Source organism: Lagopus muta, chromosome 2, assembly GCF_023343835.1.
Source record: "Lagopus muta isolate bLagMut1 chromosome 2, bLagMut1 primary, whole genome shotgun sequence".
In the NCBI taxonomy this organism is placed as follows: Eukaryota; Metazoa; Chordata; class Aves; order Galliformes; family Phasianidae; genus Lagopus; species Lagopus muta.
The window spans coordinates 70617428-70753238 of NC_064434.1; the positions used below are offsets into that span (position 1 = coordinate 70617428).

General features: G+C 44.2%; 5 protein-coding genes across 7 annotated transcripts in view; 2 read left to right on the forward strand and 3 right to left on the reverse strand.

Annotated features, from left to right (window-relative positions):
* Positions 1 to 28505: 28505 nt before the first annotated feature.
* On the reverse strand, positions 28506 to 33278 carry RHOU (ras homolog family member U). The gene is made up of 3 exons (XM_048937141.1): positions 32951 to 33278; positions 32379 to 32437; positions 28506 to 29821 (listed from the first exon to the last, which is right to left on the reverse strand). Exons 1-3 carry the CDS (start codon positions 33276 to 33278, stop codon positions 29366 to 29368), a joined length of 843 nt encoding a protein of 280 aa, XP_048793098.1. The 3' UTR covers positions 28506 to 29365.
* Positions 33279 to 52748: 19470 nt separating this feature from the next.
* On the reverse strand, positions 52749 to 55951 carry EXOC8 (exocyst complex component 8). Its single transcript, XM_048936389.1, has 2 exons — positions 54276 to 55951; positions 52749 to 53716 (listed from the first exon to the last, which is right to left on the reverse strand). The coding sequence occupies exons 1-2, from the start codon at positions 55809 to 55811 to the stop codon at positions 53108 to 53110; spliced, it is 2145 nt and encodes a 714-aa protein (XP_048792346.1). The 5' UTR covers positions 55812 to 55951; the 3' UTR covers positions 52749 to 53107.
* On the forward strand, positions 55907 to 60741 carry SPRTN (SprT-like N-terminal domain). Its single transcript, XM_048936390.1, has 5 exons — positions 55907 to 56393; positions 56606 to 56705; positions 57204 to 57332; positions 58343 to 58610; positions 58869 to 60741. Exons 1-5 carry the CDS (start codon positions 56029 to 56031, stop codon positions 59660 to 59662), a joined length of 1656 nt encoding a protein of 551 aa, XP_048792347.1. The 5' UTR covers positions 55907 to 56028; the 3' UTR covers positions 59663 to 60741.
* Positions 60742 to 69039: 8298 nt separating this feature from the next.
* Positions 69040 to 98238, reverse strand: EGLN1 (egl-9 family hypoxia inducible factor 1). The gene is made up of 5 exons (XM_048935839.1): positions 96904 to 98238; positions 74539 to 74658; positions 73878 to 74014; positions 72422 to 72489; positions 69040 to 70467 (listed from the first exon to the last, which is right to left on the reverse strand). Exons 1-5 carry the CDS (start codon positions 97828 to 97830, stop codon positions 70403 to 70405), a joined length of 1317 nt encoding a protein of 438 aa, XP_048791796.1. The 5' UTR covers positions 97831 to 98238; the 3' UTR covers positions 69040 to 70402.
* Positions 98239 to 126746: 28508 nt separating this feature from the next.
* TSNAX (translin associated factor X) overlaps positions 126747 to 135811 on the forward strand; it is a 21185-nt gene continuing 12120 nt past the window's right edge. The window contains exons 1-4 of one of the 3 annotated variants that reach the window (XM_048936041.1): positions 126747 to 126813; positions 128862 to 128969; positions 131370 to 131484; positions 133017 to 133147. In XM_048936041.1, coding sequence (XP_048791998.1) covers positions 126798 to 126813; positions 128862 to 128969; positions 131370 to 131484; positions 133017 to 133147 — 370 coding nt within the window. In that variant the 5' untranslated portion in view covers positions 126747 to 126797. Of the gene's footprint in view, positions 126820 to 126853; positions 127943 to 128861; positions 128970 to 131369; positions 131485 to 133016; positions 133148 to 135811 lie in introns of those variants that run through there. The other 2 variants (XM_048936040.1, XM_048936042.1) reach the window with 2 other exon arrangements.

Consider the following 135811-nt stretch of genomic DNA (forward strand, 5'->3'; position numbering starts at 1 on the left):
ACTCACAGGATGCACAGAGGATCAGCGGAGGGACCTTTTGCAGAGTTCGCAGTGGGAACACTGTTGGAAAAGAGTCCGAAATAAGGCTGAAATGTAGGGCAGTTTGTGCTAGGATGGAAAGGAGGGGCTTCAGGTTTTTAATGACCTCACTGTGATGCTGCACTTAGTTGTGTTTTACTTAAAGAGCAGCGTATGACCCATGTGTATCTTGTCACATTCAATAGATCTCATCTGAAAAGCTGAAAGCTCTCAATAGTAGCCAGTCCCTGGGGACTGTCACAATGCTGAGCTGCATGAATTAAATAACCAAGAGCAAAGCCCACAGCTCCTCTGACACAGCCTCAACCCTGCCAAGAATGTGAGGCTGCTCCAGCCCTGTCCTCTCCATATGCCCCGGTGGGACCATACCTTTCCAATAGGACTCATGGCTCCAGTGACTCCATAGAAACTACAGTCGTTTAAATCAACACCATATCTGGACCTTTGTCTTAAATCTCCCACCCAGACTTGATTTTACAGCTGCTCAGGGTCTCAGCAGAGTCCTCATCTATCACAGTCAGGTTGCTCCCCTCTTCTAAATCAGACAGGCCCAGCCGACAGCAGCTTTTCTGTGGAAGGCTCTCTAGGCTGGTGCTCCTTCTCTTCCCTTCTAATTGTTCACTAGAATACATAAGTGATTTAAACAAATACAGGCTGGAGTTCCCCTCTCCAGAGGAAAGGGGTGTTGGCAGAGGAGGGGACAATAGCGCAGGTAGATTCCTGGATTTATCTGCATCTGATCATGGGCAAATGTTTATCTCCTTTTCTTTTTCTGCACCCCTGTCGCACATAGCAGCCAGAGGCAGATCCTCTACTGTCCTCTGGGTTGCAGGGAGGCATAATTATCCCCACTTTAGAGGCACACAACTGGGGCAAAGGTGACTTAATCTCAAGTTTGGGAAAGAAACGGTGCCTTTATCACCGCGTCCAAGGGACTTTGGTCAGGAGCTGGCAGAGCAAACAGCTGCTGCGGGCTGCCTGCATCACCCCATGTCCTCCCATGGAGACTGACCCGAGTGCCTGACCCGTACTGGGGAGGTACTGACAAGATGTATGAAGGAGTGTTTGCAAGAGGGGAAAATTGATGCTAGTCTTTTATTACAAAACAACGGACTACAGCCACTCTTTTTTTCTCGGAATAATAATAATAATGCATTACATCAGGTTACTCAGTAGTTTTCACTAATCCGTAAGACATGCACTGCTGACCTCTGAGGTAATTTTGGATCAAGCTCAAGCCAAATAAAGGCAGATTTGTGGCTGCAGGTGAGAGATCCTCTGAAAAACCATAAATGCAACCACAATGTCCTCTGGTTTTATTTGAACTCAGCCTGGCCTTCGTCAGCTTTCCTGGCTCTGGTCCAGAAATAAGCCAGCTTAATGATTTAAAGGCATTACACTATGACATGATGTTACCCAGCACACGGTGGTGGTTTTGTGAAGGCAGCAAGTAGCATGTACTACAGGCATCCAACCATGAGACACCTCTCATGGATGACGCCTCACTCCTTGGAGAATGTCCCTGGTTTGTCCGAAGCTGCTCATGGCATGGATGTGTCAATGGGATCACTGGGGCATAGGAATAGGCTTTTCTACAGGGTAGAAAATGCTGCTGTGATATGGTACATCTTATTTTTTTCTTCCTGAAGAGAGAGCAAAATGTTTTTCGGCTTTAGTGGATGATGAAAGAAGGCAAGGGAGAAAGGAGACGGTCCTGTGAGGGCAGTGGCAGTGCCCATCTTTTGATATGATAGGACATGACAAAACAGGTTCCCATAGAGCAGCATGCTGCTTCAGCAGCAGTGGCCCTAATGGCTAGGCTCTGTGTGGAATTTCCCATCACTTCCTCAGTCACCACTACCTGGGCTCATTAGGTAAATCTGCCAGGGTGAACTTATTCCCACTATAATCCCTTTTCTGAGTAAGGTCTGAGCCCCTGCCTTAATCTTGAGCCTATACAGAAAATATTTCCCAGCTTGTTATGACTACAGATCTGTCTGAGCTCTAATAAATAAGTGCAGCTCCAGTGGAGTAATGCAAAGCTTGAGGGACTGCCAGTGGAATGGATAGAAAAGGCTGGCCCAATCTTCCTTTAGCAGACATTAATTGCTGCCAGAAATGGGAACAAGCAATATCAGTCATGCTGGGATGGTGCTGCTTGCAGCACAGGCCGAGGCTAATGCCTTAGGGAAACAACTTTTTTACATGGTCTACTACTAGGGCAAGGGGGAATGATTTTAAAATAAAAGAGAGGAGATTTAGGTCAGATGTTAGGAAAAAATTATTTACTCATATGGTGCTGAGGCCCTGGCACAGGCTGTGTAGAGAAGCTGTGGATGCCCCATCCCTGGAGGCATTCAAGGCCAAGATGGACGAGGCCATGGGTAGTCTGATCTGATGGGTGGCAGCCCTTTCCATGGCAGTGGGATTGGATCTAGATGATTTTTAAGGTCCCTTCCAACAAAAGCCACTCTGTGATTCTATGATTCAATGCAGACGAAGCAGAGAGGCACTGTGGGGAGATACATGAAGCTTAAAGCAACCTCATCTTGTGCTTAAGGGCTGCTTAAACTTTTGGTCTGTGAGGTGACATCAGTAGGCACAACACTCATTGTTGCTTCTATGATAGAGGCACGGGAGGAGGATGGTTCACACAGAACACATCCATCAGTGAATGGTGCCAGACTTGATGGACGCTGGCTAAGTGATGCCCCATCTCCTCCAGCTCCATGCAGTGTCAGCCTTCCTGGCTGTCTCACAGCCAGGTAACCTCACTCTCACCAGCAACAAAACAGAGATGAACGAGGGCAGAGCACACAGCCAGCCACAAACCTGGCACCGTCCTGTGATTGCTTTCCCTGACGCGCTCACTGCTTTTGTTCAGGCTGGTCACGCAGCATTCTGGCTGCTTCTCTTCCAGTAAATGCTTCATGGGTTCAAAGCAATTTAGTACTTCCTATGGCATGAAAGATTTGGCTCGCCCTCCCTACTCAATGAGTGTCCACATCAGCTTCACCCACTAAGATCCGTTGTCCCTGGACCTCCTTCCTGATGGCCACAGCCTTTCAGTGTGAGGTGTCATGCTGCGGGGAGCTAGAGCTGCCTGAGGAACGCTTAAAGCCTCGAGCAGATTTCTGCTGGAAATATCTCCGGGTTAAGAAAGTGTTAGACTCTCAGAAGTGCTCTCTCCATCTGCTTTTTCATGTAAAAACTGGAGGTGCCAAAATCTGCAGAGAGGCCTGCGGAGAAGCGGCCAGGAAAGATCACTGCTGTTGTCCCCCCAGGCTCTGGCCCAGGCAGCATTTTGCAGATGTGGAGTCACGAGCACCGCCATAAACATTTCAGGACCCACCTGCCAAATAGTTCTGGAGTTATCTATTGAGAACAAACCTGCGTAAATATCAAGGGAAAAAAATCCAGGAAGATAAATCCTCATTTTGTGGGTGGGTGCAGCGGATTTGTTCACTCTATCTCAGTCTGTGATGAGTACAGACTCTCATCTTCACAGTCTCCTACAAACTCAGTCATTTTCTTAGCTATATAAAGCACAAATTAGAGGAATATGAAACACACACAGATACTGTTATTTTTTGCAGTGTCTCTTCCTCTCGCACAAATGGGAGTTAAAGCAGATGCACACACAGATTTCCTTTCTCTAATTTCTGTGGTTTTAGGCGCAGTTGTGTCACCCACAACCCTCACTGAAAATTAGCTTTGCTCTGAGAGCTATGCTGTGTTATTTTACCTTCTGGGACACGACAGTCAGGGCCAATGCCTTATTTACATCTTATTTACACACACATATCCTGGCATGGCCCACAACAAAGAAGGAGCAATAGCTGAGAGGAGCAGCTGGCTACAGGAGTGTTTCTGTATGGTCACCAAGCTGATGACCCCAGTTCTCTCACAATGATCTCACTCTTGTGCCTCCTTTCCTTCAAGTAGTGTACTGAATTATGGGAATATTTCAAATACGAGGTCTAGGACCATAAGCAAACAGATATCCACCTCCGAGAACCCAGCCCCTAAAAGAGCTCCTCCTGTCTAACGTAGAGAACTCTTTTTCTCTGCAAAATCCTCATTAGCTCATTTCACCTGTGTTATTAATCACAACCAAGTAATCATCACGCTGGTAACGGCTGGAGGGAACTCAACCCTTTAATCTTTTGAATCTTGGGTTTGCTCATCCATGAAGCATTGACTGTCCCTCCTGAGAGCATCCTTCTGCAGCCCTTCCTCTGGGAGATCTCATGCTGTGCTGAGGGTCAGTGCAAGGCTCAGGCTGGAGGGAAGGAGCCCATATGTGGGGATTTAAATGGGCAATGAATAAATGCCTTTCATTATTTCATTCATCTCACTGAAAAACCCTGAGATTCTTTAACCACAACTTCAATGGCTCATAGCCTGCTGGGCATAGAAATGGGAAAATATAAACCACACTGCATCAGGGACAGTGCTAGCGCTGTAATTAAAAGATAGGTAAGTACAGCTACATCAGTTATGGGAATATGAGTAAAATACATCAACACTGTTCCTGCTGTTAGTGTATTTAAACAGACACTACATCTCGCTGTTTATATAACTTATCCCAATCAAGGAATGGGTTTGCACCACACCACCATGACATTTGGATTTTATTTGCTAGAATGGGGCAGCATTTTTGCTGGGGTAGCCCTGAAAACTCACTACAGACAAGCCCTCTAGCTGCTGGCTTTATCTTCTGGAGAGTGGTCTCAATGTACACACTCATCCTTACCCATATGAGCAGCCATACTGTGAGGAGGAGGATGGTAAAGAAGGTGGCTGTGAACCATATCCACCACTAAGTGTTCAGTCTGATGTTAAAGACTTGACACTCTACAGATGGCTGGCTCTTGCTTTTGCTCTCTCCAAGGAATGCTCTTCAGGGATGCTTGAAAACTGTCCAGCCTGGGCAGGAAGCCTGCCCTATCACAGCCTCCATTTCTCACCTATAGGAGCAACTAAAGGAGAAAGAAAAAGGAAAAAAGGGAAAAAGGAAAAGAAAAAAAAAAGTTTAAAAAAAAAAAAAAAGTAAAAAATGAAAAAGAAACAGGAGAACTCTGTTTTAGCCCCAGCTCTGTCTGCCACTGATTCCTATGAGATTTTGGTCAAGGAAAGGAACTTCTTTACGTCTTTGTCTTCCTCATTTGTGTAGCATGGGCTAATATTTCCCATTCTCACAAGGCTATGATCAGAATTAATTAGCATTTGAAAAGTGCTTTGAAATGGAAGATGCTTTTGGAAAACTGAAGTATTATTACTGGACTGAGTGAATGGCTCACAAGGTAGGGAAGCATTTCACCATTTCACTTCTTTTTCCCTGAGGGTGGAATTGCCATGAGACTACTCTGATTTCTTCAGATTTATTCGTTATTCAAGCATCTTGTACATATTAGGTAACTAAAACAGACCCAAATTTCAATTTTTACCCCATGAATTATTGGATGTACAGAATCCAAGGCAAATAAATCATCTGATACTGGGTCTCTTCCCCTGCTGGCACTAACTTCTCTGGCATCACTACCAGAGGATGGGCATTTAAAAGCTGTTTTCCATTACTCTTCACATAGGATTTTGAAAAGCACTCCAGCTTTGCCAGTAAAATAAACTCTCACAAGAGTCTCCAGCAAGCTATGGAAGGGCCCTGGACAAGGCTGAAACAAGTACATGTGAAAAAAAATCAGATGAATGTGCTTTGTTTGCTTAGGCCTTGAGTCTGCAGGATGTTTTAAAGTATTCACTTGCAGTTTTGTGATTAATCCTGCTAATGTGAGTGGAACTGCTCCTTGGCAGAATCAGACAAGCACTTAAATACACTACTGAATATAGTTCCCAATTATTATTTCACCAACCCAAGTGCACTTGTGCTCTATTTCAGAAAATTCTTGCATGTTGTTGCACCATCTTCCCCTGTATGCTCTTAATGCTGGCTGCTGCTGAGCTCTGCTTGGAAGAACACCACCTCTGTTATCCATGAAACACACATTAGTCCATAAAAAATGTATTTCTCATTCCAAGAAACTTCCAGTAAATTTGAAAAAAAAAAATTGTTATGGAGAATATTTTGAAAGCTGTGCCAGTCTGTGGGGGTGGCAGTGCTTAGCTCCATGTCTTCCATTAACTTCAGCTATAATTGCCCATCTACCCTGGGCATCATGCTCTGAATATATCCTCTGAAAGGAGTACGTGTGGACATGTGCATCCCCAAACGTGTTCAAGGCCAGACTGGATGGGACCTTGGGCAACCTGAACTAGTGGCGAATTTAGTGGTTGGCAACCTTGCCCGTGGCAGGTGGGTTGAAACTTTGAGGTCCCTTTCAACCCAAACCATCCTATGATTCTGTGAGATAATCAAGAATCATCTAGATGACCTGCAGATCCCTTCCTGCTTGGATATACACCTCTGTCCTCCTTTGAGGCCCACCGTAACCAGTCCTGAGTGAAGTCCCCCAGCTGCAACCTGCATCTTGCATTTGTGCAGTGCCAGGTGGGGAAGAGAAAGGAGGATGACAGAGGTCAGGACTCTGGACCATTTAGTGTGATATTATACAAAGTAACTACTCCAGATTTCAAACCCAGAAGCTTTGATTTCAAAAACAGATGACCTTTAAAGGGAGCCTAGAGAAATGGCTGCACACTCAAGTGTAGATGAAAGCCATGGAGCACCGTGCCACAGCTACCTGTAGGGATTGCCCTACACTTACAGGCTGTTTTATAGCACAGTTAAATTCTTAGCTATCCTGTTAGCAATTGGCTGTCCATGTGTAGAATGATGCACGACGTGGCAAATCCAGGTCCCAGCTTAGGTCCCAACTGTTGATGAATGTTCTCACCACCCATCCCTTTGGTCTTTGTCTCCTTTCCCCAGCAATGTGATTCTGAAGGATTTCCATGGAGTTAGCATTTCTGTCTGCTGAACTGTATCTAGGATTGTTGGCAGGAGAGCTGCTTCTGTTCCTGAGTGAGGATGGGCAAAAGGCAAGACCCCTCTGTGCCATAGCAATGGGGTCTACAGAGCAAAGGGATAACAATACTCACTTCAGATGTTTCTGGGACATGTTATCATCTTCATGTTTTGAGACTGTTTCTGCAGTCAAGAGAGACTCAAGAGAGTGGTGCTGCTAAGTGCAGCACTAAAACTACATAAGTTTTGGTCCAAGGAAGTGCTGGAGTTTCTTTAAAGAGGAAAGGCAATGTTAGTTGCTGTGAATGATGGTGTGCCTCTGTGAGTGGCAGCCCTGGGAGGTGCTTGCCACCATAAGTCATCTGCACCAGCTTCACACCTGCTTGGAGCAGCTGGCATAGCACAGGGACACCATGTGGCTCCCATCACAAGTGTAATCAGTGAAACCTCTCTTTTATTGTGCTTCATGCTGCCTGACATCAGAACTGAGCCCCTGCAGAATGTCCTTTCTGCTAAAGTCACCTAACAACACTGCAGTGCTGAGCTGGATGGGCAGCAGAGTGAAGGCCAAAGTTGTGTGACTAGCTGTGTCTGAGGCAGTTCCACGCTTATTTATGCCAGCATCTCATCTTCATGACTGCTTCCTCATACTTTAGCCTCGGAGACAGAGACAGACAGTCTCAGTTTAAACCTTTTGCTCCTCTTCTCCTCTAACTCATGGTTTGGGTTGTACGTGCCAGAGTGTATTTTCTCCCTTTCCTTACAAAGATCACTCCCATGAGCAGTGATAGGAGTGCAAGCCTGTGTTATCCATGGGAGACCCAGCTGCTCACTGTTAATGTTTAATGACAGCTCTGCAAGCTGGAGATATTCTCAGACTCCGTTTCAGCTGGTCATGTTTCATACAAACTGTTTTCAGCAAACACTCTAAATCTGCAGAGTATTAAGCTGTTCAGTAATGCTGGGCCAGACTCAGAGGAGACTAGAGAAAGCTTGCTGTGACTTACCTCGTCCAAAGCTTTTCTACATCCAGACTTAATATTTTTCACATATGCCAAACTCTCTGCCTGATGCTCTGGTAAAAAATCAAGTTGAGGATCCAATGACCTGCATTGAAGGGTCAGTGCTGAGCAGGACTCCCACACAGGAAACTTTTCTGTCAGTATTGTCTTGTATGAGAAGTGGTGTCAGATGGTTTCCAAGAATAAATTAATGTGCTTCACAATGTTAGGCCAATTGATATCAACAGAGAATTCAGACAGCTAATTTTCTCTAATTTCCCTCTGGCTCCTGAAAACATTTCCTGCCCTGGTCCTTCTGACAGTCCCATAGTTCCTCTCCAAGCATCTATCCAGGAGAGAGACAAAGCTAGACATGATGTTCAACAAGCTCAAGAACTTACAGATACGATCTAAGGGACTCAAATGATCTGGTATGACTTAAATGCTCGTAGAAGAAATGGTAGGTCAGCTTGGCTAGGAATCTGAACCTTAAGACCAAACAGCCTTCATTTAAATCTCACTATGGTTATAGAGATGTCACAGCTTCAGGAAATTTTGATGTCCCCACCTTCCACTCCCACCTTGACCAAGGACTGTTGATTTTCTGTTGATGTTACTGCTACTCACATTCAATAATTCAGTAACTGAGAGCAATGATGGGTATTCTGAAGCACACACAGGATTTGGTCCTGGATGCCTTGATGTTCTGCGAAGACCTTGAAGGACCTTGAGAAGGTCATTGCTTTGGCTGTGGGAGTGAGGTGAACTTGTACAAAGATTTAGAAAACTGTGCATAGCAGTAGGCACAGCAGTGGGCTCACTGCAGGGGAAATGCATCGCAAGGGGACAAGTCAGTGCCTTTCCAGCGCAAAGACAACATGGAGCAAAAGGCTGTCCAAGCTGTGGGGACAAGTTTAAACACTTTCCCTCAAAAACACCTTTTGAGACTACAAAATATCTGCCGAGTCATATTCCATCCATAACTAGAGGGGAGCTGAGAGCTGTCAATCTGAATATCGCAGGTGGAAGGTCAATGACAAATCCCACTCTGACAGGCTCTGTGCAATCACCGATGATCACCGGTGCAGAAGCCATTTGGAGGCTGGTGCTGTGGGGCTGTTTCTGTGGATGATGGTGTACTTATATATAAACATACTATTGCCCTCCAAATGAAGGTGCCAGCTCTGATGAGAATGCTTCCAGAACTGGTGTGGAGGTTTTTGACTACTCGCCACAGATTTCCAACTCACTACGCAGTGCTCGGCGTGGTGCCACTCCAAACCTTCTTCTCCCTTCTCTACATTCTTTTTGAAAGCACCCCTGTCACAGGAAGGAGATGCTCTCCACTGAGCTAAGGAGGGTTGTCAGCAGCCACTGTAAGAAACCATAATAATCTGTAAGGTTGTGCGCAGCTCTGATGTGCAAATGGGATGTTGAGAAGCTTCACTAACAGGATAACGCAGACAGCATTTAAGGGGAGTTTCAAACTGATCGTAATGCTTCACTTGACAAATGTCTGGTTTTGAACTTTTCTGAGCCTTCAGGGCTTTAAATAGGGAATGTCAGTCTTCTGCAGAATAAATCCTCAATATTTTGGGCTTTTGCTTAGGGAGAGGAAAAAAATACAGAAATCTAAGCAGAGAAGCCAAAAAGAATCTCTTATTTTATTGCTTTCATAATACACCACCACATACCATTTATTTTCCCTCAGAAGCCGGGGGCATATCTTCTTTAAATATTTACCTACTTTCTTTCTAAGGGCATGTCTGCACTGCACTCACCACACTGACTTGTATGGTAGATGTATCCGCCTTCCTTTTGATCTAATACGCCTAATATAGCCAGTATCTAATATCAGGCTAATAAAACCAAGGCCTAATAGCTACAGCAGGAGGTCAGTGCAGTGTGTAACTACCCTGGAGAATATCCCGCAGCTCTGTGTTGCACTGTAAGACCTGTGGTGGTTCCAGGGACCAACAGGCTGCACTGGGTATGCATCTTTGTCCAGAGAAATCTTTTGGCCTCGTAGATCATTAATTCCATTTGGAAATGGAGTTGAGTCTCCTAGCTCTCCCTCTGCCTTCACATTCACCAGAGAGTTGGCCTAGACAAGAAGAGGCTGTACCATCTCCATCCCCAGAGGCTTTCAATCCCCAATGGGAACAAGCCCAGGGATGCCCCTTCTGACTTCCTAAAGGACTATCCCATCTCTTATGTACTCTGAGCATTCCCTACCTCAACAACACAAGCTAAAGGCATAAATACACCAAGGACAAGTTGTTTTCTTCTGTCACTTCACCTTCTCATAGGCAGGCAGTATTAATTTCTCTCTTACAAACAGAATTATGGCATGCTCAGGTGACACAAGATGGCTCTGATTGAGATAGCAGACGGGGACAACAGTGACCACAGGCTCAGAATTGAGTTTGTTTGATAGAATAGGCCTAGTCTAATCAAGACTGTGGGATGCCTTTGCCATGAATTCACTGTGTCAAACAGATTTCTGATCAAAAGAACACTTTCACAGTGGGACTGCAAAGTCTGACGCACACCCATCTTGTCCTCGAAATTGCCTGTCGCCTTGGGAATCTCCTTGCTGCCTTGCACAGATAATGTTTTAAGATGTTTTTTTAAATTTTTTTTACCTGTGTCTATATTCAGTTACATTTAACTGGTTGTGCATGATGTTACAGAGCGAGCCTGCAAGTCTCAATCTTCCCGTATACGTGACAGAATCTGCAAAAAAAGCAGAGTTGAAGGCTTGGAAGCTATAGGCTCTGTTCCCAGTACTGACACTGCCTTGTTTTGCGTGGGCAGTCTTACAACAGCCCATCTCTCAGCTTCCCTCTGTAGAAAGTGGAAAGAAGAAGAAGCCTTCAGGGGTGTGAGGGTCTGAGCATTTGCATTGGCATAACTGGAAGCTGCAAGAGAAGTTTAAATTATTCTGCATTATAATGGCCCCATCCCTTCACCTCCTCTTTCCCCGAGGACAGGTCTAGTATGACCAAACTTCCTGCCTATTGATGTTTCCCCCATTCCCTGTAGCACTTTGTCTGTGCTCTGCTGTGTTTTTCCACTTTTTTTCCCTAGCAGCCAGCTCTGCTCACGTACTCCAAGCACACCCTCTGCCAGCCCTCATGCAGAGCAGCATGCATCTCTGCCCTCCTGCTGCCCTCCTGCTGGCTAGTCTTGCTGCTAGACACTCCTTCCGCATCTCTGGGGAATACTTAGCACTTCGCTGTCTACACGCCTCACATTGCTGCCTGGCAGATGCCCAGCAGACAGACTCAGGCTGCCCACATCCACAGCTCTCAGCAGCACTGCTGCTGTGTTCAGCGTTACCCTTACAGCTCAATTACCAGCACGTCACTCCCCCGAAGCAGGAGGAAGGTGAGGATTTCCATGAGCTTCTAATTGACTTAGGGGAAGTATTTCCCACTTTCGGTGGTTTCCCTGAAATTTAAGAGCTTATTCATTTAGCTCTTTGTGAAAAAGGACTTGGGTGCTCTTGGGAAATTTGCCTGCAGTCTCTTCCCAGAATTTACAGTGGATTCCTCTGAGATGTCTTTCAATGTGAGTGACATCTACATGTGAGCCAGACACCCTGGGCTCAGTTTACAGAGATAAACAGGCATTTGCAGGAAACAATTCATCTTATCCTATGGTTCAGAAAACAACCCAATAGCCCAGAGCAATCACAAAATGACTGCTTTCCTCCATAAACTATAAATTCAATCTAGAAAAACAGCTCAGTCCTTGACATAGATTGAAGGATTCAGTTGCCTTCTGCTTTTTGAACTGCCCTACCTTATTTTAGATATACACTAGGCAGGTTTTTATATATTTATATCTGTAGGAAACAAATGTCCTTCTGGTATGCCACCTGGACACCAAGCAAAAAATCTCTAAGTGCTCAAAATTCACCATTTTTATACAACCTTCCCTCTCATACATACGCTGTCTGTCTATATTTGCTCAGGGAATTCCAGCCCTACAAAAGGAAAAGTTCTGCTTTGGAATCCCTACACCCCTGAATAATTTTCCTTTCATTCTTCATCATGACTTTCCTGAGCAGGTTTGAAAACAAAACTACAGTTTTTGTTTTGTAATCTTCCCTGGTCTCTGGCAGTCGTTTCCTTAGTGCTGGACACCCCCTCCCACTCACATACCTCTCCTTGCTCTTCCTCATTCAGACATACAACTGATTCCTAATATTTTCTACAGACTTTCAGTAGGTCCTGTTCCATCTGTGCACTGCTTGCTCAGTACAACATTGTTTGTTGTACAAACATTTGACCCTCAGCTGCAGAAGACCTATTCCTGTTTTTGTCTCATCTCTGGGCTGTGAGATGTCATCCCATGACCCATTAATGCCAGTGGCTTTCAGAGCAGGTGCTTCAACCCATTGCAGAGTGTTCAGAGTCTAACATGCTTAACAGGAAGCCTGCATTCCTGGTGCTGTTATCAACAGGATGATAGTTGCTGTTATTGGGGTAGCTGCAGTAATTCCCTTCCATCACATCAGAATGTATATCTCCTGTTTCTTAACATAAATGGTCTGCACTGCTATAGCTAAAAAGAGATAACTGGGGCCACAGTGCTACACAACAAATAGTTGATTTTGTTAAAAAGAAAATAAATCAAGTGAGTTCCATGGAAACTGCCAGAGTAATGTGCAGGGATATCATTCAGGTTCTGCAGATAACCACCCCTACCAGGAAATGTATGCAAGATGTCACGTTACAAGTGTTACATCATCAGGAAAAAATCTCAATGGTTGATCATAGCCCCAGGGGGATGTCAGTGATCCCAGCTTCTGTGCAGAGAGTAGTTTTAGAGGAATTAACTCTTTCCTAGGTGAGACGCACCACAAGATCTTACCAGGGTTCCATCCACTTCGCCTAAAAATAGTCATCTCTTTCTTACTTTCCATCTTTGTCTTTCATTCATAAGTGACATGATTTTGCAGACAGTTGTCTATTACATCTCTGTGTCACATAGGATTTTTTTTCTCCTCCATTTCACTAGTGGGTTTTTGCTAGATGCTCAATGTTCATCACAAACCGCTCCTACAGAAAGCAGTAAATGTTATTCACTGAATACAAGGCAGACAGTTTTTCTGTTGTCCAGAGAGCAGCCCTTTGTCTTACATGAAGAAATATTCCCTGTGCAAAACCAAGAAGACCCATCTGTGATAATGCCCAAGGCAGTATGAACATGCCCCTGTTCTGAGGGAAGCGATTGTAAAATAGGTTGTAAAACAGCAAGCTATACTGGTTACTGCTGATGCTAAGGGAGTGTTGCCACAGGGATCGGCACCCTCTTCAATCCCACGCCTGGGAAAAGCATCCTGGAGAGGAAATCCCCCCTTGTCCTAAGTGGGGATTGTAGAAGTGGAGCAGTGCTTTTCCTCATACTTCCACGGACTCCAGGCAATCTACAACCTCATTAAAATGTCTTTTATTAAGTCAGGAAGACAGTGGATAGAATATACTTCCTCTTATTCAGTAATATTTTTTACATATAAACACTGTTCTTAGGCCTCAGCAAGTGCCAAAGCTTTTGAGCTGTTCTCTGTACTGGAATCCTGTGGGATGTGCCTGGAAGCTGAAGTCCAAATGCTTCCTGTCCTTAATGGACCCACTATCCCATTGAAAGTTCACCTGTACCCTAGGCCAGCCACACACAGGCAGAAGGAGAAGGAGAGTCCCTGTAACATCTTCGCTTCCATCTGCTGTTTTTCTCATTTGTTTTGCATCCCTCTTGCTCTCTTGGCCACAAATTACTGAGCATCTTATTTCATTTTATTCTTTTTTTTTTTTTGTAATGCAAAAATATACTGCTATATCTCTCTGTCTCTCCAGGCTCTCCACGCTGTCTATTCCACAGGCAGCATGGTCCACCTCCCTGCTTACATACACTGTGTCTATTTTTAAAAAATCTTCAATTTGTAATCTATATACAGAAAAACACCTCTTTCTGTTACTCAACCACGCACTGGCCCCATTTTTGCCTTGTATTTACAGTGGGATGCCCAGTGATTTTGTGCATAGATCTTGTGCATACTTGTTCAAGAGATCTTCCTCACTTTTGACTTGTCCCTCCCTCCCTCCCTCAATTCCTCCCCTCTTCTTCCCTCCCCTCCCCACCCCTCCACTCCCTTTTTCTTTCTGTTTCTCTCTCTCTTTCTCTCCTTCCTTCTCTCCTTCTCTCTTCTTTTCACATTCAAGTATTTTATTCTCTTTGTGCTGTACGACCCCTCAGTCTCCAAACAAGTGACTCTCCTCCAGAGGAACTGAAATCCCCCTAGCACAAAGTATATACTATGCTGCCCCTGAATGTCTCAATTCAGAAATCTTTGAGCTCTCTTTGTTTGCAGTTCACAGAGTTCACCTGCATTTTAGTCTCCTCATCTATTAAAGAAAACAAAGTGGAGAGGAGAGAGGAGGAGAAATACGGCTGTAAAAGCAGCAGTTGCTCAGAGGGCCCTCATGTTCCTGGTACCAGTTGTGGTCCAATCAATCAGTCTCAAATAGCCCACTGGAGAATAACTGCTCAACATACCCAAATTTATTTTCTTTAATAACAGAATCTGCTTGTGACCCCATGGTTATTGCTGACACAAAGTAAGGCCTGCTCAAGCCTTGCTTCCTGCTGTGTGCCAAGCAATAGAGCATCATCCTCTTGTTCTCTGCATACAGCAGCTTTAAATCACTGCTGGTCACTTCTGTCTGAGAGATCTGAGGGGGGCTTTCCTATACAGGTCACTCACAGTGTGTGTTTGCCCATACTTGCCCATGGAGACCTCAGCTTTTTCTGCTTTCTCCTTTCTCAGTAAAATAGAAGTGGAATGGCTCTGGTCATCTTATTGTATGAGTACTTGGCTCCACCAGGGCTCTGAACATGAAGACTGAACCACCAGTGCTGCACAGTCTCCATGCTTATGCTCTGGCCAAGTGAAGAGTACCATTGCTCACCAGGAAACTGGCGTGCACCAAAGCAGCAAGACCGAGATTGAAAGCAAAGGTAAATAGAAATCACAGCTAAAGGGCAGGCCTACTTTGTGGATACAGTCTCAGGATGCATTATGTCCTATGTAACATGTTTACAGTAAAATGTGATCCTTCCTGCAGGGATGTTAAGAAGTTCTTCTAAGAAATGTGGAGGGGTGGGTTTGGGGAATTTCTGGAAAAGGAATGCCGCCCAACCCTCAAGGTTCAACTATAAGGCAGGTATTTGAAAGGTAAATGAAAGATCTTTAAAGATTAAACTAAAGTTTGTTAAAGCTGATAAAAACAACAGCAAACCTGTTATTTATGTTATATATATACACATATATGAAAGCATCTTTGTCTGTGTCTGTAGGATTAGAATGATAAAAAACTTACAGAATGAAACCTACCTATTTCAAAGTAGCTTTAGAAACATGGAGGAAATGGTCCCACAGACTTTATCTTAGGTTCAAACCCTGCAGTGCAACCTCAGCACAGGAGTAGCAGCACTATATTAACTTCTTGCAAAGAACTGGTTGCTCTGGAGGCATCTTCGTCTGCTATCTAGAAAGCTTAAGGCACTTTAACATGGCAGCATCTCTCAGCATTTAATCCGGGAATCCCAAATTCTGGGTCTAAGGCATGCATAGCTTCAGTTGACAGGGCACAGTTCCTGCAAAAATTAACTTACTGGGAGCCTTGCACTGCATAGAAATGCGAAGCAGTTGCTTTCCTACCAAGCTATGGAAGTGAAGTTCAAATAGTACACAGCAAGAGCTATCCCTGGCATACAGCATTCCTTCACCAGCAAGCTCCTGGGTATACTTGGGAGCTTCATCTCTCTTCAGCTACGTCTTGAAGCTGGACCAAGTGAGGGAGCTCAGGAGTTCACCAGTCCCCCAGTGTTACCCTCTGCACAAAGCCAGTGTTGTTCCTACTAGGTCTCCCAAAGTGCAGGAATGGCCTCACAGGACAAAGTGCTCACCTACACACAAACCTTGGCGTGGTTCAAGAGATGAGTGCTGTCTCTGGGACAGAAGGATGGGGCTGGGCAAGAGCAAGAGTGAAGAGGTGGAAAGGGACAAGCTGGAGCATGGGGAAGGAAAGCCCATGTAGAGGCAGTACATGTGGCTTGCAGGTATGTCAGGTATTTCCAGGTGAGGCCATGAAGTTGTCAGCTGGACTGCATTCATGCCCTGTTTGGCCATGTGAGAACTCTGCCTCCACTAAGTCCCTACCTGCCTCTGGCCCTGGGGTTTGCTGTTGATGAGCAGTAGGGCGTGAGGGAAGAAGAAAGGAGAGAGAGATGGTGAAAAAGGTTAATGTGCATCTGGACCTTATCTTGCTACAGGGCTGGGATGAGCTAAGTCATCCATACTGCACCTTTTAGGCTGGACACACCCCTCTGATGGCTGATCCTCAGCAACTCCTACACTGAGCAGGTAGACATGTCCCCCAGGACTTCTTGTTCTGAAAGAGGCTCAGAGCACAACAACAACCTTCTTGTGATGTCCAGGGCAGGGCCCACAGTCACTGAATTGCAGCAAGAAGAAAAGACATGGGAGATGCAATGGTATTAATGAAGTACCATCAGCACACGGAGCACTAGGAGCATCATTTTGGCACGAGCATTGAGAAACATGAGAGGACAGGAGGGTTGCAGGCATCTCACTCACCTGGCAGGGCTACTGCTGAAACCCATGATTCTGTCTGTGGAGATGGTCTATCCACAGGGACAGCCTATCTTTCAATGACATATGGAACAATTAATGGACTTCCAGCTAAAAAATTGGCACTGGCTGCAGACAAATGTGTTTTTCCAGTCATTATAGTGTTTGCACTTGGATGTAATCCAAAGCGTGTAAACCTTCCTGGGGACATTAATTGGCTTTTTATTGCCTGTCCCTCAGTAAGGCAGGAGACTCGAGGCTGATGCTGTTTGGCTTTTCATAGGCTTGCTTGGTCTCATAATCTCATGTGAAAATTATCTGGCACAAGTTCTGCAAGTCAGAATAGCAAAAGTATAATTAATTCCCTGTGTGAAATGAAAACAGCCAGTTTTCCACAGCGTCAGCTTGAACATCAACAAGTCATGGAAGTAATATGCAAAAAGCAGAAGAAACTTGCACACAGATAGCAAATCTACTGAATTTTTATGAGGCAGCAGTGTTTCACAAGCAGCTGGATAAAAATGTCAATGGAGTTCTGAAGCACTTTTCATTCCCTTTATGTATTCAGCTGAAAATCTGAAACAGCCTATAAAGACAGTCTCTGATCAGTATATTAATACAATAAATTCATTGAGAGTATATGCTCATGTGATGTTTTTCTTTTCTAGATACTACCATTTTGCAGCAGGTCCTGTACAGATAGCATAGAATGGAAATTATTTTTCTCTAACTGAGGATAGAGAGATAAAACATTTTGAAACACAAGGCCATCCTTTCCACTACCTAAGGTTTTCTGTCCCCATGGCAGATTAGGTGAATTTGTGTCTTCATTCCTACCTTGTGTTAACTCTCATGTTACTCTTCAAGGGCTGAGGCCCTGAGTACGATCTGCACCTGACTTAATGAACTCCAATAGCTCTAACAGAGGTCTTCATTCCTCTTTGGCCCATCAGAACACACAGCAGTCAGAACAGTTGTGCTGGCCTAGAGACCTGCTTGTACATCTGCAAACCAGCTAAAATATCCCTGTGGGCTAATGCTGACTTCCAACCACTGGTTGCTTTGCAGGTCCAATAACATGATTTGGAGAAGATGTGTTTCCAAAGGAAAACCTGAGTTGTGCGCACACTGGGGAAATCAGGCCGCATTGCTGCTCGTAATGAGTGGTGTTGAAAAGCACCTTTCATGTCTCCATCTGGTTGTTTTGCTACAGGTGAGTTGTAACACAAAGAAGAGTTATGCTCTGATAGCGCCAAACACAACTTGTCCCTATTAACTGGGCTCTGGTGAGTATCCAGAACAGATGTTACAGATATATGTCTCACCTCTCTGAAACTCTTTCGACACTTCCTGCTACATTCTGGGATGGTGGTGAAATTAAATATTAGCGCTGCTATTAAAAAAACAAGTGTGTGTGAACAGTGAACTGAATGCATATTTTTTCTACCTCTATACATTGGATAATAAATAGGTAGCACAGGTGTACAATCTACACGTATAAACGTAAATTCTTGGGAGCAATCACCCCACTGTATATTACAAAACCAGTGTTGGTATTTGCAGTGTCATTCTACGTGACAAAGTAAGCCAACAATTTCAAAAGAAGCAGTCTACTCAGGAGAGCATATGGTGAATAATAATTTTGCTTTCCTCTATCTGCATGTTGGCTTGCAGTTGGGAATAACAGAAATAGAAATCTATCCTTGTTCTTTACCCATTTCTGTTTTCCCCTTCATACATCTTAGAAGCTTCCTTGGATCATGGGCTGCTTCTTCTGCCTCTTGTTGCTGAACAATTCTTAGTGAAAAGCCGTGATATGGCTCCTTGTGTGTGTAAAATGTAGCAGAAATATGAAAGCAAAGATCAAAGGCAGTTCTGTACCTCAGATATCTTCCCTGACCCTTTAAACTGGAGAGGTGCAGAATGAATAATAAGGAGCAGACTCTGCCATCAATTATGCAGAGTTAAATCCAGAGCGGGTTGTTGTAAATCAAGTTACTTCAGAGTTACACAGCATAACTGGGAGCAGATTTGAGATCTGTGTCTGCAGGCCAAAGAACCAAACTGCAAGAGGGAAACCCCATCTCCCTCCCTCTCCACTTCACCCAAACTCTCAGGCTCTTCAAATAAGCAGACCCATCTGATCTGCCTGCTTTGAAAAGTACACAACACTAAGGCCTTCCTAATCTGCCCAGCTAGTGCAATCCCACTTTCAAGCACATCTAAATGGATCACAGATAAATAAGGGTTTTTATTTAATTAATGAGGCAACACATGGCCTAATAGAACAAAACAACATCAGCAGCTATAAAAGGTGGAGGGAAAAGGCTTGAATTGTCTGAGTGCAAAGCTTACTGGAGGAGAAATAAAAACAATAGCCCAAGTGCTGAATCAAAGGCGTCTGGGACCAAATTTAGATAATTTATTATCTATTTATTATGTCTCTTCTTCTTTTCCCATTACATGATGCTTTTCCACCTCACACAAGCCTTAATCTTGCTAAATATTTGCAAATTGGCACCACATCTGATCAAAACAATAGAGGGGGAATGAGCAAAATGATCCAAGTCATGATATACTTCTTATTACAGCGATAGCGTTTCACAAGATTAAAGGGGATTTTCTAGGCAATGGAGACAAATCCAGCACCAGCTTTATTGAGAACATGTCACAGATGCTCCACTTGTTAACATGCGGCAGTGAAAACAAAGGAGATTATCTCTAGCTGTAGGTGTCCCTGTTCATTGCAGGGGAATAAGGTTAGATGGCCTTTAAATGTCCCTTCCAACTCAAATGATTCTATGATTCTATTTCAGTTATTACACATTTTCCCACTCACCCCTTCAAGCGCTCAATTTCAAAAGGCATCATGTGCTGGCTGCTGAGACCCGGGGAAGTCAATGGAACAATCTTTGAAGCAGAAATCCCAGCCTGATGGCAGCACCTGGGGAAATTATCAACTGCAGAGACCACGCATGGGAGTAACACCAGGAACCAGAATGAGAAAAGGGAGAAAAAAAATGTCCCTCTGTCATGGGGATTTTATGGGCCATGAGTCCTGAGAAACTCCATTCTGGTCCCCCAGTGAGATAAAGCTATTTGTAAACACCAGATTGTGCTATCTTTCTTGCCACCCTGATTGCTAATTAATCAGAAGCAGAAGTGCCTGAGTGAAAAATACAAAGTGTGTGTGGGGGGAAATGAATGGAAGCTTGCCCAATAATTGCTGTTCCCAGTTAGGAAAGAGTCCTCTGAAACCAATAGAATGCATAGCAAAGCAAAAGGTGGCTTGCAAGACTCCAGGATATATCACACCTGAGTTCCAAGCAGCTCTTATACTATTTATTACAAAAACGACAACTGTTGAGACTGAGAAGAGCTTCAGGGCTGCAGCCCTGACCCTGCCCACCAGCAATTTCATTTCTCTTGCTGTGCTTCCCTCTCCCCCGTGGTCTTCCGGATTTGAAGTATAGGTCAAATTTCAAGCCTCATAAATGTTAAGGCTCTCAACTGTACGCTAAAGGGATGCAAGGTAACCATAAGAAAGCTTCCATGATGTGTGGCGGCTTTCTTACGGGTTCGCTTTGAACTGTCGCTGATCAATGAGGATCCATGGCTGCTTCCTGTCCTGCCAGGCCTGGTTTGCACCAGAAAGCTTTACCAGCAAAGGCGGCCTCCAGTCAGAGCAACCTGGTCCTAATTAGAACTGATCTGTTGCACTTTAAAGGGGTTTAGCAACTGCTTTAACTAAGCCTTCAAACGAAGAGCTCCAAAAATCTGGACTGGATTCCAAACAATAACAGTGCTTATCAAGGCATCCTTCTGTCATCAAGCCTGTCAAATGCCTCCTGTCCATCTCTCAGCATTATTTTGACGCTGCTGCTCCCAAAAGCACTGACCGCAAAAGTTGCTGCTTTGGATTCAGGAGCGTAAAATGCCCGATAATATCTATAGGCTGCACCTCATATCCTTACAGTAAGCCCCAGCATGACAAGGGGGAGTTTGGCCTATGTGAAAATGATATTGGAGTCCAGCCGCTTTCTTTCTTTGCACTTTTCCTGCTCAAGTTGGAGGCTATAAAATATCATACTTTATTTCTTTCTAGCGTGGAGTAACAATATATTGTGTCCCTGTGCACCAAAGTCAAGCAATAACAGATGTATATTGTTGAAAGCCTAGGATCACAACCCTCCAAAATACAAAGAGTATTTCATATTTACAAGGCCATTACAGATGTTAGATTTGCACATGTGCCTTTCACATCCACATGCAGTGTGGGAACACATTCAGTGTCATTTGGATAAAATTTATTTCCATTCTGAGTTTCCATTCTGATTGGGCAAATCTCCTATTCTGGACAAAACAAGTTTGAAGCTATGCTTTAAAGGATGTGGAGACCCCTTCTCAAAGTACTTAGGCAATAGAACAGTATTTTGTACTACTGCTCAGGTAGCTCAAGAATATTTTTCCTTCAGAGGTTGAATCTTTCAAAGGTAATTGAGATTTGCGTAGTCAGACCTGGAATAATTATGAATAGATCTTCTTTCTACTGGAAAAGTGACCAGCAAACCTGTCAAAGAATCCTTGGTTAGCAAGCCACCAAAGTGGCAGAAACTTGTGTCACATCTAGAATTTGTGACCCAGCATACTGGTGCCTTTTAGCATCCTGGTGTGATAAGAAATTTTCATGATCTGTATCCTCCAAATGGAGGGGGTGATGCAGGAAGCTATTGCTTGACTTCATCCTTGGTAAGAGCACAGATTCATCATAGACAAGTTTTGATCAGAGAAATTCCTGGGCAGATTCTCTTTCACAATGCTGTACCACTTATAGACAGACAATTCCCCATATTTTCATTTGGAAGTTAAATGCTACAATAGAGTGAGATAATGAACTGCATGGATAATACAGTCTGTTGGGAGCCTGGCTTCTTTAAAGGAGAATCCTGGAAATCTGTTGTGGTTGCAGGGGATGAAAACAAATATAGGTAATGGGTGTCCCAGGGAGATAATACAGCTGGATTCCCAGAAAGCTTCTGACAAGGTTCAATCCCAATGTCTGTTGAAACAGCACACACAAATTGCTGGATACTACCAAGCATGCAAAATGCAGGGCTGAATCTTTGCCCACAGAGGGGGTAAAAGAAAGGCTCTGCACCCCTCAGGAAGGGGATGGTAGAGTCAGGGAGGACCCAGAAGAACAGCAGCTGAAATGGTGGAATGGGTGGAGCAACTCCCTCATGGGAAGAGACTGGACAAGCCTGGGACACATCAGCTGAGGAGGAAAAAAGCAAACAACAGGTTTACACAGTAGAGAAGACAGTGGATCAGGTCTCACTGTCACTTACCTCACCACCTGGCCTCCTATTTATCCACAGATAGAATCATGTGACCATCTTGTCATGAGGAATATGGAGAAAACTGAGATGCTCAATGACTTCTTTGCCTCAGTCTTCACCAGCAAGGGCTCTAGCCATACAACACAAGCTGCAGAAAGCAAAGGTAAGAACTTGGAGAAGGAAGACCTGCCTGCTGTATGTGAAGATCCGGTTTGAGACCATATAAATATCCTGAAGGTTCACAAGTCCATGGGACCTTATGAGATCCATCCATGGGTTCTCTGAGAGAACTGGCAGATGAAGTTGCCAAGACATTATCCATCATATTTGAAAGGTCGTGGCAATCTGGTGAAATTCCTACTGATTGGAAAAGGGGAAACATAAACCCCTATTTGAGAAGGGAACAAAAGAAGATGGAGTCTTATGATGGAGTTACGGTACCAGTGGATAAAGCAAGAGCAAATGACACCATCTACCTGGACTTGTGCAAGTGTTTGACACTGTCCCATGTGACATTCTGGTTGCCAAAGTGGAGAAAAATGGATGTGATGGATGGACTACTCACTGGATAAAGAATTGGCTGGATGGTCACACTCAGAGAGTTGCGGCTCTAGGTCCAAGTGGAGACCAGTGACAAGTGGAGTTCCTTGGGGATCAGTGCTGGGACTGGTGTTATTTAATATCTTTGTAGGCAACATGGACAGTGCGATCAAGCAACCCTCAGCAGATCTGCAGACAACACCAAGCTGAGTGGTACAGTTAACACATTAGAGGAAAAGGATGCTATCCAGAAGGACCTGGGCAGGCTTGAGATGTGGGCCCATGCCAACCTCATGAAGTTCAATGAGGTCAAGTGCAAGACTCTGCACCTGGATCAGGGCAATCCCAAGCACAGATACAGGTTGGGTGGAGAATGGATTGAGAACAGCCCTGAGGAGAAGGATTTGGGAGTGTCAGTTGATGAAAGATTCAACATGAGCCAGCAATGTGTGCTTGAAAGCCCAGAAGACCAACCAGGTCCTGAACTGCATCAAGAGAATTGTGACCAGCAGGTCGAAGCAGAAGGACATGGAGCTGTTGGAGTAGGTATAGAGGAGTGCCACGAAGATGCTGGAGCATCTACCCTGTGAGGACAGGCTGAGAAAGCTCGGGCTCTTCAGTCTGCAGAAGAGAAAGTTCCAAGCACTTCTAGCGGCCTTCCAGCACCTGAGGGGTGCCTATGGGAAATCTGGGGAGAGGCTTTCAATACGGGCACATAATGAGAGGATGAGGGGAAATGGCTTTAAACTGGAAGACGGGTAGATTTAGACTAGATATTAGGAAGAAATTGTTTACTGTGAGAGTGGTGAGAGAACTGGAACAGGTTGCCCAGAGAGGCTGTGAATGCCCCCTCCCTGGAAGCAGTCAAGGCCAGGCTGGATGGGGTTTTGAGCCACCTGGTCTAGTGGGAGGTATTCCTGTCTATAGCAGGGGAGTTGGAACCAGATGATTTTAAAGGTCCCTTCCAATCCAAACCATTCTGTGATACTATGATTCTATGATCAACTGCTATCCACCATAACTTACAGTTTCACAACCAGGGGTCACATTGAAATGAATGGGAGCTTGGTTTATAACAAAGAAAAGTATTTATTTAAGCAGTGGGTTTGGGATCTCTGTTCTGGTAGGCTGTGGTAACCTCAAGGTTTTAGGCAAAAATATAGTAACAGTGTTAAGCAGATCCACAAGGAAGGACTAGGCAGAGGTGTGCTTTTCTCACACAGCTGCAGTCCTGAGGCAGTGGATTTAAACAGACGAAAATAAACAAACAAAAGAGGTAAAAAAAACCCCAAATAATGTTTTCCCATTACTTAGCATTTTCTGCTTGAATCCCTGCACGTCTTCTTGGATGTCATCAGCTCTGGCTTTGGCCTCCTTCTGCGTTACCCAGACTAGATAAACATACGTGCTGCTGGAGCTGTTTTCAGGAACTCCTTCCTCTCTCTCTGTAATCTCTTATCTTCCAGAGGAGATTGCCAGGGGGCACTTCAAAGCCCTTTGAAGATGGCCAGGGCCCTGCCTGTAGCCAAGCAGATGCAGAGCCCGCATCCCAAGATGTCAACAGCGACTGTGTGCAGGCACGCAGTGCTGCCTTATCACCACTCCAGGCAGGGACTTTACCCCTTTGCTATCATGATCCAATCTTCAGTCTCTGTTATATGCTACCCGTTTTTCCCCAAATTCATCCACTTTGATTGTTGAAGATTACGAAAATGAGAGGAAAGAAAAAGGAGCAGTTTTTCTCAGCTCAGAGGAATAGCAAAGTCTGAAGCCTGCTGAGCTTATAATTAAAATGCGGAAAAACCATGACAAAGCTCAAAAGATGCGAGAATGTGATACAGAGAGCATAAAAATGCTGAACACCAGGCTTCAGGCAAAGCACTGTTTTGAATTAAAAATAAATGAGAAAATTGCCTATAGAGAGGGGAATGCAGGGGGAGAGGCAGCCGTGGAAGAGGAAGAGTGGAGAGTGATTGTTCCTATGCTGCCTTCAGAGAAATCTTCCTCCGCCAAAGGACTGCAGGCTGCCCAGGGAGGTGTTGAAGTCACCGTCCCTGGAGGTGTTGAAAAAATATGTGGCACTGAGGGACATGGGTAGTGGGCATGGTGTGGATAGGCTGATGGTTGGACTAGATGATCTTAATGGTCTTTTCCAACATTAATGATTCTATGATTCTATGACTCTAAGCTACAGCAAGTCAGGGATTGCATTAACCATCTGATGACGCTAGCCCTCTGATATGACTCTGTTTTTGCCCCCAGTTAGTAAGCCTGGAACCAGACCTAAACATGCTGAGGAGCGACAAATGCCTGGTTATGCTCTTGCCCCCACTGCTGGCATCTGATGGATGCCTGCTCTGATCCCCCTGCTCCAAGCTGAGGAGCCAGCAAGAATCTGGGGGCAGGAGTCATCCCTGCAGATCAGCAGATCTGCCCCTCACACTTCCTCCCAATGAACAGTCCCCTTGTTGATTTAAAAAGCATACTTGCCAAGCTTTACACCTATTATTTTCATATACAACACTGATTTATTCTTCCTGCTAAAACAGTCAGGAAATAAATCAGTAACATCGAAGAATACTGCCTCAGATGGTAAAATTCATTGCATTGCACAACTGTTTGCTCTTTGGTTTATACCACAGAGAACTGCGCTAAATGGTAATGAACATCCCTAATCGTATTACATCTTCTCACTCTCTGCCAGCAGTGTCAGAAGCTTAATCTTCAGGAGGTCCTGTTGGGTCTTGGGGCCCTGCTGTTGGCTTGAAAAACATCCTGCAAGAACAAATGCAAAAACTTTAACTACATTAGGACAGCAGGGCTGGAGAATGCCAAAAGTCCACCTCATCCCATATCCTGGCTCAAACCTGCACGGACGCTTGAGGAAAAAATCTAAGAACAGAGTAAATACAGAGTGATTTTTCCCCACAGTGTGCAGCAGCATTTCCTGCCATCTTCCAGTTATCTGTAGTGCTGGGACTTCCTAAAGAAAAGGCTCTATTTTTGTACCTAACAGCCATCATTGGGGCTGTTTATTTCCTCACGCATTCATCTAATTGGGCTTTTAATCTGCTTGCGCCTAATGTAGGTAAAAGTAGTTTCTATCACTCCACGTTGCCTGGGAGCCTCTTCATCAGTTCTTCCACTTTTATGATGTCTTACTCATTCCTAAACAGCTGTGTTCCCCCTCTCCCCATCCTGCTGCATGACAGGGCAGCAACTGAAGGCAGGAGGAGCTGACAGAGGTCTCTTCTGCACAAACATGTGAGCACGTGGTGCTTCATTGCGTGGGCACTCACATGCTGAAGTGATGTACAGTGCTTAAGTGTAATGCATATGACAATATTGGGTCAGACTCACGTGGCCACACCAGGCCACCTCCTGCAGCAGTCTCTGCCTTTCTGCAGTCAGTGACTGATGTCTAGGAAGGAAATAAAAAAGCAAAGAGCACAGTCAGGTTTCCTTAGAGATCCTCTCTCCCAGCTGGGTCTGAAGGACCATTCATCACATCCCAGATTTACTTGACCCTCAGTCATACACTAGAGGTGTTCAATCCACAAAATACATGGAAAAAAAAAAAGAGGTAAAAGTATATTTCCATGCAAGGATAATTTTTTTGAGAGCATTTGATATGAAAAAGAAAAAAAAAACAAAAATCCTCTGTTGAGAACCTCCATCCATTATGAAGCAGCAGTGATTTCAGTGTTTCTGGAAAACCTCTCATACAGCAGGCATACTACAACACACTCTTATCAGCCACAGCTGCCACCTCATCCTGTAGCTCACATCGGGCAACAGAGACTTTTGATCACAGCAGTACATGCACAACATCACTCAGGCATCAAGGATGACCTGAGCTGGCTTAGCCTTTTCTGGACCCAGGAATAGGTAAGCCACCAGGCTGCACAGCAGGGAGAAACACACCACAGATCTTTCGCACGGGGACTTAGCTATGGGCACACAGTGGGATACAAGATGAGATGGAAAAGGCTCCAAGAGGAGGGAAACAGCTTCGCCCTTCCAAAATATCCTCTGGCACCACCAGTGCAACAGCAGCAGGAAAGGTCATGCTGGTCTGGGTGTTCCCAGTGGGGGCACGCCGTCCCTGCTGCACACCTCACTTTCATGGCGCAGGTGCAAGAAGCCCACATACATCCCCTCTCCTCCCCCCAGGGAGCAGAGACAGACACATACATGGATCAGCATTTATTTCCAAATACCTCATTTATATCATTCTCACATGAAATATTTCTTTCAGAATATAGCCTACATTTAGAAGAGGTTTTTTTCATAAGGCACATCAGATTAGACTACATAGAAACATCTTCCCCCCCCCCCCCCGCCACTTGCGCTTGTAAAATACTGGTGATTTTAAAAGTAATAATCCTAAAACCTAGACCCTGTGCAGCCCCTTGTAGAGCAGTATTCATAAACTTATTAGACCTCAGTTTACGTACACCTAGTAAAAGGCTATAACAAGTTGTATATACATCACATTTTCAGAAACAGTCACAGCTGGCTACATTTAAAAGTAATGCTACTCCAGACTATGAAACAGGCTGCTTATAAAATATAACCTACAGCTTCCAGTACGGTGTGATACAAAGCAGTATGACCTTGTAGAAGAAACTATGTTATTTTTGCAAGTGAGAGTTGCTCAGACTCTAGCCTGTCTCCTTCCAAACTCTGCATTTTTGATCAGCTGAGACCATTATACAGCGAAGCAAAGCACCCAGGAGAAACCTGGCTTTAAAATTTGCTCCAAGATGACATTATGACTGCATATCTGAAATCCTGTCACTGCATTAGAATAAGAAATATAAAGGCTCAAATGTTAACTTCATGACCAGTAAACATAAAAGCATTATGAACCAGATGCATCCAAGGTCAATGCATCCAGCTTCCGTGCTATGGAAACTGCTTTTCCAGGCTGTTCCAGTGCAGAAGCCAACACATTCTTCTTTACATAGGAACTGATTCAATATTTCCATTCCATTTTCAAGTTTTCAGCCATGGAACGTTACCCACTTCATACTCATTTTGCTGTAGTGGAGGAAAAAATATTGCCTGTGGAGTTTGTGCCAATAAAACCTAGAATCCATTTATGCAGTGTCATTTCTTTAGTGGGCTAGGAGGTAAACTGTGGTCAGCTTTATCAGTTCAAATGGCTTCCACAATTCTTCTCTATATCGGGCACCAATTCATTTATGATGAAAAAGGGTTCTGGCTTCCTGCAACTGCAGTTTAGTTTAAGACTATGAAAAAGGTCACTTTAAGGCTATGGCCAAAGGGACAACGGGAAAAAAAAATAAAATTATTTTTATATATATATATATATATATATATATATATATATATATATATATATATATATATATATATATATATATATATATATATAATCTGATCTTGAAATACCTAGGAAAGGAAAAGAAAAAAAAAAAAAGTAGTTGGGGGCCATAAAAAGACAGACAGACAAAAAGACAGACTAAATGCCCTCTGCAGAAAAAGTTAAAATACCATTCTTGCAGAGAGTCACATTACTCTTCCAGTCTCTCAAACCTACAGGGATTGAAATTAGGCTTAGCCCAGTAGGAATTGGATTTAGTCAGAGGGTGGGTCACACACAGCTCTGCATTACCTTGATCATTCAGCTATATTTTAGGGACATTTAACCTGTTGGACTGATCTGGGAAAACACTGTCAGTTGCATTTTCAGAGTGGCCTCAGCCCATTTTCCCAGCATGAGTTTGGACAAGATTCAACCATAAGCAACTGTTGCTTTTAGGAAGAAAACATTAACTTGGTTGAAAACAGCATGATAAAGAGGACACAGCAGCCTCAGTTGCTGGAGTCCAGTCTGTTATCACCTTTATCTGCCTGCTTTGTTGTTTGTTCAGCAGCCTGAGAGGTAAGGAGGGGCATTCTGAAACTCTTGGCTGTAAAAACAGACGCAATTTGCATGGTGCTGCACAGATATTTGTCACAACTCTTTAAAAAAAAAAAAAAATTAAAAAAAAATTAAAAAAAAAAAAACAAAAAAAAACAACCAACCAACCCAACAGCATTTACATTCCTTTCTGTTGAAATAGACTAACTGTCATCACGTCCACACAGAGATAGAGAAACCCACTGCCACCCAAAGTGGTGAGCTAAGGCTCAGTAACACTCCTTGGGCTTCCTTATGATGCCCTCAGCATGAAGGGAAAAGGACAAAGATGACCCTCAAATCAGGAGGTGACAAATGAGATGTCAGTGCTGTAACGTATCAGGTTCCCTCACAGCATGCTGAAGGTATATACGTGACCTTTCCAACCACAGCATTTGCGTATAGATTACACCTCTTGCATACCCTCTTTAAAGCGATCCCTAAGACTGTTGGTTTGGGAAGACATGGAGAAAAGAGCAGGAGTGGGTTTTTTAAAGCTAGAAAGGTCCGTTAGGAGGCACAGTGTTATTTTCCCTTGAATCGTCCGTGTACACAGCTCTACATTTCCACAGTCCTCCTGCGCAGCCCTTGCAGCAAAAGGCTCCTGTCTGTTCCTCCCGATCCGGTACACATGGTAAGACAAGAAGTCAAATCCTTTGGACAAATCGTTATAACTTCACAGATACATGGTGCACTTCTTCCGCAATGAAAGATATTAGTCACGAAACTCAATGCCAGACTTGATTTATAGCCATGATTTTAACTACAAATCCTTCTGCCACCCTCTTGAGGGCAACGGAGATACCAAGTAGCAACATATACACATACATACAGACCTAAGCTATACACTCCAGACAACACAGAATGAGATTTCAGCTAATATAGCTTCTATTTGATTTCCTCAGAGCAGCACTCGGGTCCTCACATCTCCTATACAAAACAGCAGTATTTTTTCCACCAGGATTTAGAGAGGTTTTTCATCTTGTCTGGAGTCCTACACTTGGATTTCTTTGGTTGCTGCTGGGTATCTGAGTACTGAATTCCAGCCACAATGGCTGCATCAAAGACCTCCTTGAGGTTTTTCTGAGTCAAAGCCGAGCACTCGATGTAGGATGCAGCTTTAATTTCCTCAGCACAGAGCTTTGCGGCCTCCTCCGGGACCGGCTTCTCCTTGCACTTGTCCAGCTCGATGAGCACCTTGACATCCTCCCGGAGGTCCGACTGCGTCCCCACCAGGATGATGGGCGCCTTGGGGCAGTGGCATCGGATTTCGGGGACCCACTTCTCGCTGACGTTCTGGAAGGACGAGGGGCTGACAACACTGAAGCACAGCAGGAAGATGTCTGTGTTGGTGTAGCACAGAGGCCTCAGCTTGTCGAACTCATCCTGGACAGAACGACACTGTGTTAGCACATGACAAACAGCGCTGCGTAGGCCGCAAAACACCCCCAGCTTCAACCCCTGTCCTCCTGGGATACCACAGCACCAGAAACTGGGATGAGGTGGGGCAGCAGGCCCATGTGCAGACCCAAGGCCTGACCATGCCCAGCCACGAGCCCCCACCCGGCTGAGCTTTTCTAACGCTGCAGCTTCAAATGCTTACGTATTGCCTTTGCTACTTGCACATCAGCCCTCTGCCCTATATCTGCCCAAAAAAGGACCAGCAAAGCCACAGAGAGCAATGAAGCTAAAAAGAAAGATATGGGAGGGAAAAGGTACGCGGGCCTCAAAGGTATCGTCCTGCCTGCAGACACAGGCGAGAGCACAGCAGACAAGTGGCAGCAAGCACACTCTGGCCGGAAACATTTTGAAACCAGTGCTACTTAACAACATCCTACAGGAGAGGCAATAATTTCCCTGCCTTTGTAACCAGGGATTTAAATCCAATGGCAGCAACAGCGAATCACAATGCACGGGCTTAACATGCCAATGGCATGGAATAAGAGCTTTACCTTTCCCTCCCACCCATGCCACATCAAACAAACTGCAGAGAGGCCTCCCTGGTGCTATCTTTTTTTTTTTTCCCTCCTCCTTTCCTCTTTTTGTTAGAGGAAACTCCAACAAAGCAAGGCCCTTCTGCAGCTTCAGGAGGTAGCGGAAAGAAAGCCGAGCACCTGAAGGTAATAAAGGAGCAAAGAATGAAGCAAGAAGCAAGGGTTAACTAACTGCACACAGCCCTTTATGCTGACAGCAGGATGAAAGCAGGGTAACACCAGCAGCCTGAGCAGGTAGGATTTGCCTCTATGAAGTGACATTTTAATTAAAATGGACACGTTCTCAAAAGCTCTGAATTTAAAGTGCAGAGAATAAACGCAGCTGAAGACATCTCTCCAACACCAGCATTTTGCTGCTGAATTGCAAGTCGTGTGTTAATTTTCAAGATGGGAAATTTTGATTTAAAGCCTGTGAGGGCAAAGGATATGCAGCTTAAAGCCCACTGGAAGCCTCAGAAGTCTCGTTCCACTTGAATGAATTTCTTCCAGCAGCAACTCCAAGAGAGACAGCAATTTATAAAACACGAGTCAAGAAAGCAAGCTTCATTAGCTCTGCTGATTCTCAGATTAAGGCTCACAGGAGAGCAGGCTCTCACCATTTGACTGGGGGAGCCCCGTGCTCACTGAGCTGCAGCACTGAAGGACAGGGCCATTTGCAGCAAGGAATCTCGCTGCCTAACTGCCTCTTCTTAAAACGTGAGAAACCTCAGCAGCACTCGATTCAATGGGCTTGAAAGTCAAACCTAGATCTTAAGGGTCTCTGCTCAGATGGGACGGCGCCCTTCATGTTCCAAGTGCACTCCTGTGGATTCAATGGCAGGTACACAAACTGCAGGGCTCTGCACCTCTTCAGGCTGCTGACACTGAAATAGCTGGAATTTCACCCTGACTGGAGTGCTCTTTCAGCTGCAGATTCCAGCAGCAATCTCACCCAGCCAAGCGTATTTTATTCAGGATGACTAATGCTGTAGACAACCTCTCCATTTGTAATGAAGCAACTCCCCCTGTTCCAGGGCACTTGGACAGCCAAACACCTGAACCACTCACTCTGCAGCAGTGCAGGTGAGCAGACTGACTGGCACCACCTGGCCTGGGCACTACATCCACAGGCTGTCACCACACAGGTGCGGTCATCTGCATGCTCTGCCTATGAGCACACACAGAGTTCCACCCTGGCACAAGACCAGGGGACACCTGATGCTATTACCTGCAGAAGGCAGGTAATAACCTGCTTGCAGGCTTTCAGGCTGGGTTTGTAGGGCAAATGGAAGACCTATACTGCTGCCAAGGCTGAGTAGCCCTCCGAAGTCCTCTCTTAAGTGGGGCACCTGCTTGCAGAGCACCTAACTAGGTTTGTGTGCTAAGGCCGCTGAGATTTATCCGTGTGGCTATGGGGAAGCCACAGACCTGGATCCACAAAGCAGTTAATGAATCCAGCTCCAATCCCTTTCAAAAACAAGTTAAGCAGCAAAAAACCTCAAGCGACCTGGGCTCAAACAGTACTGCATGTGTTTATGACACACACAAGCCAAGAACATGCAGAAAACACAAGAGATGGGTGCTCTGGTCAGGCAAACGAGGAGCTGGAAGTAGCAGGAGTTTGTCAGCTTGGCAGAGGCAGCACTTCTTAGTGGCTGGGAATTGAAAGTGTGAAGTCTCCACAGATGCCACCAAATGGTATTTTTTTCTCCCTCAAGTCCCTTTAACAGCACAGTTTCCACCTCTCTATACCTACAGCTATGAATGTTTTACATGCTTGTGTCTCAAACACAGTAATTCTCATTTCCGTGGTTATTTAACTAAAAATTGAAGCCAGTGACAACTGCTCTCAGCAGATACCAGGTGGCCCTCCAGATTCTGGGGTCACCACAGGGACTGCTTTGCGTGACCTCTCCTCCTGGGACCTCCCCCCCCCCCAGCTTGTCACTGGGGTTGGCGGCTTCACTGACCTGCCCAGCCGTGTCACAGAGCTGCAGTCGCACCGGCTTGCCATCCACAGACACCACGGCTAGTGGGGAGAGGAGGAGAAAAAAAGCGTGGTGAGTTCAACTTTGCACGTTTTCCATTAGGAAAAAATTAAAAAAAAAAAAAAAGAGTTAAGAAGGAAAGAAGATATACAGTCTCCCTGTCCTTACAGCCCTTCTCTTTGCTTAGGCTGGATGCAGCTTAGCAGGGCTGGAGCCGGATCTAGCACTAGCAATCGGGCACGCAGCCTGGGAGCTCTCCGCTTCATTTCCCCGTGAGCGGCACGGCACAGACCCCCGCGCTGTGCCCTCCCCTGCTGTAGGGGCGTCACTCGACCATCCTCTTACCCGTTCCCAAGCACAGAGAGCCCCCGCCGGGCCGAAGGCACGCGGAGCGGAGCCTCACCCTCCGCAGCCACCACTGGAGATGAAATTTTAGCCCTGCCAGCTCCCGACGCAAGCCGCTCCGCTCGAGCGCGCCGGCCGCGGGCACCCCGGGACCGACCCCCTTCACCCCCCCGCCCCCTGCTCGCTGCCGTCCCCCGGTCCCCGCTTACCGGAGAAGTTGTCGAAGGCAGTGGGGATGTACTCGGTGGGGTACCCGTTGGTGGTGTAGCTCACCACCAGACTGGTTTTCCCCACGGCGCCGTCCCCCACCAGCACACACTTGATGCTGCGCCGGGGCTCGGCTCCGGCACCCGCCCCGTTCCCCGCTGCGGCCCCGGCCCCGCTCCCTGCCGCCCGGCAGCGGCCGCCCAGCGCCGCCCCCAGTGCCGCCGCCGCCCGCCCGCTGCGCACTCTGCGCGGGGGCACCGGCGGCACCTCGCAGCCGCCCGGCACCGGCTTGCTGATGTAGCCCGCCTCGCCCTCCTGCTGCGGCGGCATCCGAGCGGCGCCGCGCGGCACCGCCGGCCGGGGGGCGGCGCGCGGCCCGGGGCCGCCGGCCGGGGAACGGCGGGGCGCGGAGACGGTGGCGACGGGCGAGCGATGCGGAGCAACCGCGGGCCGGCAGGCGCGGCGCGGCCGCCGCGAAGCCAGCACCGGCGGAGCGGGTGCTTCCCGGGGGCGGGAGGGCGAGCGGCTTCCGGAACGGTGCGGGCAACGAGAGCCCGGCTGGGTGTGCTGCGCTTTGCTGAGCTGCACTGTGCTACGCTGCGCTCGCCTCGCCCCGCGCTACGGAGTCCTAAACGCCAGCCCCGCGCCGCCGCGTGACATAGCGCGGAGTGGGGAGGAGCCGCCCGGCGCGGCCCGGCCCGGCCCGGCCCGGCAGGCGGCGCCATAGCACCCGCTCCGCCCGCCCGACGGCTGCGGCCGCTGGGCAGGGGCGTGGCACCGCCCGGCGACCGTGCTCCCGATTGGGCCGCCCTCCCCGTCGGGCGCCGCCATTGGCTGGAGCGGATGGGGCGCGCCGCCTGCACCGTCGGGGCCGCCCGCGCTCCGCTGGTGGCGCTGCCGTCAGGGCGCAGCCGGAGCCCGTGTGCTGCAATAGCAGGCATGGCTCAGTGCGTACCTTGCGTTATACTGCCGCTGCTAGTCCTCATGGGGGTGCCCGGGTTAGATCAAAAGCGTTCTGTTTTAATTTAGTTTAATTATAGCATGAGTACCTCCCAGGGCTGTACTGCTTTAGCAGTATCTTCGCGGCACGGAGGCAGTCGTGTCGGATAGAGCCAGTGCGGCTCAGCCTTGCTGGAAAGGAAAGCACCCTGTATGCATGGTAAGGGATGGTATCTGCTGTTACTTCTCCCTCCATAGCTGTATGCAGCAGAGGGCGGCTGTCGTGTGCCTGGTGCACCTGCTGTGTGCTGCACTGTGCAGGGCAGAGCCACGACTGCAGCCTGGGCTCCCAACTCACTCACTTCCATTCAAAACAGTTTTGAGAAAAGGAGAACTCTAATTACGTCCTAGCTGTATTTTGTCTCAGCATCCCACAAACGATGCACGTTGTTGGTGCTGTGAAGTGGTACATGATGCTGGAAGGCATGGTAAGCTCCGCAGCTTGGGTCACTTCAGGTAGTGTGTCATCAAATGAATTGTAGCAGAATCTGGAAAAATCACTAGGACCACCTGGTCCAACTGCCCATCCCCACCACGGCCACTGACCATGTCGCTGAGTGCCCACATGTTTCTGTAACACCTCCAGGGATGGTAACTCCAGAACTTCCCTGGGCAGCCTGTGCCCATGTGTCAAGGCCATGCAGTGTCTGTGCCCATGTTGGATGATGCACAACCTGAGGGTGAGCAGCAAGCCACAACCGCTGGTACAAGGATGCAATCTGACCTGGTTGTGGGCACGAGGATGTCTGAGCGATGCTATATCCTATCTGTGATGACAAATAGTAAATCCATGTCCTATATCAGTGCAGTGATGAGAACTCATTAAGAGCACAGTTGCACAAGCTCCTGTAGGTGGGAGGTGAGGGGTGAATGCTCCGTACCAGCTAAACATCCGTTTGAACAGCGTTGAAAGATGATGCTGGAAAGCTCTTCATTGCAAACACTGCAAGTGAAAAATGCCATGTGTGCATTTTTGAACACCTTCGGTGGCCAAATGAATTGAACCGAGTGGGGTCTGGTGAGATAACTACAACTGCCCACATTGTTCTTGTACTGGGAGGGCAGGAGCAGCCTGGGAGCTGCATGGCTGTGCTGTACTGTAATGTGCCCTGCCAGATACAGTAGCCCTTTGTATGAGAGGATGATCTAAGCCATTGTTGTGCCCACCCGCACCATAGCAGCAAGCCGGGGCAGCACCAACAGCGGTGCCACCCTGCATGAAGGATGCTCTAAGCAACATCTGCTGTCCCCAAGCTATCAGCCCAGCCCTACTGCATGCACCCATCTTGCAGGTTGGAATACAGCTGTTTTCAGAGCTGAGCTGTGGGATAACAAATCTTAGTTCCATGCAGGTCACTAGGGTGCTGCTGTTTGTCCATTATCAGCTTTCTCTCTATCTTGTGTGCTCGTGTTAGTCAAATATCATTCTTTGAGGAAAATGACAGAATGAGGAAATTATTTTATCAAAATGTGAAGCAGGTCATTGTTATATCCTGGCTTATCATTTTCCCTGTGATACAAAGAATCTGAACGGGGTGCTGGCCTTGTAGAATGAAAGCTTTCCCTTTTTTTTCCTGCAGAAACTTGACAAGCCTGACACGGAGCAAGGCACTGGGCATGACGTGATGCAGTGCTGCTGGTGCAGGGCAAGGTACAGACTGCCCCAGGGGGCTGTCACCGGGGTCCCACTTGTTGTGAAAGCAGCAAACCCACAGCTGGAAAGTGGCCATCTTTGATGCTCCCCATTTTCTTCCAAAACAGTGAGATCGTGGCAATGCTGCTGAGCTGGTCACTGGCTGGAGAGGTGAAAAGGAGGGAAAGGGGAAGTGTGAGGGAGCAAAAGAGGGCAATAAGCCAGGGAAGCAAAGGGAGATTGTGTGAGGGACAGCTCTGACCTACCCTGACTCCAGAAGAGTGCTTTTGAGGCTGCTTCTTGACTGCCAGGAGAGAAAAGGGCTGGGGAAGCACAAGATTCTGTTCTTTTTATTATAAACTTCATTTGATGTGTATATATATATATGTGCCAGGGCTTTTTTAGAGAACATGTTTGTCACTCAAAATATCAACCTCAGGCAAGTTTTCACTACGTGGGGAAAAGGTTCAGGAACCGGCACACATTATTAACACAGTAATATCCCCCCACCCCTCCAGCTAAGTTCTGATTGAGAAGGCACTAACATGAGCTCAAAATCAAAATGGATTGCTGAAATCAACCTGAAAGCAAAATAAAACAAAACTAAACAAAGCAGAATTGCTTCATGCCACTCAAATTCCTAATTAATTCAGAAAACAAATTAACCTTAGCCTCCTATCTGCAGTGCCTCTGCAGGGGAGTCGCTGTGGGAGGTGATCCCTTTATCTCACTTTTAACATCCTTTTCACCCCACCTCAGACCACAGCCACTGGCAGACACTGAGTGTCCTGAGTGCTGTGTGGCAGTCACCAATTTGCCCATCCTAGAGCTTCTCATGGCCCAGGGCTGTCCCACAGCCTGGGGCACAGGGATGGAGCTGTGCTGCAAGGATGGAGCAGTGTCACTGTGCTTCTGCTTACACGGGCTTTTAACATGCTATTTCAGCCTCGGAGTTGCAGAGGCAATCTTGAATGAGGCAGTTAACTCCAAGCCCTAGACTGAACATCTGAGGGGAGAGAAAAGTATAAGAGAGGAAGCTTTGGCAGCGTGCTGTACGTTGGGGCATCCCAAGATGGGCCATGCATATCCTGTGTGGACCAACATCTTGGAAGAGGGACAGCACCTTCCTCCTGGGAGGCCTCTGCCAGCAGGGCTGGGAGGTAAGGGGCATAGAGACCCTCCTGCCCTAACTGGTTCCTTCTGCACTCACAAGCTGGTTGCTTGCAAAGTCTAAGAAGCGATGGTTGCTCCATGTGTTATCTCTTCTGGAGCCAGCCACTTTCTCTTGGTGTCAAACTTGGACAATTCCCATGGGCAGTGCTGAAAAGACTTTTTCCAGTTTTAAAGATCTTCTCTGAAAGCAGTTGCTAGGATCTTGTTAGTGAGGATTAAATACTTGGAACAATCCAGCACAAGCGTCAGTTTTACTGGAAGTGAATAAGGCAAACTTTCCTATAAGCTGCCCTACTTACAACCCAGAGGTGCACCACGGGATGGCTTTCACAGCCTCACAATGGAAAGAGCCACAGTTCTCCATGCTACATGGCAAAGCAAAGGCAGGAAAGTAAACACCAGGATTCACCAGGTGCAAAGCAAACAGCTCAATAACCACCACAGTCACAGCCTGCCCTGCTCCAGTGCTCATAGGTGGAGCTCATAGGTGGAGTTCCCAGGTGCCTCCCAGTGCCCAGCCCAAATCCAGCTGCCTTCAGCCTCTCAGCTGCCACAGGTATGTGCAATCAGATATGGAAGCCAGCTGCAATGTGAGCTATGTTTTCCTTTCAAGCTTCCTCTCTTTACCTGAAATGCTACATCTTCCACAGCTTTAAGGTTCTCCATGCCTTTGAAAAAGAATGCCAGAGCAAGAAGAACAAACAAAAGGCTGCAGCTCCCCAGCTCCAAGAGTAGAGGAGTCCTCACCCAGAGGTGACCTATGGGCTTTGAAGACCAGGCACTGTTAGCTGTAAATGCAGACCACTACAACGTACTCAAGATTTCCAATTGCAGTAAAGGCACTGGGAGCAAGAGATGGATAGGTTGCCAGCTGTGTCAGTATGATAAGACAAGCAAGGACACCAAAGCTTTCATTTGAAAGCAAATTGAAACCTCAGCAGTGACACAGGGCAAATCAGCACATAAGCTGCACATGGAACTCTGAGCAAGGCACTGTGGACAAACGTTTCTTATCTTCAGCTGACGTCAATAGGAATAGCAGCAAAGTGTTTCCTAGAGAGGACGAGGAGAAAGTCCAAAAGATTTTTCAGCAGTAAAAAAGTGCTTTTTATAAAGCAGTGCTTTATAAAATGTTACTGCTTTTCATTGACAATGAGCGGACAGAATTACCCACAAGTTCTCCCAGAAGTCTGCTTGCTTGTATGGATTTAACAGTGCCATTCCTGCAGGAATGCTGCCTGCTGTCTCCGCTGCATCCCAAAGACAACCTGGGAAGCAAAGTCTCTCAAGCAGCACAAGGTACAGCTGTGATAATTACCCACTTGCTCTGATGGTGTGTGAAACAGGACTCTGGGAGAGGCAGGATGTGGTGATTGAGGCTTTCTGCAAGATGATGCTCCCACAGCCACCTCCCCATTTCTCAGAGTTCCTGCTCCTCCAGCAGCCCATCTTACTGACTTTTGCTTTGCTTTCCAGTTTTATTATTTTCATTAAATCTAATTATCAGAAGAGTGGATGAGGCCCATCTTGGATGGATTTTTTCTTTGTCAGTAGTTTTCATTTTGCCAAGTTTGTTTTGTTTTGTTTTTTGCTTTTAAACTCTTTTGATAATAAGAGGCAGGTGACCCAGCAGCAAAAACACTGCTCATCAGCCTGGAGAGCTCAGGGGAGGCTTTCTCCCCCCCCTGAAAACCCAGAGGAACGAGCCTATGCTGCTGCAGAGCTGGAATTGCACCCAAACCACAGGGAACTGTCCTGAGCGTCCCAAAATATTGCCCAGCCTACCCTTAGTATCTGCCTGCTGTTTTTGGGTTGCATTTGCAGAGCGGGGCCTGGGCTGCATGCAGACCCAATGGATCTTGCTGTTGTGAGCAATGGTGTAAGAGCAGCAGATCCCAGAGCCTAGTCTGCCAGGGGGAACAAAGAGATGGTTATAGGTTTGGGGAGAAAAAATAAGGAAACGAAAAAGAAAAGAGAACAAAGAGCCATTGACAAGAGGCATAAATAAGCTAGGTCTTAAGTGTCATTCCCCATCTGATAAAACAAAAATGTCCAGAGCAACCATTAAGAAAAAAAAAATACCACGCAGGATTAAATATCTGTTTGGCTCTATGCACTGACTGTACACAGAGCTCTTTTTCCTTTTGTGCTCTCAGTTATCTTTCTTCTCGATTAATGTGGAGCTGGCCACATATTCATATGTGGATGATGCAGACCCATATTTTGGGAGCTGCCTTTGTGTAGTCTGCACTTTCAGGAGCTTGGAGCAAAGCAAAACAGCAACATGTGTGTGAAGGAAAGGGGAAGGTGCTTGGGCTGATCCTATGACATGCATCAAAGGGGTAGGGATGAGAATTTGAGAGGGATTCAAAGCCAGAGACAACTCCAGCAAGGGGTTAAAGATGGCAAGACAGTACTGAATAAAAAGTACACAGCAGAAAAGGACAAGTGTGGGGAGTGCCGCTGTGGGCTGCTTGGGGCAAACAGGACATTGGTGACCATCAGGCAGCAAGGAGATGGACGGGTGGCTGCCCCTCACTGTGGGCTGTGAGCAGTGAGGGGCTGCACGCAATTTGGCTTTGCCATGCCAAAGAGAAGGGGGATAATCCATTCTCCACAGCACGTGGAGGTAAATAAGGCAAGAAATAATGAGATTAAAGTGCAGCAAGGGAAGCTCAATACAGCTGTCAGAAAAAACTTCCTAATGGTAAGGATAGCTGCATATTGCAATTGCCTCTTGGGGCCATGGCATCTCCACTGGAGTGAGACGCATGGGGCTGTCAGGAACAGCTGGGTAAAGCTGCATGCGTTTCTAGGGAGCAGGGATGTGCTGGTGCTTTTGATAGTTTCTCTTCCAGCCACACTTTTGGAAAACAATTGAAGGACTGCCAAGGTCAATGGCCCTGCGGTGATTTCCACTGGTGACAGACAGAAAGCTAGGTAAGCCCAGTACTCCTTCTCTCTAACCATAGTATTTGTTTGCATGGAAGTAGGTGTACCTGCTCAACATTCCTTCTCTGTGCACTTCCCTGGCCTCCTCTTCTCATCATGCAGATCACCAGTGTGTCCCTGAAGCACAGGATATGATGTCCTCTTGGGAACCCAGCTGGGGAAACTGGAATTCAAAGGTGAATAAGTAAAAATGTGGGGTGTTTTATTTTCTTCTTCTTCTTTTTTAATATATATAAAATAGAGACTGAATTCTGCAAACCTATGTGTGGTTACTTCACTGTTAACCCAAGGGTAAACATCCTCACACTCAAGGCCCATCTCCGCTGACTGGAGCTCCCCATTAAAAGGTCTGTGCTTCTGTATAGCGTGTTCTTCAAAAGCCAGATGACAATAAGAAGTCGTCTTACTTCAGCAAGGCACCTATTTCACTTCTCTCACTACATCCATAGGAAAATAGCTGTGCTAAATACACTTTGGGATCAAGGCCCCGTCAAGCAGAATAGATTCCATGCACCAAACCGACAGGCTTCTTGCAGATTTGTTGCTATGGTGCTATTGCCTTGAGATATTAAAATATCACTCATCAGCCTCCATGGGAGCCTACCCAGAAAAGTAACCACCACAAATTAATAGAACATTGTTTTGGCCGCAGTCACCGAGCAGTTAATTTGTTTTAAGCTTTAATCATCCTTAACTTCACGTTTGGCTGTTAACCCACAAACTGATCATTAACTGCATGTAATGAATGACTGATTTCTAAAGGATTGTTCCAAAGCAAGTTGCTTTTTCATTTGTTGCCAAATGACTTTAATATCTCCCACCAGCACATGGGTGACCTATTGATTCCCCCATAAGAATCTGAGGTGAAACAGGGAGGTACTTGCAGGTTATCTGCCTATAAACAGGCTGCTCAGAGCTGATAAACTTGATGGGGCTGCATCCCACTTTCCAATTTCACTCAAGCTTCCCAAAGAGGCAGGAGTAACCTGGCTGGGTTGTTGTGGGTCACAGCTGGAGGTCTTTAATCAACATTCCCAGTGAAACAGCAGGAGTTTGGTTGGCCTGAAACCCAAATCAAGATTTCGCTGGTATTTACTTTGGTGCTTGTCCCTTTCATAGCAGCTGGTTATGGATGAATGTGATGTTGCTGCAGAAATGATCAAATGCCAATTGGACTTCTTGTTTTTTTTCTTCTCCCTTCAGTTTTAAAATGCCTACAACTGAAATGTTCTAGTGGCAACTCGTTTAGGCTGTTTAGATGTATCTGCTAGTAAATGAAAGGAGCAATTTTTTTGTTTTAGGTAAACAAAATCTTCTGACTCACAGTCCCTATGGTCAGCCACGAGACAATCCTCCTCTCCCATCTTAAGGTCTGTAAGGCCCAAGAAGCTGACTCTGACTCACTGAGGAGGGGTGAGGACTGGGCCATTTCCACAGTGTGCACCTTTCTTGCTGACAGTGCAGACAGAAGTCAGACGGGAGAAAGCCTCCACCGCACTGCCCCAGTTTCTCTTCAGGTATCACTGGGCTTTGATTGTTCTCTTTGGTACAAGAATAAGTTAAACTCATATTTGTAAGTATCTGCTTGAACTCCCCTGCACTGATAGGCACAGGCATTGGGAAATTTGTGTTTAGTACCACCACTGCTGCATCTTTGAACTTAATTTTGGAAGCACCCCTGTCACCCCAGTGAAAGTAAAACACGATATGGAACTAAAAGCTTCCTGCCAGACTTACAATGCTAAGTGCTGCCAGCTTTTTCTGGAGAAGAGTCTTCAGTAAAATATTTTCTAATTGAGGAATGCTGATTCCTTCAAACTGTTGACTTTCTGGTGAGAACCACAAAGGAAAACATGCCCAATATATTTCTCAAATAAAACTAATGAAGAAAAAATTAGGAATGTCTAATGTGTTTTCATGTTACTGGCATTTATAATGGTGTTTTCTTTATTCAAATGATGCCTGCTATTGAAATAATTTTACTTTCAAGTGAACAAAAAAAAAAAAAAACAACCAGCGTGAAAGTATTGAAATGCAATGTTTCAGTTGACTCCCACTGCTTTTTTTGTTGTTTGCCTGCAAACATTTTCCACAGTTTGAGTTTTCAGTTCCTTTTTGTGACCTTAGAGGTATTTCTTCCATTTCAAGTACCTTCTATTTGCAGAAAACAGCAAGCAGATAATTGTGCCCAAGCAAAAAACAGGGTGAAGCTCCAGCTAAGGCAGGCCATGGAAACACCAGGAAAACATTCCCAGTGCCTCAGCACCTGGTGCCATGGCTTCAGGGCACAGCAGGGCTCTGCTGTGGGTTGTTCAGACCAAGCATGCCATGGGCCTCCTGTGAGAAGCTGCCAGCGTGAGGCCCAGCAGGACGAGGAAATGGATAGGAGCAGGCTGAGAACTGGAGGGACAGTCATTTTTTTTTTTTTTTTTCTATGTACATTTATTGAATTTTCCAGTTGCAGAAATGCAATCAAGTCAATTCATAGTCCACAGGAAGAATGTCCTAGTGTAACAAAAACACAAGGTTTCCAGTATTCATTTCTACTGCTAAAATCTTGCAGAAAAGTATCTGTTACCACGCATAGGGAGGGAATGTTCTTAACGGGGACAAAGCTCCCAGTGAAATCCTGGACTGTAGCACTGGGACCAAGGCGATGCAGAGGCTGCCACTGCTGCTATTACTGTTTTTAACCCTGCTGTGTCCTGCATCACGGTGGGACCAGCAATACACCAGTAACTTCTGCTGCATTGTGCACTTTTGTAAAGCTGTCTCCTCAGACCACACCAAACTCACATTGGAAAGAGTTTTCCAGAACTCAGTGAGCTCCCAGTTCTGCCAGCAGAGCTGATAAGAGGGCCTGAGGCAACAAGCCTGACTATAGGGACAGCCACCTCTGTGATCGCAGTTATCATTGCTCCTGAAGGCAATAACCACAATAAAGCGGTTAGTACTAATAAACCAGATCTCCAAGCAGCAGCACTGCTAGCAGCACTCACTTCATGCCTTGGGCCAAGATGTGGAGAAGCTTGGACTGTGAGGTTCTGAGTGCTGGCCTGCAGGGCTGCTAAGCAGTGTGGGGCTGGACACAGGATGCCAGAGTGAGAGTATCTCAGGACGCCAGGATGCAGGATGTGGGGTGCAAAGCAGAGATGGGAGATGCGTGCTGCAGGATGAGGGGGTGTGCGGATTTCGGGATGTGAGGATGAAGGATACGGGGAAGCAGGGATGCGAGGCTGGAGAGATGGCGAGGCGGCTGAAGGGTTACGGTGGCGGCGGCCGCCCCCTGCTGTCGGTACGGCCGCAGTGCCGGTGGCTGTGGGGCCGGGGCTCCTCTGGGAGCTGCCTCGATGCCGCCCGCTGCGCCTCGGGTCGGCACCCGCTGCTGCAGAGCCGCGCCCCTTCTGCCCCGCGATAGCCGCTTCCCGCCAGCCGGCCCCCTGCTTTGGCCCGATTTTGCAAGATGCTGACGGATCCTTGTGTTTTTCGGTTTTTTTCCCCCCCTTTGTTTGTGCCAACACTTGGCGACAAAGGAGCGCGCGTTTTCCATGCAAGCTGTCCCGCGGTGCCGTCGGGTTACTGATTTATCCCATTAGCTTAGAGGTCAGAGTAGCACAATCAGGGGCTATTTGTCCACTAGCTGGAGTCACTCACGGCTGACAAAACCGTCCTCATTTCCAGCCCCCTGCAGCTGTGTGAGAATCAGTGCAGCGAGTAGGAATGGCGCCTGAGCCCTCTGCACCCCTTTTCCCAACTGCAGATCATCCTGAATAAGGCAGCACAGCGAACCGGTGCCTACAGGCAGCTCGGTGGCTCCAGCTCTCCTTTCCCAGGGACTGCTGGGACAGCCGCACAGCTCTGCGCTGTCACCAGCCACCTGTGGTGGGGCTACTTTCTTATTCCTTTATTGCCTGTTTTTGTTTTCTATTAAGAAAAAAGAAAGAAAAATGAGAAAAAAGAAAAAAGGAAAAAAAAGAAATAGTACACTTTCTCTATTATCAGAAATGTCCCAATATAGTTACAAACAGGCTGTGCTGTACTAATTTCTTAATCTCCTCTAGGATGAACTAAAAACTTACTCATGTGATTACCCAGTTCTCATCAAATATACACAGGACCAACCCCTGGGACTGGTACATGCGGTACAGCATGTTTTCCATGGCTGTTCTGTGCCACTTGTGTAGTGGTAGCAGCACAGCTGGTGAGAACCAGGCCAGCACGTCTCTCAAGCTTCACATCTCTGTCAACCACTTCAGGGGGCTTTTTAGGCAGCTGAAAACTGGTGCTTGGAAAAAAAAAAAAAACAACAAACCTGCTCACAAAGAGCAGGAGGAAATTATGCCAAGGCAGAGGTGAAATCATCCCAGGGCAGAGGTGTGGAAGTCGCCCCTGCACTCTGCAGGCAGATTGTTCAGGCACCACACTGCAGAAAAAGAAATGTGTTATTCCATGGATCTTTAATTTTTATCCATTTTTTTATTGGCGGAGCCTGATATTTTCCAGCAGAGTTGTAAACCATCTGTCATGAATTCAAGGCAACTGACAACAGGGTTGATTTTCTTAACTGCCTTTCCCCTATAGATAACCCAGAGGTCCCCCCAGGGCCTGAAGACAATAGGTTGCATACTGTTGGCATTGATAGATAGGCTTCCTCCCCCTCCGTTCAGCCTGGAAAAGTGTTTGCCTGTCTTGTTGCTTAAACAAATCAAATGTTCCAACCCCAAACAATGCTAGAGCTAATAATGGAAACTGGGACTGCTTTAGGGTTTGAGTCTCCTGCTTCCTGGTCCTTTCCATTCCCACCCCTCTGCTCCATCCAGCACTGAGATTGCATTTCATTTAATTATGAAGTGTGTGCACATGTGTGGCAAGGAATTACAGAAATCATTCCAAAGATACCAGTGTCTTGAACTGTGGCATTGGTGCAGGATTTAAACTGGCAAGGTGGAGAATTAGTCTTCTAAAGAAGCAAAACCAACAAATCACCGTGTGCCTTTCCCTCACCTGGCTGACTCCATCTGATCAATGATCTCTGTATTTGCTCCCAGAGATGGGAACCAGTCATAGGAAAAACCATGGCTGCAGCACCAGTGTGAATACAGAAATACAGAAGCAGGGACATGTTTACTGCTGCGTGCTCCTGGTGGCAAGCTTGGCTTACAGCTCCCGCACCCGTGTGCCAAAGTACCTGTGGTACAGACATGTTAAAACCCTTGCACCACAAAATACTGGATCTATTTTGAGGGTGAGAAAGCATCTGACTAGCAAACTAGCTATGTATGTTTTGTCCTGGCTCTGTTAAAAACCTCCTTTCTAAGAGAATATGGGAAGTAATGAAACTGCCTGCAGTAAAATACCTGATAAGCCTTTCCTCTTCTACAGAGAGGGTAAATACATGTAATTTTCCAATTAGCTCTTGCTCTGAGCAATTATGTTGATCAAATAATTGAATAAGTGACAGGAATGTGAATTCTGGAGACAGTTAATTTCCTTCATCTGCCAGTTTATAGCTTGACTTGCATGAACACATAAACCAGGCCAACGTGTTATTTATAACTTTGGAAGAACAACTAACAGACATGAAGAGCTATGTTTTTGGTGTACAGAGATGAAGGTTTCTGCTAGTAAATTACAATAATAGCATAAAAAGTGAGTTTGCTGTTTATAGCCAGCATGTGGGACAGGAAGGATGTGGGGCTTGCAGATGAAACAGTGAGTAAGGTCAGAGGCAGTGCTAGCAGGGCTGGAAGTGGTGCTGATAACTGTAGGGGGCAGAGGGGCAGCTAAAGCCTTACTGTTATGTTTGGTGACGCATGGCATTTGTGCTGCCCTAGGGACTGTCAGCACAGCTCCAACTCTCCTAAGCATCCCTGCCCTTCCGCACACCTACCCACCCCTCCTCACATTGAAGCTGAGCATCATTTTTGAGGAAGAGCAAGGACCAAAATCACTTTGCATGGATGATCCTTTGCAAAAGAAACAAACAAGCTGTTTCCTACTTGGGATAGGTCCTGGACAAGAACCAAGATGCTCTGAAAAAGAAGAAAAAAAAACAAAACAGTCCAGCATGCTCAACATTGATGCACAGGAACAACCTTCACAGACCTGGTCCTGATTTCTAGCAAAAGCACAAGACGCAATGGGAGCTTTCTTCAGAATTAACTTGTTAAAAAGAGCTAGGAAAACGCATTTGTTTTTCTTCTTAAAGCTATCTTTAGATTGTCTTAACCAGTTGTACCTTTTATCTGAAGCCCCTGTAGCAATCCAGCCTCCCATCCAACAGGAACTAATTAGCAGAGACATACAGTAATAAAAGTAGCACACAGGCATGAGCCACTGCCTCCCAGGGAGCGTTACCTGGATGAGACCTACGCTGGCTGCAAAGAGGAAAATTGTGCAATTAATTGCTTCCTGATTAAAGATGTTTGCAGTCTGGACCTTACATCTTTAAGGCCTAAGAACAGACACCAAGGTAAATCTGGAGCTTGCCCACAGTTGTTAGAAGACCTCACCACAGACTGCAGCTATTGGTGCTGTAATTTTGGTTTATGAATAAATGCTTTCCTGTCTGGGCATATTATGCCCTAAGCCGAGTCTTCAGAAGGTCAAAACTGAGGGGCAACAGAAGGTCTTGTGTGGGTTTAACTAAATTTCTAAGCCAGTTTGGTTAAAGCAGCACCATTCTTCTGTGGGGACAAGATCCGAGGGGAATTAATTTCCCAGGCTGTGAACCAGAAGACACAAAATTCCCCTGGACGATGCTTCAGGCTAGGAGGCTGTTTAAATGATGATAAATATCAGGGCGAATCAAGAAATGACCAGTGATTACAGATGCAGCGGGAGAGGGGCTGTCCTAGGTGAAGGGGCCAGGCTGTGGGGAGGCCTGCTGACTCTGCGCCCTGATGCGGCCGCACCAACAAGATGGGGCTCATCCTCAGGGTGGCCCAAGAACTATTGCTGCAGGAGCTGCTGGGCCTGCAGGCTGGCTGCCATGCAGAGAAACCATCAGGGGAAAACCAAAGGGCAAAACAAGGGTATTTTAGTGCACAAAATTCCATTCTTGCTGCCTCCTGGGAAGCTGCAGGGCTGGTGATTTATGGATCCCGCCAGAGAAGAGCTTTGTTTGGCACCACAGTTTTTCACGCTTGAGTGTCGCAGGAATACACACTTTGTTTGCCTGCATTCTGCTGTTGCCCCAGTATTGTCTCACCATCACTTCTTTGCTAGCTGGCTTTGTGATATTCAGCAGAAATATGCTAATCTTTCAAGCAAGAAAAACATTTTAATATCTAATTAACTCCGACTATAGGAGCGGGCCTGTCAAGCTCAGGGTGAAATGTTATGCTCTTAAGCATTCACTTAAGCACCTTGCTGGATGGAAGTTTGAGGAAAAAAGGTGACAGGTCTTTTTTGTGAGCCCCCAGCCCTCCTCCCCACATACATTGTGTTAGTGAGAGCAGTGGGGTGTTGTATGGCCTGTATTATGGAAGGCTGATGCACAGATAGCAATTTAACATGCGATTTGACCACCCTCCTCTACAAAACCAATCCAGTACCTCTACAGGAGAAGTTACATCACGGGGAAGGAAAACAATCACACAATTGTTAGTGGGGGAAAAAAAAAGGAGAAAAAAATGAGCAGAATGTAGAACAGGAGCTTATCAGAGACTCAGATTTTGGGAGAAAAATTCCCTGAATCCTGAGGAAGGAAGGATCCTCTGCAGTGCTTCAAGTGCTCTTCTGACAGCCCCATCTCACAGGAGCTGGGCCCCTTCCTCTTGTGAAAACAGGGCCTGGAGAGCTGAAAATGAACTTTAACAGGAGTCCCCAGAGTGCAGCAGGGCTTTGAAGCTGTAATTAAGCAGACTGGGTCTTAACAAATCTGACTGGCACAGGCAGTCGTGTGTGAACTGTGATTTTATAAACAGTAGGAATTACTCGGAGTGCAGACAACCAAAGCTTGGAAGCATCTGAGGTGGGGCTTTCCCTCACCTCACAGTCAGACCAAGTGCCATCTGAAGTTCAGATCTCAGTTTTGCCCAAGCCTGCAGGTGTTTACATCTGCATGCCTTATATTGCAAGGGATTTGGCTAACTCACCTCCACAAGAACTTGGATTTTAACTTGTCTAGGGAACAGCTGCATTACTTATTTTTAATGACTAGAAATCATCCTTAATTAAAGCATTTATAAGGACTTCCCCAACAGCTGTGAAGTAAATTTGACCTCTCCTCCTTAGTCCACCTCCCTATGCAGTGCTTTCAGCAATCACCTGAATCATTTAGCACATCAAAATGATATTTCCTACAGATGCAGGTTCAAAATGTCTTTTGGGTAATCTAAGCCCATATTTAAGAATCCAGATCCTGCTATTATGTGAAGGGATTTGTATCTCTCTCTTCTTATATGTTGTTAGCTCTTGTCCTGATCTGTTAGAGCAAACAGAACACAATCGTATCTGCTTGCATTAATCATCAGATGCCTGTTTTGCTCTGCTCACCAATGCAGAGTGCTTGTGAGACACCCACTGGTAACCATGTGCCATCACAGCCCTCTTCAAGTACTTAAGGGAGCAGATTCACTTATTCCTCCCAACATAATTTTCTGCTTGGTTGTGAAGTGGGATGTTCAGCATGTGGCAAGGAATGTAACCGTGATGCAGCAAGAGCATAGGGAGGGAGAGAGGATAAATAACAGAGTCACAGAACTGTGATCCAAAATTGCCATAAAGCTGTCCTGGTTTGTCACGTAAACTTCTGGGAAGAGAAATGCTGTTCAGTGGCCAGTACAGTCCAGGCCTCATGGTATCATTTGCTCTCTGCTGTGTCAAACTGAGGACATCTGCAGCACAGAATCTTGCTCAACCTCTAGCCCTGAAGTCAAGGATGGTATCATGGGATATGCTGCAATCATTTAAGTTTCATTAGCAAAGTTTCCTAAATACTCTGGAAGAAATTGTTCTCAGTTATTGTGGTGGCTCAAGAAAATTCTCATCTCTTACGCTAGTTAGCATCCATTGTGTTATAAAGAACTTAAATTTATTTTTTATAAAAGCAGAATACTACATGTGATTGGGAAACATTCTTTCCACAGTTTGTGATGTTCGTCTTTATGCTGGCTTTCAGAATTGTAGGCACTGGACATGCAACACTACACTTAAACCTCTGGGGAAAAGGATGTGTCTACAGGCTGTGCTCACAAAACTCTGACAGACAGGCCACATTCTGGAGTTTAATTTCTTCACAGAATACATGCTGGGAGCCTTAGGTAAAAGGCACCCCAATTAAAACACGACTTGCACAGCAAAGGGAACATAAGGAGTGCTTAGGTTATGAAGATGGGTAGTAAGGATCTACTGCATGGCTGTGCTAGAGTACAAATCTGCATTATGAAAGTGAGATTGGTTGAGCTCTTGTTTGGAATTTCATTTCAATATTGAAATATAATGACAAGGAGCCACGCAGGCTTGACTATAATACCTTTCACTTAGCCAAAACAAGTTAACAACCATAACGTAGATGAAGCTGAGATAAGCAAGTTTTCACACCCCTGCAGGGGCCAGTCAAGCAAAATGTCTCTCAGGCAGATTGAAAGTTACTTGTTGATATATACCTTGAAAAAAGTAGACAGCTGAGAATCTGAGATCTGCTGAAAGATGTCTGCTGATGATGGAGAAACACAGCAGGAAATCATGAGGAATTAAGAGTACAAAAATCAGCACAGGAGAACAGCACTACCAAACAAGGAAAAAAAGAACCGTGAGATGTCGGCCCTAACACCCACATGTTTTGGTTGAGCATCTTCATTTCCTATTGTACTACAAAAATGTCCAAAAAACAAGCTGCAAGGTAGCACAGATTTAATGCTCATACCTACCCATGGCATGCTAAGTTTCAAGTGATAAAACTCCACCTAGTGAAAAGATGGGGCTTACTGCAACATTCAAGCTGAGTGTGATAATGGAAAAGTTCTCTCTGGAAGGAAGCAAGCCTCACAACATTACACTCTCCTAGTGTTGATATGGCTTAATACATCCACCTCAAATCATAGTAGACTACAGCTGATCCTCTTCTTGATTTTACTGAGATAGTATTTTGAAAAAGACTCTTCATTGCACCTTATTAAGCCACATGCCAACTTTATAGAAATGGAACATAATGGACAGTGCAACTGACATCCTCTGGCTTTTATCACCTTGCTGCTTCTTACAATCACATCACAAACGTTGACTGACCTGAAGCCCTTCAATATCACTGAAGATTTATTAATGGACTTGATCTTTGAATCAGGCCCTTAATGTCCTTTTTCTGATGATGTAATAACAGAAATAAATCACTAATGTTGTATGTCCCGAAAGTTTTAATATATCGTTCCCACTGTTCAGAAAAGTTATTGCATAAAATTCTAATACATAAATTCATCTGAATAACAATTAAAGAAAGTATACACCACAATTTTGTCAGAGCAGCTAAAGGAAACCAGATTTTATATGCAAATCCCTCATAGAGAAATAAAACAAAGCCTCAGCAAAATTGCAGTTCTCTCTTCCCCAAATCAACAGAACTGCTATTGTATTATTTGTATTATATGTATTAATTTGTATTATATGTATTAATAGTTACTGCAAATTTTCATTGGAATCACACCACCTCCACAAGCAAACAGCTCAGAAAAAGAAAAACCCCATTTCAAACTGATATATGCAAATCTGAAATGTATTTATTAAACAATGACTTTCAGCACACATTGGCTTTATCTGTTAACTGAATTAACATACAAAGTGGGCTTAATGCTATTTACACTCCATTTTCCTTAAGCCAATGTTTTCCTTTCATTATGACTTTAGAACAGACTCACAAGTTTCAAAATACCAATGCTCCTTACAGTTTATAGAACTTGACCTTGTGTGCATTGCTAACAGGTACATGAATACATTTGAGCACCGAAACAAAAGGCCAGATTCCCTCATCTATTAAAGCCAACATCCATGTAAGCCTACAGCTCCATGATGGCAGCTGATAGACCATCAGAGGACGTGCATGCTTTTATTAGATTGATGAAAGGAATGGTGACAAGGACATAACAAAGTGCGTGGCAGAATTAGATCTTACATTTCACCATCTGGTTAGAATAAGATGTGCTGTGCCAGCTTGTAACAGAAGCATGAATAGGGCTCTTCAATTTAACAGTGTGCCAGAGCCAAAAAATGGCATCTACAATTCAGCTTCTTACACAAAATCCTCAAGCATCACAATAATCAATCTTGAGCTGTAATTCCACAGCTACCCCCCTCTTGCACAGCAAAAAAAGGAAGTGACCTAAAGCTCAGATATTTATTCTTTGCTCACAAGTAAATATACTTTCTTCCACTTCACATAAAACACTGAAATATACCTGTCTTCAGAGAAAAACACCCTCCTTTCTCCCCTTCTTTCACACTACCCATCATAATGGTGAGTTCTCACAGTTCACTGAAAAATTAAGCAAGGCCAGATTACTACCCTTGCTTACTTTAAACAGTTGATAGAAAATACATTACTTCAATGTAATTCACTAGGCTCTGGTATCTAAGAGAGTTCACTGGTGGAAAAAAAATGCCTGTTTGGCAACTACAGCTATTTCAGTGGTCTTCAAACCCTTTTTAGATCAGGCTAATGAGTTACCCTTTTAAAAAACATTTAGTACATAGTTTTCGTTGCTGTTATTTTCTAGCAAAATGACCAAATTGGTCATTTTGGACTTGGATAGCAAGTAAGCAGATGCTTGGCAAAATCTGACAGCTCAAAAAGCACTTTAAGAGCAAGAGAATGGAAACTAGCCACTAAAGCAAAAACTGCATAGAGCTGGAAGTGTGAAAACATGGAGAAATGGCAAAGCCGCAGTATAAGCAGTTACACAGGATATTATACTAGTGATTTCTTGTTTCTTCATGCAGTCATGAGGCAATCATTACCATGACATAAATCATAAAAGCTTTCATTTGAAAACACAAGAGGAATAAGATACTCAATTATCCCACTTACGATCTTGTTAAGATCTTATTAAGTGTCCAGTATAAGATTATGCAGCTGTAACAATTTTAGCTCAATTAAGAAGGCCTGCAAAATGAAGGGGAAGAAGTTTATGCAGCTTAGAAGGCAATGCTGATAGCCTTCTGAAGACAGCCTTTGCATAAGCCTATTTCGATTTCAGAAATACAGAGCAATATAAGCATCACCAATCCAAACCAAAAAACATTCTCATGGCATGAATACCATCTACATTCAAGTTCTCAATCATATGCAGTCCTTGCGTGTTCTGTAAAAAGGATCGTTCTTCTGGGTTGGTTATTGCTCTATTACAGGAAACAAGGTAATATTTTCAGGAGAGTTACAGTATGCATTTTGTAGATCACATAGTTCACAAAAACCCTTATGGCCAGTGTCTTTATCCTCTGCTGCTTCTGTAAAACTAGAATTCTGTTTCTCCCAAATGACACAGTGTCTTCATGAAGACCTTCTCCCTGACTTGAACATTTTGAGAGCATTTATGCCTCTTTGCTGTGGTTTCTAACCTGCAGGTAATGGCCCATAATGCACTTCAGACAGAACCTCTAGCAAGAACGCACAGTTCATCTGATGCACGTGACTCCAGTGAACTCTGTGAGAAAACAAGGGGAATACGAAGGGGAAGGGAAAGTATCCTTATTTCTTCTCTGAAAGGAAAAAGTGTTTCTGACAATAAGGAGCTCTGCTTTCAGAGCTGTAACTTGACAGGCAAGCTTATTAAAGAGAAACAGCCCCTACACTCAAACACAAAAATCAATTCAAGATTATTAATTTAGATCTGTTCTAGAAATGAATTAAGAGATTACATATGTAAGAGAAACTGAGGAGTCTGCACTGCTATCAAACAAAGGTGAATGTCAAAACCCATGCTGTTTATCTCGACTGCTGAGTCACATCTAATGGTGGACGTGCCTCACCAAACACCACACCCTGGGAGCGTTTCAGCACTTCCCTTCTACCAGAGCACTGCCTTAAAAAAAGCACACACACAATGATGTGACAAGAAGTGATCTTTTCCTGCTGAACAACGTACATATATTTAAGGTTTTCACAAACATTTGGCCAAAAATTGTACATCATAGTACTTCCCAAGTCACAAACACTACATTAACCATTCTTACAGGATATGCTTTACAAGGACACATGATTTCAACAGCTACCTCTCACTTTCCTGCACCCCCTCAGAAGAAGTGTTGGACCCTTGAAGCCTTTGACTGTAACTTCAGTCTCTGCAATCTTGCAACCAGACTTCCTCATTTTCCAGGAGCTCAAAAAAACCATTTAGTTCACATATGCAATGTACAGTGTTTTCACTAACTGCTTTCACACTCTGTTCATAAGAACTGTTCATTTATTTCACACCACAGAGGTGGTACTTTCTGGATTTACTCGCATCAATCTTGAAGCATTTCTCAGATCCTGTAGCTGCTTGGCTGGCTTTCCAACTCCCTCCTCAAATCTTTTTTCCACAACAGGAAGGACAGTTTCATAAAGGAAGGATGCATTCTGCCTAATGAATGCTTTCTTCTCAGGGTCCTGTTCGCACCGTAAACTGTAATCAACATGCTGGACAGCCACTAGGATGATTTCCACAAGGCTCTCCAGAAGAACCATGTGCAACTCTGGAAAGTAAAGCTTTAATGCTTCCTCCAAGAAGGCCATAGTCTGCTTAGTGAAAGCTACTACAGTATAGCTAAGGTTGACCCAGCAGTCATCACCAGTGTATTGGTCAAAATTGCCTACGCCGCAGCTCTTCATCTCCTCCCTGAGTTTCCCCAGAGCCTCTGGAGTCATGAGGTTCATCCTCCTCCACATCTCCTCAGAGTTGCGGTGCTTGGTGGCCTCGATGATGATATCCTTGTAGCTCTGCAAAGCACCTTTGATATCCTTTACCAGAAGGGCATGAATGATGAAGGTGAGATCCAGTCCAATGTCGCTGAGCTGCTTGCAGTGCTCTTTAGCTACCTTGGGTATGAAGGAAAAACAAAGTGTTATTTGATAAATTGGGTAAACATAGAGAATATAAAGGGGTCACAGTTCACTTACTTCTGCCTTGAGAAACTCCTTATTACTGAGAAATCAAAAATCAAAGGACAAGCCATGGTTGCCAAGAACACCGGACAACTACATTGTAATCTTTTTCTTCCCCCATAACTTGAGAAAATTGGTTACATAAAAAATTAAGGAAGCGTAGTCAGGTTTGGAAAAGCAAAAATAAGTCTTCAAAATACTCACTGTTCAGATGAGATTATACAAATTTTAGGATTTCCAATTAAAAGCAAATTAAGGAAGAACATATTCTGCATTTCTGATAAGGGCAGGTTTTTTTCACTGTGCATTTTCATCTTAATGTTTTGTCTGTTAAATTTAAAAAACAAACCAACCCCAAATGAAGATGAGCAGTTTAATGAAGGAAACTCTTCCAGAGTTGCACCCAGTCAACAACTACACTAGAATAAGAAATTAAGACCTGCAAGCTTTGTTCAGGCCATCATGGCACACCTCCCTCCTTGGGCACTCTTACCTTCACGCACTCCGCTGCAGTTGATAAGCTCTCTTTACTGTCAAACACTTGTTTGCTAAAGGCATCTACAAACATCCTCATGGAAGAGCGGGCCCACACAACGAAGGCAGAGTAGCAGCCATTGTTGCCAGCAAAGTCCGTCTCAAACTCTCTGGCCGTCTCTAGAAGGCTGGTGAAAAAGACGTGGCAGAGTTTGTGGATGTAGAGCAGCGTGGCACCTTCAATGCGCAGCTGTCGGATGGCCGTGTGCACCGCGGCCGCCCGGTTCTTCAGGAAGAGCTCACACGCCTTGGTGGACTGGCCCAAGCGAATGAGCTGGGACACGGCTCGGCGCGTGGCTCGTGGCCCTCCTCGCAGCGAGCGGTCCGGAGACAGCTCAAAGACCAGCACGTCAGTAAGCTGCCGGACCCGCTCATCCACCTTGGCCCGCAGCTCCTTCACGGGCTGGCTCGCAGGCTTGTCTCCCAAGTACTCGTTGAGTTTATCGAGCAGGTCCACAGCCCCTTCAAAGTCCCGCTGAGCGATGCAGACGTCCAGGTCCTCCGGCAGCTCCTGGATCCACTCAAGCGAGAGGTCGACCGTCTCCTCCTCAGCAGAGGGCTCTTCCTCCTCCTCCTCATCCTCGTCCTCCTCGAAGGGGTTGGTGGACTCAGGAGGTGTTGGGGCGGGCCGGGGCAGGGCCTCCTGCTCCAGGCGTCGCTTCTCACTGAGGGCCCGGTTGCGCTTGGTCTCCTCCAGCACCTCCAGCCACTCCTTCTTGATCTTAGCGTTCTCGGCCTGGAAGATGCGGCTCTCGGGGAACATGAGCAGCTTGAACATGTCCTTCATGGGCGGGTTGTCCTTGACGTTAATCACGGCCAACCCTTCCAGGGGGTACAGGGCGTCGTAGCGGTAGGCGCCGCGGCGGTTGGGCAGGGCGGTGGCCACCAGCAGGCAGTCGTTCATCAGGAAGGCGTGCACCCGCTGGATCTGCGCCATGTGGTCGGCGTCGTACTCCAGCAGGTCGCCGTTGTACACCAGGTACTTGCCGGGGCTCTCGGGCAGCAGGTCGCGGCAGCCCTCCACCTTCTCCAGCAGGGTGGTGAGCGTCCGCTGCCGGCCCTCCTCGCTGGCCGCAGCCTCCTTAGCCGACAGTGGCAGGAAGGGGTCGGCGGCGGCGGCGCGGCGGGCGCCCAGGGCGGGGTCGTCGCGGTCGGCTTGCAGGAGTAGGGCCTGTGTGACGGCCTCCATGATGCCCTTCTGCTCGGTGAGGATGTGGCTGAGCTGGTACATCTCGCTCTCCAGGTAGCTGATCTCCCGCGCCGTCTCGATGAACTGCCGGTAGTTCTGGTAGACGTTGCGCTTCAGGCTCTGCGCCGTCTCCTCTTGGAGCGCCTGGATGCGCTGCCGGTGCTCCTGCAGATCCCGGTCGCCGTCCGACTGCTGCGACAGCTGCTTCACGTACTCCGCCGCCGCGAAGCCCCCCGACTCCAGTTGCCGCCGCAGCCGGCTCCCCCCGCCGCCGCCGCCGCCGCCCTCCCCGAGCGCCAGCGCCATGGTCAGCACCCGCCGCCGCTGCTAGGGAAACCTCGACTGCGCTTGCGCACGGAGCCCCGGACGCCTCTCGAGACGGCTTTGCTGCCTCCCTTACGCAGGCGCAGCCGCTCTGCCGGAGAGCAGCGTAAGAGAAGCGGCGATCGGGGAGGAGCGCAGCGCACAACGCACGCGCCGGAGGAGGCGCAGTTCGTACGTAAGCGCCCGGTGAGGCGTGCGCATGCGCATGCGCAATTGGACTGAGCTAGCCGTTGGAATGTGTCGCGCAAAGCGCATCGTAACAGTGGTCCGAATGTTGACAGTGGTTAGCATGGAGCGGGAGCAGCAGGAGGAGGACGATTATAACTTTGCGCTGGCGCTGCAGGTCCGGGAGATGTGGGAGGAGGACGGCGAGGCGTCAGCGGCGGCGTGTATAGAGACCCCGCCGGACCCCGCTTCCCTCAGCCCGCTGTCGGTGGTGGATGAAGCCTGGGAGCTGCTGGACCCCAACCCCGACGTGCGAGCCCTCTTCGTGCAGTTCAACGAGGCGTTCTTCTGGGGACAGCTGTCGGCCGTGGAGGTGTCCTGGAGCCCGCGCATGACTCTGTACGGCCGGGAGGGGGAAGAGGGAAGAGGGGAGAGAGGAGGGGGGAGGCGGGGCTGGGAGCCCGCAGGTGCCGCTGCTGGGGTTGTGCCCCCTCCTCTGCTGCTGGGGCTCCTCGGGCACCCGAGAGGGTGTCGAGCTGTCAATTCTCAGCTGGCTTCGCGTATTGTAAAAGCGTGTCGCTGTCACTGTTTTGTTCTCGGGTCTCTTTCAGCTGCGCCGGGGTGTGTAAATATGAAGGAAACGGTGGGATGTGTTCTATTCGTCTGAGTGAGCCGCTTCTGAAGTTAAGGCCAAGGAAGGATCTGGTTGAGGTACCTGAGGGCTGCTGGTATATTCAGACATGAAATAGATGGCGCCTCGCCTCCTACATCTAATGTTTCATAGGAGTTTGTGCGTATGGTGACTCAGATTATGAAATAGTGGGGATGCTCAAGTTTGCTTGATGAGCAGATGCTGTAATTTCAACTTTCTTACATGTAGCTCTCTGGTTGTGGACGGGGTGATCTCTTTAAAAGTCTGACAAGCTTCAAGATTGTTTCTTTTCACAGTATCACTCAGTATTGCACATGAGTAGAATTAATGAGCACACATAGAATAACCGTTGTGGAATGTCACTCAGTATTATATAGAAGCAGAGTTAATGACGTCACAGTAGAATAACTGCTGTGCTTTTATGACTCAAGCGCAACAGATGAATGTATGAAAATTAGATCAGTGCCAAGATGAATGAAAAAGATTAAAATATTTCCAGCTTAGTTTGTAAATTACGTGTAATGCCCTTCAATTAATAATGATTTTTATTGTTTCAGACACTGTTGCACGAAATGATCCATGCCCTGCTTTTTGTTACTAACAATGACAGAGATCGTGACTCTCATGGGCCAGAGTTCCGCAAACACATGCGTCGCATTAATCGTTTGACTGGAGCCAACATCACAGTAAGCACAGTCCACTTCATGTAATATATATGGTCATAATTTGTTACCACAATTTTTCAATACTCTGAGTGTGGTACAAATAATGCACTTGTTTTTTTTCAAGCACTCTGTAGTTGGCACAAACACAAATTTGCAGCCACCTCTGACAATTCTGTAGGTGTTTTGCTGGGAGGGGAGAGGGGTGTTGGAGGGAATAAGTTGAAGGTGTGCTGTAACTGTCACGTGTAACCTCTGTAAGAATTTTCATTTAACACTGGTTTAAAATTTGCAACAATTTGTGAATTCAGGGTCAGAATAACTCTGTGGTAACAATAATATTTGGGGAATAGCAGCCTGTTTTAGTTGAGATCAGTAGAGCCTGATGAGTTCATGATATTTTAAGATTTGTGTACATGATAAGATTTTAATTAACATAATAGCCAGAGGAAGAATATAATGCTAGTATTGTGTACATTTGAAATAGGTTTTATTGCAGCTGATGTAAGGCAGCCAGGATATCACTGTGTCATGTCTTTTTTAAAGCTGTGTTTTAATTGCATTTAAATGTTCATCAAATTTTGCCCAGATTCAACTATTTTAACTGATAGCATAGAAATGATGACAGTAAGGTATCTTTGGGATTAAAATGTAAAACCAGAATGTGGGGAGCAGGGAGAACTTGTTTGTCACAATAGTAGAATAAAGTTTTATCAAAGAGGTGCAGTAAACTTGGAAGGGTGTTTCAAAACACAGAGCACGTGCCAGAATCCTTAGGAGAATAAACTGTTTATTTTGCAAGGAAGGCACTTGAAGAAGGACTTTGTGCTATGTCTATTCCATTAGCAGCTAAGCTCTGTTTCCTTCTTGGTACCTTACAGGCCTGCAGGAGGACTTCACCTTTGACCTGTATTATGAAAGAATGTGGTGGTCATGGTGTATGAGTGTGTATGAGAAGTTTGTAGAAATAGCAACGACTAAAATAAGAATTCTTCTCAGTGACTGGAGCTTGTTATATTTTTGTTACAACCTAGATCTATCATAATTTTCATGATGAGGTGGATTCGTACCGCCAGCACTGGTGGCGATGCAATGGCCCCTGTCAGTATATAGAACCTTACTTTGGGTATGTGAAACGTTCAATAAATAGAGCACCCTCTGCACGAGACTTGTGGTGGGCTGAGCATCAAGAGAGTTGTGGAGGTACATTCACAAAAGTGAAAGAACCTGAGAACTTCTCTAAAAAGCGCAAGCAGAGAACCGACACAGAAAAACTTCAGAATTCCAAGTCGAGTAAGAAAGGTATTTAAAATTATTTCTTCATTTTCCCAACTGTTCTTATAAGCAGTCCCTTGAGCAAATATCATTATGTGAGATTTACGTTAGACATTACTATTACGTAGAAAAGAACAGGGCCCATCTTGTTCATTTCTAGGTTTTTCAACTTAATTGTTCTCAAATTTTATTTTGCTGCATTGTTTTCAAGCTGCAGATTTTTTCATATAAGCCCATGGTTTATATATAAAAACGATGCTAGTTTTTGTGTTTTCTTCTTTGCAGTCCATGTGCATGTGGATGATAAGGAAGATAAGATAGATCCAAAGCCTTTTAGTGGGAATGGGTATCGACTTGGAGGAGCAGACAGTGGACTCCCAGAAAAAAGCTTAACATTCAGCAGCAATGTTACAGATAGTGAAAGATCTGATTCACAGCATCGTTCAGCAACAAGCGCAATACCAATTCCTAAAAATGAGATAAAATTTGAAGAATCACCCTGTCATAATACCTACTTTCCTCTCTTTACTGGTGATGCAAGTGAGGAAATGAACTTAGCTTCAAAGGAGGACTTCCCTGAGCTCTCTGTTGCTAATACCAAAGCATACAAGAATGTTAATGGATCACCTGTTAAAGTTGCTGATGTTGTGGAAGAAAACTCAAAAAAAGGTTCTGCAAAAGGCAAGAGGGCTTCGTCACCGTGCTATCACAGGTCACCAAAACAAGTTTGTCTTCAGCAGACTGCAGCAGATGAGACTCCATCCGATGAGAAGAAAAGTTTGGAAAGTACAGTGCAGCAGTGGCCAAGAGAGGAGGACAAAATTACCTTTGAAAGCTATTTCATAAAAAAGACGACTGATGCGGCTTCAAGCAGAAATACACCTCTGAAAACGGAAGCTGAATCTGCAGTGTGCTCTCCAAGATCCAGCACTGCTGAAAGGCAGGAAAAAAATGTCACTTGTCCTGTATGCCAGACTCAGGTTTTGGAGTCTAAGATAAATGAGCACCTCGATTCTTGTCTTACTCGCTCAGAGGAATCCTTCATCTGGAGCACTGTCAGGAAGAGAAAAGAAAAATAAAACTGCAGACTTTTAAGGCAGCTCTTAAAATGGAGACGTTCTAAATCCTGCTAATTTATCTTTGTTCCTTGGACTGTAATGTATTGGTATTAATGTATTTTTGGCTGTTCTTAAAGTTAACTACCCATAAGAGAAAAGAATTACTCTCCTTGTTGCACTGAAGTTAAACAGCAGGTATCTTTAGAATAGCAAGTATTTTGTTTAAGCCATCATTACACATTCAGGTAGTAGTTATTTCCTGTAGATAAGATAATCTGAAGGGCTTTCATTGAAGGTGGGAGAAGCATAGGCACCACAAACGTAGCTAACAATCCATTTTAAGCTTGGGATTGTGGAACAGGAAAAGGGAAACTCTAGAAGTTCAGTAAAGATGCTAAGAAATCAAAGCATGTTTGGAAGATGAGAGGGCTCTAAGCTTAAGGGCTCAATTTAAAAGGAATTAAAGTGAGCTTTGTTTTCAAAAGGATTTGAAAGTTAGCCGTGCTGTTAAAAGGGTGAGCAAATGCAGGCTAACGATTCTCAATATTCTATGTGCCTTTTGGCCAGGGGTCCCAGCTAGGCCTTCTAGCTACTTTTCTTTGATGTTTTGCACAAACTCAGTGAGAGTTCACTATTTCTGATGATGCAGTTATTAAGTATGTGAGTAACTGCCCTGCATTATATTGATAAGTAAAAGTTATGAGCAGTGGTAGCAGTGCTGCTAAAAACTGTTATTAGCCATGTTTTAAAAGCTTCCTTCTACTCCACTGAAAGTATTTAACTGATTAAACAATTTTTAGCTTGATTACTTAGGTATAAAACTGGTTATAAATATTTTTGCTAAAAAAAGAAATGTATTTTCTCATATGGCATTACTACAACAACTTTAAATGGCTATCTTAGTTGTAGATGCACATATGTTTGCCTTTATTTATAGTTCTTTTCTAAGACTAGGAAATAAGCTGATAGGGAATAGAGGTTAGTAAATGACATGTTTGCTCCTTTAAAATACTGTTGTATTTTAAAATGTTGACACTGAGGATGTTTAAAGTGGATCTGATTGTTCTTAAATGTTCTAAATAAACTGGTTCTGAATTCTACACTTTCGTTAAGCCTGGTTTTCTCATGGCAGTCATACATTAGTCATCAGTGCTCATGTTTATGTTTCCAGTGGCAGTCTAGTTTAAAATACCCTTTCTGTATCAACACTTTTCCATCTTACATTTCCCTCCAAAAGCACATACTACCAAATACGTGTTTATTGACCTCTGCCATCTCTGTTGTGTGTTTAATACAGTTTTACTTACAGTTATATTTCTTTGGATCCCTCCCCTTGATTTTCCTCTTCCCTAGGCTGATCAGTTCCAGCTCTCTCAGCCTTTCCTTATAAGGGAGATGCTCTAGGCATCACCTTAGTGCCACTCTGCTGGACATTCTCCAGTAGTCTCCTGTCTTTCGTGAACTGGGGAGCCCAGAACTGGACACGGGGCTCCAGCTAGCTGTGAACTCATCAGGGCAGAGCAGAGTGAGAGGATCACCTCCCTCAACCTGCTGGTTATGCTCTTTGTAATGCACCCTAGGATACCAGCATACTGAAGGGTAGCAGGAACAAAAGGATAGGTTTCTGAGAAAAAGGGTAATAGACATCTCCCCTGAATAACTGGAGCAGTTCGTGGTAACCACGAGGTGATGCAGCATGTCTTTGCTGCAGAATGTTAAGAAACTGTGACCACAGCTGTGTGCATCACGTCTTCTGGAGGCAGTCATCCCTCAGCAAGGTGCCTGCACATCTGCTGTGCCATTTGGCCAACCTGCATTGAGTGGCCACTGCGAGGTCACTTCTGAACTGAATTCCTCTGCAAGTGTACATTTATAGCTGCCTGACACAGTCATGCCTGACAGCTGTTTTCCATCAGCTGTTTTTCACACCACTCATTGATTTTTCGCTCTAAATTCCACAGGTTCTGACTTAATCTGAACTATTATAGTCTCTTTGAAGTCCGAGGATTATGAAAACAGTTGTTTGTAAGTTAAATCAAACATTCTACTTGCATTTACCCTTACAATGTGATTTACAGGTAGGGTGTCCAGGGGAGCATCTTGCATTCAGTATGTTGTGTGCTTGTACGTGTTATAAACAAAACCACCAGGCGAGGGACCTTTTGGGATTCTCCAGTACGCCGTTAGATGGCGCTCCTTACACTTAAGGAATGCTTATTTCTCCCTTAAGCTGTGCAGGGGAAGGGAAGGAGTGGAATTGGTAGGGCCTTATCCTGCCTCCACCAGCACTCCAGGCTGAGGGCAGAGCCACTGCCGAGGTGGAGGAAGAATAGGGATAGGAGGGAGGAAGGGAGGTCTGGAACCAAGTGAGATCTGAGAAGCAAGATCTTCAACTCGCTTTCCTTGGAGTGTTTGGCATCTCTGCAGGAGGGACTTGGAAGATGACACAAGAGCTCCTTTTTCTAGCTCAGGGTTCAGCGAATAACAACAAAGGTGTCCTTTCATAGTGCACATGTACCATGCCTATTGCATCCATTGCAATGAAGAGTCTGATTTTGTCATAATTTGGCATTAGCCCAGGTAAGGGAAGGAAAGCAGAGCTGTAAGGAGCCAGAGAGGCTTATAAAGCAGAAAATGCTTCTCCTGCTCCTTTTTCTAAGCCTGGGAGGTGTGACAAGCTCAGGAAAGGGGTAATGTACTGCAAGTGTGAAAGATTAAAAAAATAAAAGTAAAAAAAGAAATAGTCCATGGCCTTAATCCCTTGTTTCCTTTTTAGCTTCTGCCAGGCCAGGCTGTTTAAGACTAGATTAAGTCACTAAGAAGGTGCAGCAGCTTGGCCTGAATACCTCACCCTGTCCCAACCATCCCTTATCGTTGGCACCATCTCAGTTGCTTTTTTGTCCTGGTCTGAGAGCCTAACCTTGTATGCTGGGCAACATAGAATGGATAAAGGAGCAAGAAGCAACAAGCTGAATATTTGGCTCCCCTATTGCCCAGTTTGGAAGCAATGAGTACTTCTTTCTTTAAATGGCATCAACCTTTGGGCCTCCACTTGTGTACTCACTGCACCTGCCTTCTCCTTACAGGTCTGTCAGAAGATGCATAGAAAGCTGGGGTTCAAATGAAGGCTAGATATCCCACTGTGGTATCTTAGCTATAGGAATAGGGTTTAGTTGGGGGTCTTTCTTAATTCAGCAAGTCACCAATAGGCGGAGCAGCTACAGGTCCTCCCTGACGCTGTTTCTTACTACCCTTACCTTCCTGCTTTGTTTCCTTCTCTCATGACACCATCATCCAGGCCATGCATCAGAGGCTTCAGGAGGAGACGGAAAGCACCACGGCAGAAAACAAGGTAAAGGGAGGCTCTGCCCAGCCAAGGCTGGTGGAGGAGCAGGCAGCTGGGTCACTGCTTCTCACTGCCCAACCCTGGGAAGCTGGGTTTATTGGTGCTGCAGATGATTCGGATGTAATTAATTTTGAATGTACCTGTGAGAGATTTAGAAGGCAGGAAAAGCACCTGATGGTAGGAGGTGAGAGGTATTTCAGGCACTGTAAAACCCCAAAGGACTACTTGAGCTATCTGGCAATGTTTCCCTGGCAATTTCACGTAGTTAAGAGGACATCACCCAAGAAATTTTACTGCCAATGTTTGAGCAGGCCCTGGGTTCCTGAAGTGCGTTTTTGTCAAAACAGACACATAAAATGTAGTCATAGAATCTTTAAAGTTGGAAAAGACTACTAAAATCATCTAGTCCATCCATCAGCCCATCCCCACCATGCCCACTAAATGAAGTCTCTCAGTGCCACAGCCACACATTTCCTGAACACCTCCAGGGATGGTGACCCCATCACTTCCCTGGGCATCCTGTGCCACTGCCTCACTGCTCTTTCTGAGAAGAAATGTTTCCTAATATCCAACCTGAACTTCCCATGGCACAACTCAAGGCCGATACCTGTCATCCCAAAGCATTCCAAACAGTAAGTGATGGTGTGATTCGGAGCATTTTTGGAAGATGTTTTGGACACCGTCATTCCCTAGAAAGAATGAGGAGACCTGAGATTAGAGAAGAATGTCTAAAATTCCCCTAGTCCAGGCTTTCTTGTAACCCTTTTTTAGGCAGAGCTCTCCTATGCTAAATGAAACTGCAGGGACTGAGTCACTCATAGAGTCGTGGTCAGTCCATGTCCAACCTGGAGCAGATCCCAAGAGAGATGCTGCCTGGTTTCCTCAGGAAGGGCGGAGGAGTGGAGGTCTCTGCTGCTGGGCAAGTGTCTTTGGCATTGGGTTGTTATACAATGCCCAGCCCCTTAGTTTTTGCGTTTCTCTGCTCCTCCATCCCATCCCTGGTGGATTTTCTGCTGCAGGTGACATTGACAGAGCAAGGTAAAGCTGCCTCACCTTATCTAAACAACAGCTTCCGCTATCATCAAGTACCAACAGCACAACCGAGAAGCATGTCCTTTGGCCGCTGGAAGCTGAAGCAGATCAGGCTCCTTTGGGCTACTGACAACGCTAGGGGGACCCAGCTGCTCGCTGTTGCTCCCCCCCAGCTCTGCACGAGGTTTCCGAGGTACTTCTGCATTCCAGCTACATGCGATGCAGATAACAGCTCATGTGAGCAAGTTTGCTGAGTCATGAATGAAAATGATCGGGCTGGGAAAAAAAGCCCAGCACTTTGTACTTCCATGGCCTCGTGTGAAGTCTAATTTTTACTGTAAAATAGATTTCCTCACTGGGAATTTCATACCAGAATTTGTTCTAAATAGAACAAAAATTCAGGTCCAAATAGTTAATTGACTCTAGTTTGGTCTTGTTCATTAAAACTTGACTGTGCAGAACACATGCCCATCATTATCTTGTAGCTGGGGAAAGGAGGACTGAAGGGAAATACGCCTTACGTAGCAGCTGAAACCTTACCATCAGCATATCATCTCTGCTGGAAGGAATGGTGTCCCCTAGACTCTCATCTCAGAAAACAGATCTAATTATTACACACGACCCTGAGTCCTTTTACCAAATATTAGCAGTGTTTTGAACCACACTGTCCTCGGAGAAATGAAAGGTAACACACGGGACTTGTGCTAGTTTTGATCTTTGTTTGTTTGGCCCTTTGTACGATCCTTGCTGTCTTTAGGTACTGAAATACTGACTCACAATGCAACTTACTGTTCAGCCACATGAAGACAGTAGTTCTGGGCTCATGGCTAAAACAGCTGGTCATCCTTCCCAGCATTTATCACCACTGAGTAGGTTAGAAGATCTCCTGAAGAACACGCAAGCTACTGCCAATAGAAATGTAATCCCAAGCTGTTCTTTTAATAAGAGGGAAAAGCTCCCCAAAGTCCACATCTGGAAGGCAGACAAGGAAACAGCTCAAGTAGAATGTTCAGACCTCTTATCTTCAGACATAAAAGTATGATGTTTCGCAACAGCACCCATGAAGAGAAAGGCAGATGGGATGAATCAGCAATTGCCTTTCCTGAGGCAAACATGCAGCATATCCTCTTCTCTTGTTTGTCTCCCATGGAGACACCTATAACATTTTTGCGTGGTTATGTTCTATGTTCCCCACACCCATCCCATACATTTTATTTTGGTCTCATACTTCAGTTCTCTTCCTGCCCTGCTTTCCCATTTCTAATTCAACCCTTCCTTCCTCCCTGTCCTGCTATGGACTTGAGTTGGTGATCTGCACCTCATCTGCTCCTTCCATTTTTAGAGCCAACTCTGAGTACCGATTCCCACAAGGGAGTTCTGGGCTTGTGCCTATCTTTGCTCAGGAAGCAATACATGTGCTGTATATTCACTCCTCTTCAAAGTTACGGGGAAAAGCATGATGGAACTGAGTAAATGGCAGCAAAAGTCAACAAGGTGAATCCTCTAGAACTGGCTTTGTCCGGTACAGCAGAGGACCTTGAACCTGCTTCTGATAGCTGCCCCCCCCCTCCCACCAGGCAGGGGCATGAGTTCAGAAGGGCACATACCTCACGGCCAGCAGACCTTCTGCACTGATGTAAGGCCTCAAACGGGCTTTGATGCATTTGCAGCAATCACTCACATTCAAGCTTTATTCACGTTCCCCAAAAAAGGCTAAATAATATTTTGTATGAAAGCCCCAAGTTTCTGCAGATCCACACCCACCCCCAGAAAAGCAGACGAGAGCCAAACCCAAGCGAGTCCCAGGAAGTTCTTCAAAGTCTTGGCCGCTGAGTACTCACTCCCACTGTGCATTTGCAAGTGCACGCAGCCATCTGCATGCCTACAGGCAAAGTACACATGCTAGTTTCTGGTTTCTCAGATTTGAGTTTGCCTTTGACATTTAGCAATCTCCCCTCTTCTTCAAAGCATTCAGGAGGCACTGAAGTGGTACTTCCCAGTCCGATTGTACTTATCAGTGTGACTTAAGAGATTTGGTCCTTCCACCCCTGACCTCAAGGCGGTCAGCACGTCCAGATGTTTTGCATAAGATATTTGCCTCCAGCACTCGGGCTGTCAGCTCGCTTCCTGTCAGATTTGCAAGTGGCTTTCTTTTGAGCAACAGCCAAAAAAGACTTCACTGTTCCTTGGTGCAGCATTTGACTTTGCTACACAAAATGATTTCTCCGCACGTTGTGCTCAACGATATGATTATAAAAAATCACATCTGTCCAGGATGGCTGTGAGCACTACAAGTCTCCTTCCTCATTTAACACAAAAGGAAGACAGGGAAAGATTTCAAGAGAACATAAGTCCATATCAGGACCAGCTAGTGCTGCTGTACTTAGGCTTGAGCCTAGTGCCCTGACAGAAACCATCGCCGCAGAGCAGAGGAGAGACCAGCAGGTATCCATGTGTGACAGAAGGTGCACTAAGGCTGGCAGAATCACCCAGCGGCCCAAGGAACTCCCACTGAACCAGCACAAGACAGACAATCAAACAAGCTGGAGCAATGGCAGAAGCACAGTCACTGTGATGCTTCTTCGATTACTGGACAGCCATTTTGAGGCCCAATGAGGAAGCATAGAAAATTTTTGTGGGCTGGCCTCTGTAAACTCTATCGCTCTTCTACCATTTCAAAAGTGCTCGAAATTCATTAGGGACCATGTAAAACTGAAGAGTTCCCCATAAACCTTGCCATCTCACAAGGCCAAAAATGTACAAGTCTATAGGGCCCAATGACATGCATCACAGGGTCCTGAAGGAAATGTTTGATATGGTCACCAAGCCACTCTTCATCATATTTGAGAAGTCATGGCTGTTAGACAAAGTCCCCAGTGATTGGAAAGAGACATCACTCTTGTTTCTAAGAGAGGTGAACACAGAGAACTACAGGCCAGTAAGCCTCACCTCTGTGTCTAGGAAGGAGCAGATCCTTCTAGAGGAAATGTTAAGGCACACACAAGATGGGGAAGTGACCGAGACAATTAGTATGGTTTCACCAAAGGCAGATCAGTAGCCTTCGATGATGGAACGATGACCTCAGTGGACAAGGGCAACTGCTGTCACGTGCCTGCGCTTGTGCAAGGCATATGACGTGGTCCCACACCACATCATTATCTCTAAATTGGAGAGAAAGGGATTCAAATGATGGCCTATTTGGTGGATAAATAATTGGTTGGACCACCTTAGCCAGAGGGGTTGTTGTCCACAGCTCTATGTCCAAGTGAAGGCAGAAAAGCACTTGGGAGTTTTGGCAGGCAGCATCAATGAGTGGATGGCAGCCCTGCCAAGGGCAGGGAGGTTGCAACTTGCTAATCTTTAAGGTTCTTTCCAATGCAAGCCATTCTTCGATTTGATTATTCCTATGATAAATCCTTTCTGAAGTAGACTTTCACGTTATGTTTCTTGCACGTATCAGAAAGTGGTGAAAAATTAGTAGTGCCTCTACGTAGGTCATCACTCCAACCAGATTAAACTTTGGGCTGTTTTTGTTGGAGAAAATAATGAGAAAAATGATCACCGCACCCATGTGATGAAGACAGCTCAGAGAAACAGATCATTCTCCAGAGCAGAAGTTGCTCTGGTTTAAAACACAAATCCACATACCCTCCTTCATCAGGGCCATTCATAAACTAGTTACTACAGTGGTTTCTAAAAATTATATAGATCACAAATAACCACATTGTTTTCAAGAACCTTTATACATCATCTTTTTTTAATTAGATTAGCTTTACAAGCAACTTGAGAGCTCTTTCATAATGAACACTGCTTTTCAAATTACACAACTTTATAGGCAACCTGTAAATGAATCCTGAATTTCTTTGCCTGCTATAGATAAAGGTCTCATATTTTACAGCTGGCTAACATCATGAATAAAAATAGCATTATGAAGCTTTGTCTTTAACCAGGACTAGACACATACAGATCATAAGACAGTTTAAAAAATATTTTTGAAACAAGGAGCTGCTTGGTGATGCTCAAGACTGAATATTCAACCGACATGAAATAAAGTTTCTAAAGGACACTGAAGAAATGGCTGACCTGATTTGTTGACCCTATTGTAATGACTTACACAGAGTGTAAAATTAAGCACTTTTTAAACCTGTCTGGCAAGCACAAACCTACGTGATTAGAATTTGATACACTGTATAACTGCAGAAGTTTGAATTACGGAGGGACTGAAATGAGTTTAAAGGCTTATGCTGTACATTTCTAAATTAAAACCAACCGAACCTCCATTAACAAAGTATTAAAGATGAAGGAAAAGAGGTGGCTTTTTTACTTGTTTCATTGATAGTCTAAATGCACTGCAGACCAGACAGTTAACGAAGATTTGCACTCCTTGGCCAGGTTGGCAGAGGCACTTACAGTAAAGGTATCCTGTTTTTTGTCTGGGAAGAAACGAGGAAAGAGGAAGAGAACTGCAAAGGGCAAGAACGTGTTAAGAAAAGGAAAAACAAAACTGGGATTTCCATTGGTTCTCCTAATCGATACACCAATACTGAATTTTTCCCCCTTCTGTCAGTTTGTTACTAAACAATTAGCTTTTTTTCATGTTTTACATGAACAATAGTAATCTTTTTAATAAAAAATTACTGAGCTTTCCATAGAAAAGGTCTCTAATTGAATACAAACTATACAGATGCTAAAATTGTCACAAGTTGTAGTATATACAGAAATATTTCTGTACACTCACATTGTTTTGGCTAAGTAAGGAAATAAGGGACAGATAGAAAACCGCAGTGGGTTAAGTTGATCAACCCCCTAGCTCCTATATATATATAAATATATATATATATGTATGAATGCAGTCTTTTATAGGTTTGTTTTTCTGAAGCTTTTAAAGCTTGGGGGGAGGGGGTGGGGAGAAGAAAAAATACAACAGTGTCCAAAACATTTATCTCTTAAAAATTAAAATACCTAAGTTTCTGCATGTCACTTTTATTCTGTGATGTCCCCTTCTCCAAAAAAAAAAAAAAAAAAAAAAAAAAAAAAAAAAAAAGTAAAAGAAAGCAAAGGTTTTTTTTTTTTTTTTTTTTTTTTTACTAAACATGCGTCTCAGTGTTGATCAGAGGCCAGTGTTTTTTTGGGGGGGGAAATCCTTCAGCACAGTGAGATTCTAAAGATGTATTGCAGAAGGAGCCTACAGTGATGCGCTTCACCTTCAGTGTGCTGACCATTTCCTTGACGCTATATGATAGATCAAGGTGTCAACTTACTTAAAGACTGCATGGGACAGCAACATTTGGAAAGGACATCTTTTTAAAAAGTGAGTTTTAGATATTCTGTTAACTTATATACAAAGGAAAGGGGGATGGCAGGTATTCTTTAGAAAAGGGAGAAAGCTCAAAATTTCTGTAAAGTACACAAGGAGGTTCTGGGTACCTCTAATAGCCTAGGAAAGCCCTTGTATGTTCTTGTATCTTGATGGTATTTACCAGGTCCCCAAAGCCAATGACAGCAACCGATAGTGTCAAGTTCACTTAGTGCCAGTCACTTAAAAACAAAACAAAATAAAAACAGAACAAAACCAAAAACAGAGACCGAAACTTCCCCTCTGTAGATTCAACATACAAAACCACAAACTGAATGTTACTAGTAGCAAGATATTGATTTGCTTCTGTTAATACGGTTCAAGAGGACATAGTCAAAAAACAATACAGCAGCAATCTTTAAAAGTTAAGATTAGTGTGAGATATGATATAAAACAATCAGGTTTTTAGCTGGTAATTAAAGTGCTCCTTCTCTGACTTAAGGTGTAAAGAAAATTAAAGTGATTATCAGTTACTGGCAACCCTTACATTAGGTCTTTCATGGCAGAGGAGAACAGTATGAACAGTTTTACAAAAATAGATTCATGTTATTTTGGAGAATACTGTAGTTTTTTTTTCTTTTTTTTTTTCTGTTTTTCTTTTTTTTAAGACTCAATTTTGATAAACTGTACCTGGTCATACAAAAATTACCCAAAATTCAAACTTTTACCATATAAAAAAAGGAGTGATGAATTTGATTCAGCTGGATGACAGGTCTGGCAAAATATAAGGATGAACAAATTCTATGTAGGGCACTTGTTTATGTCCAGATGCATATGTTGTTCCTTACTGATTGCTTATCTTCTTCACATAAGCAGTCACAGGCCTGGAGTGACAATCACATAGTACAATGCTTCAGCAGTCAAAAAAATCTTCTATTTGATGCAACATGGAAACACTGTATGCTTCTTTATTAAAACGTTGGTTTGTTGTTGATTTTCCTTTACCTTGTTATTCACATTCAAAAGTTAATAGATAGCATCAAGGTTTCTCAGGGAGAATAGCAAGAGGAGTGGCTAAAACAAAGGCTTATAAAACGCCTTTCCCAACCGAGTCAGAAGGTTTATTAAGTTCAACCCTCACACCTTTTTCACCTGCAGAAAGACAAAAAGGAATCCAGTATTATTTTTCAGCATTTATCAAAGTATGATCTACAGAACGGCTGCACCACTTTCTTCTAGCTTAGTTTTAAGAGAATCTTCAAGGATGACTCAGTACATGTGATGCATCCAAATGCATATTTCTGTGCACCTGCTCTGCATGGAAAGCCAGTATGCTGTGGTTACTTGTAACCTCTGAAAGCAGGCATTTAATTGGCTGCCAAACAGAAAGCTGGATACTTGAGTCACATGTGCAGTTTTGAAATTAATTACCTCGACCTTTACAAACCTATAAGAACAGCCTTTTCAGAAGCGAGGAGGCAGTCCACTACTCTGGATGAGAATATCCAGAGTCTCTAAGTATTTATCTTTGTGAAGAAACACTGAAGGATTTTTTTTTTTTTTTTAAATGCAACATCACACTTGACTCAATGCTAATAATAACGATAGTAATAATTCACCTTTTCAGTCCTTATGATTAACTTGAATAACGACAAGTACACCCAATGAAAACACTAGCAGACAATATTCCATATCCATAGAAAATTCACATATACTTGCATGGCTTTAGCCAAAACCTGAATGCTCTTTTCTAACTATAATATCAGTGAAAAATACAAAGACTCTTGTATGATCCTCAGTTCAGATAAAGAACAAACACCACAATTTCAACTGCAAATAAAACTGCGATTGAGATAAATAGGAATAACTGGGTAATAGGAATCTGTGCTAGACCTAACCAATAGCAAAATTAAAGCTTTCTCCTTCCTTCCTGCTCCCTGCAGCTGAAGGGGAGACACTGCAGAGGGAGGGGGCAGAGCTCCTGCTCACCCGAGCTGCTTCCAGGAGCCAAAGCTGTATGGAGACAAACCAAATGGCTCTGACTGTTCTCCGTCAGCTTTATAAGGCACAGGGTCACATGTGTGTGGGGGCTGACTTCCAGCGCCGACACACTTCCCGCAGAGCCCCGCGGGGCCGGGCATGCGTCACCAGCATTCCCCATGGCCTGGGAGTGCCACTGCCACCCCAAGCTCACCCCGACCCCCTGCCCCTTGGCTTCTTGTCCTTCCGTGCAAGCCAGGCAGGAGCAGCGTTACTCTGACCGCTCCCAAAAGGCACTGAGCCACGACTGCACCACAAGGCAGTGGAACTGCAGTCCCAATACTACAGGAGTGTTCCAGGCACCAAAAAGTTGTGAACAAAATCTGATTTGGAAGTGACTGGGCCCACGTGTCCAAAAACCGGCTTTTTCAGAGCGATTGGTGAAACCACTGAGAAATATGCTGTGCATATGTGCACCTGCCATACACCTGATTGTTCTTTGTTCTTATCACAGCAAGCACAAAATCGTGATGCGTTTACAAGTACGACAAAAGTCCCAAAGCACTTCTCCTTATAATGCTAATTTGAACAGGAAAATTAGATCAGCTTCCTCTTGAGGAGAAGTCAGAAAAGGAAAACAGATGCTTGATACGTGGAATTGAAAATGGAGGAAGTCACTCCGTTCTTTGATTACAGATTTTAATTTTAGGTTTTTGTTTCTCCGACATAGAGATTCTAGTCAAGTCAGATCGCCATATCCCATCAGAAGGACTTACATGGCGCTCAGTCCTGTGGTGCATTTATTAACCATCACTCCTACCAAAGTGACACAGGCAGGGAGAGGCCGCATCCCCCCATTTGAAAAGCCCAACCAGCCTCAGATCCCAGAGGAAGTGTGTGCAGAACAAGGAGCTGACCTGGATTTCCTAAGTCATGGGCTAGCAGCTTAACCACTGGGTCACCATCCCTGTAAAGCCTGACTAGATGAATTATGCCTTGGTTTTTTTTCCCCCTTATTGTGTAGAAGGTGGGCTGAGGACATGAGGTTGGACTGCTCAGCTATTCTTCCAGGAAAAAAAAAAACAAACAAACAACCAAAAAACAGGAGATATTGACAAGAGTTTACCTGTTAGATATTTTACTTTAGCTCGTGCTCTTTCATCTGCATCAAAATACCACACCGTTATTGCGTACCTAGGGAAAATGATAAAAAATAAAAAATAAAAAAACCTGAACTGTAAGGAAAAACATTACAGTGAAGCACTTAATGAAAAAAGTCAATGAGACCATACTTCTGCAGTTCAGCAGAAGAAAACCTTCATGAAGAGAAAGCAAGCACTATGCGCTGTCTGAATAGCTACTGAAAGGGTGACGCTGATGCTGGAAGTACTTTTTCCCCCAGTGAGTTGTTATTACAGTTCTTGCCCAGAAACTGGGCAATCACTCTGCCCCATGACCTCATCTTCAGCTTCACTTGGTCAAGTCCACTGCTGAGTCACACCGCAAGAAATCATTCTTGGACACTTGCCATGAGGAAAAATTAACTGCCCCTTCTTACACAGCTCCTCTGGTTTTCCACTGCCCACAGAGGATTTAAGTATGAAGTGCCAGCTATTGAGAAAAGACATTAAGGAGCTTTAGTGTACGGCATTTCACCCTCTGCACAGAAGGGGGAAGGGAGAGTGCTGCAGCGTTGGGAAAGGCTCTAAATAAGAGGACTGCAGACTGCAGTTTCAAATTACTTCTTGCAGAGGTGCTTGCATTATCTCAGTGCCCTAGTTAATGCTCAGTGCTGTGTGCAACAGGAAGTTTGGACCAACAACTCCAATGATTTATCTATTAACACAATCTGTCAGTGTTTACTCAAGATGTCGGGCAGTGAATGCATGTACATTTAGCATTATCATCTCCCTTAAACAATAACAAAAGGGGTTTCAAGTTCCATCTGTGACTCAAACTGGGAAGAACCCTTACAATACTCCAAAGAAAAAGAAGAGATTCACGTACTGATGGTTATTGCTGATCTCCAGCCCTCCCCCTATTCCCAAAGTAATCCAACTGTAGAGTTGAAGGGAGAGGGAACTTGACCATTTGCTACCACCTACTTCCTTCCCAGGGCAAGCAGGTACAAAACTGTAGCACCCTGTCAATCTTTAAAAAGCACAGTACTGTGCTAGTGACAATGGGGAAAAAAAACACAATATAAAGCCATTACTGAGTAACACAGACAATACTCCTAGGCTACAGCAGGGTCTGTTTATGCAGGGCCAGGTATGGTCCTCTCCAGCTCTACTGAGTACACACTCAGCAATTTCTGGTGCTTCAAGTACCACGGCCTACCTACCCTGGCTAAGAGCATGTTCTCTCCAAAATATGTGATAAAACATGGGTACAAACTCAGCAGCACAGCAGAATTCTAATCAACCATCCAGAAGAGAAAAAACAAAATTTTTTGCCACAGTACAACCAGAACTCGACATCCAGAGACCTAGGATCGGGTCATAATTCATGATTTCATTTGTTTCTCATTGGGATTCCCTCACCATTGCATCATGCAATGTATCTGAGCCCATTAGACCTACCTTGTAGCAAATGCTGGCTGTACTTCATGAGGGTTGCGGCGATCAGACCAGAAGAATAGCAGTCTATCAAATTTGGGTTCAATGTCAGCAAATTGGGCTTTACCTTCTGGAAATATCCGAAGGATGCCTCCGCTTACCTACAAATTAAGTGTTTAAAACCAATGCATTAAGTATATAGCAAGACATTATTTTCAAAGTACCACATATCACATTTAAAAATATTTCACATGTACAGAGCTGAAATTAAAGCCTTTATCACACCCAGTTAACCATATCCTTTTGCCAAATCTACCTAAATCACTGAAATGCTTGGGTAATCCTTATTAAGAAGTCAGTCACCACATCTATAGAGAGTTTTAAACCACCAATAGTGAATTCTTATTTAGACCACTCAAACCGTGCCATAAATACTTATCTATTCTAAACCTCTTATCCACAATAATATAAAGATATGTGCTGATCTGAATGACACTGACACTTTGAAAATAAATGCCTCATCTACAGAACATCTCACTAACTGCAGAATCAGAGGCAAAGGACGTCCAAGTCAATGCAATGTAGGAATACATCTAGGCAGACAGAAGAAAGAATGTGTACAAAGCCCTGCAGCAAAGACACATTAGCAAGTATACGTAAAAATGTATAGAAAGAAGTTGCATACCTTGGCATCCCAGTCTTTATTAAGATAATATATACACGTAACACATCTTCCATCTCCATTTGGGTTATCAACGTGGCGAACATATCCTGTTCCATTGCCTGGGTAACAAGCCACCATGGCCTACAGTCAAGGAAGCAAAAATAATGATTAATCTTTTTCCGCTGGGGGAAAAGCACACATTTTATCTGTATTATCTGTACATAAGCAACACATAAATTGAACTAGAAATAGCAGTACTTTTTTTTTTTTTTTTTTTTTTACGTCCAAGCTTTCTTTCTAGTAAGAATAGCACACAAACTGATATATATGACAAAGGCATGAAACACATTGTGAGGAACACTGTTAACATATTGCAAGTGGGGCTGCTCTCATGTTGTGCCTAACAGTCAGACTTGGCTCCCTTGACTATGATACAGGAGAAGGAAGATGTCTCATGCATAATTAATGCTTCTCATGAGATGGAGACTGGTTTTCCAGACTCAAGTTCACGGACAGCTATCCTTTACATCTTGGTTGTGGGTTTTTTTCTCCTCCTCATTTCTAGTGCAAAGTGTTCCTCCGCAAAAAAAGTGGTGTAAAACTTTATTTTAGGATGCTTTATAAGACAGCACAATTAGCCCATCTTTCTCAATTACTCAAAGTGCATTTTTCTGGTCATGTTTTCCACAGTACATTGGAGGCCTCTGAATCCCTGTTGAAAGGATACAACAAAAACATCTTTTTGATTCAAGAAGTGAGAAATTTAAAAGATGCACCGGAAGTGAAATCTAATAACCCAAGGACATTAAACCATTTCCAGTACAGTAGCAATTCTACCTATGTAAATTCCTATGCCGCATTGTCCAAGAGGATGGAAAGACAACTGCAAAGTGATTTACTTCATTAGAATCCAGACATTCGCATGTGCCCAGGAAACAAACTGGACATGCTGCTCATTGATGGTCTGATCAGCTCGATCAGGACTCAGATTGCAAGCACAGCCCATTTGTGGAACAGCATGTCTGCCCATCTTTAGACTTTTCTTGGAAAAGATAATAATTCCAGGCTTTTGAAAGAGAACAAAGTTTTCCTGGCCAAGGAATTTCACATTTACCCTGCCATCACGGTACTCAGACATCTGCAGAGACAATATAACTTCCATGAAAAGCCATAACAAGAATTTCAGGGAAATGCAAGAAAGCAAAAATCTGATATGCTATTAACCTCACCGAATATTTGATTTTGGGGTGGGGGGGGGGGGAGAAATTGAACTCAATGATACCAGTGCAGATTTAGCCTGGTTGTTACAATGTGAAGTTAGACCCACACAGATTTGCAACCTTCATCCATAACACTCTTCTGTAAACTATCAAAAATAGTTTTCCAATTAAAATGTTAACTGTGGAAATGGAAACCAAAGTTATCTCAAGTCAAGAGTATCAGTGCATTTTTTTCTTTTATATTCCAAATTTAACCTTTTTTCTTTTCTTAATGGTAACAAGTAAAGCTTTCCAGTTTGCATTAGTTCCAAGAAATTGCTCTGAGTAGGCTCAAACAGTAAAATATTTGTACACAGCTTGTAAACAGAATGGATATTGCTACAGCAGCAAACATTTTAAACTTTCATTTACAGATATACTGTAATAAGAGAAGAAGCAATGCTTTGGTAGATCTTTCTAGGACCTAAGAGAACATAACGTTTGCCAAACTCTGTTCACGTGAAGGAGAACTAAACACACTGATACAGCATTGCAGTATAAGTACTCTGAAGTACAACATTTAAATATACTTGTAATTTTAAGGTTAGGCATTTCAGCTTCTCAGTTCCTTTACTGTAACCACAGTGTAGTCATCATTACAGCTCTCATGTTATGTAAACACTCTATATATATATATCAAATAATGTGACCTCCTATTTGACAAAGCCATTACTTATCAGTTTTGCCGCAGGAAGATAAACCCACAAAATCAAAACAGTGAGTTTAAGATACCAAATAATGTAATAAGGGTTCTGCAATTTCCTCTCTTAGCGAGAAAAAAAGGAACAAAACAAAGCGAAGCTGGGCTGGAAAAGGAAGGTATTTGGTTTCTACTGAAGCAAACCCTCTTGAAGAAAGGTCCATGGACCAGCGTCCCTGCTGAGCTCTTGTGGAACACACACAGTGCTGGACACAGATCTTGAGTTTTGCTGAGCCAAGTCTATACAGCAATCCTAACAAGACAAGAACTTGCAGTTTTGCTGAGGTACTGAGAAAAGCAAAGGCTGACATTTGTCATTCATCTACACCCATGAGAAGCAGCTGCTCCAACTCATCCAGAATGAAGAAAAGATGGAGGTCACATAGCCGCAGCAGTTTCAATTCTCTCTGAAATCACGAGGAGTCAGACTCAGATATGGAAAAGTCTCCAGGCGTGTAAATGACCTATCTGTCAGTGACTTGAAACAGCCCAGAGTTAGAAGTTTAGAAAGCAGATTCCAAGTCTTTCTAGCAAACACCCTATTAATTAATTTATTTTTTTTCCAACCTTGAAGTTGCTGAGGAAAGAGCAAACCAGCAGTTGGAAAGTCTGGGGGCAGCATCAGCTGCTGTCAGCGTAACAGAGATCAGCCATATTTCTTGTTAGAAGTGTTTTGTACCTTCTGAGTCTGTCACTGACACTATAAGAAAACAACAACAAACGCACTTGTTTTTGGCTTTGGAACCTCAAACTTCTGCTATCATTAACTGCAAGAGAGAGTTTTGCAGCGATAAGTTATCTAATATGCATTTGTTATAACAGTAACAATGACTCAGTCTTTAGCAGCGAATTGGAAAGCAAACAAACTGGCCCATCAGCCAGGGCAGCACAATGTATGTTCCCCAGTTAGCGTGACAATTCCCTTTCTCCAACTGAACTGTGATAAGGAAAGTAACCAACTTTTTACAGGACACACGAAGTGTAATGCCTTGTGAAACAATGCAGAGCGAGCTGGCATCAAACTGGCACATACTGCAAAATTACTCACATTTCTCTTCTGTGGGAAAGGACGGAAAAGCTACCATGCAAATAATGAAATCGTGTACTTTTCTGTTATTCTCCCATATACATAAGCATGCAAATATGCATGTCAGGAAAAGGGAAATTTGGGGTTTGTGACTTTTTTTGAATTTTTAAATGGCGGCCAAAAAAAGAACAGGCATTTGAGATCAGAATGTCCAAAATTCCTTAAAATTTTTATGCTCAAAACAATAAGGGTGTCAGCTCTTCAAAACAAAGCTATCTGTCCTATTGGTTCTCCCATAAAAGTTACCAGGGAATTTGACTGAAGACACTGCTTCCATTTTCATAATAGACAAGGTCTCCTCTTTCGTGCTCCTCAGACTCTACAGCTTTTAAGTGTTCGGTCATTGTAAATACATTCATATTCGTGCAGAACTGAAGTCACCACTGCATTGCTCTGCACAACACTTTTAGCGTTAGCCTTTAATCCAGCAGCACTCTGCCTGAGCACTCATGCCTAGCACATGAGAGCTGTCCTAAGATACCCTCTAGAATTTATGAGTAATTGAAAAAGCATGAAAGCGCCCTCGCTGCTCTGCAATCAGCACAACTTGTGTCTGTCAAACAAAATTAATCACACACTTAAGCAGCTGTTGATCGCTCATTCACACGCATTCTGCTTCCAAGGGTTCAACTCTGAAAAAGGAACTGTAGGTTATCATCCTAAACAAGCAACATTAAGTTGTTAACAGAAGAACTGAAAACATTTTTTTTTCCCTATGCATTGCCATCTTTAACGTGCCAAAGGTAACAAAGGCAACAGAAGGAATAATTCATTGTCCATGCAGTTTTGCTCACTCCGTAAAGAGGTACAGATAAGACATTTGACTCTGGCACGCACAGCACTGCAGTGCAGCAGAATGTGTGAGTTCCAAGGGAAGCATCCCCAGCCTTGTTCACCAAGTACAACAGCCTAACCCCTAGATAAAGAAAAGAGCTGCAGGTAAACACACTGAAGCTTTTTCCTCTCCTCTCCTATTCCTCTTACAGCTGGGTATCAGTAAGCCTACCATTCCTTAAAAGAAGCAAGCACTAACAATAAATTCATAGGAAAAGGAGAAAAATACTACTTACACAGTAAAATAAAATTCCTCCAGGAAAATTAAAAACCAAAATCAAAACAAAACAATAAAATGGAGAGAGGACATGTGTTATGCCACATTAATGTATTAATATAAAATAACTTTATTGTTTAACTCAGGTTAAAGAAAACTGCATCAGTCAAGGAGATGTCACTTTTGCTGTTTGCTGAAGGAACTACAAATCCCAGTGAGCAAAACAAGATGTCTAAATGCAAGACTGATGACTTCCTAACAAAATTTATCAGATGCTCTCACAAAGACTTGAATAGAAATCCTCAGTGCGGGTCATCAGACATATTCAAAGAAAAAAACACTCACTGGAATGAAGAACCAAACTAAAGAATAAAACTTCTGACTTGTCCCTTCGTGGTCTATCTAATGCAACTCTAGTTCAAGTATTTGTTCATCCCTGCCAAACAACAGTTCTGAGGAAACATACCACAGTTTCAACATACATCAACAATGATTTTTTGCAAGGTGTACAAAATGACAACTGAACTGAAAGAAAAGGAGAAAAAAAATCCTGCATTGGTACATTTTGGCATGAGCATAGTCAAGATTATTGACTTTAGCATGCTAATGTGGTACAACTCGCCTTGGATTCATATGCTTTCTACTGCAGATTCCTCACGACCAGAGACAGAAACTTTCAGCAAAGGCTATCAACTGGAAAGAACTATTAGCTCTACCCAAAACAGAGGAAGTTCAAAGTGACAAAATAAACTCTTTGGGACACAGCTAATCCAAGGATTTTAGCACCGATGTTCATCCTCCAAGTCAGCCTTTATGCTGGTCTACTCCATGATCCAGCAAATAAGGACACAGAGCCAGGTGTTTACAGTAGCCAGAAATGCATAATTGGAAAAGCTGGAGAGAAATATCAGCATCTGCATCTTTCAATCACTGTCAGCTGGAGAACCTATGTGCTTAAAAACTTAACAGTGGTGGCTCACATGTCCATGAGTGAGACTGGGGATCTCTAAATTTCAGTTAGAAACTAACAAAAACAAGAGATCCACCCACTGCTGCAGCTCTGAAGCTCTCCCCCTTAATAGTAAGTTACCACCACAGACATTTAATTTGCTTATTAGCAAAGCAGAACAACTTTTATTATCTGTAGCATTTTTCTCTGCAGATACGCTAAAACCACCTAATTGCAGTTAAAGGAAAGAAAAAAATACAAAAATCCTACTTAAGGCAGCAACTATCTGGATCGCATTCTGGCAAGCACACAGCAAGCAGCTCTTCTAGGAAAAACCAACTGAAGGCAAGGACGAGAAGTGCAGGTCAGCCCAGGCCACGGGGGGGGCTGTGAAGACAGCAGCAGGGGTTTTTATCAGGAGTTTGGCAAAGCTGCCTGCTCTTGAGCTGGCATGCTGAAGGCAAACTGAACAAAGTTGAAAAACAAACTCAGATAGGTAGGGAGAGAGGGAAAACAGAGCTGAAATAACTTCTTGCACTATAAATAGGAGCAGCACGCAGTTATGTAGGTGGTTTATGTTTTCTATGAACTTCCAGGCAGTTGAGAAAGTAATGGCAGGCCTGACCTAATTCACCCTTCCCCACACCTTTCAGTGCAAAGGCCACTGCAGGGTTTCCAGTCACTCTGGTAGAACTGTACTTTGTAAACAGGCAAAAAAATAAAAAAATAAAAAAATAAAAATCAAGTAATATACCATCATGTTTGGCACAACTGATAAACACTCTTACCACTTACCTCTAGCTTCCTAATAATATTCAAAAGATATCATATGAGAAATCACATGATTTCTCAGTTCAGAGAAAGCTGTGCCCAGTCAGCAGCCTGGCTGCTCAGCAGCAGCCTGCTCAGTTTCTCCCCGAGTTAACTCACTCCTTCACCCATTACAGCTGCCTTCAGATTTAAGGGACAACTACCTACTTTAAAGACCCACTGCAGCCCCTCTAATAAATTGAGGCATATCAGAAAGCAGAAACGCTCATGCTGTTTCACTGGCTGTGTTCAGCCCACCCACACCTACTTTGAATTTATGCCAAATTCTCTGCACGTAGCAGAGTTGTTGCTTGGTAAACATGCCAGGCATTTCTAGCTGCATGGGAGTCAGCACCTCCTCTCCAATGTTCATTTCAAACTGCAAGCAACAGCAAGATCACATGAAGCTGGTTGCCAAACACCATCTCTTCCCTTCACACACGTTCATAGGCTTTTAAGAAGTTTTCATGAACTCTTAAAATTGATAACATTTGGATGCAAACTTGGATAACTCATCAGTTTTTCCCAATGGCATACATAGAAATGCCATTGCTCAAGTTTGATGTTCAGAAGATAAACATGGGATGTGCTCATACTTTAACAGACAAACCCAACAGATGTAAAAAATGACACATAGGAAGGAGAAGCTCTCATAAAACAATCAAACAGGAGCCATTGACCTCAGGGAGATCTTGAAGATGCTTGGATGGTTGGACAGAGAGAATCTTAGCAGAGCTCTGAGGAATCCGGGAGATACACCTCCAAAGGTGAACCGACAAGTGACCAAACCCAATGTCATAGACACAAACAGCAGGAAGACCTAAAACGTGCTTCCTCTCTCCCAGAAAAGAACTCTAACATTAGTTTTACAGCCTCCAACTAGTCTACTTAACTGAGATAACACCACTTAAATATTAACAAAGCTCTCACTGCTTTCGTACATTTGAGCTTGTTACCAGTCTCAAATGTCCAAACGCAAAGAGATCACCAAGCCAGTTTGCAAACTCCAGGGGAAAAACTGCAGGTGGTATCTTCCTTGACACACTGGCATTTTCCAGGCTGCTAGCCAAGACGCCTCTTTCCTCAAAGTTATGTTAGCTTAACCAAAAGGTTTTGTTTTAAAACTAAATCTGTGAAATCAGTGCAAATACCCTTGCAGTCCTCCAATCTGATTAAGATCTGGCTTCCCTTAGCTTAATCTAATTCCTTATTAGCAAAATAAAAGTGGTTTCAATTAATAAAGTCTACAAAGAGTTGCGTGCTGACTTGAACAGGATTATTTTTTTTAAAGTAAGGTTTATCTAACACATCTCTGAATATAAACGTCTCCAAGCTTACAGTACTCTACTACAATACTTAAAAAAAAAAAAAAGAGTACATTTGAGCTGCTATTTACTGATGTGCTTCAAACCATTAATAGCTTCTGTGATGTTCAACATACATAGCTGGAGTTTTAATACCACAGTCTGCTATAAACCTAAAACTCACCAACCCATAACAAACAAACAAAAACTAATCAAGGCTTCCTAAAGAAGGTAGATGAAAATTGCTGTTACCGAGGACAGACAGTTATCTTTCAGTAGCCCAGGCACAAATACAAAACTCCTCTCTACAGCTGAGAAAGGTGTTTAAAGCCTAAATCTGTCCACAATATGATTAAATAATTGACCAGAACACTTTCAAACAGCTGCTGAAAAGTGTAAAATGCATTTGAAGAATTGGCTGGCCTTCACACATAACTCCCCTTTCTGTCCAAGAGAAGCAGACTAGTGACTCAGTGTTTTGGCACTGTGTAAAAATGACAGAGAAATAAGTCAATCAGCACAAATTTTAAGAGTCTGTTTTTAATTTAACACCATGACTGCTTTGAAATGAATAACACCATCAAAAAATAGTCTCAAACTGCTTTTTTCCAAGAAGAGGCAGAACGTTCTGCTCTTGCATGACTCCAGTCAACTTACTCATCACTAACCATTCAGAAAAAGTACAGGGAAGCAGCATCTTTAGCTAATAATAGCACAACACTGAAACAACTATGATAGTAAACTAAAATAATAAGAGGTTAAGTGCCATTCAGATACACTACTTAAAATATCTTCTGACAGTGTTTTGTGCAGACCAAACTCTCAGATCTAACCACATGACACTGACAGACACACTGATGATTCTGTCTTACTTGAAACAATTATTCTGTTTCCACTTCAGGGAGCAAAAGAATTGGGAAAATAAAATTCAGCTTGCAGGAAATATTTCCTAATATAAAGATTCGAATGCTGTGTGACTGCACAACAAGACAATAATAGGATTGTATCTTCAGCAGTTAGCCAAATAGAAGCTAATTGTACGATGTAAGCATCTTGAATTTTCAGCGCCTACAGAAAGCATTCAAGATCTCAGCACACATAAAATTTTATCTGTAGGATTTATTGCCACAAACTCTACATCAACTAAAAATGATTTTAAAATAATGTTCATGATTCTTGCAAGGGGTTATGGAGTATTCAGCAATGCTGACAGTATTCCCAACCTGACAAATTCTTTAGCATACCAAAGCACTCACTCCTAATTTAAAAGCATTAGCTGAGTTCTTGAAGTATTCATAAAAATGAGTAACTACACAGTGAATGCTAGCATGCAAAGTGCTGCTTTAATTCATAGTAACCTTCTGTAGAAGTTTTACTGTGGTCTAAAGCCAAATAACAGCAAACAGTCTGTAATATGCTTTCAAATCATCTACAGTTTATAGGTAAGAAATGCTGACTGTCCATATAGCTTTTTATGGGCTTCCATATGTACACTGTCTCTGTTCAAGCTCTTCTATACAACCCCATCACCGCAATATAACATAGCCTCTCTCAGAACTGGTATAAACAATATTTGGGGTTTTTGGTTTTAACCAGATGACTCCGCATACAGAGTTCAAACATAAACTGGCACCTGTGCTCAGCTCACAGCACAGCTGGTAGAAAGTCTTGAGAAACAGCTATGGCCACACAGAATTATAGGCTGCTCACAAATGCCGGGAGTCCGTCTTATGATGTTGACATCAAGACATTAAATTCAGCTTAGATAAGTGTTCAGTGGCAGTAAACCCAACCCTGAATACCTCCAAGATGACTTCCACTTGAGAAATCTAAACAAAAGGTAGAAACACACTGGCCACAGACATTGGGACAGACAACTTGTTTTTCACTGCCAGTTTCAAGTGTGAAGTAAAATGCCACAGAGCCAGCCTGTGCACACAGGACCACCACCATCAGCCCCCATACACTTTTGCTGCTCCTGCTCGCTGCCCCACTTTCAGGCCCTCACAAGCGCATGCTGCGACAGGAAAATCTACGCAGGCACAATGAACTCCCTGACAAGACTGGCTCAGGAATGTGATTTATTTACTTTACGAGTACGTGGCCATGTGCACAAGAGAAAGATCTGAATGTACCAAGCACTGAATCCAGGCCGCCAGAAAAGCTTGAGGGAAATGCCTGTCCCAGCACAGTCAATACAGAACCCCACTGTCTCCTTCAACACCAATTTTACAGCACAACTCTACAGTAAATTTAAGCTCGCAGCAACAATAGCATTTGTGGTTTAGGAACTGCTGTTGTTCATACAGTCTTTCCCAGTCTCCCTAAAAGTCACCTCCCCAACCGCTTTTGTCCCATGAGAGCAAAATGGCTGTGATGGTGGATAGCACACACCACCCTCATGCCCTGGGAGAAATACGTACAACCTGGTGCCTCACCAACTATGCGCTGATTAAAAGGCACACATCTGGCTCACTCCAACTTGCTTACACACAGAATCACAGAACTGCTAGGAAAATAGACAATCGAAGAAAGAAAGAAAAAAAAAACTAACTACTTTCCTCCTTCCTACTGCTTCAATAAGGAAAATAATATTTTATATCCTCATCAAATTATTTACCCTTTCTAAAAGGCAGGTAGGTTCCTCTGAAGATCAGTGTTTCTTGTAAATAATAATTAGACAAAAAAGTCAAGAATCTGCCAAGATTCCTGTCAACTATGTTGCTATAACTGTCACTCCACAAGTTCCACGGTCAGAAGCACAATGCTAATCTCAAACTGCCTATTTCCCACTCTGATAATCAGAAAGTAGCTGAACTAAAACCCTGCAGAGCTGTTGGGCTTCTTTTATTTTTATTTATTTTTATTATTTTTTAAGAAACTACCAAACAATCCTGTTACAGATAACTGTTACATCTTTACAGCACCCTGTACTCGCTGAGGAAACATGGTAGGGATTAGGAATCACAGCCTAGATCTGGGGTATCCCGTCATCCCATCAGAAATCATCTGTAAGATGTATTTATGCAATGCACATGCAAGATATGCAGAACATAAGTTCTATTTTTCAAAGCCTATTCCCTACTTAAGGTTGTAACCATGAAAAAGAAAGAAATAAAAACTGTACTTAAGAAAGTATATTTGGAAACATCCTGAAATAACTCATGGATACAAATTCCCTGCTGTCCTATGCATCAGTGGAGGAAATCACTGATGTGAAGATGATATGTAGTGGAGAAAAAAGACAAAAAAAAAAAAAAAAAAAGGCAAGAATAGCAACACTGCCACAAGTCAGTAGTACCAGAAGGCAAAAATAATGCTGAGTATCACAAGAGCTAAAGCGAAACAATTGCTTCTGCAAAATACCAGAATTCTCTACAAGAAATAAACTTCCTGCTCAGGTCAGCAGGCAACCACTACAGATTTCAGAGTTGAAAGAAATGAACCTTTCAGCAGCAGGCTGTATTTTACAATGAAACTTCTTACCATTACTGAAAGTAAGTACAGGCCTTTCTAAAACATGCATATATTATTTAACTCAATGGTGGTTAACAGCTTCTGAGTAAGAGACAACACCTCAGGAAATTTCCTGTGAACAGGCAGTTGATTGACTGTCTTCTATTACATGTAGTGGATGGCTCCGTATATTACAATAAGGATAACACAGCTTCTTCTTACCTTCATTTGATCTGAGATCTGCAACTAAAGACAAGAAAAAGCCATTTTGAAAAGAGCATGATGGAGGGGAAAGAGTGAGAGGAGAACGAAGAGCAGGCAAGAACTCACGGAACGCAGCAGCAACTTGCCAAACATGCACTGCATGATAACGAAGAGGAGCAAGTTCCAAAGCATAGGTTTTAATTGTGCTTGCCCCATTACTAACCCCAAGACATCAATAATAACTGAGATACCCCAGAAAACCTCAGCTTTACTTTTCTGAACCCTCCAGCCTCTAAACCAAATACAAAACATCTCAGATATGAGAAGCCAATATTAGCACACAGAATTGTGACTGAAAATCAGAAGGAAAAAAAGCCCCACTACACACAGCACACTACTGCCATGCTCATGTCCGCCCACTAGTTCAAAAGGCAGTTCAGATAATCTGTCTCCCAGATGTAACATTCACATGGAATGCATACTGTGGCACTGCAGAAAGGTAGCTAGAAAGAAAAATAATCAATTCAAATTGCAGGTGCTGTAACAGTAGGTAACTGCAGGGCTCCTAACAAAATTCTTCCACTAGTTTTAGCTGGAATTGACTGATTTACTGCTTTAAATCATTAATTAGCTTTTTGCTGGAGGGTGGGTACACACAGAACTGTTAAAGTGAACACTGAGCTTGTATTTAATTGTAAATTCTCCAAGGGAGGGCATTGTTTTTGTATGCTTTATTCATACAAGCAAAATGGAATTCAAGCTTATGGGCAGTAACACATAACAATGTTTGCTAGTAACTGAAGAACTTTTAAAAGCTAAATTCTCAAGAAAACAGAGCTTACAATGCCACAGGCCAGGATGCTGACCCAAGCCAGCAACACCCAGGGCTGCAGCAGCACCATCCCAATCCCCTGCTCTGAAGGGCAGCTCTGCTCTCAGGCAGACTCGTCCCCCACCTGGAACACAAAAAAGCCCTAAAGCACAAGCAAAAAGCCTGGGCTGTATTTAATTCCCAGGACCAACACAAGCAACACTATGCAGTTACACATGTTACTAGCTTTGTCTTTGCACAGGTGCATCTTCAAAGTAGCAGGATGTATGCTTAGAAAGAAGAAAAGGCATAGTAAAAGCTTAAACTCTGCAACATTCTTGTTGCAATGGGATAAGATTAAGCCAAAAAAGCTTGTTGATGGTATCTTCATCTGTGTTTCTTGTCCTTTGGGCTGAAGTCTTTCATAGTTTTTAAAACTAAATTTCTAGAATTAAATGGGTAAAAAAACCCAGTTTCTCTCATTTATACCTACTGAACTTATAATATATAACTCTGGCCTAGCCTTTGGCTCATGAGAAGTTACCACTCCCATTTTCTGTTTTCTCTGAGGAAAATGACAAAGTCAGGACTTCAGTCTAGGAACTCCTGTGTTGTTCTTGAGTCTATGCCAACATTAGGAGGCCTCAGGGAGCCACTGTATGTCATTTTCCCCAGGCTGCAATGGAGATTTAGTCAAGGCATTAATTTTGATGCAAAAATTAGAAAATTTTAAGTATAAAGCACTTTAAGTATGGCCCTTACTCTCAAGGCATTCTAAAGTACTGGAACAGATAAATGCAAATAGCAATAAAACCATGAGTTGAAGTAGCAATTTCACCACAGCAAACTAACTTCTGTTCAGTGAAAAACAACAGCTCCCAACAGGATCCCCACAGGGTCTGTACTTTTCACGTGACCAGGAAGAGGGAGGGAGTAGCAGGCCAGCAGCATTTACACGCAATAAGGAAATACACTATGGGAACCATTCCAACACTGACTGCAGAAAGGTGCACAGAAGGTTGGAATGATATCAAGTACCTGGACAAGAAAATGGCCACTCTGTAAAGAGGAAGTGCAAAAGAGGGATTAGCAGATGCACAGAGCTGCATAAATGGGCAACAGGAATGTACAGAGGTATAAAACAATTCCCAGCCAAAGAAACGCTAAAAAGATCCTAATTCTTCAGTTCTGGAAGGAAAAAGTATCAGCTGAAAAATGTACGAAGGAAAGTATCAGGCTTAAAACCACAGAAGATAAAACTACTGCAAAATGAGCTTTCACAACAAAGAATCTTGAAGACGTTGAAAATCATCAGGCTGTAGGCTTTAAACAAAAGGAAGTTCCTTCCCCATCTAATCAAACTGCAGGACTCATTGTTACAGGATATCACAGAGGCCAAAAGTACAAATGGCTCTTAAAACCAAGATTACGTAAATTAATAGCAAGTACATCCATCCATCCGTGCATACTAAAAGCAGCGGTTCAGATGCAACCTCTGGCCAAGGAAGTTTTTGAATTGCTGGAAGCTATACACAAGCATCATTTTGTCAGTATTTTGAAGCTTCACCTACACACAGACTATAGATTACTTGCAATAAATGCATTATGATATGAAGAGATCACATCCTTAGGAGAAAAAGAGACATTTGATAGGGAAGAACAAACACCAGAAGGCAAATTGCAAGAAACTGAAACAAGATTTAGGCTGCAAGAAGAGTGTAAGCTTTCAGCAAAAGAGATTGGTAGTATTTGAACTGTATCAACAGCTGCTTTAAATGTAGCTTCATCAGAAATTTTGTTCCCAGTAAGACTGAGTACTCATCTGAAGTATTTCTGAAGAATACAACTCCATCCAGCTTCAATTTACTACTAAAGATGATCAACAGGCATCTCACAAAAGGCAGGCACTCTTATCTTTCAAATGCAGTCCTTGCAGAGGATAGGGGTGTCTGCCCTGCCAAATATCCAGCAGGGCACAGAAACTGAGCAAAGCCTCATGCTCTGCAAGCTCAGCAGGGTCAGGCAGCCCTGCCCTTGGTGCCTGCTCCTCTTCCATCCATTCAGCAGGAAAGGACTCTATACCAGCAGCCCAAGGTCTTGAGGGGACCATAGGTAGGAGCAGCAGGTATCTGTGGGGAATGCACACGAAAGAAAAATTGACAGGATTAGCAGGATGGAGGACCATAAGCTCAGGGCTGCAGGGTTTTGATTTATACAACAGCCTGGAAATATACATGAGCCTGACCCCTGCCTGTTGAGAGGTTCCTTCTGTGTACGTCTATGAAATGTGTAAGTGGGTGGCATTTTTCTTGGGTAAACTAAAACATCCTGAAAATAACTTCATCCAGATGTCTGTTACAAATTCGCTGCACAGAACAGAGTAAATAATACGGAGAATATTAAAGAAAAGCACTTTTTGACAGTGGCTTCGGAAATGCCTGCTGCTCTAAGTTCCAAAGGATCCCTGGTGCATTATACCCTCTCACTACAGAAATCCCCTTACAAACTTCAAAACATTTCTAGACAGAGACAAGCCTGCTCTACAGACAAGGAATTGATTTTATTTTCCTTAAATTTTTCGTTAAATCAATGTGTGAAATGCACACATACTCAAAAACAGCAAGCTGCACTAAGCCAGGACCGTGTGATGGGCACAGGTTAACTGTATAATAGGTAAACTGGGAGAAAACTGTCATTAAGCTGCAGGAGAGACTGCAGTACAATTACCACCTGCATAATGAAAAGGGATCCAAGCTAGGAACATTTCAGACTGTTTCAGCCAACTTTGATGATACGATGCCCAGTGAAACTGCTGAAACTGAGCGAGTTCAAGATGCCCTTATCAACTGGCCACAGCTTCCGTTCTCACAGTGGCAAGGCCGTGTGCCAGCTGCTCCAACAACAATGCAGCAGCCAACCGAAACCAGAAGGGCCTGACGCCTTCAGCTGAGTACCAGCCACACACAGCAAAAGCTGTTCACACAGCCTGATGACCACAGCAAGAGCAGATGTCTGAACAGGACAGAGAGCAGCAAGAGGAAAAATACGCCATTCGTCAGCTCTGAGCTGCCTGCTCCATTCTTAAGATTTATTGCTTTAATTTAACTAGTACCTTCAGAGACAGTTCTAGCTACATATCTGTGGCTTTCTGAACTACGTTAATACTGAGATAACAGATCCCGGCACTCCACCAGGGCAACAACAAAAAGGCAGAGGAGGAGTATGCCCAGAGATGCCTCTGTCCTCTGCAGCTTTGCCAACATTTTTGAGCTATCACAAAGTGATTGCAAATTGACAATACAAACTCTTCTCGTAAACAGATTTAAAATACATTTACAAATCAAAAAGTAAATTAAAAAAACTCAAATCTTTAGTCAGTTTATTGCATCTAAAGATTTGTGAAGTCACCTGACCATCTTACCAACAATTCCCATTAGCTGTACCCCACAGGCACGTCCTTCACATATGTTAGGGCACCGTGCATAGAACACATACATTGCTGCCCTACATCACACAAATCCGTGCACAGGCGATTCCTACCCAATACCTATTTATAACATTATATGCTAACAAAAATACTCTTGAGTCATTTCGAGTTAAATACCAAAGAACAAGAAAGTCTTCAAGCACACGCAGCTGTTACGTGCATAGAGGCACTGCTCTATTTTTGACAGACACTGTCCTGGAACAGCGAGTAAATTAGCTTTCAACCTGAGGCTTACGACTGCAACTTACCAGCTAGTTCTGCAACAAGCTCACACTGAAAATATGCTTGATCAGCTACGGTTAACCAATAATCTTCGGAAACTGGGAGGAGTTTACAAGGACTTAATGAGCACAAAATGACTTTTGAAAAAGGCCACAAAGACCAGCATTGGTTCTCTCCTTAAACGCGTTATAAGTAAACCATGAACGTGAAAGGCAGAAAGGATATCGTAAATAATGATTACTCCATTTAGTAGTAGCTAGAAAGTCAAACAACTGCTCTGGGGGGTAGGGCAGGCAGCACAGTGCATCAAAGCAGCAACACCATCAGAAAATGAGCAATGCCACCAAGAGGAAAAAGTTAATGACCCACTGTACACAGAGGTCACTCATGCACGTGTACCCCTGTGGTTTGTACACCTCTGGAACATCAACGACTGAAAATCTAACTGCAGCTGTGTAGCCCAAAAGGACTGGAAATGCAACATGCAGTGAGCCAACCCAGCACTTCACAGAGCTATATCCTTATGCACCAAGGAACAGAGAAGAAATGGGACAATAAAAATAAAGCAGTACTAAAATTGTCCACTTCAGACTGAGCCTCTGCAGCTATAGAGACGAAGAAGGGGACATGGCTGAGCAGGGGCCCTCTGCCCTCACCCTCCAAATTACTGAAGCTGGAAAGATTCAAAGAAAATGTTTTCTTTCTTGCGTATGTTCTATTGAGGAAAAATCAGTAAAGCTTTTGTATAAAATTGTCAAAAGAAAGATTCCTGAAGGATAGAACAACATGTTTCTGACGGCAGAAACTGAATCTCATACTAAATATGCAAGGATAAAGGACAAAGAAAGCATGAGGGGAAAAAAATGATATAGGAAGCACAGATTTCTTAACTCTTATTCAAAGTTTCATAGGCAAATTTTGAGATAATCAGTCCTAAACTGTTAAACTAAGGCTGTAGTTTGGCAAACCCTTTAAGCTGGCATAAATTAGCACTGCTGTTGAAAGAAAGTCTCAGCATCTGCCAGTCCCCTGCGCCAGCACAAACATCCAAACACTGAACCAGGAGCATTTCTTTTGCCAGTTCATTTTTCAGATGGATCGGTTCCCCACTCCAGTTCACAGGATGGCCATGTAAATACTTGTACCAATAAAGAAGAGTGACTAATTTTTCAGCCTGAAGTGCTCGGTAAACTACAGACTAAATCACAAGGATATGGAAAAGTCAATAGGGGTCATGGGCAGTGCTCCCCAACTTTGGACACATCATATGACTCTTCAATTACAATCACTATACTAATATGTGCAGAGGGTTTTACTGTTATTTGTTACTGACAAGTGTACCCACATATGCACCTGCTCCTGCTCCTGGAGATCAATCTGTAGGGAAAACTAGTTTAGTACCTTGGTACCTACGAAAGCTTTTAATCTATCTTTTAATTTTCACTGGCCGTAAAGAAGTGTCTTTCCTGGACACCCTGTTTCTCAAGTGGAAGACTATTTGCATTTAGAAATAACAGCCTTTTGAGACCCAAAACACGAGAAAGGACAAATAAAACTGTACTCAGCTCAGAGCTTTAACCCAACAGGAATGTGAAGTCTGCGGGCTGCCCTAAGTATCCATGAATCACCACATAATCCTTCGCTGAACAGCACACATGTCTAGAAGAAAATGCAACTGCCAACAAAAACACCATCAGGAGGAAAAATCTTTAAGCTAAAGTATCTGTAAAACTCTATCAGGTTCAAGGAATTCAAGCAAGTACTGAGAGACTGAGACCTACCCACTTTTTCCCACAACCCAGTGGCCAATTCTGGTCCATGCAAGCATCCATTACTAAGAAATTAAATCAGCAAGTTTGCTATCCAGAAATAAATTAAATGCAAGGGTGATGCAGAATGATCTCTAGAAACGGACATGCCACAGGCAGACTGAGAGGAAGCTCTTCTCCTCCACAGCTGTTGCTCAGCTTTAACCACACCTTCCCTCTGCCCCAGTCAATACCCATATGGCTGTCAAGTTCTTATTCCCTACCTTTGATTTTCATCTGCCATCTTCTCACTGCACATGTAGCGTGACATCCTGCAGAGTAAGATTTGCTGGAAAGAACTCACAGAAGTCTTGCTCACATTTCCAGCACGCTATGTTGAATGGTATCTGCAAAACTCAAGAGATACGTCTTTTGCTCCCTCTGCCTCTGTTCAGTGCTACACCAGACACTGACAGCTTCAACAGCTGATTACTGCTTTTTTAGCTAAATTTCTCTGTCTCTGGTGACACTACCCAGCCTCTTTGTAGGAAAGCTGCGACACAAATGTCTCAATTAAAAAAAAACAAAAAAAAAACAACAAAAAAAACTCTCCCAGTTTCTAGAATAGCCAACTGCAGGATATGAGAAATCCACTCACTAACAGAATTTATTTTCTAAAGGAGCATTACTAACTTAAGGATATTATAGGACACAGTCAAATCCAGAGCACCCAAGGACTTCAGAAAGCTCCAGGATGCTCTAGCATGTAGCATCATACTGAAAATTGACCAGTGCCCAGGAAATGACAAGCAGCAGATAAAGTATTTACAATCAGGTTAGTTTGAGATCAAGAACAGGAGTAATTCAGCAACTTAAAAAAAAAAAAAAAACATGGGAGCAGGCTTGAACAGTAAGCAACCTATAAAGCACATTTTTAAGCCACTGGTGGCTGAGGAGCAGTGGGTGTGCTGCCATGATGCAAGAGATAGGAGAGAGTTAAAACTGAGCTGTTCAAGTTGTAGCTCTTCTGTCAGGCCACAAAGGAGTGGGAATGAAACAAAGCTAAAAGAACATAATGGCAATTGTCAAGCTGTCCAGGAACTCCCCTCTCAATAAAAGGGGCAGGGCAGGGACAGGAGATGGGTACTGCTGGGTGTGGGGAGAGCACAAGCAGGAACAGTTGATGGATCAGATGCTTCTTTATACTGTGATTATCAAGTCCCAGTCTGTAATTACTATCTCCCAATATTACTGTAACACTAATAAAGAACACAAAGCTTCTGAACTGAAGTCTCAGCAAATCAGCAAAGCCCTCACTAGAGGAGAGAGATACCTAGCAAAAAAAAAAAAAAAATTATAAAGCTTCCTTCTTATCAGGCTCTGTATAGAGGGAAGAAAAACCTCACCTGATGAGATTCGGGAGTACTTCACCCCATCTTTGGTGAGCACGTTGGTGAGCCACCCTCAGCAGCTATCTAGGACAGGATAGGCAGGAAACAGAAATATGTGCACGTACAAGTGCAGCAGCCGATAAGAGAAAGGGAAGAGAATTAGCATTTGGGGAGGAGATGGAAGAAGAAAAACCTGGAAAACAACAGGAAGCAGGAGAAAGGCAGCAGAGTTCACATCTGCTGGTACCTGCCATTTCTACCACAGGGAGGAAAAAAACAGCACAATCCAGAAGGGAACAGCAGAACAAAATAAGGAATGTACTAAGTCAGGACTTCTGAGATGAGTAAATACTGAGCCAGAGTGTCCGTCCTGCAACTGTATAGTCACTCTAAAAGCAGTTGGCTGTTTATACCTACTACCATGCAGACACCTCTCAGCCTACAGAATGATCTACTGACAGTCTGGGCTAGGTAGGACAACATCAGCCAGCCAATTTTAGACAGCCCAGTTAGTTTAGAGAAAATCCAAATACAAAACCTCTGATTCCTCTCATTTCACCTTATTTATTGTCCTTTTCCTCAAGACTAGAATTAGAGAATGTGTATGGGTTTAAAATAAAATACTCCTGTAAATCAATGCACTTTTTCCCCATAGACAGATTTACATAACGTCCCTGTCTTGGCCTGTACCTCAAGACTAACTTCCTTTCCCTTTTCCATGAAGTATCCAGAATCAGTTCAAGCAACAGCAAGTTCAGTGGCATAACACCAGCAGCTGTACAAGTTAAGCCAAAACTAAATTTGAAGTGACAACCTTCGTATTATCAATTCTATTTGATTTACTTCCCACCATCAAAAACAATTACCCTTCCTTAAAACCTTTGATCAACAACCTATTTACCCCTGTTAAAGAATCCGGCTGCTAGTTAAAGCTCGGAGAACAGAACTCTAAGATTTTACAGGTATATTTGGTTAACAAAACATTTTTGAAGACACAGTCTAGAAAAAAGGTTAATTCCAGCACGCTGTGGAGCGGATTTATTTACGATTCATTCCCTCTAGTAGGATATGCTTGTTTACAGAGCTTGGACTAGATATGGTAAAGGTTAAAGATTCAATAAAGGCTCCTGTGACTGCTATGACACGATGCCAACCCTTGCACAACGTTCGAAAACAAAGACAGTATTCTAAGACAACACACCGCTGAACCCAACAAAAATATCATAAAGAACAGGCTGCAAGTGGTTTGGGGCTTTTGGGCTTGTTTTACACGTAGAAGTCTATTTAACAAAAATAATAATGAGGAAGTTGGACTTTAAAAAAGTCCATTCAGAACTGTCCGTACAAAATTGCCTTCTCAAAGCTGTAATAGTGCATGCTGGATTTCCCAGCATGTGAGGCCACGCTGGCCCCCCACCCACACAGCTGCAGGGCGAGCAGGGCCCCAGGGGCTGGCATTCTTCAGGTACTGGGAATTACCCGTCTTACCAGTGGCACGTTGGCTCATTTAGCACCCTCAGTAAAACAGTACACCCAGTTCTCCACACACAAACTGAGCAAACCACAGAGTTGCAACATATGCATACAGGAGTAGTAAGATTATTTGGTAGAGTCTATGCATGCTGCATTTCTATCCATTTTAGTCCTATTACTTGAAGTAAGACCAGTAAAAATTAGTACTGCACAGGGACAGGTTGTTAAAAATTGCTGCTGTGAGTGCAAATCTAACTGCAGGACAAGGGGAAATGGTTTTAAGTTGAGGGAGGGGAGATTTAGGTTGCATGTCAGGGGAAATTCTTTACAGAAAGAGTGGTGAGGTGCTGGAACAGGCTGCCCAGAGAGGTTGTGGATGCCCCTCCCTGGAGGCGTTCAAGGCCAGATTGAATGAGGCCCTGGGCAGCCCGATCTAGTATTAAATGGGGAGGTTGGTGGGCCTGCATGTGGCAGGGGGGTTGGAGATTCATGATCCTTGAGGTTCCTTCCAACCCTGGCCATTCTGTGATTCTGTGATACTCACAAATATCTGGAAATTGGCTGTATTTGGTTAAGCGAACTAAGCCATGCACTTTACATGGTGAGCTAACAGAAAAGCTTTGGAGTAACTACTGAGTAGTAGCAGCATCTCCACTGCACACTCATCTCTACAGATAAGAACAAAACACATATACACTGCAACTCCTGCAAGAATGAGACTAAACCTTGATCCAGAAAAAGCAGAGGCAAGAAGCAAACAAAAAACAGGGCTTTCCCAATAACCCAGAGGTGTCACCATGTTTCTATCCATCCAGAGCCAGGAGCTCTGACAGCAGGTGTCAAAGAAGCTCCTGTCCCTGGGCCCTACTCACTGTGGCAGAAGGGTGGAGGGAAAGTGGAGGCCTTCAAGGATGCATGAGAGAGGGTGGAAGTCAGTGCATCACTGCTACCTCTGCAGACATTATGAACACAGACAAACCCACTGAGTCTGACTCTTCCACTGACAGCCCCTCTCACCGATACACCTTTGTGTATTTGTGAGCTCACTAGTAAATCTGTGGCAGTGATGGACAGACTTCCTTCTACTCTTGCTGAAGCTTTAGGAAACTGAGCTTTCCTGCAACACCACAAGCACTGACTTTGGGAGATAAGCAAGGGAACAGGAGAAGACAGAACGTACTGCTCCTCACTGGTACAGAAATGCAAACCTGTTGTGATCCCTGGAAACACAGGCATTTCAGCAGCAATTGAAAACCAAGTGGTGCTCAACAGTCTGCATAACCGTACTGCCACTCTACGGAAATGCGGAGCATGCTGCAGTTAGAGATTTCTTTTCCCACCTGTTCCTTCTCAGCTAGCAGAAGCGTTGCTTGGAGGTGCCACATACAGAAGCCCAAAAGTCACATCTGTGATTCAGACTTGTAAGAAGGGACACTGGGAATTGCAGCCCTGGCACACATTACTTCCAGCAGCACATCACTGTGCACACAGACAGAAGCAGCTCTCCTCTTTGATGCATAAAACTGAAGCCCACAAGGCTATGGATGTTTGCAGCAGGTGTGTCTAAAGCACTGGCACCTTAAAGAATCATAAAGGCTGGAAAAGATCAATAAGACCATCCTGTCCCAACCATCAGCCCAGCCCCCCATGCCCACTAATCACTTCCCTCAGTGCCACACGCACGTTTCTGGAACACCTCCAGGGACCGTGACTCCACCACCTGCCTAGGCAGTGCGAGCCGCTGCCTCACAGCTTCTTAGATTAGAAATATCCGAGTAAATAGGTCTGGAGGAGAAATCCAGACCACGTTTATGATAGCGTTAATAGAACACTGGTTCAGTACGCACAGTACACACAGATCGCATTTCAGAACAAAAAGAAGAAACGAAGAGTTCCCCCCACGTTCTTCTGCGGCAGGAGGTAACTCAGTGCATCCGAACAGACCCGGGGCTGTCTCTCGCCTACCAGCTCTCCCCCTCCCACTCCCGTTTCCCACCAGCTGAGGCCCCGCAGCTGCACCAACAACAGCGCGTCTGTGCCCGGGCCGGCCGCGCTGGGCGCCCCTCGGCAGCTCACTGCCCGCCTTATACTTGAACAGAGGTAGCAAACTGTGAAGGGGCTGAAATGACAGTAATGAATATTCATCGCAGTCCTTCACGGAGGGTGCGATCTCATGCGGCGGACCTGAAGGGAATCACCAATCAGGCCGACACAACGGGGCTCGGTTCTGCGTCCTCGGCGCGCGGCCGCACGCAGCCGCCTCCGAGCAGCGCGGGGGTCGCGGGCACGTGCCGCGGCGCTCGCGGGGACGCGCGGCAGCGCAACGCGCAGGCACTCGGCGGGGCGCGCGCACGTGCGCGCCGGCGGCCACGTGCGCGCGGGCACGATCCCGGCCGGCGGCTCTCGGCCCGTCCCCACTCAGTCCCGCACTCACTTTCGTCCTGCCGTTGATGCGGTAGTTGCCCAGCTTGCCGTTGCAGTGGCGGATGAGATCGTCCATGCTGTTCATGAGCAGGCGGATGGTCTGGCAGCCCGGCTCCTTGCCCTCCACCCAGGTGATCTTGTCGCCGCGGATGTCCTTGGAGGAGTCGCTCTTCTGGCTGACCAGCTGCCCATCGGTGAAGCGGCCGGTGTGATGCAGGGCTCGCACTTCTTGGGCTACCAGCCCGCCCAGCTCCTTGCCCAGGAAGTCGTCCACTACGCAGATGCCGTGCTTGTTCATGCAGGGCACGATGTACTCCAGCGCCAGCCGCTGAGGCACTAGCGACTTGGTCTGCCCGTTGGGACGCAGCGCGGCCCCTCCGGGCCCCGCCTGCACGCCGCTCGGGTACAGGTTCGACTTGTCCCGGTACAGCAGCACCGCCTCCGCGGCGGGAGCCGGAGCCGGGGCCGGGGCCGCCGCCTCTCCGCCTCCGGCCGCCGCCGCGACGACGCGGTCGCCGTCCGGCGGGGCGGCCTCGCCGGAGGGCTCGGGGCCCGACGCCGCTCCCTTCGCCGCCGCCTTGTCCGGGCGGCCCGCAGCCCCGGCGCCGTGCGCGCCGCGTGCGCTGCGGGAGCCGTGGGCGCGGGGCGGCGGGGGCTGAGCGCCGCGAGGCTCCGCAGCGCCCCCTGCCGCGGCCGCCGCGCCTCCCCCGCGGCAGATGAGCTTGTGCTTCTTCCAGTCCTGCCGCTGGTGCTCCTTGCTGCAGTAGAAGGAGCTGCGGCAGCGCCCGCACCGCAGCAGGTTCTCCATCTTCCCGCACAGCTCGCAGTACTGCCGGTCCCGCTCGCTGCTGCTGCCGCCGCCGCCTCCGCTGCCGCCGCCGCTCCCGCTGCCGCCGCCGCCGCCCTGTCCGGCGCCGCCGCCGTTGTCATTCGCCATGGCGCTGGTGGTGCAGCCGCAGCCCCGCTCCGCCGCCGAGCGTTATGTAAGGAGGCGGGCGGGAGCGGCGCTACGCGGGCCCCCGCCCGGCCGCGCTGGGAGCAGCGCTCACTGCATCATGGCCGCCCGGCTCGCCGCGGCCCCCGCCGCCCTGCGCGTCCGCCGGCCCGCGGCCTCCCTCCCTGCTCCTCGGGGCGGCCAGGCGCTGGGCTGCAGCGGGGGCCCTCCCTGCGCCTTTAGCGCCGCTTCATCGCCGCCCCGCCAGCGGCGGCGGAGGGCCGAGGGGCGGGCGGGCGGCTGGCGCGATGCGCGGCCGCTCTCCCGAGTGCGCGGCCCGGCGCGGCCGCCGCCTCTGCCTCTGCCCGCCGCGCCTCAGCGCCGTGTCGGGGCGAGGAGGAGGCGCCACGCTCGCGGCCCGCTCTGCACGTACGCCACTTCCAGCCCGCCAGCGCCGCCGGCGCGTCAGGCGGGCGGGGCCGCGCCGCCGGCGGGCGGGGCCGGGCCGGGCAAGCAGCGCCGGGCCGGGCCGTGCCGGGCTGTGCTGTGCCGTGCCGCGCCGCACCGCCCCGCGCCGTGCAGTAGGCCGGGGAGGTCCGCCGTGCTGCGAAGCTGCTGGCGGGGCGTGGCTGGGAACCTCGGAGCGAGCCCCTGCTCCCGGCGCTCGGAGCGGGTGGCACCGGCGTGCCGAGGGGCAGCGGGTGATGAAAGTTGGGCTGTGGGTCCGGCGGCCGCGGCCGAGCAGAGGATCGGGTTTTGTCAATCCGTAGGCCCCAAAATAACCCGGCGAAGCAGGAGGCAGCGCCGGCACTCTCCTAAATAATGTGCGGCTTCTATTCGACCTAACCCGGCCCTGACATACGCCGGTGTCAGGCAGTTTAAACGCATTAGAAAGAAAGAGCAGGTGATGGGGCCGTGAAACCACGAGGAGCTGCAGTGAGCGGGACAAAGCCCCACAGGAAAAGGAAAAGGGTTTGGCAGAGTAACAGGAGCTGCAGGGACCGCAGAGAGGAGACTCCATGGAGGGAAGCGAGTCCCGGCACTGTCATATCGGCTGTCAGCAGCCACGCGAGGAGCTCTGGGATGACGTGTGTGCTCTGATCCACCCAGCTTGAGCCTTGCTGGCTTGCAGTAGATGTCAAGTGAATGCTGTGTATCCTGTACTTCTGTGCAGTACAGCTCAAAACAGTGTGTTGAGGTGCAGCACTCGGCAAACTCTGCACTAAGCTCTAGCAGCTGTCCTTCCTGGGCTATAAAGTTCATCTGTACTGTGGCACAGCGGGCAAGCAGAGCAGAAACCTTGGTTTGCTGGGCTGGGCAAGGGCACTCAGCTGCTGTTCACCTCTTCTCAGGACAGAAATCCATCCTAAAGCCAAAGAGGGCCAGAGAAAGCCAACGTGCAGACCTGGGAGTAGAAAAGCAAAATGTGTCCATTGGTTAGTAACTGAAAATGAGCTATGTGAATGTTCTGCTCATGCTCTGCCAAAGTCTCTTGTGATTTTGGGGACATCGTTTGGTTTTTTTTTCAGCACTGAAGAACATACACCCATATTGTTGCTCCTCACAGGCTGTTGTGAGGGCAGGGATTGTGATGTACTCTAGTAAGAGGGCTTCATCTGTGCAATTAAAGCAGCTCACTCTTACCAACTCTCTATATAGATCTGGATTTAAAATTAACAGATGCAGCAGGACTTATAGGAATGTCAGGCACTGCTGGTACTATGTGAGGGCTGTAACAGGAGAAACAGGGCGCACCAAGGCCACAAACATCCATCATATGCGTACAGAAAATGGAAAGGAAAACCAGACCGGATTATGAGAAAGGCAGAAGGAGGACTGAGAGGACAAGGTCATGTCATACCCATGAATCCAAGGTGAATGAGATCCGGAAGTGCCTAGGCCAACTGAAAAAAAAAAACAAAAAACAACAAAATAACAACAACAAAATCTGAAAGAACTGGAAAAGCTGGGAACTAGAACCAGATAGGGTACAGGTCAGTAATTGCTTTGTTCATTGCTCTTAAAGGAAGGACAACATAATAGTAGAGGCAGAAGGAAGCGGTTTAAAGACAATGTTTGAGTCCAGAACATACGTGAACAGGTTTTTAATCCAAGTTTAATGGGAATTGCTCTTTAAATCCAGAATATGAGGTATGTCTGAAGTACCAGGCCAGGCGTTCCTCTAGTAAGCTTTGTGTTGAAGTTAATGTGGCTGAGTTCTTTGGACTTGCAGCATTGTTAAGCCAGACCAAATGAGAAAAGAGTCAAGCCTGTTATTTTCAAACACTTTAGAAATGCAAGCAATTATATTCTGCTGGGGAGAAGTTGAGGAGGTAAAAGACCATTTTAATTTATTGTGTACTCCTTCAGCAAACATAATGGAGATGAATGTCACAGACTCCATCATTCTATGATTCTAACTCAACACTCAGACCATGAAACCAGTAAGAAAAGGACCAAGGTACAAATATGGCATCAGGCTAAAACCCAATGATAGTTATTAATTCATGGGCTAATTAGGCTTCAGAACTCCTTTGTTCTTTTCCTCTTTCCCACATGTCAATTAAATGTCTTAATTTTTACATTTGCTAATGTGCTGAACTACGTCAAGTTCTCTTGACACAACATGTTCCCAGCGTGGTCAGAAGAAATAACAGAATCCATTTAAAATATCTGAACCATTTGCCAGTGCTTCACCAGGGGCACAAAACAATGTAATAATGGTTGTATTCCAGTGACAAAACTGAAGTAAAGTGTGGCGATGGTAGGGAAGTTCTGGAAAACAATGAGTATTTTTATCACAATCGTATCTACAACATACTAGAAATGTTTTCCAAGCACATAAAGACTCTATTCATTGCCGGAGAGCTTGTTCTTTAAAAGACAACGTAAGGGCAAAGCATGACAGAAAAGAACATACAGTATACAAAGCAAAATGACCCATAGGATGGCTGCCAAAACTAATAGGGAGGGCATTGCTTCCCCCCTTTTCTGCAGGTAATTCTTCACATGTTCCTGAATTTGATATTTCCAAACAGCTCATGTTTTTTGTGTGTCAGTGAGTGTTGGAAAAGGGCTTGATTGGTGACTAGGTAATGATGAGACACTATTGATCCACAGAGAATGCAGATAAAAAGTCCTCAAAGCTGTACCAGTCCTCACAGGGGGGTGATGTAGGATAAAGTTAATGCAAGGTTGGAGGGTTTTTTTTCTTTAATCACTACTTTGATATAGATCTGATATAGATATGTTTATTGGAAATGCCTAAAAGAATAGGTCAGTCAGTGAATAGCTTTTCTGTTTTCATTGAGTAGTAATAATAGCAACGTCAGTATATCCTTATAGGTGCTCTATATATCTGGGGTTCTGCAGTGTTCAGGTTGTATAAGCAATCAGGAAGAATCTTTGAAGCCGAGGGAAAGAAGGGAGTGCAGAATAGTAACATGAGGGGCATGGAATTCACAGAACAAAATCATATTGGAAATAAATTAATTCCATCTTCAGACAGTTTGCTGTCAACAAGATAGAAGTCCCTTAGGACTCAAGGCTGAGATTTTTACTGGTGCCAGAAACCACCTGAAGCTTCACAGAAAGTCCTGCAGCTGGGGACTGTGTGAGGCATTGGCCAAATGAGGATGTGGCTGTGATAGTGTCACTACTCAGGTTTAGGACACGTGGGCTTGTAGTACTTGCTCTTCCCTTCCAGACCACCCCATGTCAGCCTGCCTTGTTCCACCTAAGCCATTATTCCTTGATCTCAACAGTGGCATTTTTCAGGCTTACTTTTCATACCAGCAAGTGAACTCTAACAGGTTTGCAGCTTTTCCAAATAAAACTAGAGAACTGCTTGTCTCTGTTGGATTCTCTGTTAAGCTTACTTCCTTTCTAATCAGGACAAACTGTACAAAGTACACTCACAGGGCTATGCAAGTGTTCTTCTGTTGAATGCACACTTTTCCTGAGGTACTCAAAGGGTTAGCACAGTTTATTCATCTTTCAAACACTGCCCCCATTTCTGCAAAGCTAGGGAGGGTTCATCTAGGAGAGGTGGTGCCAAGCACTGAGGATTACTGACAGGCTCTGCTAGCGCTGACCCCAGTGGAAAAGCACACCTAGTTTTGTGCTGTGATGTCTGGGCATTTTGAGGCAATCTGCAGCTTGCACAAGCCCTGCTACACCCAGAGATTTGTACTTTGCTGTTGTGGTTACTGACCCCAACAAGCACAAGGTGCCCCTGTACTGTGCTGTGCATACATTGCTCAGCACAGTTGTCAGGTGGCACAGCCCTTGGGATAGCAGAGAACCAAGCTGAGGGCCCTGGAGATAAACACAGCACTCTGGAGCCACACTGCATCCAGCTTATTGCTTGTTGACACCACTGCAGAGCTTCCCTAAACACGTATTGCTGAAATTAAAGTAACAGAATACTTTGGTTGTTTATCACTGAATATCATAATGTTGTATTGTTTAAAGGGAAAAACCTTTCATTATAATCTGAGATTATAAGGGTTGGGCTAAATTACAAGGAGAAGTATTCTCAATTACATTGTGTAAGCCTGGATAGCTCAGTGTTTAATACTGCGGGATTCCTCCAGGCTCTTCAGTTGAAATTGTTTGCTCTGTCCTTGAATCTGTTTGACACGATATACCTTTACTCCCCTGGGAACAAAGCCTGTTTTTATTACACCAACAATACAGGTTTACAGGTTACAGGGGTTGATCAAGAGAGATTTATGCAGATTACCATGTTTGACTGCTTTAATTATTTTATTCATATTTAAAGAAAGTGAGTTACTCCAGTGAGTTACAATATAAGACAATGCTCTATCTCTATAAGGTGATGGAAATGCAGCAGAGCTTATAAAAAGCTCAAGACTGACACATTTGTCCTCATCTTAAATTTTGTACCGTGAAAGTTCAAAAGCTTTTTCCACATTCTTTGTGAAGTTTTTCTCAGGAGGGGGTATTTCTGGCTCTGGTTAGAAAAGAGCTCCCTGACTTGCTAAAGATTGACAATTATGTACATTTTTTGTCTCAAACTTAAGCAAGCCTGTAGGCCCTGGGGGTGCTTTAAGTCCAGTTATGGACAAAAGATTTATTTTAAAGAACATTTTTAAAACACTATTTGAAGTCCACGCTCCAATAGAGTGATAAGGAGTTCTGAAAAAAAGAAAAAAGAATTCCTCCTTTATCTTTATATAGGTTATATTTATCTTAACTGTTCCAGAAGTTTTTCATGATTTTGATACAGACAGGTCTTCTGGCTTTTCAGCAAGGAACTCAGATGCAAGGAAAGTCTCTTTGGTGTTTCAGAGGGTCACAAACATTACGTGACCTTTTTACTTTGCATCTGATATGTGCTTCCTGCCCCTGTGTCATCATGGCTCAGCATCGTGACATGCTGAAAGATCATCAAGGTGGAAACAATGCAGAGCAGCGTTAGGATGATGTGGCCTGCCATGATAATTTGGTGTGTTCCTGATGTATTGCACATCATATTTTCTCTTTCCTCTTCTTCCAGCAGCCAGGCACGTAGTTCTCTCTTCTGCCAGTGGCTTACCTTGTACTTGGAAAAGAGAACAGTGACAGCTGGAGTGCTGGCAAGGACAGTTTGCTTCCTGGGCCTTGGTTTGGGAAGCTTGAGAGAGCCTCAGCCCATGGGTTACAGTATATCCTGCTATTTAACATGTTGCAGTCTCAGTATTTTTCTCCTGATGGCCCAGAAGCTATTATCCAGTGTGCAAGGGAGGAACTCAAGAACTGTTCCTGAAGCCAAGAAGATGTGCTTTCATTAAAGGAGTGGACATCATAGTTTTTTGAATGAAGATGCAGTTTCTTTTCCCTTTCTGCAGCTGGCTAGCACAATTTTTGATACTTCCAAAATCTGTTTCTTGTGAAGACTCTTGTTCTAGTGAGAGAGATTCTAAGAAAATAAAAAGCCTAGGACATTTGCTGCTGCAAAAAGAGAAACCTGTCTTGGTAATTTAAGAGAGGAATGAAAGGACAACAGTGAGGGAGTTTTTGAACTGACAACACTGCCCAGGTATTATTCCTCAAAAGATTTTGTATATATATATATGTTTTTTTCTTTTTGGATAAAACAATTTCTCAAGAATGAGCAGAAGCTTCATTTCCATTTGTTTTCTATGTGAACAATGGTGTCCTTCCCTTCTCTTGATCAATGGGAATATAATATAGTTGTGTTTCATTAAACACTATATACTATATATTACTATATAAACTACTTAGCTTGCTTGCACATCAGTCCTGAAGAGCTTACTTTTTTCAGGGCTGCCTGAATGCATGTTCATATGCATAAGCTTTGTGAGCCCCAGAGAGTCAGCACAGTCTAGGTGAGTTCCACGCAGCTCACACTCTGTTTGTGCTTCTCCCAGGACAGTACCAGTGTGTTCCTATTGCGTGTCAGAATACAGCATCTTACTGTTCTCCTACATTGCCCAACCTCACTGTCCCACACCATTCCAAGGGCTTTTTGATGCCTTTTCCTGCATTTCCAACCTTCCCAAAGAGGCAGAATTATTCCATGCCATTCTATTTGCTGACTGTGCTCTTGTGTCCCTCTCCAACATTTTCTCTGGTTTTGCTACATTTAAGTCAGGGTGTTGAGCTGCTGGCCACCAAAAGAGGTGGTTGTGTGTCGTCCAGTAGCATGCTCCTTCACCCTTCCTTACCTTAGCACCACACTTGTCTAGCCCTTGGTGAGTCAGTTCAAGAGAATGGTTTTCTGATGGATTAACAAGTTGGATCGGCTTACCATGTGGTTTGATGTGGTGCAAGAGAGGGTGTGGACCCGCAGGGCCAGGAGTCAGGGAGGGAAAGCTGGACCACCCAAGTCAGAGCAGTAAGCTGACTCAGTCACATTAGGTAGCTTCACCCTTTTTTACTTCATGTTATAGAACTTGACCCTTTCTACTCTATCAGACAGAAGCCTTTCCGTGTGACCTGTTAAAACTGTATGGAGAGAATCAGCAGATCCAAGGTGCTGGATATTGTTGTATACCTGGACAGCTGATTCTTCTATCTAGAGATTTGGGGAGTGGTGTTTTCTTCTGTTAGCTCCATGAACAGCATGCCAAGAACTCAAATGTTGGAGGTTATTTTTCAGATTTTACTAGATGAATGAGTCTGTCTGTTGATTAGAATAGTTCTTAATACTCCAGAACTGAATGGATGGGGAAATGAAAACTGTGATGTGTATCAACACCCAATATGATGGTGCTTCTGCACCCCCTTGTCTTCAGTGCTGACGAGCACAACCCTCTGTGTGAATACTGAGTCTAATATCAAAGTAGGAAGCTTTAGCATGTTTTAAAGTACTTCCCAAGCAATTTAACTTTTACCAAGAACAGATATTTGCTAAAACAGGAGCATAATGGATGTATAGTAATTTAAATACATATAATACTATGAAAAATTGTTGTTTCCCTCCCACAGGATCTGAGCCAATACTGCTTATTTCATCTATTTAAATGGACATTCAGTTGGACATTCAGTACTGTTAATGACTGGTAAAACATAATGCTGGAATTCTATTAATATTTATAAAATTGTGCCTTAATATTAGGTCCCAGAAAATTAAACTTAACAGGAGTTCTTGCAAACAGACAGCTGAACATTAATTATTAACATCTTTGTTTTGCTCTTGGAGTAATAGAGTACATGTTACTGAACTGTAATTAGGGCTGGGCTGGATCTGAGTCTTCTTATCATGCTGCATCAGTTTGTCCCTGTTGGAAGCATTACCCCTGAACCTGTTCCTGGCTTTGCCAGCCAGCCATTTAGTCACCTAGAGATAAGGTGGCATTTATTGGTAGTAGAAGAATGGCCTTTCATTTTTGTGCAGAAGCAAAAAACAGGTCAACAAGCAAATTACACATTCTTCATCCACCCACAGCTCAATGGAATCAGAGAATCATCAAATAGTTCATGTTGGAAAAGACCTTAAAGATATAGATATAGAATATCTATATCTATATATATATAGAATATATCAGGATATATATGGGACACAGAAGGAGATTTCACTGGAGGGAATAGGCAGAGAGAATAGATAGACTGTCCTCACCTATTTACTGAATTGTAAGTGTTGTTGAAATTCGGATGGGAGGCAAAGCTCCTCCCTTGTGCAAACAGTAAAAGCCATGTGCTGCAGGCAGAAGTAGCTAAGAGCCTTTATTTTTATGTCATTTTATTTTTTAAACAAACAGCAACTTATCAGTGTGAGAGGCCAGATGTGGCTAGCTCATTTACACACAAAGGCTTGTGTGTTTGCAGATATACCTACTCACTGTGTCCAGCCTGGTTGGTAGCTTATTTTAGACCATTTATCCCCTATTTTAAAGAATATTCTGCATTTCAGTAAAAGAAATGATGAGTCAGAAAAAGCTATAGCATGAAGCTAAAAATTCTCACTCTGTATTACCTTAAGATATTGCTGGATCACAGACCTAGAATAAAAAATATTTGAGATTGTGGGGTCATGCTAGAGAGTCTAATTCTCATTTCTAATCCAGGTGCAGAAGAGGCACATAAAGAAGACTTTGAAGGTTCATCAATGTGGTGTATAGCACCAAATGTCTGCCCCGTGCACTTGTGTACTGTAGGGGTCTTATGAATGCTATTTCAGGTTGGATATTAAGAAAAAATTATCCTCATCAAGAGTGGTGAGGCAGTGGCACAGGCTGCCCAGGGAGGTGATGAGGTGGTGCCATGCTGCTTGGAAGGGTGCTTTGAGTGTAGCCTTCATCACTGCATTCGTGTAGAAAACGTTCTATTGCTCGGATGGGCTGTCCTGTGTGAGATAATATGCTGACCCAGTAACCGCAAATGCAGCTCTAGAGAACATTCCTGGGGCAGAACACTTGAAACTTTGTTTCTAAAAGATATGTAAATATAGGAAGCAACCAGCTGACTGCTGCAGAGGCTGGGAAAAAAATGTCCCGCTACCACCCATGCCATTAACATAGGTTTCTTTATGGGGACAGCAGATTAAGAAGTCTTGTCTTACCAAATGTAGCCACGCTGTGTTTTCCAAGATTTATCTACAATTTAGACATGGACAAAAATTTATTCTGGACAAACACTGTGTGGTATTTTCAAAAGAAATAACTTTACAAATGTGATTGAAAAAAAAAATTGAGTATGGCTTCTGATACCTCAGCATCATGGAAATATCAAAATCTCTGTTGTTATACATTTGTTTGATTACCTGGGGGAAAGTCTAAAAATACAGGAAAGAAGCTTACTTTTCTCAAAATGCTGTGCTTTAGAACCAACAGTGCTAGTTTGGGAGACAGAATTCTGACTGTGGAAGAAGGAAAAATTAAAACCAATCATTTTCCTGCTCACAGACTGCATATTGAACAAACTGAATTGCGAAGTTATTATTTGAGCTCAAAAACCATTGGTACATAATCATTAAGCCTTTTTTTCTTCCTGTCTGCATGGTTTTAGCATTAAACAAGATCTTCATTTTGTTAGAAAAACATGGATATGATACACATAGGAGCACTGAGACATTGCCCTGCAAAATAGTCATCTCTCTGCCCCGCTCCAAGTGTCATCCAGATACAAGTTATTTAGAGGTGTTGGAGATGTGCTTTGTGCTTCTTTCAGTGTACTAAGTTTTTATGATAGTGTTTTGAAATCAAAATAACCTGATCTTACATGTGCTGAAGTCTATGATAGTATGTGCTGATTACATGGCAAATTATAAGGAAAACAACAACTAAGAACAAATAACTTAGTCCAACATATGGCTTCTTAATATGCTGTGACAAAACAGGAAAAAATGGAAAGGGATTTCATGCAGTAGTGTGTATTAGCTCCCAAACCCTTCCCTTTGCTTTTTGATTGAGGGAGCAAAATGACCCTACTCTACTCCATACAGAGAGCAGGCTGATTTTTTTTCTAGAAACACGAAGCCCTAATGAAGGTCTACATCTTAACTAAAGCCTCACCCATGTTTGTCAAGAGCTTCTTGTGAGAGGAGGTGTTCTTGGACATAGACTTTGAGTCCTGACTTTTGCTATTTCTCAAGATGTGTGGTTCCTTGTCTATTGCAATCTGAAATGCCAGAGTGGGAAGAGTTTTCTTTATGTAAACAAGACTGTTTACATGCATGGGGAAGCAGTCACCCTGAAGTTAGTGTAATCCCTCTGAGCAGCTTCACAGAAACCTTAAGGCTGTACTTTTTAAAGTGGTGCACATATAATGGAGGCACGTATGGTGGTTTTCAGAATGTTTGTTACTGTTTTACTAAGTGCTGAAGTACACTGTTCAGAAGTTTAGCTGGCTGCACACTGTGTTGGTGTGAGAGTACCTGAGAAGGAAGGGAGAGGCTAGAACCTGCTTCTAAGTGCTTTATTGACTATTAAACTCTTTCAGTCAGATAAAAGCAACAGCAAATAACCCGATACATGCATTACGACAGTACATTGTCTCAGCATCTCCCTCCCTGCATCGTGTTTCCTATCTAGGTCACTGTGCAGTGTGAGGCTGTTGGTTTACCAGATAAAGTTTCTGCATGGTGACCCAGACCATAGCAATGACAGGAACATTTTCAGGCTCTTTATGCAAACCACCAATATTCTGAGCCTGTTCCTGGCACATCTTACCTTCTTATCTTACCTTCTTTCTGGCTGTTTCAGGGCTTGGTGCAGCTTGCCCAGCCCTACAGACAGAGTTGGCTATACTGGCTTTTGAACAGCTTTGGAGATAAAGCCATCTTGCCATCAGCCTGTCACACAAATTCCATTACTATCCTGCACTGCTGTGTAATTAAATCTCCTTCTGCTAGGCATACTCTGGTTTAACAAGTTTTGTGAGTCATGGCAGGAAACTGAGAGTCCCCAAAACCAAGAATGGGCACAAACACCCCCTTGATAATCATCTTATTTAGAGAGAATAAGATTGCCATCTGTCCAAGGCAGTGAACACCAGATCTCCTTGGATCCCTTATCAGAGTGTCTCAAACTGCTGTACACCAACGTATGCAAAGAAAGTGATCTTGCAGGTCTGAATTAAATGAAGCTTTGTAGTACAGATGCTTGCCAGGAAGTGGTTTGGTGTGCAGCACATTGGTTTGAGAGTGCTTGAGAAGGAAGGAAGAGGTGAGGACTTGAAGATGCAGGTGTTTATTCTCACTAACTGAAACCTGAACCTGTCTACACCACAGGACACTACTACGTGTGCAAGGAGAGTATTTCTCCTCTCTGTTGCACAGGCCTGGCAGCCAAGGTTCCAGCATTTAAAGCAGCACCAAACCCACTTATTACTAGCTGCAGGAAATATGGTGCATGAAAGCAGCTGGAGCAAGAAGGCTGCTTAGTGGCACCATTCTGGCCCTGGCTGAGGCAGTGGAGAGACTGCTGTGCATGCCCAGGTCCCCCCACACTGCTGTGCTTTCACACCTAATTGCAGCAGGGAGGGACTGTGCCCCAGCAGCATGTGCCAGGCAATAAAGCATTGCCTCCAGCATGGAGATATGTGCCAGCTTTAGAGGAAAAGGCCAGTTCAAGAGGCCTTTCTCTTACTGAAGGCCTCATTTGGTGGTTGTCCTAATCCATCAGCATGAGAGAACAGCATGAACTGCTTTGTAAACACTTGCCAACCTGAGACACGCGTGTGACCTGCAAAAAAGCAGTGGGATTCACACATAGCCTTCTCCTCTAGAAGAAGGAGATTTCCTGCTTCTTCCTTTTTCAGCCCTCCAGGCGGTTCTAGAAGTTGCCATGAAAGCAGATGCTTGAGGTACTGGCAGAAAAGAGCAGCCTGTGTGAGCAGGAATCATGCTCGGTAGGTGAAAAGGTCTAGCATACAGCACCTTTGGTTTGCACATCCCAGGAAAAATGAAACAGTAAATAAAACTGCGCTTTCTTTGGCTTGGGTGGCTGGAGGTTGTGACGACACATGATGTAGTGTAATTCACATTTCATTTCTCCTGCGAGCTGTGAAGTTCATGCTGATTTTCTGTATCTCATGACTTTCTCAGTCTTTACAGGCTTGAGCTCTGATCTCTTTTTAATCCCTGGTATCCATGCTATTTTTAGTCTTGCAGACTATTTTTGGTTAATATATACAAGACGTTGTCTATTTTTAGCTAGCCAAAGCAGCATCCTTTCTCTGGCTGTGAGATCCACACATGCATGTGAATAAATGTGAGGGGCTTTCTTTGCTTGCCTTTTAATCAACCTTTTCCACTAACACCCTGATCTTGGTAGGAGAAGTGCTCATTCCACATATGTTATGGATGAGTGTGCTGTTCTGTATGAGCAGGTTGTCTTTCTGCAAAACCAGAGGGGGTCTAATGGGACCACACCCCTAAGAACTCAGTGTGAATGAACTGCTGACGGGGTTGCTTGTCCCCAGGACCACCTTTCTGTGTCCCATGTCCCCATGGCTGTCCCACAGAGAACACACACTGTTCCCATGGTGGAGCAGGGAGCCCTACGGCAAGGCAGCATAGGGTCCCTGAAGAGCTGTCATTAAAGTCCTCCAGCCTGCAGCCTAATTGCTGTGAGCTCCAAGTGGCCCCAGGAAGTTGGTCGTCCCAGGAAGGCTCAAGGCCAAATGACCTGGTTTTCTCTAGTATAATCCATGGCTGGCCACTGGGAAACTATCTGCACCTGCAGAGAGCTCAGAGCCTTCTTCCCTAGCAGAGTACCTGCCTGGAGCATGCAGAGATTCCTTCTCACTTACCAGTAATCCTCTCTCTGCTGTGATGCTGTGCATTCCAGTTATTGTAAGCAACAGTACAGCACTTTTCTGTACTTTTTCTAAGGTGCATGCTGTACATATGAAAATACCATAATGCTGCTCTCAACAAGCACAGATTGAGTTTCCCCTGATTTTAAACCATCAGACACAGCTACTTGCCTTTGCTTTCCAAAACCTTCCAATCCCACCTTTGAGGAGACATTGACACCAACCCCTGCCTGTACCTCTTCAACTTCATTCCTGCAACTTCATGTTCTATTTCACACTGACTTTGCAGGAGATGCTTCCCTTTCCCTTTCCAAAACCTCTTTCAAGCAGTCCACAGCAACACTGATTATAGCCTTGCCCTTGGGCTGGCCTGGCAGTGACAACAGTGACAGTGCCATAGTGATACAAACCACAGCAGTAGTGTATTGCTAAATGGCTGTGATACCAAGCAGTATCACATACAGAATATTGCTCAATTTCTCTGCTCTAATTTCAGGGCTCTGCAAATATGATTTTTTATTATTTATTATTTTTTATAATTTCTTTGTGACTTCTGTTTTCTTGACATCACACCGTATTTGCATTGCAGATTAAGCCAGGGCATCAATCTATTCTTTTTTTTTTTTTTTTTTTAAAGATGATAGTTTATTTATCCCCCAGACCATGTTTTAATATTAGTGTACAAAATACAGCAATTATTTAGATATTTTAGCTTGTCTACGATAGAAAATGTTGTAACTATGCAGAATTGGTCATCTCAACCTCCCATGCAGACAGTAAGAAAATGTATTATAATAGAATAGTAGTTCCCAAATAATAACTGAAAGAAATTTAATAGCTTAAGTCACTTCTCGATCATCAAAAGTAGAGCTTTTGCCAGTATAAACTAGTTTGGTTACAAAACATCACAGTTCTGACAGTAATTATTATACCAGGAAAACTTGTAGATCCGGACTGCCTACAAAAACATGACTGCAGCAGCTGCTGATATCCTGAGGACTCATTATGCCAAAGTCAGTCCAGTTGTAACTCCAGATTTCATTGAGAGTTATTCTAAGAATGACTTTGACCCACTGGACTGGATTCTTTTTCAAAACAGGAGAGTAAAATGCACTTCTAGTAAAATGACATGTTCTGGGAAATATGTAAAAGGCATTTACTTGTTTTTTATCTATTTATTTATTTCATTTGAGGAAGGGACTATGGGGTGAAAATGAGTCGCTTGTGAACTGTAGGAATTCTGCCACACTATGAATACTCAGTCTCCCACAAGTGTGCTGCTCTGAGTGTTGTGCAGCTCCAAGTGGCCTCTTTTTTCCCTCCCAGATAGTGCAGCCAGGTCTCCTGGCAAATAAAATGACTAAACAGAACTTTTTTTAGCTTGATAAATATATCTGCTGTGAAGGTATCGCGCAACATGTGCGGATCCAAGTGGGGCTGAGGTGCGGACCGGGCACTGAGCAGCTCAGGACTTAGACAGTCACATGCTCGGCAGGAGGAACTTGCTCCCAGAGAGCACGTAAGCAATGGAAACTTACAGCACGTAGGGCACAGCAGCTCTAATCCCTCTCAGCTACACAGGCTCCCAGCCCTCTGCTTTGGTTTCTACAAGCACTCAGGTGGCTCTGTGTGGGGTGTGCAAGGTTACCTGCTGAGGCAGGCCAATGTCAGCCCCATGCGTTCCCCCCTTTGTGGATCTTATCTGGGCTTTGTTGGATCCGCTCTGCTGCCCTGTGGATTTGCTAAGTTTGGCAGAAGAATAAAAGCACTGCCAACTTGTTCTCAGGGAAAATGGAGCTGCTTCTGGATACTGAGATGCCAAGGTACAAGGCTAACATGAATCAAGCTTGACTCTCACCATCAGCAAAGGAAGCAGCTGGGAAGCAGTGATGGCTTTCCTACATACTGTAGCCAGGCTAGGTAGCAGTGCTGCAAGAGAGGCTGGGATAGGAGGGGACTGTCCCTGCTCCCACCTCTGCTACCTCCATCTCCTCCAGTGGCAGTAAGACAGTGTGTCCAATGCTCCTGTTTGGCCATTTCCATCTTCCTGTGAGGGGCATAAGCAGTTCCCAGCCCTCACCTCTTATCAAAGGAGTAACAAAAGCCAGCCAGAGTAGGAAGTGAGGCTGAGACCCTGCTGCTGCAGGACTTGACCATTGCACACAGGTTCAACTCCTTTGTCTGTTTTCCTAAAGCACTGCAAGGTTTATGTATTTCATATCTATCCTATGCACACATTAGTAATTTGTTAAAAGGCTGCTGGATATTCCCCTTCTTTATCTGTTGCACTGAACTGCTGTTTATCCAATTTCAGCATTTGGAAAAATCTTGTCACCGAAATTACCTTAGCAGAAGGTGAAAGTGAGAATGGAGAAAACAAGGACAACTCCATTTATTCCATAGATAGATTACTTGTTCTTTTCCTATGGAACAACTGTGGATGTTTTTCTTAGGAAAAAAAAATTAAAAGAGAGAGAAAAAAAAAATTAAAAGAAAACCCCAAGCCCCTCTGGCTAATAACCAGCTTCAGCTGCACCAGCTCTGCCCAGCTGTGTGCATGTCACTGAGCGCTGCCCCACAGAGAGGGCACATTTCAGCTACTTTGCTCTTTGGGATTAACTGTCCCTTCCATCAGGTTGGCCCGGACAAACAGTGCTGTTGATCATGTAGTGCAAATCTTCCTGAGAAAGACTCTTAGGCTATTGATTACAAAAGACAGCCATTACACAACATGATTCAACCCCTACGTGTTGCAGGCAGTTGCTGTAACAGATAGGAAATGCTTATTGATCACAGCCAGATATGAAAATACACATCCTTTACACTAAGTGATGTTTAATATCTAGTGTAGAAAGATCAAAGTCACCTTTATGCCACGTGGGGGAAAGATCTCTGCCAGAATGTGAGAGGACGTATATTATCTAACATCCTACCTTGTACACAATGGCTAAGAACAGACAGGAGGAGAATGTGCAATGCTTCTGCTTGTGAAATGCAGTGCCTGAGAAGCAGAAGGGCATGGATTTACTCCCACCTCATGCTCAGTGCCTAAATGAAGGATCAGTGTCAGAAGCAGAGTCTCTCTTTGAGCGAGCTGTTCAGCTGTTCTTCCTTTAGGAGAAAGAAGTTGCTCTCTGCAGGCACCTCCCTTCCAGCAGAAGACCAGCCACCAGGGATGAGGCCAGCTGCAGTGAGGAGGCACAGAGAAGATGCTGCTGGTTGGGGCCATTGATAAGGGGAGGATGAGGGACACCCTGAAATGATGAGCTCAGGATTCCTCTGTCGAGTGGGTAAGACTGCAGCCAGCAGAAGTCAGCACGCACAGCAGACCCTGTTATCTCCAGCCCAGAGGTGCGTGTGGGAGAAAGGTTGTGCTGGGACAGCCACTGTGAGATAAGAACCTACTATGATCCCAACCCTGAAGCTATGCTGATTAACACTAGGATGAAAATAGCCTTTGGAGGTTTCACGCTCATGAAAGGTCAGTCAGACTAGGACATCAGGACCAGTGTTTAAAGGAGTGGGAGAAATAGTACCTTTTGTCCCTGAGTGCTTAACTTCTGCTCTAAAAATATACTTCTGAACTATTTATTGGCACGATTGTGTATCCCCTCTGCCCAGAAACAGGTTTACCACTGAATGCTGTCCCCATTCATATGGGTATCAGAGGGTTTTGAGGAGCCCTGGGCTCTAGCCAGGCTTGCATTCTATTGACAAAGAATTTGAAACACAGCCCTGTCCCACATCCACTGCTCTCAACGTGTTTGTTCTCAATCCATCCCTTGTGAATGCTCCCCACAAAGACACATCAGATCTCAAAGCGCACAGTGATCTAAGCCCAGGGCTGCCTCCACAGCAGCACAGCTCACACCCTGGCAAACTGCAAACAAAAATATTCTGTGCAACTCCTCAGAGCAAAGGTATGCTCTCTCTTTCCCAGCAGTGACAGCTCTCACTGGGGCAGAGGAATGCCCTACAGCTGCCCACTCCTTCACTGACAACAGAAGCAGCAGCAGAGGAGGAGGAGGGAGGGTGAAGGGTTGACTTCAGAAAGGCTTTGGAGTCATTTTAGTTGTGGCAAAGCCAGAACTGTGCTGGAGAGGTGGACAATTTGGTAAGTCCAGCTTGGCCAGCAGTGCCAAGATGACATGGGGTGTTTTTCTAAGGTCACGCTTGAGCTTGTGGCGTGGGTCAGCTGCGTGACAAAGCAGTTGACGTAGAAGTGAGCACTGCTGTAAGCACATGGACAAGGCTGCTCCTCAGGAGACAATCAATGGGGCCTGATGCTCTCCAGCTGAGTGGGCTTGGCTGGCAGTGCTCACATCCCACAGCCCTACATGGACCACTCTCTCCTCTGCCTATTCCAAGCACGGGCCTGGATGTTCGTAAACAAAGCAGAGCGCTCTGTGATCTGCATTAACACCTGGCTGCCCACCATGGCCAATATGTTGTTTTTTAGGTAGCTGGGTCTAGAGAAGATCATATTAAACTTTTTAAAACACGTATTTCTTTCTCCTGACGGTGGCTGACCCACCACAGACATATCCACAGCATGGACAATGAATGGTAGCTGCACACCTTCTTTCCCTCTCCCTCTCGCTCTCTCACTCCCTGTGATCTATGTGTGTTGTTCTGGCACAGGCCCTTTGTGCATTCCAACCAGGCCTGCTGCTTGCACCACAAACCCTTGTGTCACTACAGCCAAGAGCATGGAACTGAGGCAAGCACAGCACGGGGCAGCTCAGCAGACTGCCTTCACAGTCTGGTTCTTCCCTCCTTCTTGGCAGAGGAAGCACCTGGGCTACAGAAATGATCCATTTAACTACCACTGAAGATCAAAATGAAGAGCACTTTTGGAAACTGGCAAGTGTTAAGCAATGCCTGAGGCAGCAGGAGAAATAGAAAAGGGTTTTGTATTTTGTACGTCATTCTGGAGAAAAGGGAGCGACTTTCCTTGAGGGCTGGGAGACAGAGGTTCAAAGATTTGCCTCATTGCCTGTGCAATCAGTGAGGCACCTGCTTGTGTAAGATCAGAGCCCAGGAATGCCACACTGGGTCATAGGAGAACAGAGGTCTCCTATGAGAGAAGAGAGGGAAAGGCCCTCTCAGATGGCTGAGCCTGGTGCCCTCCATCACTGCAGGCAGCAGTGTGGCACAGGCCCCTTAGAAACTAGCTACTACTGAAAATTGGTAGCATTTGTTTGCTGCTGTCTCCTTGTGTGAGATGCTTGTTTTTTCATGCCTAAGATAACTAGGAACTTTCCTCTAATTTCAGGGCTGGTTTGCAGTCAGATGTTTTTGTGTTGCACTGTCCTTCAAGTTGAATAGTTTGTCTTTCCATACCCTGCTATTTAGGGAGAGAAATTATAAGCTCTCTCACCCTCTGTTTTGCTGAAATTCTTTCAGTGTCTCACAAGAGAGGCTGTCTAATCCAAGTAATTTTCCTGCACATCTCTTCACAGTGCCTCCTGTAGTTTGAGGGTTTTCTGATTGTATTATGTAGCTAAGTGGAACTCATACAGTATTTCAGACAGAGTTTCTCCTGTGCCTTTTTTTACAGTGATATCAGCATAATTTATGTCCTTTTCTTTCTAACTAACTGTATATCCCAAGATTAGATTTATTCTTTTTTTTTTTTTTCTTATGGCTGTGTTGCTCTGGGGGCTCACAGGCATCCTGTTATCATCAGGTTTATCTTCTGGATTCAAGTTCACCTCTTCAGATATTTCAAGACCTGTTTGTTGCACATGTTCTTGTTCTTTGTTCCCTCATCTATGAATTTTTACTACAGCATTTCACTCTGTTTGCATAACTTCAGCACTTAGGGACCTCTCCCTGTGATATCCATAACTCCTTGAGTACTGGTAACACCCTCCAGCTTTCTGCCATTGACAGATTTCATCACACATCAGTCCAGTTTCACAACACTTCTGTATTATGTTACTCTTTTTTTTTTTTTAATTATTATTATTATAATATTTAAATTGTTGGTAAAATATTAAAAAAAACTGAACTGATTTTTGTGATCGCCCTGACTCCAGCACGAGACATTTCCAACATTACTTATCTTCTTCCTCCCTTCAGGCAGTTCCTCATCCTTTATGATTTGTCTGCTAACCTCCAACTTCTCCAGTTTGCCTTTTGATTATATAAGCAATGGCACTGAATCAAATGCTTTACTCAAGTCCGATAGCTGGTATCTACCATCCTTCCTTTGCCTGAGAGTTTGCTTATCACATCTGGAAAGATTGCTTAGTTAGGCATCATCTAGATTGGAAAGACTCATCTTGTATCTTTTCCTACTTCCCAACTACTTGTAATGTGCAATTTGTAATTAATCATTCCTCTGAGTTTGTTCTAATGGTCTCAGACTGCAGCTTGCTGATATCTGGTGAGGACACTTCCTCATAAATCAGACACAGGATTTTTGTGTGACAGATCTAAAGAATACTCTATGCCTTCTTGTGCTTTAATGCAATCTATTTTTAATGCTTGTTTGAACACTTAGGTGAGTTCTTGCCCTTGGAGGTGTAGACAGGTTTATTGCCCTTATTCAAGACCTTCCATACACGCTTTGTGTGTTCTCATGTATTTTATAATTTAGTTATCAGGTTATGTGCTGTGTGAATGCTTTATGCCTTCAGGTTCTGGGGAGAATGGGTTGTAAAATTTGCAAAGAGTTGCTGGACTGGCTGGTGAATACAGTAGTGTTTAAAGGGAAGAGTGAAATAGGGTAAATACTGTGTTTCTCCTTCAAGTCATGCAGGTTGTTTGGGAGCTGCTGTGTTGCAGTGGTAACCTGATGTCAAGGAGCACAGGAATTAGTTTCCCTCAGAGAGATGTTCTCTCTGCCAAGCTGGCAGCAACTGCATGGGTGAAGCTTCAGCAGAGAAGCACTTTTATCATCCCTGTTCTAGATGTGGAGTCCCCACCAGCAACTGAGACAGTATAATGATCTCCACCTCTTGATTCCTTTCCTTCTTTCTTCTGCCATATTTTTCTTGCATAGGGAATTCTTGTCACTTCCAAACTATAGTGATGTTTTTCACAGTGATCTCCACAAGCTCTCCAGCCATTTCTCCCTTACTCGCTAAGCAAGATGCTACATGGCAGTGAACATGTATCTCTAGGGATTTGCATACTGCAAGGGTAGAATTCATGAGGTAAAATGAACAATTATTGTGTAATTTTTACTTTTCCAGCTTAGTTTTCTTCAGTCTTCACTCTGTTTTACACTAACTTTTTTAGGATCATTTCAGTGGCCTGATTTGAGTAATGGAAGCTCTGGAGTAAGCTTATTTATAGCTTTCATCCTGAATTGGGCCTCTCTGGTTTGTGAGTCCAGTGGCCTCCCTACCAGGCAGGTGATCCACTGTTTTCTTCTAGCCTAAGAGAGAGATTCCCTGCAGTTAAGCATCTGACTAAACTCCAGTGGGCACAGCCCAAGATAACAGTTTGAAGGGATGTGGATGAGGCCAGCCTAGCGATCGTGTTTGCACTTGTGCAAGTGATCTTAGTGGTGGAGGGTGTATGTCCTAGTCATGTGAGCAAACAGCAAAGGAAACATCTATTTGCAAGGGTGAAGAGGAGGTCAGAGACATAAGCATTGTGATTATTTGCTAGAATAGGGCCTTCTGGTGTTCTCTCTATGGTAGGATACACACACAAATTTGGGAAGCTAGGAAAAGATAGCCATGGCCCTGTGGATTTAGAAATACATGAAAACAGTCTCCGCCTCTTAAATTCTGTCTCAGATCCCTTGAGAATAGGCTACATTTTCATTGCTATGGCTATTTACAGGACTATTACAGAATAATTATTCATGTTTTGAAGGATGCTGTCTGCATGCACTTGAGAAATTACTGTCACATAGCCAGTCTAATCCACTTCTTGACTGCCAGGTACATAATGCAGATGTCTGTCATCACCAACTACTTCTATCCCAGCCCAGTCCCTCAAAGGTGTTCTCAGCGCTGACTTGTGATTTTGCTGCTTTAGTCATTACTGTATTTCCTGGCCTTCCTCAGGGTTGCTGTCTCTTCTTTCCTCTTCATGTTGAAATGGGGCTTTTTTAAGGACCTGGTTATCTGGCACTCTCAAAACATGGCCAAGGTCAATCTGTATTCTCTGCTGTACTGTTTGTACAGCTGTGGGTAATCACACAGGCTCTGAAATCTCTGCATTCCTTAAGCTCCCTGGTTGCTTTATGATCACTGTCCCCTGCAGGCATCCCCATAGAAAGCACTTTGATTTCTGAGGAATAGACATGTTCTTCCAAGACTTCAACTTGTACAGGTGCATGTGTAATGTATTTTTAATAATGGTGGCTCAAAAGAGCTTACAAGGAAGCTTAGCATTGATGCTGATGACTTCCATATGGGATGCTACCCTTGCTCCCAACACCTGGTAATAAGAGCAGCATAACCAATGCTTTTTTAAAAGCAAACAGCCATTATCTGCAGATAACTTTTCACCTGCCTTAGTTCCCCCCACTTTTTGGCACTGTGGAAAGCACATTTGCTTGCCAGTGCAGTGAAAACCCCTGGCACAAAGACTCTAGGATGGGATGACCCCTGTCGTGAAGTAGGAAAGTAAAACAGCATTCTGCTTCTAGATCATGATAATTGCAATGCACAGTGATTATTAAGAAGTTGACCAGATCTGCAGAAGGACTAGGTGATTAAAACCCTGGCTAAAAATAAAGCTATGCTGATTGCTAAAAGTTCTAGGTAACAATAAGCTACATTGATAGCTATAAATGTGATAATGGAGCTCTAATTATAGTTGTAACGTTGTGATGTCCTCACTCTACCCATGATCCCTAAAGAACCTCCCTGTCCCCATAGTGTCGGGTGACAGGGAAATATTCTTGTCATGGAAACAGAGGAAAGATTCCACTCATTTCAATCTCATATTCTTAGAGCAATGAATAGAGATGTGCATGTTGTGTATAGGCGTCCTGAAAAGCCCCCTGCTCCAAGCTCATGTAATGTGTTCTACTCTTATGCAGGCCATGGCAAATTTAGAAACTATTAATACAGGCATTTATCACTGGGAAAACGTTAGGATTAATGTTTTTGCAGTTTTCTAAATGAGCATTGGTTCTATAGGATTGTTGGTATGAGTAAATTTTCCTGGAGGACAGGAAAATACAAACTTCATGCTGACATGTTAAATATGGGGTTGTAAATGTACATATCAAACCTTTAGTAGTTTCCTGTCTGGGGCCTTTGCGCTGTGACAGAACAATGAAGTGTTTCGTCTCGTAATGAACACAGTTTTGTTATGATTCCCATTATCAGGTTGGAACTGATCACGCAGCACACCAATTGGAGAGAACAAGGCTGAGCTTTTGGAGACGTGGTCAAGTAATAGACTGACCAGGTCACCACATTGGCATTGGCATGGTAGATTCTCCAGGGAAGTTTCCATCAGTATCTTCAAGGTCATCCCCCATGAAACAAAATTACAATCTGAGAATAATTCCTCTTGGCTCTTGGCTCTGCAGCTCACTTTCAGTGGATATATGTCTGAAGCACTGTGGTATTTTATCTACTTGTCTTCAAATATTTGTCTCGATGCAGCCATGTATGGGACAAGAACATCACTCTCCCCTGGGGCCCAACATAGACATTCTGATTTCTATGCCTGGACCAACATGTCTTTGCTTTTCTACAGAAAATGAGGAGGCTCATAAGCTTTCTGGCACAGAGGGTGTGGATAGTCTGCTGGTGATATCAGACATTTTTCCTAGAGCACCTAGATACAAAAGGCAGAACTAACTCTGTATTAGCATTTGAACAATGAGATGAAACCTGGACAGCTCTGGCAATTACGACTCTATGGAGCAGATGTAAGGAGCAGCTAGGTGCAGGGAGGAATAAAATTATGTGGGAAGATAGATGGGAGACCACCAACACATGCAGGAGCTAAGGTGCACACGTCTTCTTCTGCGTAAACCCCTTTAACATGAGATTTCTTCTGCCCCAGCTAGGAATAAATAATCCAGAAGAAGCCCAGATACAAAAAACTGGTGCAAATGTAACTACTGTTTGCAGAAAGGCAACCAGATTTACTTCAGTGTTAACATACAAAGTATCTTATCCTCTAACCTAATAAAAAGGAACAGACGATTCTTTATCTCTGCCCTTGTAATGGGTCTCCTCAGTGGAGTGGTGGATCAACCGTGGAGAAAAGAGCCTGGCAAAACCAAAGAAGGCCCCTGAGACCAGCAGTACCAGCAGAGTTCATGCTCAAGGGGAATTTCTTAACATTCATTTTTTTCCCTGAACTGCCAAGGCCACTATGCATGCACCAGCCACTTATGTGAGAGTTGCAGAAGCCAGAGGGTTTTGCGCTGAAGCGTGTAGGAGGGATGGGTATTTCATTTGTTTCTTTATCCCGCAGAACAAGGGAAGTTTCTTGTTGGAGTCTGTCACTGGGAGTGGTTAATATGAGGCGTGAAGGTTCACCTAACCTGTCATTTCTTGTGTGGGTGTGTTTTGCCCCAGAGCAACCTTAACTGCTTTTTAACAGAACATTTTGGTGGGAATTGTTAAGAAAGTATTTCTCTAACTATTTGCGCCTTGCTGTTTTTTTGGCCCTACCTAAATCACAGCATAAAACATTCTGTACTTTGGGAATTCTCAAGAGCAGATAGTCATCTCAGTGGTACCCAATTTAGACAGAATTATTTCTGATTTACATCAGCACGAATGAGGGTTTTCCATATGTAATATAATATTTTGCCTCTCTCACATGCAGACACAAACACCATTCCCAGCCTCTTTCATACAGAGTTAATAGCAGATAGACCAGATTAGCTCTTTGGCTAAGAACCATTACCCCAAACCTCCAGCATTAGAGATGACCAAGAGAGCGAAGGAAAAAAAATGTATTTGGCACTGTTTTTCCAATGGGTACTGAGTTCTGAAGTGCATCACAAACTTCTCAGGATGGGTATTGTTCAGATCAGAGCGTTTCACCCAATGCTGTGTGAAGAGTTTTTGTAGGTAAAATGAGTTCTGCATAGGATAAGGACTGGCCAGAAGGGTTGTGCTTGTATTTAGAGCTTTATTATCTATCTATCTATCTATCTATCTATCTATCTAACTAACTAACTAACTAACTAACTAACTAACTAAAAAACAGCATAGCTTACCGTTATCAAGAATTTTTAATAGTCAGAGTAGCTTATTATTACACAGAATTTTTGGTAATTAGCATGCCCTTCTAGTTATAGAATTATAGAATCACCAAGGTTGGAAAAAATCTCTAAGATCATCCAGTCCAGCCATCCACCTATCACCAATATTTCCCCCTAAACTATGTCCCTCAGTACAAAATCTAAATGTTCCTTGAACATCTCCAGGGCTGGTGACTCCACCACCTCCTTGGGCAGCCCGTTCCAGTGCCTGACCACTCTTTTGGAGAAGTATTTCCTAATATCCAACTTCAATCTATTAGTTTTCTCAAGAATTTTTAGTCACCTAGAACTTTTAGTCACAGGAATCCTCTGCAGATTGAGTTGATTTCTAAATAATTAATGCATGGTAAAATAATCATGATCTAGACTTGGAACACACATAAAAGCATGAGGTACTCAGTCCTTGGAGGAAGGTGATGATGGTGGAGGTGTCCCTGACCGCTGGAGGATCATGGGGTTTTGCCATCAAGCAGCAGCTGCTTGATTATATGCTAGTATCTCGTGTGCCATTATGCTTCTGTGTTCCATGGTACCACCATGTGTACAACCTGAGTGACCCAGTGCCTGGACTTTCATAGTGCTGGTGGGCAAACCTTCTTATCACAATGACAACAGGAGGCTTTCCTGTCCTATAGCAGGTGTCACCACATCCTGGTGACAGTGCTGATGGGCAAATGTTCCTTCCACAATGCTGAAAAAGTGGGGAGAGAAGGGAAAGAAAGGGAGTGATGAATGTGATTACCCTGCTTACAAGTAACAGCCATTCACCATATAAAATTCTGTTGGTTCTGATAGCTATATTACAAGACGTCAATTGCTGTGGGTACCTGCCACAGAGACCTAGATATGTGCAAAAACAGTATGCAAATTCTGCTATGATGTGATTAGACTTGCCTTTTCTATTGAGGACTGCACTTTCAGACTTCCTTGCTTTGGTGACCTCCATTTTGTGACACTCACAGCTGAAGGCAAATGTTTGCTTTTCCCTTGTTCGCAGCTCTTACTCCAGTAGCATCGTCTTCTAAACTACAACATACTTCTGCTTAAGCCCACCCTTTTTCTGTGTCCTGTCACTGTGATGACACTGTCCTGGCACTATCTCACCTAGAGACCCATTGAGCTGGCACTTCTCCCTAACTGAAGCAGCTGGAAGTGAAAAGGACTGCATTGCCCTAGTTGTATTTTGCAGGGAGCTCATGCTCAGAGAGGAACATGGGCTCCTCTCTGGGAGGCAACAAATGTTAATCTCTGGATGGGGGACAAATGTTCATCTCTGCACTTCTACTGCACGAAGGGTGTTGGTGATGTAGACACAGAATAAAGATATTCTCACCTTGAATTCCTCCAAAGCAATTCTTTTATGTGGTTGCCTCAGTAGAATGAAATTGTTATGAAATTGCCAGCACACCCACCCAGACATAAGCCAGACACTATTTGTGTTTAGAAACAAATTTTCCCTATGGGTACATTATTCATAGCCTGTCACTTGCCAGTTTTCCCTGGGAAGGTATAAACTAAACATTGGAAGTAAAGACAATACACAGTTGGGTCTTTTTTTTGTTTGTTTGTTTCAGCTGAACATTGCAGCAAACCTGTAGGTTCTCTCAGTCCTCCTCTGCCACACACATTAACATATCAGCTAAATATGTGGAACATAACCAAAATCTCCTGCTGATCCACTCAGAGGCTGTGCCGTGTTATATTTGCACTTGGCAGGATTTTGCTGCTTCCAAGAGAATTCCCAAATTCAACTATCTGAAAAACATTTGTGATTTTCAAACATTATTCGTGGAAAGAGGAAATCATCCTCTTGATCCATCCTGCCAAAAGAATATGGACATCTTTGCAGCCTGAGAAACGTAACAGGTTGTTGTTATAACAACTACAAACCAGATGACCTCCCATTTCCTCTCATCAGCCAGCTGCAAAAGTCCTGTAACAGTCTCAAACTGAACATCTGACCCTGGTTTATGCAACTCCCCTGTGACGGTTTCATAAGCTTTTTGTCACTTCACTCAATTGTTTGTTGAAAGTATTCACAGCTAGTTCGCCTAATGCAAATAGTTCAGTATGACAGATAGCCTTATAGTTAGGCTCTCCAACTCCAAGGCAACCTCACAACTTTGTTCTATGAGTACACTGTGTCATGAAATAAAAAAGAAAACAATAGGATACGCAGAGATAATTCCAGCTCTAACAACCCATAGTGTTACTGTGTCAGTTAGCTGACTTAAAGAGACATTCTCAGGCTAGTTATTTCAGCGTGGGAAGGTGTCGCAAGTACAGCCTTTCTCCCTGAAGTTATGTAAGCCATATGGTGTCCATGAAGAGGATCTTGTATATGTTGCACTTAAACTTGGAACTCGGGATTTTAAAGTTTCCAAAGAGTTACATCGAACTGATTGAGGGTGTGAAGATATGGTGATCTCATGGCTTCACCAGAGCACTCAAACCCTACTTCTGTACAATTCCCTCCCTTAAGGCTGCAGGCATTGAAGAGGCTTCACTAACATGGTTTTGAGCTGGATGTATCACACTGCTCCTGTCCAGCTGTATCTGCCCATCACAGTGCTCAGCTGAGTTGGTACCAGGCTTGAGCTTTTCTAGAGGAAAGATTCATTCTTTCCTTTTAGCATCATTTCAAGGTGGCCTCTGCAGACAATGTTGCAGCAGTATCCTGTAGGAGTGTTATTAATATGGGTCCCTACTGAGAGTAGCAGATCTCAGCAATAAAATGAATGAAGTTTGTCAATCCTGTAGTGGTTACATATTCAGCTGGTTTGCCCACTCAGAAAGACAAAGATCATATGCAGTCTACTCAGTCCTGCTCTTTCCTTATGACCCTGAGTCTTAAAACTCATTTTTTCCATATGAAAGTTGTTGCCAGCCTTGTCTTCAAATCTATATTATGCAATCTCTCAGTGCAGCTTTAGACTCTGAGAAAACTTTGTTGTGAGGTTGTTTGGTGTTTTTTTCTTGCCCTACTCTAAACCCACACCTTCTTTTACTGTGTTCTCCCCCGGAATGTTGCTATTCTTTCTCCACTAGAAGGAGTCAGAGGGGTCTCACAGTCAGCAGAAAGAAAGGGAAAGATTTTACAAATAACAACCTGTTTCTAAAGAAGAGTAACACCGCCACACTTAAAGAGACTGTCTCAGGAGAAATCAGTTCTTATTGCTGAGGGATGCCAAGAGCTGCTGAATACCTCTGGGCAAGTGCAGAGTGTTGTTGAATCTCAGTGGAAGCTGACACCTCCACCTCCCACAGTCAGTTGGAAACTTTCCACTGCTGGGAAGCATGTGAACATCATTACTCTTTCCGCTATCCCGAGACAGCAGCATAACCAAAAATGCTCTGCTTTTTGTCCAAATGGCTGCTGAGAACACAGAAATAACACTGTTGGAGAAAAAAAAAAAAAAGTTAAAAAAAAAAAAGAGTAATTGTTTCTAAAAGCAGTTTTCTATGTCTTCTAAAATCAAAGGCTGAGAACAAATGTGTGCAGGGTTAACGCTGACACAAATCATTCCGTGTTCTGATTCTGCTGCTCTCAAGGCTGGAAGCTCCTGTGCAGCTGGGAGCACAGCTATCAAAGCTGTTGTGCATCCCAATCCATGGGTTGGGCCTGAGGAAGTTCTGCTGGGATTCCCTTTGTACTCTGGCCTTCAAATGTGATTAACATCTGTTTTCTTAAATTAGGAAATAGGAGAGAGGCTTTATGCCTTTGAATACTTTTGAATGCTGCATGACAGTCATATATTCTAGGTATTTGGCAATATGAGGGTTTGGTGATTCTGCCTGGCTGCCTGAAGACTGCTTAGAGCTGTTGTCAAAGCTTTATTCACGTACTATCTGAATTAGGTAATGTGTCACCCTTCTGCTGCTGTAATTTGGATCTTTGCATAGGAGTACCTCTGCCAACAGGACACTTTCTTCAGTGTTAGGACAGAAGCTGCCTTCTGCAATGAACTTTATACTACAAACAAGAGCTATTAGTTCACTTGCAATGTTCTCAGCACCTCTGACGGTCACCTTGCTCTGTAGCTTACAGATTCCGATTCTAGTAAGGTGGTTTTTTGTTCGTTTTTTCGTTTTTCCTTAGTTGTTGTTTTTGTGATTGTTTTTTGGCCGCTAACGTCCTGAATCAGTTGACACATTCACCTGGCATTCAAGCTGCCAACAGATGTATGTGTTTGTCGACATGCACAGGGCTGGGCCAGGGTCAGTGTCCCCGGGCTCAGCCTTGTGGACTCAGACGCGTTTGCATCTGCTATCCAGGACAGCTCGGTTCCCGGTGTAGTGCAAATTCCACCCGAACCTTTTCCTGTGGCCGCGACGTTTATAATCACTCTTGGAAACGCTTCCCCTCTGTCACACTGGACCAATTGATCAACAAGTTAAAAATTATTAAGGGTGTGGAAGAAGAAGCACACACACACGCACACCCATACACAAAGGCTGCGAGCGCTCCGCCAGCGTGCTCGGATGGGTCGTTTCACAGGCAAGCAGTAGCCGCGAGCAGGACCAGGCACCTGGCAGCGGGACAATGCGACTGGCAACCCGCGAGCCACAGATTCCTCTCGCCTTCTGGTTTTGGGCACGTAGGGCCGCGCGTGCGGACAGCCATAGTGGGGTAGCGGGACCAGCACCTGCCCGTCACCCCGAGCTCGCCCCAGGCACGCAACCCAACTCCTCCGGCCAGCAACAGCACGCGGCCCGCCCTGCTCCGCGCTAGGGAAGCCCCCGACGGGACCTCAGCGCGGCCGTCCCGAGGAGAGCCTGCTCAAAACCACGGCGGGGCCCGCGCTCTGCTCCTAGTTTGAGGTCACCGAGCCCGGCATCGTCCACCGTCTCCCCGCGGCTCTGCTCCGCGCCTCCATTCCCGTGGCCGACGGGCCGAGAGACCGCGCCGCGGCGGGTCTTGCCGTCAGGCAGGATGTCGGGCACCTCAGCGCCGTGCCGTGGGGCCCTGGAGGCGTTGTGCGGGGGGGGGGGGGGAACGACTCTACTTGGGGACGCCTGGCTCGGCGGCTGTGGCGAGATGAGCGGCAAGGAAGGTGACGGTGCGCCGTCTGCCGCTGCCTCCCGCGGGCCGGCGGAGCTCTCGGAGCCGGCGGGGAACGGGGCAGCGGGAGAGGCGTGAGGAGGGTGGACGGGGGGAGAGGACCGGCTCGGCTGGGCTGTGTGGTGCCCCAGCTGTTCCCTTGGCCGGGCCTGTGCTAGCTCTTGCGGTTCCCGTCCCTGCTGTTAAAAAACATGCAGCAAAACCTGAATTTGTTATTGGGCCTGTAAAGTGTTAGGAAGTGTCTGTCAGATCTCGCCGTCAGCCTGTGTGCTGCTCAGACAGAGCTTCCTCCGACCAGAAAGCAGATAGCGTGGTCTTCCTTTGCTTTTCTCATCTATTTTCCTGTCGTTTTCTGAAACTCACATTTCTGTTTATGCAGCAGCCCCTCATCTCTATTTCTCTCCAATTTTTTGCCCCTGCTTCAGGAGGACCTGGTCTTTCTTATTTATTTATTTATTTATCTATTTATTTATTTTCCTGTGAATTATTTTGATGTTCCTAACGTCTGGTGCAAGGCAGAGAGCTGAATGCTCTGCGCTGCTTCAAGGGCTTGTGTTAGTAACGTGCTCAGTGCTACAGGAAAAACAAAGCCCTGAACCCACGTCCTAACAGAAAAGAAGGGAAAAATGATGTTCAGTTTCCTCTTTTAGAAAGTAACAACGCCCACTTCTGGTTTGAGTTTGGGATAATAAACAAACGGAAGCATTTTAAAATCCAGTGTTCTTCTGTAACTTCTAAGTAGCTTCCTTTTGTTTGTCTTTTACGGAAATTAAGAGAACTACACGTGTTCAGAAAGGTTTGCTAGTATGCAAATGTGCCAAATATTGGCCTCTGCTGGGAACACAAAGCTTGCAGCTGTCACGAGGAGGAGATAACAAAGAGAAGTGGTTACAATGTGAATGATTCTCTCCTTGGTGAAGGAGAGACTGAAGGAAGGAACAGGACCAAGTGCAAGTTGACAGTAAAAGGCAATCCAGAAGAGAGGGGTTTTGAGTAATGGTTTGAAAAGGGACACTAAGACAGGAGCAAGTAATGGCAGTTGAAGGAAACAGCTTTTGCAGGGTAAAAAGAAGCCTTTAAATGAGCGGAGTGTAAGGACCTAAGGTGCTGCACCACAGGAGGTAAATCTAGATAGATGAATAGTGGCAGTCTGCCTAATTTATGCCTTGAGTACTTTTTTTATTACCGAAGACCAATGACAAAAATTATGGTCACTTAGGAGAAGAAGGCTGAGGGGAAACTATAATTGTCTTCAAATACCTGTAAGGTGATTGCACTGAAAGCGGGGTGGGTTTCTTCTCACTGGTGACAGGATGAAGAGAAATGGCCTCAAGGTGCACCAGGGGAGGTTTAGGTTGTATATCAGGAAAAACTTCTTTACTGAAAGAGTTGTTAAGCACTGGAATAGGCTCCCCAGGGAGGTGGTTGAGTCACCATCCCTGGATGTGTTAAGAACTGTTTAGGTGTGCTCAAGGACATGATATAGCAAAAGGTTGTTAGAGTTAGGGTGTTATGATTAGGTTGCGGTTTGACTTGATGATCTTAAGGTCTTTTCCAACCTGAGCATTCTGTGATTTGGTAATTATTGTACAATAAACTACTACTGGTAGGAGTTCAAATATTTTCTGTCAAGTTGGATATTAAAAAAAAAATAATAATAATAAAAAAAAACACAACAAAACATTGTCGAATGCTGTAGGTCCTTTTTAATGCAATAATTTCCATGCAGCTATTCCCTTATGGAAAGGAAACATAAAAGAATATGAACAGCTTATGACAAAAGTACTTGGGATCCTACTCTGGTCATCCATTAGAATTGGTAAAAGTTGTCCTATTATTCACTAGGAATGTGGTGGAACAAATAGCGTGGTATTGTAGAGATGACAGCAGCTGCTAATGAGAGTTACCTCATTCTATCATGCAAAATATCAATGGAGCCATAAATCCTCTGAAGACAGCATTATGATATTACGTATGTTCTGGCAAAACTAGTTTATTTTTAAATATTTTTATTTGTGTGTGTTTGTTTTTTATTAATAGGATCAGGTGGCTTCAGAAAACGAAAGCACGATAATTTTCCACATGGTCAAAGAAGAGAAGAAAAAGAGAATGTTAATCCTTCTTCTCCTTTGATGACATCTTTTAAATGTAAGAAAGAATTTGGAAAGCCAGATTATGAAAAGTGTGCATTGCGGAATTTGCTAGGAATGATGTATTTAGTGATGGAATAAGCCAACTTCCTCAGGGGGAGAGATTTGAAAATAGTGAAACTCATGCTTTCTACATTTAGAAGATGCTGTTTTGCTGTTTATACAATCATGGCCTGAGAGAAGGGTTTGGCGTGGCTGCACCTGGTGTGTGACCTGCTCCCTTTTTCATCTTGCGTCCTGTTCCCCTTTCCCACCCTGCTGAACCTGATGCTAAGTAAACTGCAGCATTCCAGCAGGCACGGGGCCCTTTGGTAGCAGGGAAATGCACGAACTGCACAGATGCAAAATCTTGTCTGTTTTGACGAAAGGACATGGCTGCCTTTGGGGAGGCTGAGAAGGTTCCCAACTGCTGACCATAGTTATGGTGGTGCATGGATGACCAAGTTTCTTAAATGGAAATCTGGATGCGTGGATTTATGAATTGGTATCTGCTTATACGTGTGCTTTCTGAGAATCTGAGTTTAACAAACTGCAGTAGGCCTTTATGGAGACACTTTGTTTTGATTGCCTTTTTTAAGAACAGCTTATATTTCAGTTGTTGTTGTTGTTTTTCCCCAAATAAGCAGGTGTGAACTGCCCTCAAGCAAAACTGCTTTCACAGTATTTACATCAGACTCAAATGTTAGTCAGTTCAGTTTGATTCTCTCAAGCTCTCTCGTTAGGTAAGCCCTGACAAGCAAAAGGTGGTCTTCAGAAATGAGGAACATTAACAGATGAAGGAAAGGAATGTGATACAGGGCACAGATCAGATCTCAGTGTAAAATTTTCCCTGCTTCCCGTATTATTTTTTTTCCTAAGGAAGATGAAGAAATAAAAGCTGGATGACTGTTAGAGATAATGCCTTCAGCATCATATAATTTCCTTGGTGTCTTTAAACACATGTTAAAGCAGCTGTATGAGTCAGCTTGGCAGATTATTAACTTTGACCCCGGCACTTTTATCTTGAATAATGTATATACACTTGTACTCTAAATTGAGTGCAATTGTACTTTCAAGTTTAATTTTTCACTCTCAAATGTATCAGGTTTTTTCTTGAAGATGCTGCTAATTTGAATTCAAAACATCCCTTATTTCCCTCCTTTCTCATGAGATCCAATCAGTAGCATTTAATAAATTTCAGAACAAAGTAAGGGATGCAGTGCATCCTGACTTTTCAGGGTTGTAGCGTTTGTGTTCCACAGAGTTATGAAGTATTTCTTGTTGGTAATTCACTGGTGGACTCAACTCACATACTTTGGTGGAGACAGACCAGTCATTTGTATGAAAGACTTGGAGCTCAGCAGGAGCATTTGTGCTCATGTTTCAGAAGAACAACAAAAAAAACCAACATATTTTTTCTCAAGGCAGTGGGAATTTTTAGCTTCATCTAAACTTTGTGAACTGCTACACTTTTCTGACAGATATTCACTTGTTAGATACTCTATTAAAAAAAAAAAAAAGAGACCTCTTAGGTTGCTTTCATCATCTTCTTGCGTGGATCCTTTAATGCCTCAGATAGTTATGCAGGAAATGTACTTACACACTTCTAAGTATCTATTAATAGTTTATTTAGTGGACTAATGGCGTGTAAAATGTTAATGTTGTATGTGAAGCATTTGTTCACAGTTTTCACTAAGAAAATTACGTATGCATCCTCTCTTAATCTTCTTTCTCATTAGGCAGAGAAAATTTATGTCAGTAAGTCAGAAATCTTATTTTAAATCTTTATTTTAAATAATTGGCCTCACTTTGCTATTTTTAGTTCTTAGGGATATTAAAATACTTCTGCTCAATTCTAGTTTTGATGTAAAATAGAACCTTTCTTTTTACTATTCTGTTCATTTTTAAGTGTATGGTTTGGGCTGCTTAAAACAGTATCAGGGTTGATGTGTATTTAAGCCTGACTTACTAAACAAAAAATTATATTAATGATGAATTTTGCTGCTCAAGACTGAGGTTTCATAGGTACGTAGCTGTCTAAATATACAGGTTGATCCCTCAAGGAGGCTTTTCAGAAATATGTGCGGTTTTTGAAGAGCCAAAAATGGGACCTGGGTTCCTGCATACTTGTGAGTCCCTGCTTGGTGCGTACCTGCACCATAAGACCTGCTGTGTTTTGTTCAGAAGTTATTCTGTGCCTTTGCTCAGCGTTGAGCTGCAGGGTTGCGCAGTAGCTGTGGCAGGCAGGGGGCAATGGTGGTCTCCACAGCTGTGTGCTGTGCAGGAGCACTGCCCACACTGGGGAAAGGCTGATGGGGATGGGGACCCACAGCTGTTACTGTGGCGCAGGATCTCAGCTTTTCCCTTACGCTGTATACTGTGATAATCATGCTTATTTCTGTAAACACTGCCTCTGCAGCATTTCAGCTGGAACTCGACACCAGGCATGATAAGTATGAACGGCTTGTGAAGCTCAGTCGTGATATCACAATCGAAAGCAAAAGAACGATATTTCTACTCCACAGGTATATCAGGTGAGTCACACCGAGAGCTAAAGTGTTTGTGGAAACCTATAAACTGTCTTTTGTTTGTGATTAATAGCTGAGATGTTTTGTTGAGAAAGATTAATTTCTCATAAACATTCTTTAGCAGCTGACTGCATGCACCAGTTAGAGAATTAATAGATGCTGGCTCAAGTTTTTTAGTTGGTTTTATTGGAATGTTAAACAGGTTCAAAGTAGAGTGTAACAGCAGATGAGAGCTTTTCAGCTTCCAGCAAGCTGGGAGAGAGGAGCATGCAGTCTTCCTTCACATTAGTCACCTCTGCTGTTACTTCCCCTTTTGGGTTCTTGTAACCTCACCCTCAGTGCAAAAAAGTGTAGGTAGCCTGGGTTGTTCACTGCATTTTTCAATCTAAGAGACTTGCCTATGAAGTTTTGAACTTATGTATGTTTTGTGTCCTCCAAAGCCTTCAAGCAATCACTGGAAGCCAGAAATGAAGCAGGAAAAGAATAGGAAAATTTAGAGCTTTGTGTATCCAGCTGAATAAAATATTTATTCATCCTACACGTAACTGCTATAAACAGCTCTCCCTGTTCCTTCTCCCAGATTTATTTTTTTCTTTCTTACCTGCACACATCTGTTGTGGTAGTGTCTATTTATAGTTACCATAGTAGTAACAGTTATAAATAGGGATTAGGAAATTGCCCTCTTTTTAACTTGGTCTTTTGTGAGGAGCTACTGCGATAATTCTAGTAACTGCCTCAACCTTGACTGTGAATAGCTGTTCCCACTGCAGGGGCTACATGTGCTGGCAACTGGAAGAGGAAAGAACAATAATGAGACACTCGTTTATTCTGAATTTTAGATTCCTGTTTTTAAGATACGTGTGTTATTGTGAGAGTGGAAGCTTTCTGTGCTATATTTTGATTTCCCAGTCCTTTGGTTTTAGCCATTATTATGGCTTTACTTTCTGAAGTCTGTTTGCTTTTAAATGTTTTCTTCACACCAGTCTATCTGTGGTCTCCACATAGCCAATAAACCTATTAATATACTATGTTGATAGTTTGAGGTTGGAGGAGGAATGGTTTTAAACTAAATCTTACATGCCAAATATATATTGTTTGTTAATCAGGTATTTCAGCTGTTCTTTCACAACACAGTTCATAATTACTTTCTAAAAATGTATATACTTTACGTGTGTTCTGTAACATATTGCAGAATAGTGGTATATTTTTTTAATGAACTTCTGCAAATACTGCTTGTTTCTCAGAATACTCTAATGAAGCATTTGTTCTTACTCAAGCAGTTGTTTAAAATTATTAATTAATTGTTAAAATTATTACCTGGAATAAATGTTGTGCTATCAGAACATTTGACTAGCTGATTCTGCATAGTCTCTCTTTCAGAGTCTACAATAAGTGTCAATGAAAGTTAAACCATTTCTGATTCTAATGTCTGCTTTATTTTCTTCCTTGAAGTCTATGAATGTGTATTAGTAATAGAAAACCTGTAACATTTTTTTTAAGTGTCTGCTTGTATTCTGAAAGCTGCTGTTTCATTTCAGTGCTCCCAATGGTGAAGAAGTACTAAATGAATCAGAAGTCAAGTTAGATGGTGTCAGACGGAAGATTAAGCAGGTTGCACAAGAGCTAATAGGTGAAGACATGTATCAGTTTCACAGAGCTATATCTCCAGGTAAATTATTTTAAGATACACAAAGTGCGCTATTTTGCACTGAACTAGATTTCTTGCCTAGTAGTGGTTCCTCTTCATGCAGGAGGTTTGAATGTAGCTCATTTCTGTGATTATAAAGCAGGACTCAGAGTTATCTTTGTGGTTAGCTGAGTTAGCTCTGATACTCTGAGAGTATCACACAGTCTTGTTAGCACTGCTGTTAAACAAGGATTTGCTGAAACTGGAAAACTTTGTACCCTGACCTACACTAAAGTTGGGAGTGGTTCTAATGAATGTACTGGTCAGTTGTCTTTGACTGGGAGGAGTATGTGCTACATACATACATACATTTACCCCAGTTGAAAAGGTTGTAGCCTCAGGGAGTAAGAAGGAATGACTAGCTTGTGAAATAATACCTTTGTGAATTCATAAAGTTCATAAATTAAAATCCCTAGATGAGCATTTTCTTTCTTCTAAAGACTTGCAATGTGCACTTTGTATGTTTCAGTTACATCTTTTTCTGCTCTTCTCTGTAAAATAGCAATTTTTACTACCATCCTGGAGACAGTATGTACCAGTGCTTTCATCACTCTTGACTTTTTTTTTGCTATGGAATTTGATTCTTACCTAAAATTCTTTTGCCTTGTTTATGGCAAAATATAAGTAGTATTTGTAACTGCTTCTTTCCTATCTTGGTCATGCTCTAGAAGTATCTTGCATTTACCTATTTTATATACATATTCCTGTGCATCTTTACTTGTTTAGGCAAGAATTCTTCAGTGACTTCAGGGGATTTCAGGGGAGAGCTGCCCAGATTTAATTTTTAGAAAGTATTTTACTTCTATAAACTGTTGATAAATAAGTCTGTGAAGAGATGTAATTTACAAGACAAACAGAGCACAGGTAAACTTTTACTTATGTATGTGAACTTAAGGTCATCTAAGAGTGAAATGTCTCTTAACTTACAGTACCAATTTTCAGTGGTTCTAATTCAATTCCACAGCTTGCTTGTGGTGGTGCATTTGGTTATTCAATTCAAATGTGAACAGTTACTTTTAGGAGAGCCATTTACAACCTGTGTGAATCTTGCTGCTCTCTGTCACTTAGTATTTTAACAAGGCAATGAAAAAAGTGGTTCAAAACACTGTCACTACAGATGACCTTGAACTGTGAGCAGTAATTGTTCCAAGTGTTTGGATTTTCATTATAAGTTCTGTTTATAAATGCTGAGAATCCAGTCCATTCATTCAGTTTTATGAATTAAGGCTTTTTAAAGCTTCCTTGAGACCTGTAAACATTGTCTGAATAACCTGTGAAGTTCATATTTTCTTTGCTATCTATATAACAGCATTGCTTGAGGTGTGCAAATCTTTGTGAGACCTCATGCTGCAAGCTATCAGCTTTGCATGGGCAGTTATTACAAGGTAACCAGCTACCACCTGTTGGTTGCTTTACACCAGTTCCTCCTAGTTTCTTAGTATGGGGCTTAGTGTGGGTGAACTCAAGGAGACATACCTACTTGTGTTTTTACAGAAAGTGGATTTTAGTTTTTAAATAAATGCTTCCTTGCCAACCTGAATAATTAGAGTTTTATGTAAAAGATAAGTAAACTTAGTTTATTTATTTTCAGGTTGTTATTACTAGCTTAACGAGTTTCTGTTCAGGTTTGCTTTGTTTGATAAGCACTCATATACAGTTAGTTATGCTAATTCACCTTTGCTGATCTGTGACTTGCATAAAGATACCTATTAATATCAAAATGGACCAGAATAAGCTCTTCACAAAGCAACTGGAAATACCCTGTCAGCTGCAATTCAACATTTCTCAAACTTATCTTTGCTGTTTTAAATACCAGACTTTTAAAATAACAAACACACGTCCATCCACTGCAGAACAGGTTGAATATAGACCTGTAGTAGAGGAAATCAGTTGCCTGCTGTGTATGTATGATGACTCAGTGCCTCCACAGCTGCAAAGCTTTTATATATGCAGTATATCCCCAACACTTGCATGTGGCTTGCAGTGAAGTGAGACTGTAGTAGAATTACAAAAATTCTTAGTAGCCTTAAGACAATTAAAGAGAATGAATCTACTGACTTCTCTAGGTTTAAAAAACAAAAAGGAAGTCAAAGAGGTATTGAGCACTAGATCATGAGGAGGAATAGAAGAGTAGAAGCAGGCTTTGCTGTCTATGTTTTCTTTTGATCAGGTATGCATACAAATGCCTGAAATTTAGCAGTTTTGTGGACTAATGCAGAAGATATAAAAATGCAGCCCTTCCATTGGACTTTTCCTTGTAGGTTGTTATTGACTGGAGTTGGACTGTTTGGGTTAGAAATGGAAGTGGTTGTGCTTTCACCTTTGTCTGCTCTTTAGATGTCCATGAATCAATGGCAAGTCTGGAATCTCCTCAGTTGTATAATACTACCTAGCCCAGGGAGCTCCCAGTTGTTTCTGCAATTAGGTAGTTCTTTCCTCATTATAAAATATATATTGTATAAAATCCAACTGAAGTACAGTGACCTTCATTCCGTTTCTGCAGGTCACCTGCATGGTTTATTGAATCATAGAATGGCTTGGGGTGGAAAAGGACCTTGATGTTAGTTCCAACCTTAGTTCCATGTTAGACCTTAGTTCCAACCCCATGCTGTGGGCAGTGTTGCCACTCATCAGTTCAGGCTGCCC

Bases quoted from the DNA above. Each gene is read 5' to 3' on its own strand.
- RHOU (XM_048937141.1), bottom strand. From the start codon at position 33,278: ATGCCGCCGCAGCAGGAGGGCGAGGCGGGCTACATCAGCAAGCCGGTG. The intron at 32,438-32,950 runs GTAAGCGGGGAC...TCTCCCCACTAG, and splicing joins TGCCTTCGACAACTTCTCCG to CCGTGGTGTCTGTGGATGGC. The intron at 29,822-32,378 runs GTCAGTGAAGCC...CGTTCTGTCCAG, and splicing joins TCTGTGACACGGCTGGGCAG to GATGAGTTCGACAAGCTGAG.
- EXOC8 (XM_048936389.1), bottom strand. From the start codon at position 55,811: ATGGCGCTGGCGCTCGGGGAGGGCGGCGGCGGCGGCGGCGGGGGGAGC. The intron at 53,717-54,275 runs GTAAGAGTGCCC...TTCATACCCAAG, and splicing joins CTGCAGCGGAGTGCGTGAAG to GTAGCTAAAGAGCACTGCAA.
- SPRTN (XM_048936390.1), top strand. From the start codon at position 56,029: ATGCGCATGCGCAATTGGACTGAGCTAGCCGTTGGAATGTGTCGCGCA. The intron at 56,706-57,203 runs GTACCTGAGGGC...TTATTGTTTCAG, and splicing joins CAAGGAAGGATCTGGTTGAG to ACACTGTTGCACGAAATGAT. The intron at 58,611-58,868 runs GTATTTAAAATT...TCTTCTTTGCAG, and splicing joins TTCCAAGTCGAGTAAGAAAG to TCCATGTGCATGTGGATGAT.
- EGLN1 (XM_048935839.1), bottom strand. From the start codon at position 97,830: ATGGCGAATGACAACGGCGGCGGCGCCGGACAGGGCGGCGGCGGCGGC. The intron at 74,659-96,903 runs GTGAGTGCGGGA...CCTTGACTGTAG, and splicing joins GCATCAACGGCAGGACGAAA to GCCATGGTGGCTTGTTACCC. The intron at 70,468-72,421 runs GTAAACTCTTGT...GTCTTTCTGCAG, and splicing joins TAAAGTAAAATATCTAACAG to GTGAAAAAGGTGTGAGGGTT.